Consider the following 144,179-nt stretch of genomic DNA (forward strand, 5'->3'; position numbering starts at 1 on the left):
AAAACTTCTTCTATTTCGTCTTTTTAAGTTTGGTATTTTCTAAAATATTTTCCAAGTACTTAGCTCTAGATGAAGAAATAATAATATACCTATTCTGCAATGGATTACTTTTTCAAACGTTTATAAATACACTAAAATATTGGTATTTAAGAAATCTAGATTTTGCTGTAAGTAAACATTAAATTAAACAGTATTGTTAGTGCTGACAAGATGACATTCTTCTGAAATATATTACCTAGTTTATACTTCTTTGTTATAAATTAGAAAGAGTGTGTTAATTAATGTAGAAGAACATACACTGATAAGCCTGGATAAATCAAAACAACACATTTTTGACTAATCTAAATAAGTTGTGAACTTAAAATCTACAATCCTTGTAGAACACAGATCTCTCAATTTGGCGAATCCACCAAAATTTCAAATTTTTTGTGCTGCTTGTCTCTCTCCATGTGAAGGAGAGCTCTTAGAAAAGTCATCTCTTGCAATTACTCTCTTACAGTACTTCTTTGCGTACAAGTTCCTCTATTCCATAATTCGTCTCACTTCTTCATTCCTTGAGCCTCAGTTAGATTGTGGTGACACAGTAAATATTGTTAGCTTGCTGCTTACATTGGTTGAAATCCTTTGTCAGATATACAGCTTCATATGTAAGGATCTTTTCACCAGAGGCTTTATTTGGTCTGTCCATTCTCTTGGAGATCTTACTCTTGATCTTCGGCCTTCTACTAGATACCTACCAATAGTTCCATAGTTCCCGTTTTTCTGGCTATACTTATGGCCAAAGTATATGCTCGGTTTACTTCTTTTAATAAGCTGTCTTTTATATCTTCTTCTCCGTCGCCATCTCTGCGACGGAGGTCGGCAATCATCATAGCTATTCGGACTTTGGAAACGGCTGCTCTGAAAAGTTCGTTTGATGTACATCCGTACCATTCTCTCAGGTTGCGCAGCCACGATATTCTGCGTCTCCCTATGCTTCTTTTTCCTTGAATCTTTCCCTGCATAATGAGTTGGAGCAAGTTGTATCTCTCTTCACGTGTAATATGTCAGAGATATTCCAATTTTCTGGTTTTAATTGTATTTAAGACTTCCATTTCTTTATTCATCTTTCTAAGTACCTCTTTGTTTGTGACGTGTTCTGTCCATGATATTTTTAGAATCTTTCTATTACCCACATCTCGAATGATTCCAGTTTTTTCATTGATGCCGCATTCAAGGTCCAAGCTTCCTTTCCGTAAAACAGAGTCGAGAAAACGTAGCACCTAGCCAACCTTACTCGAGTAAGGTTGGCTAGGTGCTAAGATCTTAGCTTTAACCTTAGATCTCTTGTGCAGAGCACTTTTCTCATTTTGTTAAAATTCGCTCTAACCTTTTTTATTCTAATTTTAATCTCCTGGAAGTAATATTTGTGGAGTTGATCACTGTTCCAAGATATGCATATTGGTCTACTCTTTCGACGTTGGTTCCGTTTATGAGGAGATTCTCGTTATTTCTTTGAGTTTTAGATATTCTCATAAATTTGTCTTCTTGATGTTCATTGTTAGACCGTATTCTTGGCTATATGTCGCTATTTTGTTAACTAGTCTCTGAAGATCTTCAATATTTTCGGCTAAGACGACAGTGTCATCCGCATATCTATTGTTAATGAGAACTACGTTCACCTTTATTCCGGCTGTTTCACCCTCAAGAGCTTGTTTTAGGATCTCTTCCGAGTAGGCATTAAAGAGAACTGGCGACAATACGCATCCCTGTCTCACCCCACGTCTAATTTCAATTTCCTCTGACAACTGTTCGTTAACACGTACTTTTGTTCGCTGCTTATAGTATAAATTAATTACCCTAAGGTCATTGTAGTCTATCTTCTTTAATTTCAGGACATTCATTAATTGTTCATGTCGTACTTTATCGAAAGCTTTATTATAGTCAATAAAACAGACATATATATAAAAAAATATCACAAGGAAAAAATTCCCAACCAATGTGGTTGATGTCATGTGATGCAAGGGGTTAATCTGGAAATATTTTTTACATCCTATCCATTTTAATCGGATAATATAATGTAACCCCAACTGTTTAAAATCAATTTTTATCCGGGTTTTTATCCGTACATTTTGGTGGCTTAAAGCATGTAAACCTGTGATAACACTGATGATGGAATATTGATTCCGAAAACGTTTTGTTGTGATACAGCCCTTTTTAGGGATTTTAAATATACCTTTTACAAGATAAGGTTTTTATTTTTTTAGACATCCTATCTTGATTGTCGTCTAGGCACCTTTGTATTAGGATATTAAGTGAGAAAAGAGCTTCACGCGTTCCTAGGCCTTTGCGAAACCCAAATTGTGTATCATTAATATCTTTGTCCAGTTTATGATATATTCGGTTATGGATGACTTTCAGCTTTTATATCCAAGCTCTTCCAAAATTGACCGGTTGGGTCTGTGTTTTGTCCAGAAATCGAGTAGAATTCTTGTGTATAACCACATTTTGGAAACTTCAATTTCACATCTATAGATTTTTTGAGTCCTCTTTCAGTCGCATATAATAGCAATGGGAAAATAAGGTCAATCCGAGCTTTTTCTTCTTCACGTGCCATATCAGAATTAAGTAACGTTAGCGATCACCACTGCGAAGGCTTCTCGATCTTCTGCAACATGGAATATTTTTCCTGAATTTGATATCCAGTTCATTCACGAATGTATTTTAACTAAGAAACTTGTTTTCTTCCTACACAGTTCTACGGCCCTCTATTTTGCCTGTAAGTATCAGTTGTAGGATTCTGTATTCTATATCGACTTCCCTTAGCTAAGTTAGACTAACCTGCGCTTAGACTTCTTTAATTCTGTTCGGTCTTTCCATATTTTAATTAATTTATGTGTTGGGGTTCGGGCTATTGCCATTGTTGGCTATCATAGAGTTATCCACCGCACTTATTGGCGTATGTATATTTGCCCTATTTACGATCATTATTTTGGGTTTTCGGGTGTGCTAATTTGAAGTTCGAATTCTTTGATTATCCGGTTTAACCGGTCATTGGCGGCAGTCATTTCGACTTCGTTTACTGTTAATATTAGTGTACCATATGCGTATCGCAAGTTACTTATTTTTCTACCGCTTGACTACATTAAGTAACTCAAAAACCTGATAAAAAAGTATAAAGTCTTGAATATTTTAAGATACTAAAAATCAATCTCCAATAGTAATCAATCAATATATTATGGTAATAACTGTTTCTTCTTTTTTTATATAAGTAATTTTGCTTGTTCATTTGGTGGGATGTCCTCTATGGAAGATTGTCACTCCATATCTTGCGCAGTCGGATATGGTAGTTGGGGTAGTTACCCCCGATTATGGGGTTAATTAAGTTGAACACTGTTTACCAGACACATATTTATTTGCCAACACTAAATATGCCAGTAACGAGTTGGTGGACAAAGTCTATATTCTAACTACATTGATGGTTAAATAATGAATGATGAATAATGAATGATCTCTAATTTACTTTCTCCGTATCTATAAATAAATAGTAATTGTTTTGTTATGCTTTCATACCAGAATGTGACCATGAAATACTAATAGTACATAATTGCTGACTCCGTTGTTTTTCAAAACGAGTGGTCTACATTGCAGAAGCAATGTCACCTAATTTACGAAATCAAAACAATGCATGTAAATAATATTTGTTTGAGACTTTAAAAAATTAAATCGATATGGATTACATACTCTTATTTTTGAATGTTAATATAAATCATTGAGATTTGTTCCTTATTATTTTAACAACTCTTGTGTCCGCCATTCTACTGATGTGCTTGTTTCATCCTTTCATTTCCTGCAGAAACAGGCAGGAAACATTATTTATTATTCTCATTAGAAAGAGCATTCTCATTTCTGCTATTTCTAGCTCTCTATGTTTGGCTGTGTCGGATCTGGTTTCTGATGCGTACCTACGGGTTAATGTATCCTGCTAATCTATTTGCTCACTGTACTTGGTCTCTTAGTTCTTCTTCAACGTCTCCATAGCTGGACAGGTGTAATCCATAGGTACTATTCCATTATTTCCATTACTTTTTCAATGTTAATAACGACTTCCAGTTTACATCTTATCGTTTCTTTACTGATTACTATTGTTCTAGTTTTCTGAGTTAGAGTCGTCATGTTAAATTCTTTTGCGCTTGTGTTAAATCTGCGAACTAGTCTTTGAAGGACTGTCTTCATTTTGGGCTATCAACATTACGTCGTCTGAGTAACAAAGAATTTTAATTCATTATCCCCATTTTATATCCTCTTCCTTTATTGACGCTCTTTATAACTTCATCCACGATTATATTGAACAGTTTACGGAACATCCATAAACTACGTCGTTGAAAAGGGAGAGGGGACTTTGCTTATTACGACGGTAAACGATAGGGGGAGGGGGCCATTAGTGCAAATCCGACGTCGTTTGATGTTCACCAATATAAAAAATATAGTAAAATAGTTAAAATAAAAAATATACCCTATTTTAGAATTAAAAAGAATTAGTATATTACTTTTATCGCATACTTTTTATTTCATTTTTATCACTCAAAGCCTTAATAATTATACTCATAGATTTATTTTATACTGTATGTTAGCATATATTTTTGAAGTTATACTTCTTTACCGGCGATAGAGGGTGATTTTTTTATATGTTAAAACCTATCAGCCCGGCGCATGCGCATTATAACTTTGTTCTGATTGGATGTTCAAATGACATGTCAAAAATTATCCGATATGGCAGCTGTGGTTTGGAGGTAAAGGTAAAGGTAAACAAATGTATAATATATTAGTTTTATTGTTGTGAGGACAGAAACAAAAAAGTTTATAATATTGTAGTGACTTTTAAATAGTTTTTAAAAGCAACAGGTACGTAATAATTGTTAATGTATCATGGGTATAAACCTACCTATTTGATCTGCCAAAATACATAGTATGTAATTGGCTGTGAGTTTCGACGGTAGCGCTATCTCGCGATTTGAAACTTATACTTTTCTGATAAAATTTATGTATGTGAAATATACAAAACGAGAAAAATAGATACTTATCTAGAAAGACACAAATTATGAACTGAAATATTATTGTAACCTGATTACTAAACGAATACACAGAATTAATAGTAAAATTAATTATGTTTTTTTATTTTATTCATTATAATTTTAATATTTAATATATAAGTTCGTGCGACTGGATGACTGCTTACGCAAGAGACCATTGAGAAAAAGAATAAGTTTATATGAATTATTTAACATTTTAAAAGTTACCTCTGTTTATTTTTGTGTGCTTACTGCTTTGCTTATTAAAATTTGTATGAATTGTAATTTGTTTGAATTCTATCAAAATGGATATTAAACAATATACTGGATTCAAGTATTATTTCCCATGATATCCAATTTCAATCAGCAACACCAAAAAAGGAAAGGATTTAGTTGATACAGGACATGTACGCAATGTTTCCGAATATAATAACTGCATTCAATATTTTTACATGAATGAATACAAGAGCTGCAATATCTTGTTTTCTTTTTTGAAAAATCCATATTACCCGCCATTTCAGTTTGTGAAGTTTATCAAATGCACAAAACAAAACTGCCACTAACACAGCGTTGCCACATTTTATTTAGAAAATCTACTGTAAAGGCTCTATGACACTATGCATTTTCTTGTATCATTTCTAATATCGTTTCTGATATGTCAAAAAAATGTATAGTGTCATACACAGATACAAGAAACGATATCAGAAACGATACAAGAATTTGTGTCAGGCACAGATTCTTGTACAATAACTGCGCCAATTTCTGCGCAAAGAGCAAAAACGTAAAACCTGCTGGTAAAACTTCTAAATGTCATAATGGCGGCTGAAAATGAGATCATATGATTTATGTCTTGATGAATTTATTTGTGTTTTGTAGGTATTATTTATAAATATTTTATTGATACTTAATATACCGTTTGGTATGGACTACTGTTCTACTAATAACCATATATTTAGAATAACTTTGGGTTTCATATTGCATAATTTTTTAATAGAGGAAAATACAATATGTAGTTCCAATTTGGATCAAACTGAAGATAATTATAATGCAAATATTTTAGCACAAATATCAAAACAAAATAAAAAACACAAATAATCAACAGTCAACGTAAAAATTCTAGTTATTATAACATTAAAATATTAGTTTTTAAAAGTTTATAAATTTTATAAAATCCTTAAAATCAGCTGTAGACGCAGTACTACCATACCAATGTAACGTGACAGGGTGACAAACAAAATTTCGACCAATCACGTGCCGAATTTCATACAGTTATCGATACAAGAACTTGCATAGTGTCATACAGGGCACAAATGTACGTACAAGAAATGATACAAGAAAATGTATACAAGAAACGATATCAGAAACGATATTAGAAATGATACAAGAATATGCATAGTGTCATACAGCCTTAAGTTTAGCTTACTAAAATAAAATCTACTTATCAAAAACTAAAATATATTATAAAACTTTATTAATATATTTGTATATAATTTAGGACTTTTTATAATAAAAATAACAGCTGACTAACTAGAAATTTTTTTTATTTAGCTAATGCCTCGACAACCTATGGGCATTGACATGGTGATGGTACAGTGGATTTTACCAATTAGGTAGCTAGTGTTATGTGTAGTGTGTGTGTTGAGTAAGTGTCTTGTTACTTTGCAAAGTCGATGTCATTGTCTTTGCAGAGACGCTAATTGTATCCGAACGTCTGCGGTCCCTCCGGTGGGTACCGATCACACAAGGATAGAAACTATTTTCATTTATTAATTTATAATAAACGAAAAATTCTCTACCCTGGTGAGATTCGAGTTCACGACCATTCGGATCTTTCGATCCAAAGGTAGGCGCTCTTACCACTAAGCCACAGAGGGAGTTTAACTAGAAATTAATACGACTGTTTGTAAACAAAAACCAAACTTTTTTATATTTTAACTGGGGAACAAAATGACCAACTATAATTAAGTTTTATCAGTTTCATATTTAATATTTGTATATAATATTTTGTCATCCACTGATTTTAACATCTGCATGTCTGGATCACATTCTTCAAACGATTATTTCGCATTTTACGTTAGAAACACGCAAACACAACATTTGTTGTTTTGCAAATATTTTAGTTTTCCATCGTTAGCTTCTAACAGGCTCACCGAATAGCAGAACTCTTCAATAACACCTGAAATAGGTACTGATTGCACTGCTACTTGAAATCTGCAAGTTTGTTACACCAGAATCCAGTTTCATTTCTGTTTAATATTCATCATCTACGTCCTGGGGCTAGATTCCGTGCACTGTAGATATCTACACTTCGCTTTCTATCGATGTCAATTGTGAAAATATTTCAATTTTTAGCTTTAATTGAATTATTTTCTAGTTTTGCTAGTTGATGCTGAAGTGACACCTATAGGGCTTTTCATCGATTGTCATTTGTTTCGAGCTTCTGTCATGTGTCACATAATATTAATATATCTACGTCATACGTCTTTGGTTTGTATCATTGTTATATACCAATAACGTACGACGTAGATATATTAATATTATGTGACACATGACAGAAGCTCGAAACAAATGACTGTGAATGAAAAGCCCTATGGCCGGTTGTTCGAACGCTAATCAACATTGATCACTATCAAATATTTAATTACTGTCACAACTGTCAATGTCAACTTTGGTTGGGTTGCTGAAAACATAGTTAATTATAATTATGAGATTAGTTAGTCAATTAACATAACAATTATTAACATAATTTATTAACTAATTTCCTAATGGTCATCAATAATTATGTTTTCGGCAACCCAACCAAAGTTGACATTGACAGTTGTGACAGTAATTAACTATTTGATAGTGATCAATGCTGATTAGCGTTCGAACAACCGGCCCTTAAGTAAAACAAGAAAATATTTGAATTAAAACTAAAAATTCAAATATATTGACATTGATAGAAAGCGGTCGGCGGTGTTAGCGATTGTACACAGAATCCCACCCCTGAATCTTATTTTCGGTAATGACATTGGGAAATTGTAACAAAATGTCTAAAAATTAATTTAGAAATGGGGTAAATACTATTAAAAAGCAAATTTTATTTTAGTCATAAGAAAATGTTGAAATATACCAAAAGTCTACTAAAAAATATTGCCTACTAGAATTTTTTAAAAATTATCAAAAATCTACCAAAAAGTAGTAATCTACTAAATGTGGCAACGCTGCACTACCAGCGCTGGTGAAAACCGTCAAATCCCCTCTCCTCTACCCATGGCGCGCCATTTAAATTTATCAGATAAATGCACAAAACTGCCACTAACAGCGCTGGCGAAAGCTGTCAAATCCCCTCTACCCATCGGCTCATGGCCAATACTTTTATTTATATAATTTGATTACCATCAAAATTTCTATCAATATTCACCTAATATATTGTTTATTTACTCTATGTTTTGTTGTATTTTTTCAATTCTAAATCATTTCAATTCAAAATTAAAATAATTTGATCAATTTTCAAAATATCAAAATATCACAAGTTTAATCCGTTTAGTTAGTCGATCTTCGTAAATAATGACACAACCGCTCTTATCAGCGGTGGTTCGAGTCCCAATAGAAACTTTCTTTTTTGATTTTTTTAATACATTTTATGATTGTAAGTATATTTATTATATAATTGTATTTTCAGAAAATACGTATTTAGTTAAAAAAATTTTCGACAATTAATGTTCAGACATCATTTGTGGCTTGTTTAATGTGTTTGTGTGTGTTTTATTCTTTTATTATTTTAATTTTTGGCACTGTTCTAATAAAAATGTTTGAGAAGTAGTAAGTATAAATTAGTTTAATATTTAAACAAAATATAAATAAAAAGTATATTAATTTCGTTTAAATCATATAATAGAAGTATAACTTCTTGCGTGCGTACAAAGTACACACACATTCTTTTTTTGTGTAATGGGGGTACCCGTATATAAATAAATAGATAGATAAATAAACAATACTGCTAGCAGTTTTGTACAGAATAACAAACAATAAAACATTGTTCTGTCTTTAAACAAACGCTTCTATACAGAACAACGTCTGGACGCAATAAATATTAAACTGTTCATTTATTTACTGAATAGGTACTCTGTGTTGCTCTGTGTGAAACAATTCTACAAGAATGAATAGAAATAAAATAGTTTATTCTATTTAGTTAGTACATTGTATTTATACTTAATCAAAGAAATGACATTGAAATCAAAACAAAATAAGTATCAAGATTTATATGATGCAGTTAAGAAAGCATAGGTAGGAACTCCGATAAAAGTGTCCCAATAAAGCTAATTAGTTGTACAGTGAATTGAGAGAAAAAAGTACGCGGATATTAATGAGCTACATAGTAATACTGATTTGGATACATTCGTAAATAAACTTTGAGAGCTAACTTTAAAAAAGCTAGAAATACCATGGAATTTAAAAAAAATCATTAAAAGGGGGGTCATGAGTTGCAATTGCGACGTCGGTATGAGGGGGGGGGTCAATGTAAACGACGCTTTACGACGGAAGTGGGGGAGGGTATTAAAAACTCCAAAAACTTTTACGACGTAGTTTATGGATGTTCCCTTAGGGCTTAGTGAATCCCCTTATTCCATTGCCCGAATCTATAGGTTCCGTAAGTTGTCCATATTATATTCTTATTTCCATCTTATTGTTTTCATAGAGGTTTTGTGTTAGTAACAATTATTTAGTGATCTTTTCTTTTTAATAAAAGATGTGCGAATTTTATTTTTTTTTATTATGACTAGACAATAATATCCATACATAAATATTATTTTATACTATTAAATCTATTATAAAACACTACAGTCAGTTTCAAAATAAAACACATAACACATAAATGCAATATAATTTATACAAAAATTTGAAAAAGAATATAAACATTCTGCACATGACTATTTAAATAAAAATAAAAGGACGCTTTGACAATCACGAATAAACCTTTAATTTTCTGTTATTCATTGATTGTAAATATACACTGGGATTAAACAATTTTCAATACACGTCATATTTCAGCATATACAGGATGGAGCCCCTTACCATATGGCTGAACGCATTAAAAGTTTTTTGATATGGCAAGAAATTACTCTATTACCATGGCCCGGTAATTCACAAGACATTAACCCCATCGAAAATATGTGGGAGTACGTAAAAAGGAAATTAGCCGAGAAAATAATAAACAAGGTTCCGTTGATAGAGAGAATCATTTTTCATTGAAACCTCAATAACCATTTAAAAGAAATAGCAGCAAGATATACGAGTAGATGGCATGCCTAGGACAGTAGCTGCACTTCTTAAAACAAAGGGTGTCAATAAAATATTAGTATTGTAGTAAAATTACAATATAAACTTTTTGTTCAGTAAATAGGTATAAAAAAGTTACTACTGTCATTTATATAATTCACCCCTTTGTCATTTATATAATTCACCCCTTAGAGTTGGGGGGGGGGGATGGTAACTTTGAAATCTTAAATGGAAACCACCAGGTTTTATTCCAGATTTAAATTCCTTACGTAAAAGTAAGTAACTTTTATTCCAGACATTTTTTTCAACTGCGGATAGATGGCGCTATAATCGGAAAAAACTATTTACCCTGATACCATAGGTAAATTATGGAGACGGTCTAATATCTCGAGAAATACACTTCCAAATGAAAAACCAAAGATAGGTCTTTATTATTTTTTAAAACCCTATCGAATTACACCAAACACAATCCCCCACTACACACGCTGGAGGTAGGGTGGGGATAACTCTAAAATCTTAAATAGCAACCCTCATTTTTTATTGCAGATTTGGATTCGTAATAAAATATTAAGCAACATTTATTCGAAACATTTTTTAGAATTGTTGATAGATGGCGCTAATAAATCGTCTTTATCCAATTATAACGCTATCTATCAACAAGTCTAAAAAATGTTTTGAATATATGTTGCTTTATTTTTTATGATGAATCCAAATCTGCAATAAAAAATGGATATTGCTATTTAAGATTTTAAAGTTACCTCCCACCCCACCTCTAAGGAGCGTGGTATAGGATTTGGTGTTATTCAATATGTTTTTGAAAAATATTAAAAACGTTTTTTTTTGTTTTTCATTTAAAAGTGTATTTCTCGAGATATACCGTTTCTATAATTTACCTGTGGCATCACGATAAAGATTATAGCGCCATCTATCCACAATTCGAAAAAATGTCTCGAATAAAAGTGGCTTACTTTAACATAGGGAATCCAAGTCTGCATTAAAAACTGGGGGTTTCTATTTAAGATTTTAAAGTTACCCCCACCTCACCTCTAGGGGGTTGAGTGGGGGATCGTGTTTGGTGTCATTCGATAGATTTTTAAAAATTATTAAAAACGTGTTGTTCAATTTTTCGATCCGATGTTTAGTTCGTGAAATATTCGACCGTTCCGCTACTTTTGGGACTCTCTGTATATAGCTAACATAGTTGTAATTATAATTGATTATGAAACAAAGAAAACTAAAATGTGCTGAGTCTAATAATATGAGTAGAGACTATGTATTTTTTATGGTTTTTGGCCCACTCCTCTATTATTTGAGCCGTCTAAACTGGAGAATTATTCTGTAATAAATATTAATTATAATAAACATAATGAGAACTTAAGAAACGAATATTTATTTCAAAAGGATGTTTATTCTCGGAATGTAAACATTTTTTAGAATGTACCTACTTCACAACTGGAAATAATATGTAGTTGTAGATGTGCCTTCCCGATATAAATACCATTCAAGTAACATTTCTATAATATGAATTATATACCATGCAAAATTAAAAACCAAAAAACAATTATGGTTTGGTTATGCTTCTTTTATATGTTTCCTTTAACATGTTCAAATTTTCTTCTAAAGATGCTACTTCTTCAAATCTCTGTGCTTCTCGTGCTTGCTTAATATAACTTCTAACGATATTCATTTGTTCTAAAATAGGATCAGCTTCTTCTGTTACTGTAGTATCGTTAGCAACATTAGCAGGTGACCAGCCCGTTGTAACTGTAACTTTCTTTATGCTTGTGCTGGCTATTGGAATATCTTCGTCTATGGGGTTTTTGGACCTAAAATTCAAGTATGTAAATAAATATAAAGGTACTTTACTCTTAAGTAAAATTCATATTTTTTAACATAACTGGTATAAGATTCATATTGTACAAAACAAATTAAGGTACTATGCTCTGTTTTTAAACCAGAAGGAGTAATTCAAATTTACCGCTCCGTAATGCTTGTTTGTAATTGGTCCAACCTCAGACAAGTTTACTCCACTGTTATGGAATTTTGACACTATTGGCATTTATGAAATGTTGACAACCATTTCATAGGTTAAGTAAGTTATATCAGCGATTTTTTGTGTTTTCACGCTATAAAAACATAGCGATATAAAAAAACAGTTGTTTTTAGAACTCTTTAGCGACGATCAGTATAATATAATCTTAATGGATTAACATCGGAGACCGACATGATCAACCAAAAAAGAAGATGTATTTTTTGATTTTTCTAGTGGCATTATTGGGTGTCTAGTGACATTTGGCGAGAAGAAACAATGCCACATGAATGGAAAGAAGGAGTTATTGTACCAATACACAAAAAAGGAAACAAAAAGCAATGTATTAACTACCGGGGAATAACACTCCTAAACACCACCTACAAAATCCTTGCAAACATCCTGCTAGAAAGAACCAAAACATACACAGAAGAAATCGTTGGAGATTATCAATGCGGATTTAGACCGGGCCGCTCTACTATTGACCAGATATTCACAATAAAGCAGATAATGGAAAAATGCTGGGAGTTTGATCGTGAGCTTCATCAGATGTTCATAGATTTTAAACAAGCATTTGATAGAGTATGCAGGGCTAGACTGTGGACAGCGATGCAGGAACTTGGCTTTCCAAAAAAACTAGTCAGGTTGATACGGATGTGTATGGAACAGTTGCGATGTAAGGTGAGAGTTGGACAACAATACTCCGAGACATTTGAAATAAACAATGGACTAAAACAGGGAGATGCACTTTCACCACAACTCTTCAATTTAGCTCTGGAACACATAATCAGAAGTGCAAGAATCGAAAAACCCAATACAGTATTTCATCGAGAAGGACCAAACTTACTACTGGCATTTGCAGACGATATCGATCTAATAGGTAACACACGATTAAGGATGAAGGAGACTTTCGTGAGGTTCGAGAAGGAAGCAGAGAAGATGGGGCTTCAAATCAACGAAAACAAGACGAAATATATGTATATGAGCAGTAATAACCAAAGCAGAGACATAATTGGTCAGAACATCACCATGGATGACTTTAACTTTAAGCGCGTTAGAGAATTCAAGTATCTTGAAACAACAATAACTGAAGACAATAACGGATCACAAGAAATAAACAACAGGATACAGGCCGGCAACAGATGTCTTTTTGCCCTCCAAAACCTTATAAAATCAAAACAACTAACAAGACGTACGAAGATACAAGTCTATAAAACAATAATACGACCCGTTGTGATGTATGGAAGCGAAACGTGGACGATAACAAAGGCAAACGAAGAGAGACTACTTGTTTGGGAAAGAAGAATCCTAAGGAAGATCTTTGGTTCTGTGCTGGATGAAGCATCAGGACAATATAGGATAAGAGCTCGAAGAACTTTACCCAGACGCCAACATCATAAAAGAAATAAAGTCCAGAAGACTCCAATGGGGACATCTCAGAAGACATTCTGACCAAAGAATAAATAATAAATATAAATAATATAAGAATAAAGAATATAAATATATAAGAATATATATTTAAATATATATAAGAATATAAATGTATAAGAATAAATAATAATAAATAATAAAGTAAGACTGGTGTGGGAGGAACCCAACTGGAAGGAGACATCGCCGACGCCATCGACTCCGGTGGCGAGATAATATAGCAGGAGACCTAAACACTATTTGCGTGGAGAATTGGATGGAGGTTGCTCAAGACAGAAAACAGTGGAGGCATGTAGTCGAGTCGGCTAAAACCCACGAAGGGTTGTAACGCCACGGAGTAAGTAAGTAAGTAAGTAAATTATTGGGCGTCAATCTGTCTTTTGAGTTTACTCCTTAAAAACAGGGTATAGTACACTTTAGAAGGCCAAAAATAAGCTTTTCTCAGCCCCTTTATCAAACACGAACATGACACTTTTTATATACTTATTAAGGTATAAGTCTTACAGAGTACAACTTTTTTTTTCATTTATACATTGTATATACTTTATATATATTGAAGAAGGCGCCAAAGTCAAGGTATGGAAAAAAGTTTTTCCAATTGTGGACAGTTAACTTTCAGGCGGGCGCGTCGCAGTAATTTGCTGCGCAAACTCAATTTTTCCAGGTAAAGTGTTAACGGGATGTGTTATGTACGTTGTAAAATTTCCTTATTGGTTAATCCTCAGTGGGTACTCATCACAGTGGCGGCTGGTGGGGTAAAATTTTGGGTAGGCCAAGCCAGCAAATTGCATATAAGTATGTGTAATACATAATATGCAAATATAAATTTATTTTTATGTAAAAAAATACTTAGAAGGCAACTTTAACAGATTTAGTAAAGCCTCAGAAAAACTCATTTTTATGTATCAATTATAAAACTATCGCACTATTCCAAGAAAAATTTTAGCAATAACAGTGAAAATCAAACAAATTTTTTTTCGAATTTTACGAATTTTTTTGAAGTCATTTGCGCAAACGTGCACTTGTTTACAATTGCGTTGTTTGTCTAAAAATATGTTACAATTATAGGTTATTTTACACATTTTTTTATCAAAATTTCAAAGAAAATTTATATTAGAATTCGATAATTATGTTTAAAGTGGCATACGAGGCTGGGCGAAGGCCAGTTCGATTCGGGCCTATACACCAAGCATAACACGACAAATATCATTGCCCGACAAGCTGCTTAACTTCAAACGCTTTTTGTACGGAGATCTTATGTGAGCTAGGTCGGCCTGGTGCGAGCGGGCCTATTAATGATATTTAAAATGCCTGAATACGATTCGATGCTTTCTGTGATAATATAGTAACAAAGTTGTCTTAACGGACGCTGATGTATTGAGTGATTTAGTACATTTAAAAGTTATTTACATGCTTTAACATAATTTTTCTAACCAGATTTTTCTAACATCTACCAGAACAACACAATAAAAGTAAAAGTGGAAGATGAACTAACTGACCCAATTGAAGCCGGCAATGGGATAAGACATGGGATTCCTTGAGTCCTTTATTGTTCAACCTGATCATGGACGAAATAATAAAAAAAATAAGAACTAAAAAAGGATACCAAATGGGAGAAAAACAACTTAAAATAATCTGCTCTGCGGACGATGCAATACTAATCTCTCAAAGTGAAGATGATTTACAACGTATGCTGCACCAATTCAACATAATCGCCAGAAAATTTAACATGTTAATTTCCTCAAAAAAGACAAAATGCATGGTTATAACAGCGGATCCAATAAGATGTAAATTAGAGCTGGAAGGTCAGATAATAGAACAAGTGATGGAGTTGTGGAAGATCAAGTGAATAGAGCAAACAGAGCCGTAGGTTGCCTGAATGACACAATATGGAGAAATAAAAATATCGGAAAAGAAATGAAAGGCAGAATTTACAAAACAGTCATCAGACCAATAATGACATACGCGGCAGAAACACGACCCGACACAGAGAGGACAAAAAGATTGCTCGAAACAGCGGAGATGAAAACCCTTCGAAAATCGATGGTAAGACTCGATGGGACAGAGCTAGAAGTACAGATATACGACGGAGATGCAAGGTGGATAACATTAATAACTGGGTAAGAAACAGAAGAATAGAATGGAATGACCACATAAGCCGAATGACAACAAATAGGGTAGTCAGGACAGCGAGAGACGGTTCCCCAATAGGAAGAAGATCAGTGGGAAGACCACGAAAACGATGGAACGACAACTTACTAGAGGCACATTGAAAAAAAACAGACAGAGTCATGTCTATACAAAAAGAAGAAGAAGAAGAAGAACATAATTTTTGTATCTTTTTCAATTTTAAAGCTCTTAAAATTATTGGGTAGGCCCGGCCTATCCTGCCTACCCCCAAAAGCCGCCACTGACTCATCATCGTCTCATGAAATTCAAGTACAATTAGTTAGTTATGGCACTTGTTGTGAATAGTGCATATTTCCAAGAGATATTAGTTCCAGTGCAGGATATTTCCGAAGCAACTAGTTCCTCACCAAGAAGACGAAAATCCTGCTAAACGTGGTAAATGCTGCAATTGTTACAGTGAACAAATTAACGACGTTCTACACCTTCGGCAAAGAATTAAGGATTTGCATGAAATTTTAGTATGTTATGGTTTACTTCAAAAAACTAAGACTTGATTTTTTAAAAATTGTTTTACCGTGCCGTTTAATTACTATTAAGGGTCAAAGTTAAGTTTTAACATGGGCTCTTATGGGAATTCTTAAAAAGTTAATAACTTTTGACCCAAATTTACGATTTTTAATTATTTGTGCTTAAATTAAAGGTTTTTTTGTAAGGAATAACATATAAAAAATGAGGATTGTTTACCGTACCATTTATTTTTAATTTATTTATTATAATTAATTCCGCAATTTATTCCGTAATTTCCGTAATTTATTATAATTTATTTTTATAAAGTATTCAATACCGAAACATATGATTTGAGTATTCTGCTATAAATGCATTGTTACCAACTTTCGCTTGCATATAAGTTTCCCCCCCTTTCCTCTGAGAGGCATACCCCGCAACGAAGGTGTAGAATGTCGTTAAGTCATATACGTCTATGAAATGTACCGGGTGTCCCAATAAGAATGGCTCTCGGCGATATCTCAGGAACCGTTTATAGTACAACTTTGAGAAAAAAATATTTATAACAAAAGTTGCCTCGGGAAAAGCCTGGAAATTATTTTCATAATTGTAGGTCCACCGCTAGAGGGCGTAATTGAATATCAAAAATTAAAAAATCTAAATTTTACAAAATTTACCTAATGAAAGGGCACTGGAAATTCAATCATCGTATTCTTCATAAAATTCTGCGCATATTTGATTTCACAAGTTTACGTCTACCTTGCAAATAAGAGGTGAGGGTGAGTGGGAACCTTCTTATGAAAAAATGGCTGTAAGTCCGGTTCTGCTATATCGAATTTTGCATACTTGGTCTTGTTGAAAACAGCTCTTTTTTTGTCAATGTAAAAGTCTTATTTTCGAAATAGCCTAATAAGTAATATGCAAGCTAGGAGGCGTTTTTTAATTATTTTCAGAAATCTAGTTTTCTTTGGAAAATATTAAATACAAGTATGCATTTTTAATCCTGTATTACAAAATTAGACCAAATTAGCAATATAATACCGAAAACCGCATGTCGATACCTGTTTTCTATCTCGAGATATAAAAAATGTGTAAATTTTAAACATAACTGTTACTGTCACCGGTAAACGAGGTTAAGGAAAAGCAGTGTGCTATGGAAAAAACAAAGAAACATTTTCCAGATGTAAACGTATATAAAACAACAATAAGACAAACAACACTATAAAATATAACAAAGAAATAAAAGCAACTACTTAATTAGTCTTAGTGACTGCCTAAATGTTCAAATTGTTGCCCATCATTTTCGATGCAAGCATTTACACTTTCAAGAGTAAATTGAACAGCAGTCTCAATTTCTGCTTTCGCAATGCTTTGAAAGGCGTTTCGTATTCTCTAGATTCAATCTACTCTTGAAAGAGTAAATACTTGCATCGAAAATGATGTGCAACAATTTGAACATTTAGGCAGTCACTTAGTAGTTGCTTTTATTTCTTTGTTATAATATTTTAGTGTTGTTTGTCTTATTGTTGTTTTCATTAACTATATACCTTTACATCTGAAAAATGTTTATTTAGTTTTTCCATAGCACACTACTTTTCCTTAACCTCGTTTACCGGTGACAGTAACAGTTATCATAGATATATAATACTCTAGATTGCGCCCTGCGATCTTAAAATGGGTGACGGTTGCGACAGAGATAAATGAGCCTATTTGGTCGGTAGTCTCTTTTTAATTTAAGGGGAATATCGACGACGTGAATATCCCACTTTATCGAGTAATATGTGTTGACAGTTGGAGCGGGTGGTGACGGGAAATGGTCTTTGGTCTTCGGACGTGGATAATCGTGGTTCGAACCCCATACCAACTTTACTTTTTTTATTTTTATTTAATCAATATTGCGTTTATTAGATATTTTTACATCTGAAAAATGGACCTAAGTAAATCTAGCAGATAATAAATGTATGTATAGTACGTTAATATTGGAATACATAATTTGTGAACTGCATAGTAAAATAAAAGTCATTCGTTATTAATATAAATTCGTCCTTATTCGAATGATGTGAATGTTTGTTTTGCTTCTACTTTTTTAAAAAATTGTAACAATAGTTTTATAAATAAAAATAATATCTAATTACTTATAATTGAATCGGTCATTTCAAAAACAGCAAAGTCCACAATTTTCAGAAACTAACTTTTTGAGAGGAATAGACTCCTTTAAGATAAACGTTGTGTGCAAAAACGACACCAGTCCAGTAAAAACATTAGGAACAAAACTACAATATAACTCTGAATTTTGATGTCATCCATTTCATCCATCTTTCGACTATATAGTTAGTTTTCTTTGCTCTTCTGTAAAATTAGGAATATGTGATCTCATGTTGTTTTTGAAATGACCGATTCAATTAATAAATCGATGGTACATTATGTTGATATTAATTATTGGTAATTTTTTACGAATATTTTTAACAATTACTTTATACTATTCTACAATTAACTTATTAAAAAAATAACATTGGCTTTTATATTTTTAAAAATCTATAGGTACCTACACAGTTTTTCTTATTTGTTATATATTTCTTTGCATAGATTTACTTTAGAGATGTAATAATATCTAATAAACGTAATATTGATTAAATAAAAAATAAAAAAAGTAAAGATTGGTATGGGATTCGAACCAGGATTATCCACGTCCGAAGACAAACGACCAGTTCTCGTCGCCATCCGCTCGAACTGTCAAACCATCTAAAATACTCGACGACAGAGTAGGATAGTGACGTCGTCGATACTCCCCTTGAATTAGAAAGAGACTACCGACCAAATAGGCTCATTTATCTCTGTCGCAACCGTCACCCATTTTAAGATCGTAAGGCGCAATCTAGAGTATTATATATCTAGGACAGTTATGTTTAAAATTTACACATTTCTTAAGATATCTCGAGATAGAAAAAAGGTATCGACATGCGGTTTTCGGTATTATATTGCTAATATGGTCTAATTTTGTAATACAGGATTAAAGATGCATACTTGTATTTAATATTTTCCAAAGAAAACTAGATTTCTGAAAATAATTAAATAACGCCTCCTAGCTTGCATATTACTTATTAGGCTATTTCGAAAATAAGACTCTTACATTGACGAAAAAGAGCTGTTTTCAACAAGACTAAGTATGCAAAAATTCGATTTAGCAGAACCGGACTTACAGCCATTTTTTCATAAGAAGGTTCCCACTCACCCCCACCTCTTATTTGCAAAGGTAGACTTAAACTTGTGAAATCAAATATGTGCTGCATTTTATGAAGAATACGATGATTGTATTTCCAGTGCCCTTTCATTAGGTAAATTTTGTAAAATTTTGATTTTTTAATTTTTGATATTTAATTACGCCCTCTAGCGGTGGACCTACAATTATGAAAATAATTTTCAGGCTTTTCCCGAGGTAACTTTTGTTATGAATATTTTTTTCTCAAAGCTGTACTATAAACTGTTCTTGAGATATGGCGAGAGCCATTCTTATTGGGCCACCCCGTACAAAATGTGCATTTTCACTTGTAAACGACATTCTAAACCTAGTATTGTATGTACAAATTGTAATGATCACATAAATTACCGTTTTTTGTACAATTTATTAAAATTAGTTAAATTAATAGCTTTTTTTATTATTTGACAAAATAAATAACGATACAGTTAATCAATAATAAAAAAAGTGTCGAAAATAATAAGGAACTACATGGCAGCAAGTTGCTGCGACGCGCTCGACCGTGTAATTTTCTAAGGCGCGCCCGGCCGAAGGTTTATCTCAGGATTGGGATCCTTGAAGCAAAAAAATCGTTCGGCAATTGAAAAAGCAAGGTTTCTCACGTGACAAATTGTAAGTCATTTTTAAGATTTAAAAGTGAATTGAAGAAATATATAAAATATTTGTGAAAATATAACTGCAAAATAGCTTTAGTATTGAAAATTTTAGAGTTGTCTTCTTTCAATGTATGTTTCTTTTTTATATGATGTACCTATTTGTTGGTTTTATGTTTTATATTTTTTTATTTTATTATATTACCTATGATTTTATGTCAGATAAACTTGAACATTATGATTACCTGTGACAAATAACTTTTTACAAATTCGCGAGCGCCAGTAGTGATAAGTCTGTAAACCTTTACCGGAAATTTGACATAAATGTCAAAGTGATTAATTTAAAATTAAAATTAAAAACATTAATTATAAAAAATATTAGTTGGTCAAAGCTGTGGTATATATTTTTACCTTAAATATACTAACGTTTTAAATAATGAATTTAAGTTTTTTTAATGTTCCGTAATATCGACACCTGATATGAAAAACATTGTAACTCACTTTTGCTTAGTTTACAGGAGAGCGATTTAAAGAAATTTCCAAAACATTTTATTTTTTTACTGGGTCAGCTTTTATATTTTTTGTAATATTCTTAATCCATATTTTATAACTTTTTCTCAGCTTTTCACTTTTACATATCACATTGTTGTCAACATTACTGGTCCTGATTTAGGTCGAGTTACAATAGCAAATTTTTTCAGAATTTTAGGTGAAAATCATTGTAAGTGGTGCATACAATGATATTTCAACACAGTATGTTTCTTTGGTTAGGTGCATATAAATTGTAACTAATCAGTAAATATCCAAATAAAGAGATTATTATTAATTTATTTTATTGGTTTTACTTGAAACGTGATTTTTTTCCTCAGACAAGTAGTATTTAAGAATTTACGTCATACATACTAACAAGAAGTAGGTAAATAAAATAATATCTTTTAGATTTATTTATTACAAAATGAACATTTACAAATTATTAAGCAGTTTATATTCTATTAAAAAATAAACAAAATTAACCCCTTGCAAACTTTTATTCAGAGTCATCATCCGAATATTCCGTTTGTTGAGAGTGGGGAAGATTTAAATAAAAACTGCAATATTGCTGTGGTACAGCTTTACCGGAGCACAAAGTAACAAGATCTTTATATTTTGAAGTGGTTATGGGAAGTAACCCATTATATGCTAACTAAAGGAATTTGTACTTCCCATAAATCGTGTATATTTTATTCCTGGATTTGGTAGCCCTTTTGTTCGATTTTGGTTTGCATTCTAAGTTTATAAACGATAATTTATCAGAAATAAGATCGTACTGAAAACTAATAATATGTGGTTGTTCTTTATATATTTTTACGTATTGTTTGTTCGACCACAAAACTTTCTTTAACATTGATTTAAAGTCCAAGATGTCATTTTGACTTAGTTCTTTCAAATCGTATGGTTTTCCTGTGACTTTAGCACACCTTATCAGTGTATACCACTGTTGTACATAAACAACGTGGTTCTTTTTTCTTCGCTCAATAAGGGCATGCATTGAATCACTCTCAGATTGAGAATGGCCCACCTCAAAAAAGTGTGTGTAATATTAATATTCATGATCTTAGCTGCATAAATATACATTAAAAATATTATTCGATTTCGATTTTGTCCTCCACAACAATCTGAATAAAATCTAAACTCTAATGCTCCACCAGCAACTTTTCTCTTAATAAAATCAAATAGCGCACTACTTATTTCATTAGGCCCCTTTTTACCTGTGGTTTCATCCCATGCATAACAATAACCTTCCGCAGATCCAAGATCAAAGATAGTAAAGTTATAAACTTTAAACTTCCTTTTATAATAAAACAACATATCTTTTTTCGGTGCAAAAAAACCGATATTAAACTCAGTATTGAATAAGTTTCTGTACTGACTTTTGGTGGCTGGTTTATCGCATGGGTGATTCTCTAACATCCATTCGTTATATAGTGAATACAATTTGGGAAAAGTTAAAGACTCATCAAAATACATCTTATTTGTTCTTTGCCTTAGGTAATGGGATTCTTTTGCTGGAACAGAGTTTATAATATGCGCACGAATCGAATTTTTAATACTTTCGTCTACAGCATTTGCCCTGTTCTTGTGGCGACCACGCATATCTCCAGGTATACGGCCTCCGCCTTCATGACTATCAATTTTTTTTTGAATATTGTCGTTAACCACATATCTGTTATGTTAAAAGTGTCCAAAAATGTTTTCTTACAAACTTAAAGTCGGTGTTCTGCCACTGCAAATTATATTCATACGTCCAGGGTCTTCTGGACTCTTTTAGCTTTGCAACTTTCCTCTCTTGCCTGAGAACATATCTACATAAATATTCGCTTTGTTGGTCATGATCAGCCATTGCCAAAAATTATTAAATAAATTGAGTCTATCATTTTCAGATAATTGCGATTTACATTTTCTGATAGATTTATCGTTACATCCAGGTCCCAGTTCTCTAATTTTCTTTAATTTTACAGTTTTGCCAGCATATTCTTGGCCAGAGTTCCTCAGTTTCTTCAAGACATTCATTTTCCAAACACACTAGGATCCCTTTGTCTCTTCCTTCCAAGATTCTTCTTCTTGGGGTATTGTTTTTTCTTAGCAGACGTATCTAATGGTGAACTTGTATCTTCGGTGCATGTAGAAGTTTCCACTGTCGATGTATATTGAGCGTGCAATCCACTGTGACCATTGATTATCTGAGTTTCATCAGTAGAAGTTAGTTCAGCAGTGAATGATATAGGTGTTATTATTTTTGTTTGAAATTCTTAACTAGCATTCTTACGTGAGTTTTTACGATTTGAGGCATGCTTACTATGCTCAGCAGTTAATAATATAGAATTTACCTCCTGATTATATTGACTTACAATGTTGTTCATCGTAATATTCCACCACCTTGCTTTCTTGAATCACAAATTACAATGCAGTTATAAAAACTTACTCAATAAATGTTTCGAGAAAAACATTGTATCCCATGTTACAATGTTTTAGTAAAAAATTTTCATCAATAATAAAAAATTTTAATATTGTAACATTGGTTACAACGTTTTTTCCACCCAGTGATCAAAAATTTGCACTTACAATGAGGTTATTTTGTTAAATAACTTTATAATTACATAAGATAGGATAAAAGTTCTTAGACCAAATTGAAGGTTATCGTTTATAGATGCTACTTAAGCCATAGTTGAAAAACATTGTAAGTGGAGATACAATGTTTTTCATATCAGGTGTCGATATGTCATTATAAATTAATATAATAATCTTAGCGGCATCTACGATAATTGTGAAAGTATCCGAAGTAAGAAATTCATATTTTATCAATAGAACGTCAAAATGATTAGCAAAATCCTAAAAAAATCGATGACAATCTAATTACTTTTTTGCGTTGTAAATACTAAGCGATAACAATTAAATAATAAATTTAAAAATTACCGGTGAAAGTTGAATTAGTAGCCGCTAGGAGCGACACCAGCGAAGCTCAGAGCGTATAGCAAGTTCATATTGTTATTTTTGTTTTAGTTTATGTATATTAGGTTTTGCTTATTTCAAATAATAAATCTATCTATTAAGTTATATCAGTGATTTTTTGCGTTTTCTGCGTTATTCCTTTAATTTTTAGATTGTAGGTCTGCTTTTATATAAAAAGCAGTTGTTTTTAGAACTCTTTAGCGACATATATTAGTATAATATAATATTTATGGATTACTGTCGAAGACCGATATGATTAACCAAAAAAGAAGATGTATTTGGTGATTTTTCTAGTGACATTATTGGGTGTGAAGTGTGAATTGGTCTTTTGAGTTTACTCCTCTTTGTTTAAAAACTAGGTATAGTACCTTAAAATAAGAAATCAAAACTAACCTCTCATATTTCAATTTCTCTATTTCTTGAGGAGTTGGAGGTGGAGGTAAAGTTACTAAATAATCCTTGATGTAGATGGATGTAGCTTTTCTAATGTTATTTTGCAAGAGAACTGCTTTCGGGGTGGATGTATCTACAGGAAGTGAAGCTATCTTCTTACTGATGGTATCAATCATTTGGGCTTTATCTGCAATTGTAGTTCTCAGAGACTGAAGATCTTGTAAAATATATGTGGTTTCTCCAGATATGATCGAGTTGTACATCTACAAAAGAGAAAAATTGTAATAATCTCCTTTCTAAAGATTAACTCATTGTTGAGATTTACTTATGTTTAAAAAAGTAATTACCTTTAAATACATTTCAACAGAAGTTTCAATTTGACTTTTCATCTTTTGTAAATGCGTGTATAACTGACAAATAATGGGTTGTAAAACTTGCTCTATTTGAAGACGCCTTCTGCTTTCTATCATGTCCAAACAATGGTAACATATCCTTAAGGTGTCAGATTCTTTATTGGAATTTTGTTCTTTACTATTTCCACTGTTCAGAGGTGTCACAATGGTCTCTAAAAATAATAGTTGATTAAACTCCTTAACAAACTCTTAACATAACCGTAAAGTTTACAAACTCCTTAACAAAATTAACATTGTACACGGATTTATCAGAAATTATATACGGATGGTTCAAAAATGGAAGGAAAAGTTGGATATGCTGTATATTACCCACAAAAAAGTATAAAAATAAACAACAGATTACCTGATAAAATGACAATTTTCACAGCTGAACTCATTGCAATCAAAGAAGCATACAAAATATGTATTAATCAAGAAGAACTCAATTATGTTATATTTACAGACTGCCAAAGCATTGTAAAGAAATTGAAATATAATGTACATAATTTTGCAGAAAATTATATCATCAGTGACATCATAGCAATGAACAGTGAAGCTTTGAAATCGGGCAAAAATATAATATTGTGCTGGATAAAAGCGCACATTGGTATAAAAAACAACGAAATAGTAGATGATCTGGCTAAAAAAGCAACAACGAAGGAATCCGCTCTGCAAAACTATCAACTTCCCATGGGAGACATAATCTCTATTATCAGATCTATCAAACGGGCAAAATGGCAGGAACAATACAATAATTCAGACAAAGGAAATTATTAAAAAAAAATCCAGCCTACACTTCCCATCAAGACATGGTTTAATCAAGTTTACAACAGAGGCTTTATCAAAACTATTTGTCGAATAAGAAGTAATCACTGTCTGACCCCAGTCTACAAAAGAGAAATAGGACTTGTAGATAATGATGAATGTTTATGTGGAGAGCTAGCTGATTTACAACATATGCTGTTAGAATGTCATTTACATTTTATTGAAATATCAAATTTCTATACCAATCTAATTCAAGTTAATGTACAATTTACTTTTAATCTTATATACCTTTTACAATCAAACAATCTAAATGTTTATAAAATTTTATACAACCATGTTAATTGTTTAAAATTAAAGCTCTGAAAAAAAAAGAATAAAAAAAAATATATAAAAAAATAATAATTAAAAAAAATAAAAAGTTACTAAGAAGATCTAAACTTCCGCGAGGTTGAATCGGGTTTAGGTCTTAGCGTAGTAAAAAAAATATACAAAAAAATACAAAAAAAAACAAAAGAAAAAAAAACTAAACAAAAAAAATAAAAAAAAAAACTAAAAAAAAACTAAAAAAAAATATAATAAAAAATATAATAAAAAAAATTGTTAAAAAATATAGTAAAAAAAATTAAAAAAAAAACAGAGTAAAAAAACTTAGTAGTAGTAATAGTTTTAAATTTAGATACTAAGCATATATTTTGTAAAAGAGAGAATTCAAAACACATTGACTGGCCAGTTGGTTGCTTAAACCAGTGCCAATGAAACATAAACACACACACACACACACACACACACACACAACATTGTACACCGTAAGTTGTACAAAGTAAAGGCATTCAGCTGTTTGGAGGATGTGCATGGATTCTTCTTTTGCTCTCCTTATTGCTGTGTTGATATCAGGTATCTACTTCTTCTGGTGCAGTCTATTACTGGAGATTTGCGATCACTATATGGCTATCGTTAGTTAATTATTAAGAACATTCTCTATAAAAATGGATTTTATCTGCCATAATCCATTAATTTAAGAAAATTTCATTAAACAAACTTCATTGCTACTACTTTTAGATTTGTTATTAAAATACACTCGCAATTCTCTGTTTGCCAGCCTGTTGTTGAGATGAAAAGCTGATACTTCAGTTTTTGTAGTACTTGGTTGCAATCTTCATTTCTTAAAGTATTTGCTGAGGACAGATAAGTCATTTGTGAGAGTGATTTCTGTAGTTTCTAAAGATTGGTGGCTTGTTGCAAGGGTCCAGTCGTCAGCATATCCAAACTTCCAAGATTCAGTTACAGGCATTTCAGCAATGTAGAGGCTGAAAAGTAAAAAAACAAGAACAGAACCCTGTGGAAGGTTCTGTTTGTTAGCATATTGTCAATGAGGTTAATTATCTTTCTGCAGGGGATAATATGGGCTAGTTTGTATATTAATCCCTGTCTCCAAATGCCTCCTATGAATGCTGTTGCTGTTTTTTGTTTCTTTTGAAAATTAGCTTCTATAAAAGTTGTTAATTTTTTTTTTATTTTTAATGTTTATTAGGCAATCTGTTATAACATATAACAATAGGCACATTTTATCTGAGAAATAATGACATGAAGAGATTGTGACCAGCGCCACACATCTCTATAGAGATAATATTAAATTACTGTATTACATATATTAACTTAGCTACTGTAACAATATTAATGTCTGTGCGGTAAATCTAATGGTGTCTGTCTCTTTAACCGTTTTGTTTCCTGACTGTTGTCTAACAAATTAATTGCAAGCACATCCGCGTGGCTTTCAAGACGTACGATGTATTTTGCACACTATCCACTATCACTTCACTGACGGTTTTGGTTTCCAGATCATTGTAAATATCCCAGTTAGTAACAAACCACGGAGCATCGATTATTGAACGTAACACCTTGGACTGGAATCTCTCAATTATGGATACATTCGACTTGGATGCTGTTCCCCAGAGCTGCAGACCATATGCCCAGACTGATTTGAATATTGTGTTGTAGACTAGCAGTTTATTTCTTGTCGTGAGCTTAGACTTACGCCCTAGAAGCCAATAATGCTTACTAAATTTTATGCCCAGTTGTTTCCGTTTGTTCCATATATAGGTTCTCCAGGTTAATCTCCTGTCCAAGTGCATGCCCAGATATTTTACAGAGGTAACTGAGGGAATTACCTTTTTATTTATTGTTACTGTAGGTGATTCACCGTGACATTTTGTAAAAACAATATGGCTTGATTTTTGTTCATTCAATTTAATTCTCCAATTTTGTGCCCATGTATTTATTTGATTTAATACTCTCTGGAGTTTTGCAGCAGCTTCGACGGGATTTTTGTGTACTGCTAGGATTGCAGTATCGTCTGCAAAGGTGGTGGTCGTTGTATCACGATTTGTGGGTAAGTTGACTGTGTAAATCAGATACAGTTGCGGTCCCAGAACACTTCCTTGCGGTACCCCTGATCTGATGGGAAATAATTTTGTATAGGCTGACTCAAACTTCATTCGAAAGTATCTTTCTGATAAATACGACTTAAGGAGTATATAGTTCCTCTGGTAAGTTCTTTTTCAGTTTATACAACAGTCCTTGATGCCAAACTTTATCAAAAGCCTGGCTAACATCGAGGAATGCTGCTGAACAGTAACTTTTTTCTTCAAATGTTTTATTTATAATGTTGACCACTCTGTGAACTTGTTCAACGGTGCCATGCTCTTTCCTAAAGCCAATTTGGTGGTCGGGTATCATATTTCTGTCGGTTAGTATTTATTTTTTCTCTGACATTTATTGGACAATTAATTTTTTGTTTTGCTTTTGTTGGTGGAGGTGTTGATTTCCATGCAGCTTCCTGAATCGTTGATGTGTAATTTTGGATTTCTTTTTCTAGTTCTTCTGGTGACTTTAGTGATACGTTTAGTTCAATATTTGCTTCAACCCTTTCTCTGAAAGCTTGCCAGTTGGTTTTGTAATTGTGCAACTTGGGCAGAGGCTCTTTTTCTTTAATTCCTGAATGTACAGTTGCTACTACAGGAGTATGATCAGACTATATCAAAATTTGATTCGATACTTAGATACCCCCATGAGAACCCTTTTGTAACAAAGAAATCTAGATAGAAAATAGATTTCTTTGAAAAGTTGTTAATGACAAGACTTGGTCCATACATCTTCGATGAGGTGAACTTTTTAACAAAAATAATATTTTAAGCATTATTTTAGTGAAAATTAGCCCTCTGTCATTAGGGTTGCCAGATCTGCTAACAATTCTCGAATTTTTGCATTAACATGAACCGAATAAACAGATAGCAATTACGTGGTAAGCTCAATATATTCAGAAAAACATGTGCTACAACTAGATAACTAGAGTTAGCTAGTTGTAGCATTCAGTGTATGTTGTAGTCACGATTATTTCGATTAAACAATAACTTGATAACTTATCTTGTCAAGTTTTAGCACTGAATATTAGGGGCATTTGAGTTTTATCAACTTTCGTCAATCATAAATAAATACTTAACCCGTTTGGAGAGAGTTATCAACTTTTTACACAATATGGAGGCAAATCAAATACATAGTGTGAGTTATCTCAAAAACGTAAATTTTGGAGTTATCAAGTTATAGTACTAAGGCGACGATATAAGAAACCTGAACATCTGTGATGTATTGTATAATTTATAAGTCTAAATTTAATTTAATTCAATTACCTAGTCTGATGTAAGCCATACACTAAATAAATAAATTAGATTTGTTTAACATCTTCGCTGTGTTTAGAGATATTTTTTTATAAACTGACGTTGAGTGTGTTACTAGTCATATGGACGGCGTTATGCATAACTCGACCAAGCGCCATTTCTTTAATATCGAGATAACAGCGGATTCTGGTGACACATAGCTAAAACTATCTTGGAAAAAATCCCTGTTATTGTCACGTTAACGGTTACTAAGAAAAACAAAATTAAATCAAGCGACATTAATCCACTTACCATTAAGCGACCATTAAGCAACCAAGAAACGAAAAACTTTGAAGCCGTTTATCTCAAAACTATGTTTTGGCGCTTGGTCGAGTTATGCATAACGCCGTCCATATATGTCTCGTAGTGAACCCTTTTACAACACAGTTGACGCAGCCAACTGTTAGTGTAATATGAGGTTTTCTGTCTAGTAACACAGCGAAAGTGTTAAACTGTTGAAAATTTACTTGGCAAAATCATTCTTGTAGTGTTTTTAGTTGCAAACCTATGCTAGTAATTAATAGTTAATTGGGAGTATTTCTTAGCTAATGATGATATTAACATTAGCATTGAAATTTTTTATCAGATTCTAAAAATAGCATTAGATTTGTTTGTACCTATTAGAAGATACAAACCATCTGTATATCCTCGTTGGTTCTCATCTGAACTTAAAAAGTTGATATCTTGTAAGAAGGCAGCTCATGCTAGGTTTAAAAATACTAACTCAGCTGGTGATTATTCAAACTTTTCTAATCTTCGAGCTCAGTGTAAAACTTTGACAAGAACATTTTATGATAATTATATTTCTAGTACTGATCTGAAGGTTAGTGAAAATACAAAATACTTCTGGAATCACATTAACTCATTGAAACAAGATCACGGTATCCCCAATAAAATGCATTATAATGGTACAATTGCTGAAAGTGGTACAGACATTAGTAATTTATTTGCTACTCATTTCTCCAGTGTTTATAAAAATGATAATATAGATGTGTCAAATATGCAATACGATATTTTCAGGCAGCCTGACATTCCATTTATACAATTTTCCCTAAGCGAAGTTTATGAAGGAATTAGCTCTTTAAAAGGTAAACTGGTTAGTGGTCCAGATGGTATCCCTGCGTATTTTTTGATAAATTGTAAATGTAGTCTTTCCAAACTACTAAATTATTTATTTAATTCTTCGTTAAAATTACAACAATTTCCTGTTAAATGGCGGGATAGTTTTATTACCCCTGTATTCAAAAATGGTCTGAAAAATGATATTGCTAATTATCGTCCCGTAGTATTACTTTCTGCAATACCTAAATTATTTGAACTGTTGTTATATAAACCCTTGTCATGGTATTTTAAAAATATTCTGATCAAACAACGGCAATGTTTTACGAGTGGTAAGTCTTCCAACACAAACTTACTGCTTTATCAACATTGTAACACTTCTGCCTTTGAACAGAGGTGCCAAGTTGATTCGATTTACACTGACTTTTCGAAGGCATTTGATACAGTGAACCACGATTTACTCTTACAAAAACTCGTTAAAATCGGATTTCCACACTATTTAGTGAATTGGTTGGAAAGTTACCTACAATGCAGGATTCAGTATGTGAAAATAAAAAATTTTACTTCGATTCCTATAAACGCAAGTTCTGGCGTCCCACAGGGATCACATTTGGGACCCTTACTATTTAATATTTTCATTAACGATGTAGCTTCATGTTTTAAATATTGTAAGTTTTTATTATTTGCCGATGACCTGAAATTATATATGGAAATTTCTGAATTATCTGACTGTTTCAAGTTACAAGATGATTTAAATTACTTTATTAATTGGGCTACCAATAATGCCATGTCTTTAAATCCACACAAATGTTTTACAATAACTTTCTCAAGATCAACAAATCCTGTAAATTTTGTTTATAATATTAATTCTGTTCCTTTAGAGAAAATTAGTGAAATCAAGGATCTAGGAGTAATTTTTGACAGCTCTTTGACATTTGTCTCACACTTAAGATCTATTACTAGTAGAGCTTTGAAAACTTTAAGATTTATAACTAGAAACTCTAGAGAATTTTCGGTTTCTACATTCAGGACTTTGTATTTATCTTTAGTACGCAGCATCCTATTGTATGTTTCACCAGTGTGGTCACCTCATTATCGATCATATATTTTATCTTTGGAAACAGTCCAGAATAGGTTTTTGAGAACTTGTCGGTGGAGATTACATATGCCTCAATTTTCTTCTTATCAGAGAATAAATAATCATTTAAAGTTGTTATCTATTGAAAAAACTTTAATAATTAATGATCTTTTATTTCTTCATAAAATCTTGGAGGGTAATATAACTTGCCCGGATTTGTTGGAGCTAATCAACTTTAAACACTATAAATATTAGAGATAAACCATTATTCTCAATTAGTTTTCATTATACCAACTACGGATATAATAGTCCTATACCTAGATTTCATAGACTGGGTAATGAAATTAATAAAACTACAGATCTGCTGGGAGTTAGTCAAACCAGGTTTAAGAACCAACTGAGGGAGTATTTAATGTAATATGTTATTGTGATATATTTATTTGTTAGGAACCAACTGAGGGAGTATTTATGTAATTTTTGTATTTTATATATTTTAAGTATTTTATGTAGGTAATATGTTATTGTGATATATTTACTTGTTAGTAGGTTAGTGTTAAAAATGTCTATATATCTTTATATTGTAAAAAGGAGATTTTCCGTTAAATAAATAAATAAATAAATAGTAGTAGTATAATACAAGAAAAACTTACGGGCTGTATCATATGGTAAAAAATATGAACAGGAATTACACATAATACTCCCACACAATCGACAATGGTGCTGCCTTCTTGTTATGTTAAAGGAAGATGCACAAGATGGACATCTAGAAACTGCTGAACCATCTAACCAAGCCACTAACTCTTGTTCATGTTGTTTCCTATCAGGTGCATATACTCTTAATAACCTATCTAATCTAATTATCAATTTATTAGTTTCTGCTGTCTTATGATCTAGTCTATCCCTTCTTATGGATTTAAAATAATCTGTATGGGATACTGTGGGTCCAGGATCTTGAGGTTCACTGTATTCTAGATAATATTTTTCTTGAAGGGATATTTCTTTTCTTAAATGTTCAAACTCTTGATCATCTACAGTGAGAATTTTCTTCTTAACTTTTCCATAAATACCTGAAAGAAGTACAAATTAGATCAGAAGTTACATTATATATTCATTAAATGATTAGCACATTATAGGAATAATGAATAATTAAAAAAAATGTATTTAACCTTTGATGGAACTAAGTAGGTCTTTCTCTTCAGAATGTAGATCTTGAAAATGGGATATTAAATTATTTGCAGATCGCAAATCCTTGTGACAAATGGGGCAAAGGAATCCCTCTTGAATTGTAGCTTCAGCCATTTTTAAATTAACTTAATTAAATTTAAATTGTTTATTTATTTGAGAAATATATAAATTTACGCCTACATTCTAACCTATGAAATTAAAATGTCAGTGTCACTACTGTCACTGTCATATAAAGGCGGCGCCAGACATGCGGTATTTGGCAAATACTGAACAAGTGCTTGCTAATAGGGCTTTTCATCGATTGTCATTTGTTTCGAGCTTCTGTCATGTGTCACATAATATTAATATATCTACGTCATACGTCTTCGGTTTGTATCATGGTGGATACCAATAACGTATGACGTAGATATATTAATTTTATGTGACACATGACAGAAGCTCGAAACAAATGGGTGCGTTCGGACGACCACAGCGGCTGGACAGCTGAGCCAGCAGTAGCTGTCAGACGTCACCGCTGGAAGCCAGCCGCTGAGAGATTTACTAAGCTTTCCCTATCACGGCTGGATGCAACCACTCAGCCGATTTCTGCTGGCAGCCAGCCGCTATGGTCGTCCGAACGCACCCAATGACTGTGAATGAAAAGCCCTATTATCAAATATTTGAGTGCTCATGAAAGTGTTCGTTAAACCGCTGTGTCTAGGTACACGCTAACGTGTACGCAAATAAAAAAGTTAGGTACACGCTTAAATGTCATCCAGAGTGCGTCCAAGACGCACACTGATGTCATCAAGTCAGTGACGTCATTATTTAGCGTGTACTATAACTGGGTTTTTTGGTACACGCTAATTGCTAATTTGAGCCGCGTGTATGCTGTGGTATTAAGTATCTGTACGGCCGGTTTCACAATCTGTGGTTAACCCTAGCGGTCAACTAACCTTTACCCACAGTCTAACTGACAGTTGCTGTTTCACAACCACATATTCAATCATGGTTAGTTGACCGTAAGTTTTGTTTTATTTTTCTTATGTTGGTAGGAAATTATGGACAATGATCACCAGAAATAACATTTTTATGGAAGAATTATCAAATCAGCTGATCAGTCAGATGAGTTTCCATTGATTTTTATTAGGATATATTCAATAAATTGTTATATTTTTTATGACTATTAATTTGTTGTATATATTTTTTAAGGATTTTATATTTAGTTGTGGAGTTTATTTTGCAGATTAAGGAAAAATAAATGTGTGTATATGTGTGGTATTCAGTCAGACTTGTGGTTGATTTGCATAATCATATATTTTAACATAGCTCCTATGGGATTAATAAAATTTGATACATGATGGTTGCATCTTAGATTTTGGACCATAAAAATTACTATGCAAAACTTTCTTGAAGTATCTTTTTTTCGTAAAATTAATATTAAAAATGCTTCCCATACGTAGCCAACTAAAGTACACATACTGTATATTACATGCACATTATACATTTTAAGTTTTGTTTAAGAATAATATTTGTTTTAAGGTCTTTCGCCAATATTGTTAAAATTAAATTGTTAATATAAAAACATGTACCTAGCAAGCAAGAGACTATAGTATGTACTTATTAATAATTACCCCAGGAAGCAAATCATTTAAAAATCGAACAATTATTGGCCGCTGAAATGCTAAACGCATTTAAGTACATCATATAAATTCATATCTGTAATTAATAATTTACGTGTATACACTCTGTCCTGTCAATAAAACGAAATTAGGTTAGGATAACCTCTGGTTAAAAGCTTAACCATCACTCCAAGCTCTGGTTAAAAATTCTGTCGGTTAACCACAACTTCGCCGTTGACCTGATATTGTGAAACACATATTTCGGGGTAACTTTTGGTTATCTCTTAACCACAAGTTAACTTCGACTTGTGAAACCGGCCGTTGTATCACGAGTGTCAGAGTGTGGTTAGAATTTGTCTAATCGCATTATGTTTACACTTTAATATTGATTTGTAAAGAGTTTCCTTATTTTTACTTGTTTAGTGTTTTTTTTAATTGACTATCGACTATGGACAATTATTTAGTTCTTTTAATGAGTTTAACAACATTCTGTTTTAAAACAGTATGAAAAAGAAATGAGACAAAAATTCGTGATTTAGGGTAGCAGAAGTAATAAGATAAAATATATGGGGCGATTGATTAGTGTGATAAAGCTCAGTAGCAATAAAAGTTAGTAACAAAAATTTTAACAAACTTTGAGCTTCATATTACAAAATTACTAAAATTAGTTAGAATGTTACAGGGCATTCGATAAAATAGTGGCAGACCAAACTTATGTTTTTTTAAATGGAACACCCTAGATTTTATTTTATGTTCGAAATCTTCTTAGCTTTTATATCACAAAAATATAAAAGTTTATTATGTTATACCGGGTATTTATCAAGTTATAACCAATTTTCTATGAAAATCGTAACAAGTTCAACTCCCTGTATAAATAAAAATAAACACCACAGCAAAAATAAACACCAATATAAACTGGTATAATTATTAACATGTATAAAAATTATTTTAGCAGTATTTTGTATATTTTTATATACAAGAAATGGACATGTTAACAGTATTTATTCAATTATATTTTATGACAGTGACAACATTATATAAGACCCGTTTGCCATTATACTAATTTCAGTACTGATTTCAGTACTAAAAATATTGGTTAGTTGCGCGAGTCGATTTAGTATGAAAAATGTCAGTTTGTGTTTGCAACTATCCGAATTATAATCAGCATGTAGGCATGCGCTCTACTAATTTTATATTGATAATATTGATGTTGAAGAAGTATTTTAAACCTTTCTAATCCTATTTTTGAGTAAACAAAATAAAGAGCTAAAGAGGCAAATAATGAATGCGAACAATAACAGGAAGCGAAAGCTGAAATTATGTGCAGCAGCTGTAATTACAATGATCCTAGCAATTAAGAAAAAAAAAACGATACACTTCTATTATGTATAAACAAAACCAAAGTAATATACAATATATCCTCACTTTTTAATATTGTGTCAATTTTAGTACAAGAAATTAGAACATGTTTTAATTTTTAGTACTAAATCGGCGCGCGCATCTAATTTGTAGATACAATATTTTTAGTACTAATTTCAGTACTAAATTTAGCATAGTGGCAAGCGGACCTTAATCTAGAAACATAAAAACATTAGTAACTAAGGTAGATATTAGTAGCCTTAGATCTTAACTACTAAATATATAACAGTCCTCCGCCCCAATTCCCAACTACAAGACTAGAGGTGCTGGCAGCAGCTGATCTAAGTGACGTTTCCAAAGTAGACCATCATCTGTTCGTATTTCATAATGTAAGTAACCTATGCGTCTGATTACCTTTCCAAATACCCATCGTTGATCACTGCAGTACTTTCTAGCCTGAACTCTGTCTCCCAAGGCAAATTCCCTACCAGGTGTAGGCCTGTCTGATGGAAAGGAAGTTGTGCGTTTGCAAGGTTTTCTTAACATTGCATGAAGATCCGTTCTAATTTCTCGTCCGAACATAAGCTCATACGGGGTGAAACCGTTAACACCTGGTGTACGACGTAAACGTGTTCGTACTTTAAGTAGTTTATCAGTTAAGCTATTGCTCTCCCCCGCTAAGCTGCGCAAGGTCCTTTTTATAGTTTGTACAAATCGTTCTGCTTGACCGTTCGTTGCTGGGTGATATGGAGCAATAGTTCTATGGGTGATACCGTAATTGGATAGAAATTTGTTAAATTCGGCTGAAACAAATTGTCGGCCGTTGTCAGATACCAGCACATATGGATTTCCGAACGTGGCAAATATTTGTCTTAGCGTTTGTATACACCACGAGCTAGTTGTTACCTTTGTAGATATAATTTCCACCCATTTTGTATATGCATCTACCACAATGAATAGTTGAGAACCAGAAATTGGTCCAGCGAAGTCAATATGGATTCTTTGCCAGGGACCTGTGGGCTCTTCCCAGTGATGTAAATGTGTCTTTGCTGGTTCATTTTGTTCTAAACGGCATGATCTACATGATTTCACTTTTTCTTCAATATCTTTATCAATATTTTTCCAGTAGACATGACTGCGTGCTAGTTGTTTCAACCCTTGTTCCTCTTAAAATACAGTCATCTTGTAAAGTAAATTCATTGTCGTTGTATCCATATTGTTTCAGAGATTGACCTGTTCTTAGTGCTTTAATTATTTTCTGTAATTCGATATCATTTTCTGTCTCCTTAGCGATTATATCTGGGCTAATTTCTAATATCTGAATTTGTTGTATTTGGTATAAGCCATGTTGATCTACTTCATATGTATTTGTGTTCTCAACAGGAAACCGCGACAAGAAGTCTGCGTTAGCATTTTTTGTGCTTGTTCTGTACTGTATATCATAATCAAATCCAGATAAAAAATGAGCATAATGAAAAAGTCTCATTGTACTCAGTTCTGGTAGATTATGGTGGGGATGAAAGATTGATGTTAACGGTTTGTGGTCAGTAATCAGAGTAAATTTTCGCCCATAGCAAAAATGAAAAAATTTATTTATACCCCAGTATATCGCAGTCGCTTCCTTATCAATCTGACTGTAATTCTTTTCGGCATTGGTTAAGGTTCTTGACGCAAAAGCTATCGGTCTTTCTGAGCCGTCTTCAACTATGTGTGAAAGGACTGCTCCAAGTCCTGTTGGTGAAGCATCCGTGGCTATGATTAGAGGTTTTCTCGGGTCGAAATGTGTTAATACGTTTTCACTTGCAATTTCCGTTTTAATTCTGTTAAAACTTTCTTCGCATTTCACAGTCCAGGTAAACTTGTTATCTTTCTTCAAGAGTTGATTTAGAGGATTTGATATAGACGCAAGATTAGCAATAAATTTGTTGTAGTAATTAGCCATACCCAGAAAAGTTCGCAATTCGTTTATATTAGAAGGCCGTTCCATACCTATTATAGCTTTAATTTTGTCTTTGTTCTTATGGAGCCCATCTTTATCAATTTTATGTCCTAAATAGTTTATGTTCTTTTTAAAAAATTGGCATTTTTCTTTATTCACCCGTAGGTTATTTTCTTTTAACTTGGTAAGTACCTCTCTTAATCTTAGTAATAGCTGGTCTTCTGTTGATCCTTGAATTATTATATCATCAAAAAAAACATTGTACGCCTTCTAAACCTTTAAGTAAATTATCCATGAATCTTTGCCATAAACTGGGAGCCACTTTTACACCAAACATCAGTCTGTTTACTTTGTATGTTCCCATATGAGTGCTTAAAGTTTGTATTAGGGCGCTGTCTTCGTCCATCTCCATATTAAGGTAAGCTTGTTATCTAATGTGCAAAATAATTTACCCCCATTCATTTTGGCAAAAATATCTTCTATGATAGGTATCGGGTATTTTTCGTCTTTAATAACTCTATTTAAAGTTATTTTGTAATCGGCACATAGTCTGATACTCCCATTAGGTTTAACAATAGGTACAATAGGTGTACCCCAATTACTATGGTCGATTTTTGTTATAATACCTTCAGAACTTAGCCGTTCTATTTCTGCTTCTACTTTCGATTTTAGAGCGTATGGAATTCTTCTAGACTTAATGAAAATTGGTTGTGTATTTTCCTGTAAGTTCAAACGAGCTTTAAAATTTGGTATTTTTCCTAGGTCTGATCTAAATACTGATGTTGCAAATTCTTCAAGAAGTTGGTCTAATTTGGGTATTTCAACAGTTTGTAGTCTTCGTACATCTGCCAATTCAATATTTATTTCTTTCATCCAGTTACGTCCGCATAAAGGATCAACGTCCTTATAGCTATAATGTATAATTTGCTGAAGAAGGTTTGGTTCTTGTAGTTACATTTAACATAAGCAACTCCAGTAGGTTTGATTACTTCTCCTTTGTAAGTTCTTAATATTAAGTCTGTTTTAAAAATTTTCTTTGGAATGTTCAGTTGTTTGTACAATTTTAGTGATATAAGAGATAGTGTAGCCCCTGTATCAAATTCCATAGTAACTGGCCTATTTTCAATACTGATTGTAATTGTATATTTTTCAGATCGTTCATCCTTAACAAGGTTTATTTCGCCGATAGATTCTTCACTTGTATTACTGGTACAATCATTAATCTGGAGTGCATTGTTTCTTTTTAAACAAACGTTTGCTAGGTGTCCCTCTATTTGACATTTGTGGCAAGTTCTTTTAATGGCCCAACATTCGTTGGACCTATGATCTGGTTGTCCACATCTGAAACATTTTCCCCTTAAGTCTTTTAATGTTATATTATCATGTTTTTTCTTGTAAGTACATGATCTTTGAGGGTTTTTTACAGATGTCGATAATTTGTTCACCTTTTCAATTTCATTACATATGTCTGCAGATATTTTAGGTTTGTTCCAACACGACCGAGAACCGTCACGAAACGGTAACGCTTCTGCGCAATAAACAAAATCCGTTCCAACAAAAATATGATCGTCATCGGATCGTCCTTCCCACTGTTCCAACAAGAATTGTGATCTTTCGGTGACGGTTTCGTGATGATCATTTCAGTAATCGGGCAAATGCATAATGTGCTGGTTGGACTGACTTGCGCACTAGGATTTAATTCTTTAAAGTTTTTGAGCCTTTGATCGACTAAAAGCACACAAGCTGGCACCAACAAAAATGACAAATATATGATTACCGTCATGGGACGATAACTGGGCGATACAATTACGAACATGCGCACAACAAACGGTACAAGTAGTTTCGTGACGGTTTCTGGACCGTCCAAAAGTTCATGTTGGAACAAACCTTTTATTGTTTTCTATTTTTCCCATTTCAATTGATGTAGCTATCTGAACTAATTTTGAGAATGTGTGTATTTCTCTGTCTTGCAGAATTTTTATTCGAATTTCGCTGTCATGCAATCCTCTGATAAACTGTAACGATAAAAATCCATCTATTGTGGACTTACAACAATTCTGGCATTTAAATTCACAGTTAGAAGCAAGTTTCTTGAGTTCTGCAGCGTATGTTGCCACAGTTTCATTTTGTCGTTGTAAATGTGTAACAAATTTATGTTGTTGAGCCCACAAACTAGGTTTAGGATCAATAAAGTCATCAAGTAGTTTAATTAATTCTTCAAAGCTTTTATTTAATGGATCCTCCGGAGAACAAAGATTATGTAAAGTATCATAAAGTTGTGGAGAGATCGTAGATAATAGAAAGTAAATTTTACTTTGCTCATCTGTGATGTTATTTAATAGGAAAAATACCGTCAATCTCCTTGTAAAGTTATTAATTGTTTCTGTTTCTTGTAATGGTTGAAAATTAACTTTTGGTAATTGTATCTTATGGTCTATGTTTTGAATTTTCGTAGTACATAAAACATCTTGGTCGTTTGATCCATTTTTCTTTCGCAAAATTAGGAGTTTGGTCTTTACCACTGTATATTTTTCTTCAAATTCAAATCTTTCTTGTGTTTCTTGTTCTATATCTGCGTCTTCAATTTCTTGTTCGATATCATATTGTATATTTTGAAATTTCTTTATGGTTTCGTCTAACGTATGTAATCTGGATTCAATTTCTTCGTTTGTGATTTCTCGTTCATGTAAACAGTTTTCAGTTTTTGTCAGAGTGCCTCGTAAACAGGCTCGTACTTTTTTTAGCTTTTTAATGTCCATTCTACTAATCTCGTCGCCAATTTTATATACAAGAAATGGACATGTTAACAGTATTTATTCAATTATATTTTATGACAGTGACAACATTATATTAATCTAGAAACATAAAAACATTAGTAACTAAGGTAGATATTAGTAGCCTTAGATCTTAACTACTAAATATATAACATATATATCATGTTAACTTATATTTATTTTGCCAACCTGAATATATACCTTTATATACATATTGTTTTATTACAATTAAATTTGAAACATCTGAATAGTTTTGCTTCCCTTCCCCTTCCCCTAATAAAAATATTTTCTATCAAACAAACAACAAACACAAACATATCAAAATAGCGTGTACCAAAATATAAAGTCACTGCGCACGCTAAATAATGACGTCACTGGCTTGATGAAGTTTAATTCGCGTGTACATAACTTTTTTATTTGCGTACACGTTAGCGTGTACCTAGACACAGCGTCGTTAAACGGCAAGCACCTTATTGCACCACATATTCGAGATTTTTTGTGTATCGAATCACTGTGGGAACAACAAATATATTCTAAACGGACAAAAAAGGTAGGTACATAACGGTTATAGTGATACAGAGCCTCTTATAAATTTAGCCGCTTTTGTCATGGTGGAATAAGTTTATTATTAAATAACAGAAAAAAGCCAAGAATTGAGAAGATGGTGGATGGTGTCACTTGATCAAACCATTTTTTAAGCTTTGTTTTGCTTCTTGCGAACGAGCTCTAAATGATGCCATTAATGATTCCTTTTTCTTTTTTAACTCGCTTATCGTGTATTTCTCACCGATCTTAACGTGTATTCGTTTTCATGCATCGTAAACATCATTTAGATTTTTATGATTTAAAATATTCGTATTCCATATTATAGGTTCATTTTCATATACAGTAGAGCGTCGATAATCCGAACCCTGGTAATCCGAACGTTCGCTAATCCGAACGCAAAAAAACTATAAAATTAAAAAATATGATCGCGGAGCGAATTTTTGGATTTGGTATGATAATGGGCAAAGTATGACCGCGCATTTTTGTTTTGTTTATGCAGAAATAAATACAATATATTTGTTTATTATGCAGGTGTTTTATTCCTTGTAACTAAAACGTATGTACATATGTACTATGTTTATGAGCTTGTATGTATTTTGAACATATATGTTCGATAATCCGAAGAATTTGATAATCCGAACTACCCCTATACCAATAATTAGTTCGGATTATCGACGCTCTACTGTACATCCAAAAATTGCAAAATACTTTCATTGGTCTACTCTCTATTTACTACTTTCAGTATTTTTTACATTATGTAGCAATAACTAAAGTACTTTAATAAACAATTAAATAAATTAAATTAAATATAAACTTCAAACCAACATTAAAACCTTGCTTATACTTGCACGAATATGTAAATGAGAACAAAAATATTCAAACGGCGAATATTTGTTTACTTTGAAGTGTTGAAAAGACCGACAACGTACGGGAACACGACAAATATTCGACAAGTACTAAAATTGGTCAATGCCAAATAGCAAGCAACTCCTCCACACTAATAGGCAAATAGCGAGCACTTGTTCAGTATTTGTCAAATACCCCATGTCTGGCGCCGCCTTAACACAAACACACAGTTAATATTATATTTGACAACTGGAATGACATATCGACTAAGATTTTGTGAATTTAAAGTTCTGTCGTTCTGTGTTCTATCTACCGAATGTCATCAACACTGTCAAACGCCAATTCTTTTCTTTGAAAACTTCAGTAGGAAGGTACGTGTTTTTCGGCATTTTATTTTTCTACAAACATCTAAATAAATCTTAGCCATCCAAAATATTAACGTTATTGAAATTATAAAATTCAGTAAAATGGATCTATTTTCATTTTTATTTTTTCCTTTTTCAGCCAAACAACCAAAATGTCTGATAACGAAGTGTGAGTATTAAACTAACCTTACTTTAAAAAACAACAAAAGTTTTCATTATGATGAATTTCGGCGGCTCCCTCTTCTGAGGTTACCCAAATATAAAAATTATGCTGATATCCGCCTTCTGATTAATCTAAAAAACAATGTTTACATGAATTTTAAATTAGTTAAAACTAAAAGCATGTTTTTTTCTGTTTCAGTGATGATGCACCCCCAGCCCCACAAGTACAATCTGGTGGGCCCATGGACGTAAATCAAGCACTCCAAGAGGTCTTGAAAACAGCCCTTATTCACGATGGAGTCGTTCATGGTTTGCATGAGGCTGCTAAAGCTTTGGATAAAAGACAAGCCGTACTTTGTGTGCTCGCTGAAAACTGTGACGAGCCTATGTATAAGAAACTAGTCTCAGCTTTATGCTCAGAACATCAAATTCCTCTTATTAAGGTAGACAATAACAAAAAATTAGGCGAGTGGTCAGGGTTATGCAAAATTGATAACACTGGTAAAGCACGAAAGGTCGTTGGCTGTTCCTGTGTAGTCATTAGGGTAAGTTTAGATCTTATTTATGTTGAAGCTTGTGATCCTTAATACTATTGTTATATTCATATTTCTTAATGATTAACCCTTAACAATTTTGGTATGTTTAGAGATATTTATAGACTTGTGTTTACTGCTTTAAAAGTCATAATATAGTCGGAAAAATGAAAGAATAGGGCTTTTCATTTAGTCATTTGTTTCAAGCATCTGTCGAATATCGTTAATCCCTGTATATTAATATTATACAGTGGTACCTCGACATACGAGGGTAATTCATTCCGTAACCTTGCTCGCATGTCAAAGCAATTTTCCCCATTCAAATTAACTGAAATATTATTAATCCATTCCAGTCCCAAAAAACCACCTTAGTTGTTTTTAAGTGTTTTTGGTAAATGTTTACATTAGTAAGGATCCCTAAAAATGCGTATTTTTTTTAGACTTAGCCTAAAAATTGAAAAAAAGGCAAAATTTTCGTTTTTTTTATTACGGAACATACAAAAAGTATAGAAAAGTTTAAAACCATTAAAAAATTTAGAAAATTGAAAATTAACCAGGTTAAAATGCTATCAAAGTACGAAATAGCTTTAGTTATTATAACATACCTAAACAAATTATAAATACCTACCATTCATGATTTTCGCATTAAATTATACAAAAATAAACAATATTGTAAAATGGCAAAAAATTAATTGTTTGGAAAAGAAGTCCAGCGCGCGTTTATGCACAATATACCATATTCTGATCATGTTCAATGTTGCCAAATATACATTTTTGTTTTTCAGTAAATATTAAACTCAATTTTAATCAAAGTTACCTATTATTATGTGTTGTTTTTTGGGATTACATAATTATTATGTTGAATTTAAATATTAACAGCATAGTCCTGTCGCCAGTAGGGGTACGACGGCCTCCTTAATTCAGATGGACTTACCCAAGTTTTCTTTATGTATTTTGACCCGTAGAACACGAATTTTTTGGGTAACAGTCGATCCGGATGTCGATAAGATTGTTATAAACAAAGAACTTGAGGAATCACATAACAGCGATTTTTCGCAAAACAAATCATTTTTTTGTATATTTTGAGTCATTCTAAGCAAAAAATGTTTTTACAAGTTTTTTCGTAGAATGCATAGTTTTCGACATAAACGAGGTTGAACTTTTAAAAAATCGAAAAATTGCAATTTTTGAACCCGAATAACTTTTGATTGAAAAATAAAATAGCAGTTCTGCTTACTGCATTTGAAAGTTCAAGTCAAATTCTATCGACTTTGATTATTTTCATTGCTAAAAAATAATTTTTTTATTGTTAAAGAAAGCTGTAAACACATAGTGATTGAATGGTGTTTTCAATGCATTTCTAATTTGAAATCGAACGAGTAGGCGTGCATGCAGAGTTTCTACGTATATTACGTACATTAAAACTCATGCATTTGGCTGGGGAAACACTATGTGTTTATAGCTTTGTTTGATAAATAAAAACTTAATTTTTAGCAATGCAAATAATCAAAACCGATGTAATTTGACTTGAACTTTCAAATGCAGTAAGCAGAATTGCTATTTTATTTTTTAATTAAAAGTTATTCCGGTTCAAAAATTGCACTTCTTTGATTTTTTGAAAGTTCAACCGCGTTTATCTCGAAAACTATGCATCCTACGAAAAAACTTGTAAGACCATTTTTTGCTGAGAAGCACCCAAAAAATACAAAAAAATGTTTTGTTTTGCGAAAAATCGCTGCTATGTAATTCCTCAAGTTCTTTGTTTATAACAATCTTATCGACGTCCGGATCAACTCTTACCCAAAAAATTCGTGTTCTACGGGTCAAAATACTATATATACGGGACACAGACCAACCTGAACAGTCCATTGAACTGGCAAGAACCACGATTTTTTATCGAGCAGGGAACCATGTTGCCCTTTGAGCACTCCTAACATATAAATTAATCCTCTAACATCGACTTGGAGTTGCTATAAATATTATAGATTAAAAATGTAAACCATATTTCTCGATGTCACCATTTTCATAAGGTTGCTAGTTACATGTACTAGGCAGAACGCACTGAAGATGATCTGATCTAGATCGAAAACGTTTTGCAGATCCTTTTGGATGACTTTTAATAGTTTTTAATAAACTTTTTATACCATTGTACAAATGAAGTTTTTTACTTCTGTATGATTTTATAATATAAGTATAAATATAAGTACAAAAATATATTTAAATAACCTGAGGGCTGATCTTTGTCTCATAGATAAAATAAAACTGAAAGTTGCTGTACTAAAAGGGAAACAAGCACATATTGGCAAAATATATGGTAACTGTTTACATTTGCGAAGATTACTATGAATCTGCATTATTTTTGACAAAAAGTTGTAAAAATTGGGAAACTACAAAGATAACAATTTTTAAACTAACTACAATTCATTCAACTTGGTAAAATGAATCCCAGTTGTTTGGTCACTAAACAAAATATTCTGCATGTGTACAATATTGCCACAATATGGGATTTAAAGGTGACAATAATAGAAAGAAAAATACCAACACTGTATCACAAAAAAAAACATGAGAAGCTGTAAGATCCTAAAATCAAAAAACTTCTTATGTTGGAACCAAAATTCTAGTGACAACCTGAATCCCAACCTTCCGACATGTGAGAATCTAAAATATGTATTCCACATCCTTTATTTTATCTAGGTAAAACTAGTCTGATAAAACTATCATGATGATTTTCTGGCGGCTCCCTCTTCTGAGGTTACCCAAATAAATATTGTGCTGATCATCGCCATCTGATATTTTTATTTTTTTATTATTCTATTACTGAACTCTTGAACTGTGTAATGGTGTTTTTTATTTTTGTTTTCAGGACTATGGAGAAGAATCCCCAGCCCTAGATGTTCTTAGGGATTATCTTAAGAATGCTAAGTAATGTTACACATTTTTTATTTAATAAAATTTAAAATTCACTGCTTTTGTTTTTATTCAACAGAAGTCCTAATCTTTTAAATTTAATACAGTCTTTTGTTAATTTGTCGTGTGAAGTCACTTTCTTCCATTTATGTTTATATTTTACAAAGATTTCTTATCAATTGCAACATGTATATCTTTCTCTCTTCTCTATGCAAGTTTTACAGCATATAGCTGACTTAAATTCTGATGAGTTGTACTCCTCTAAAATTATGTTGGGATATAATAAATATTAATTATTTATATGGGAAATAAGCCACAATTTTAATTGTGGCTTATTTCCCATATAAATAATTAATCATAAAAATGCCACAAGGAAATAGCTTCAGAACAACAATAATAAATATTGCTTACTTTATCTTACATTTTTGTGGCTCTTAGCAAAATAATTCACAAATTTTACTCGTATATAATATATATGTTACGTTAAAACCCGATTTCAGTTAAAACCCGAATTTACTAGGAAAAACTAGTTTTAACTATGCTCTTTAGACAATTCTAGTTTTAACTAGTCAAAACTAGATTTGACTCCTACATTCAGTTAAAACTAGAAATCCCTAGGATTTCATTTAGAGTAGTTTATATCAGTTCAAAGTAGCTTATTTGGAATTACTGGCAAATACCAGTTAAAATTGAGACAAGTATGTAGAGAGCAGAGATATAAGAACGTGAAAATAACATGTTTTGAAAATGATTTTACAAATGGAAGAGACAGAGAAGAAAGAAAGTCACTACAACGTTGTGACCAAAAGCATATAATAAATTAATGGTCGAAGTACAAGATGCGGAACTGTCTGCCAAGAAAACACCATTACAAAATCGAAGACTAAAATGATTTAGAATTGTTGAAGTTGGCGAAATAAAAAAGTTAGCTTCTGAAATTGATCCCATAAAATATTATGTACCTGTCGAAAATATTTTTGGCATAATTGAAGCAGCCCCTGTTTTTCATGGAAATCGGGATAGGTTGAAGACTGAAACCGCCAGGAAATAGGCAAATATAACTTTTTATTGATATGATCAATATTTTTATACCAATGTGTGAAACTTGCCAACGGAAGAAGAGTAAAAATATAAAAACGAAGAGAGGTCTTATGTCCAAACCTATATTGCATTCAGAAATGAATAGTCGCTGTCAGGTAGATTTGATCGATATGCAATCACAAGAGACTCGCATATAAACTACTCTAAATGAAATCTGTTCGCGATTTCTAGTTTTAACTGAATTTAGCAGTCAAATCTAGTTTTGACTAGTTAAAACTAGTTTTTCCTAGTAAATTCGGGTTTTAACGGTAACATATATATTTTTTATATATATTTTATTAATTTTGCAGTCCACCTCTTTGTTCATTCGTGGATTAGTGATGATGATGCCAAAACTGATAACAATTTCAGTAATAAATTTTTTTTACTTGTTTCTGAGAAAACATTAACGCATTCACTGCTGACCTCACCACTCTGGCATGCTCGGCTCTGTACACCCTGTGCCGACCACGCAAGAAGTCGGCATCCAAGCTTCTATTCAAATTTTACACCAGCAATGAACGGGTTAAAAACCTCTAATTTTGTTTAGTTTGTAGTTGTTCTGTGAAAAACATTTGAAGGGTCACTACCAAAAACGATCTTAGTATTTTTAATAGTTTCTGTAAAATCATGATTTGAAGGTTTAAAGTCCAATTGTTTGGGTAGATTTAAAAATATAACCAAATTATATTGCAGAAGTAATAGTTGTAAGGCATTGAAATTAAAGCAATAAGATGACATACAGACTTGGGTTGCTGGACTTTGATCATTTGTTACTGTGAGCGCTTGAAACTTGATCGTTATCCATTGATTAGGCAGTAGCATATATCCATTTCCCTTATTTTCTGACAAATCTTGCCGTTGCTATTTATAGTTCGAAACTGACAACCTCTACAACATGGCGCACATATCCTAAATTCGGCCAAAATTGACATTGATCGTTTTTTGTAGTGGCCCTTCATTTGATTATACAGTAGACTCGCGATTATCCGAGGTAACTGGGACCGTGACTACCTCGGATACGGAAAAACTCTGTTAACACTGAGAGTGGTTACATTGATAGAAAAACACATAAATAATCATAACTGTGGATATTTTAATGACAATTAATACAGTACTGTCTATAAAAGATAAAAACATTTACCTTATCAATATTACTATTTAAAAAAGTCTTTGATTTTGCGTAAACTTTATTCCTCTTTTTGATATTGAGGCGGCGATGTTGCGCCAAGGTTGAAAATTGTAACTCACCAGTTACTACTTTTGCCTCGGTTAACCGAGGGGCTCGGATGACCGAGTCTCGGATAATCGCGAGTCTAATGTATATATGAAAATGAATTATAGTCACAAAATTCTTCATATATTACAGACTAATAAACAAAGCAATATGAAAAATTAAATACGACAAAAACTAGTGGGAATACATTGTAGTTAACTAGTTGATTGACATCTTTCTTTATGGATATTCCAGTGCTCAACTTGACATTCTCTGCTGCAGTACCATACATTATGACATCGAGAACATCTTTTTGAAGCATTATTTTCGCACCTTGCACACTTTTCTTCACCCTGAGCTTCAAACATTTCCAGTAACTCTGTGTTGTAAGCATTGGATAACCTAAAATATAAATTCAAATTTAACTACATACATATTACATAAAATTAAATGTACAAAATAAAAAAAGACGACTTAAAATACAGAACTTATAGTATGTTTCAAGATATTTTAGAAACTATATCTTAATCCTATTACCAAGAATAGAGAATTTCATAACCTTTCAAGTGAGCTAGCACACAACCCATATTCTCATTTAAAAAACCATCGAATACGTAATCACGCCCAGATGGATGACGTCACTAGTATGATATATATGCCAAAAAAATCTTAATTTAAAAATAAAAATCAACCCGTTTCGGGATTTTTTCCGAAATCGCTCGACGAAATAATGAATTTATTATTTCATGATTCAATGCGCGGCTTTGAAGCACTGTATAATCAAAAATTATTATTTATATTTGAAATTTTTGTTATTATCTATTATTGATAGTTTTATTTATATAAAAATTAAACAATTTTTGCGCTATTCACTTTTTGTCTGGGGCCTGTTCTTCACTTCTTAGCGGGGCCCGCTCATCCTTCTCAGCGGCCCTGGATACGACAACTCTATTATAAAAGTTAAAATTAAATAAAATGTTTCATCTATACTAAATTTACAATCAAGATGCAGTAGAAATAAACAAACCAAGACACGTTAAATGCTACTAGGAGCACTCCCGAATCATAATTTACAATGTATAAACTTTGGAAATCATTATTTGGGATTTACAATGTATATACATTGTAAATTATGATTCGGGAGTGCTCCTAGTAGCATTTAACATGTCTTGGTTTGTTTATTTCTACTGCATCTTGATTGTAAATTTAGTATAGACTAAAGCATTTAGCACAAAATAAATCGTAAATACAGCACCTAGAGATTTGAAACTTTTTGCATTGTGTTCAGGATGATATCAGGAAAAAAGTCGTACTACAGAAGAATGGGTGGAAATGCATCGTTGCATTTTAAAGTGCATAAGATGCATCATGCATCCAAAAGGGCATACATATGTCAAAATAAGTGTGTTAAGGGCCAGATTTTGTTACTCGGGGGTTTTTGGGGTCGGTTACAGGGGCGTCATTTGATAGGGTCTGCCCCCCCTGACCCTGAAATTTACAAAAAATAGATTAATTTTGTATTATGTTTGCATATATAATGTATTGTATATATAATGTTTGCCCCCCCCCCCTAGCAAAATTTCAAATGACGCTCCTGGTCGGTTAAGATGAATACGCCATCAGAACCGATCACCGGAGCACCTGGTGTTCTGCTAAGGCACGTGATCTGGAGTTTCAAAGAGTTTCGGTACTAAATTGATGCAAACAGATTACTATAGTAGCGTTTTTGGGGTTGCTGAATCAGAATACGCCATCAGAACCGACCTTCGGTGCACATTATTTTTTGCGACTCGAGTCTATCATAAGCTCGAAACCATTACGTGTTTTAAACAGGTTAGTGTCCCATCAACGTCGTTGCTTCCTTTTCTTTTTGTACAAACTTGCCATTACCAAGAAAGCACCACTCGTCACAGAAATGGCGTAGGTTTTATCGCGCGACTGAGACATGACTAATGTTCGTAAGTTTCCTTTGGATTGCGGAAGGTTCGTCAAAATGAAAAATTTCAACGAGTATTGAACGCGCGGCACGGATATATATATATATATATATATATATATATATATATATATATATATATATATATATATATATATATATATATATATATATATATATATATATATATATACATGTAACGTCCCTGGTTTTATGGCCGTCAGCCGGGTGACTGTTGTTCGTCGCGGTAACAAATTCTTTCCGGGTAATTCGATATGTTTTTCGTCGGCGGCTGATAATGGAAATGTTCATGACACGCGATAGGAGCAGGTGCATTTTGGAGGATAGTAAAAGGGATTTATGGTTTTGTTTGTTGGGTGTTGAAACTTCTAAGAGACGAGAAAAAAACAGATTTGAGGATTTTTCGGTAGTGTTATTTTGTTCTTTGGGGAGTGCGCTGCGAAGAACGGTCAAAAGAAAAGACGATTGGAATGTTTTTTTTTTCGGCGTGTGTGTAAGCGAACGAAGGGTAATTTTTTTTTGTTACGGATTAATTCCTTGAGGAAAGGGGTGCGATCGGAACTACTAGTGATCTGCGAAAAAAAATACGAATTCGCGTAATACCGTACTAACTATGTCCGAAGTTGTCGTCTAGAGTGTAGACTTGGAACACTAAATGGCGGATTAGCTGGGACCCGGGAGCCGTAAGACAGTGGCGGATACTAGAGGTGGTGTCTCATCGCCATCGCAAAGGACGTCAACCAGTTCGTGTGTTTGCTGAGACTTCGGAAGTCGTAGATTTAAGGTAATTGACTTTTCTTATTTCTTAGTAGGACCTTAGAACATTATAGACGGTTCGATACAATGGTCGCAGCGGTGGGATAGATTAGTTATTAGTTGTCGTGGACATTGGGCTGTCTACTCGGGGTATAGGTGTGACGAGAACCAAGCGAAAGGCACGGTGCCGACGGGTGTAAGACTGGGGTTTTGTTTTGTCTCTAAAAACCATGGCGGAAGTTGGTGACGAGGTAGATAGGTTGAAACAAGAGTTAGAAAAGGCGAGAGAGGAAGTATGCAAGTTACAAGATGAGAGACAGAGGGTCACACAAAACGAACTGAACTATTTGAGGAAGGAAATGGAAGAACTGAGAATGGCCGGAAATAGGAGGGTGGAAATGATAGGTGCCAGAGAGGTGAAAGAATGGTGTGGTAGCGAAGGAGAGATGAGTGTAGAGGAGTTTGTTTTAGGAGTATATTTTAAAGTAATAGATGGCGAGATTCAGCGGGCACCAAAGGATCGGCGAATAAGAGCAATTTGCGGCGGAGTCTGTCAGAAAAATTGGGAGCCAGCTGAAGTGGTACTAAAAAGTAGGGCCCACCTGCCAGCCTGGAGCGAAACTATACTAAAAGCCAAAATTAGAGGACCGAACCAACCAGAGGAAATAATTGTCGAGCAGTTTGGACACCTACCATCAGGTGTTAGAGTGAACCGAGTGATGGCAACGCGAATGGGAGATAATGTATGGGTGAAGTTCATAAATTGTAACCAGGAATCCGTGGAGCTAAGTTCGGGAAGAGTCGTAGGAAAGACGGCAATAATCACTCGAGATAATACCAAGATGGTGAGACAGGTGAGAGTTGAATCTCAAGGGTCCGACTTCACAGAGGAAATTCACGAGAAGTTGGCCCACTTGTCAGTTGGGCAGGAAAAAAATATAGGGGAGATATTGCTTGAATACCGCGATGTGATGGATGCAGAGACGGAGGGGGAATTCTCATGTACTAATCAGGTGCAACATAAGATCATCACGGGGGATGCTGCCCCGATAGCTAAACCGGCTTATAGAGTGCCTTTCCGCTTGCAGGACGAGATGAGACGGCAAATACAGGATCTTCTGGACAAGGGTATAATTGCACCGTCGACTTCACCATGGGCAGCGCCAGTGGTGTTGGTAAAGAAAAAGGCTCTGGAGGGGGAGGAGGCAAAGTACAGGTTTTGTACTGATTTTAGGGGGTTGAACGCGGTGACAAGGGCGGACACCTATCCCCTTCCCAACATAAATGAAACATTGGATCGGTTGGGAAAATGCCAGTGGTACACGACCATTGATCTAGCCAGCGGGTACCATCAGATTGAGATCAGACCAGAGGACCGAGAGAAGACTGGGTTCAATACGATTGATGGACACTATGAATATAACCGGATGGCGTTTGGACTGTCAGGAGCACCAGCGACGTTCCAGAGATTCATTGACGCGGTACTAATGGGAATAAAGGGGACGGAGTGCTATGTTTACTTGGACGACGTAGTGATTTTTGCAGCGGATGAGACGGAACACAATAGGCGGTTGCGAAATGTTTTACAGCGGCTACGTGAAGTAGGTGTTAAAGCGAACCTTAAGAAATGTCAGTTCATGATGAGTGAACTGATATATTTGGGTCATTTAGTCACCAGCGCAGGTGTAAAACCTGACCCACAGAAGGTTGTAGCAATACGCACATATCCGCGGCCGAAGACTGTGCGAGAAGTACGCGCCTTTCTGGGGTTGACGGGATATTATCGGCGGTTCATAAAAGGGTATGCGGAAATAGCTAAGCCGCTAACGGAACTAATAAGAGTGGAAACTACGTTTGAGTGGACCCCAACTAGAGTGGAAGCGTTCGACCGACTAAGAGAGAGTTTGTCGAAACACCCCGTATTGCGCTATCCAGATTTTGAACTGCCATTCATCCTAGCGACTGATGCGTCGGGACTAGCTTTAGGTGCGGTTTTGTCACAGCGACTTGGAGGAGAAGAGCATCCGATAGCCTACGCTTCAAGGCAACTCAACACGGCGGAAAGAAACTACTCGGTAACGGAGAAGGAACTTTTAGCGATGGTTTGGGGAATCGGTCAGTTTAGGTGCTACTTATACGGGCGGAGGTTTAGCGTAATCACCGATCATGCGCCGTTACGTTTGACGTTGCAGGTGAAAGATCCGTCGTCTAGACTAGCGAGATGGCAAATGAAACTGGCCGAGTACGAGTATGAGGTAGTGTATAAGCCGGGAAAGAGACACGTAAACGCGGACGCTTTAAGTAGAGCCGTAGCAAATGTTAGGCGCGATGAAGATTACTCAATAGATCGGGAGTGGATCAAAAGAACTCAAGAGTCCGATAACGAGTGCCAGCGCTATGTCAACAGTGGTAGCGAGGAATATCGAAAGGATTTGGACGGCGTACTATACAAAGTGACGGGCGGTAGGTGGCGAGTCGTAGTACCCGTAAAAATGAGAAATCGGGTGTTGAAGCGGACACATGATGAACCGAGTGCGGGACATTGTGGGGTACAGCGGTCACTTCAGCGGGCGGAGTCGCAGTTTTACTGGGAAACCATGCAAAAGGACGTAAGAAAGCATGTTGAGGACTGTAGAGAATGTGGACGGACGAAAAGTGTAAATAGGGTGCCCATTTGTGAACCATACCATACGTCTAGACCTCTCGAAATGGTAGGAATGGATATAGTGGGTCCTTTGCCACAAACGCAGAGAGGTAATAAATATCTCTTGACGTACGTAGACCACTTTACGCGATATGCTGAGGCGATACCCATAAAAGACTTATCGGCCGAAACTGTGGCGCGTGTTTTTGTGAACGAGGTCGTCCTTCGGCATGGAGCGCCGGAGCGGTTACTGACGGATCAAGGGACAAATTTTGTTTCGGAGCTAATGAAAGAAGTTTGTAGACTATTGGGAATCAAGAAGATTCAAACCACGGCGTATCGGCCCCAAGTAAATGGACGGGTGGAGCGATTGCACCGAACACTTATTGGAATGGTGAAGCATTATGTGAACAGTAAGGCACGGGACTGGGACGAACATATAGGACTGGCGCTAATGGCTTACCGGAGTGCGAAACATAATGCTACGGGCTTCACCCCAAATTGGTTAACCTTTGGGAGGGAAGTACATATTCCTTTTGACTGTGACGTGGGACCGAGAATAGATGACCGAGGAGAGTTAAGCTACCCAGCGGAACTGCGAAGGCGACTGGACGAGGCTTATATATTAGCAGCAGAACAAGCGCGGAAACTAGAACAAACTAATGCCGAGAGAATGAATCGGGGAAGGCACGAGAGAAATTTAAAGGAGGGTGATTATGTATATATTCAAAATCCGATCGTGCCCAGCGGAGTCAGTAAGAAGTTTTTCAAACCATGGAGTGGGCCATACAAAATCATAGAAAAACGCGGGGCTGTGAACTACGTGGTAGATAAGGGCGACGGTAAGACCCAAACTTACCACATAGATCGGCTAAAATATTATAAAGCCTGGGAAGATCCAGACGTATCGGAAGAACAAATCGGCAACCAAGCAAAACCTACGTTATCCCTTCCGCGAATAATAGAAGATGGAGTAGAAGAGAGACCCAGAATGACCGACGACGAAGGAAGCGACGAGGAAGGAGAAATTGTATGGGGTTATGCACGAGAACCAGAAGTTAACGACGATGACTTAGGGGGTACGGCAGATATTGGAGACGTTCCGGACGAATCGAGAATGATAACCCCAAGAACGAGAAGGCCTCCACAGCGATACACTCCAACCTCCGATGGAGTTAACGAAAGTGAGTTCTGGACAGATGACTCCGGTCTCAGTGAAGAACTGCAGGACTTACAGCAGCTTACGGACACCAACAGTGAAGAAGAGCAGATGGTAGCGGCAGAAGTAGGGGAAAGTTCGGGTGACGAGGAAATCCTAGACGTAATTAACGAAGCAACCGTGGAGGAACCTGGGTTATCAAGAGGAGGCCGGCCTCAGCGAGAGAGGCGAAAACCCCTTAGATATCGTGTAGAGGATTGAAAAGGATTACCCTTGGGGCAATCTTTTTATGTGGAGGGGAGTGATGTAACGTCCCTGGTTTTATGGCCGTCAGCCGGGTGACTGTTGTTCGACTGTTGTTCGTCGCGGTAACAAATTCTTTCCGGGTAATTCGATATGTTTTTCGTCGGCGGCTGATAATGGAAATGTTCATGACACGCGATAGGAGCAGGTGCATTTTGGAGGATAGTAAAAGGGATTTATGGTTTTGTTTGTTGGGTGTTGAAACTTCTAAGAGACGAGAAAAAAACAGATTTGAGGATTTTTCGGTAGTGTTATTTTGTTCTTTGGGGAGTGCGCTGCGAAGAACGGTCAAAATAAAAGACGATTGGAATGTTTTTTTTTCGGCGTGTGTGTAAGCGAACGAAGGGTAATTTTTTTTTTGTTACGGATTAATTCCTTGAGGAAAGGGGTGCGATCGGAACTACTAGTGATCTGCGAAAAAAAATACGAATTCGCGTAATACCGTACTAACTATGTCCGAAGTTGTCGTCTAGAGTGTAGACTTGGAACACTAAATGGCGGATTAGCTGGGACCCGGGAGCCGTAAGACAGTGGCGGATACTAGAGGTGGTGTCTCATCGCCATCGCAAAGGACGTCAACCAGTTCGTGTGTTTGCTGAGACTTCGGAAGTCGTAGATTTAAGGTAATTGACTTTTCTTATTTCTTAGTAGGACCTTAGAACATTATAGACGGTTCGATACAATACATATCTTTAGATTATAGTTCACCGCGCGATAGCAATCGATCTCAAATTCAACAATTCGACATTTTTATCGGTATGAACGCGGCAGATGCGCGTGGGATACGAAACGGGACGAAAATATAGTGTAACGAATAAGGTAGTATGATAACGCCTGTCCTTCTTTTAATTTTATGAATGTTATTTAAGGGTTTTAACCCCCAAAACTCCCTCCCTGACTAAGACCGTGGTGTTGCATAGATTGCCCCACACTATTAAATCTCAGAAAACACAGTGCAAAAAATGGTTAATATAATAACTGATTACTTCTGCTTAGGAAGTTGACTACACTCGCTACAAAAAGTTTATTCCTACCTTCCTGCAATAGCTTGCAATGTTTCCTTATCGTTGGTAAAAATTTGGTGAACTTGTTTTTGGGCAATGCTTTTCCATTTCCTGCCAGTCTGATTTAATATGCTTTCTTTTATATCCAAGACTGTTTCTATAAGCAAAGGCTTAGGGTCTGAATGATTTTCTTCCATAAGATTGAATCTACTCAACCATTCCTGTAATTCGATTAGGGGAGACAGCTGGTCAAGAAGAGTAGGGATCATTCGAGGAAGAAGTTTGGAAAGCATGGTTCGATGCTTGTCCGTGAGCGCATAATATTTTGAACATTCTGGATCTAGGAGAAGTTGTCTAATAGTCAACCATGCCTAAAACAGAAATATGTGAACATCTTATTCGACCTTATATAACTCATATTTAAGTTAGCCAATGAAAAAGAAAGAACTGCTCAAGCGACCTGCTCGTATGAAATAAATATGGTCACGATCACTTGGAAACATGCCTACCAGTCGCAGTTTAAAAATCGAAGACAAAAACAGGATGAGGATCTTCAAGAACATGAGGTAGATATTAGGTTTAGTGCGATATGCTTATCCAACAGCTCCCAAAGACATGATGGAAAAGTTGGCTGTTGAAACAATAGTCTTTGTAATCGTGAAATGCAGAAAATATTGCGATTAGCTCATTAAGGCGTTTGTCGTAAAGGAGGAAGAAGATGAAAACAAATTTAAACATCTTATTAATCTAATGAAAGGCATTGTATCCAAGAAGACGGATACCAAAATGTGCTGGAATTGTGGTGGAATGAGACACCACAGGGTAATTAAAGTTGGCAACGAGAAGGTTTTTCTTTGTTGTGTCTGCTAGAAACAATGATAGTAGCGCGGCTAAAGGGAACCTGTGTACCAGTACCAGTGACGTCTATAATTCGTCAGACAGCAACATCCGATAATTTCAACGACAAATTCGACCAAATGATTGTAGTGTTGCTTGCCAGTCTCTAAACCAGGAGAAAAGAAAACTATAAGGGAATTATACACCTTCGGCGTGATATCGTCGTACCAAAAGGAAGAAAGACAGGAAGGGCTACCGTTGTCAGACGATACTGATTATGCCAATCCAATTCGTCAAACATCTCGACGATTACCATACGCGAAGAGAGAGAAAGCTGAAAGAATTGTTTGGTAAATGAAGAAGGGCGGGGTGGTAGAATCTTCAGAGTCCATGGGTTTCTCCTGATGGTCCTGATCAAGAAGAAAAAGGGAACTACGGGGTTTTGTGTAGACTACCGTTTGTTGAACGAAGTTACCAAGATAGATACTGTCGATGATACGTACAGACTAGTCCTCTAACATACCTATAGATCAGAGACATGGTCACTGTCAAAAAGCTACGATACAGAGATGTTTGAACTAAAAAAATTTAAGACATATATAGAGGGGAATTACACAGGGGCAGAGACGGGAAGAAAGATATACAACACAAAAAGAACGTATGCTGAAGTCGATACAACTTTGAATCATACAATGCACATAAAGAACCAGATATGACCACGTTTATAAAAACTGGAAGACTGTGCTCTATTACTCACGTAGAACAGATGCAAGACTATCTATAGTCACCAAGAAAATCATAAGGCAAGAAGACCAAATGGAAGACTCAGGCTTATAGATGTATCCCTAATAGCACAAGGACGTCCAATGGACGTCCATTGGACGTCCTTCACGGACTTTAGGGACGTCCTTTGGACGTCCGTTTTCGTCCGAGGAACGTCCTTTATACGTCCTATTTTGGTCCAAATGTCGCGCTACCGAACGTCCATTGGACGTCCATCTAAGGTCCGAGGGGACGTATATTGGAACTTAATCGGACGCAAATTGGACCTTAATCGGACGTCCTAGGGGACGTAAATTGGACCTTAATCGGACGTAAATTGGACCTTAATCGGACATAAATTGGACCTTATCGGACGTCCTAGGGGACGTAAATTGGACCTTAATCGGACGTAAATTGGACCTTAATCGGACGTAAATTGGACCTTAATCGGACATAAATTGGACCTTAATAGGACGTAAATTTGACCTTAATCGGACGTAAATTGGACCTTAATCGGACGTAAATTGGACCTTAATCGGACGTAAATTGGACCTTAATCGGACGTAAATTGGACTTTAATCGGACGTAAATGGGACCTTAAGCGGACGTAAATTGTACCTTAATCGGACGTAAATTGGACCTTAATCGGACGTCCTAGGGGACGTGAATTGGACCTTAATCGGACGTCCTAGGGGACGTGAATTGGACCTTAACAGGACGTCCAATTTTGGTCCAAAGGCCAAGTTGTTAAACGTCCAATGGAGGTCCACCTAACGTCGGAGGGGACGTTCGGTGGACGTCATTTGGGCATTCATAGGATGTCCCAGTTTGGTCCAATGTCTTGCTGCTGAACATCCATCTAACGTCCTGGAAGGTCATTCGGTGGACGTCTAGCGACGATATTTAGACCTGTGGAGAATGTATTGTGGGAAATAAAAAATATATTTTTTAAGGAACTTATATTTCATCTTATATCAAATTACAATTATTGGATATTACAGTATTTACATTAAATTACAATACACTTCTCCAAGAAATTAACGCACCACCTTAAATATGGGGTATATTTGATGTCTCGTATTTCCTAAACCTGTTGTCCCATCTAAGTGATGTTTTTATAATATTATAGCCTAGGCTATAGGTTACCTCCTTAAGCTTGTCATGCTGTAATATATGTATATTATATCATATCGCTCTCTATAGTAATGTGATATAATATATATTACAGTATAGCTCCCTGTGCATGACAAGCATAAGGAGGTAACATATTCTAGGGCCTAGGCTAGAATATTATAAAAAAAATCACTTAGATGCAACAACAGGTTTAGGAAATTCGAGACATCAAAAATGCCCAATTTTTAAGGTGGTGCGTAATGGGCTGTATATACAGGGTGTAACAAAAATACAGGTCATAAATTAAATCACATTATTCTGGGACCAAAAATAGTTCAAATGAACCTAACTTACCTTGTACAAATATGCACATAAAAAGTTACAGCCCTTTGAAATTACAAAATGAAAATGGATTTTTTCGATTATATCGAAAACTATTAGCGATTTTTTATTGAAAATGGACATGTGACATGTGGCATTATTATGACAGGAATATCTTAAAGAAAAATTATGGTGAAATTTGTGCACCCCATAAAAATTTTATGGGGGTTTTGATCCCTTAAATCCTCCCAAACTTTTGTGTATGTTCCAATTCAATTTTATTATTGTGGTACCATTAGTTAAATTCAATATTTTTGTTTCTTAGTATTTTTCAGATAAGGCAGTTTTTATCGAGTTGCGACTTCTTTTTTAATATGTCCACGTAAAAATTTTATGGGGGTTTTGTTCCTTTAAACCCCCCAAATGTTGTATGTTCCAATTAAACTATTACTGAGGTACCATTAGTTAAACAGAGTGTTTTCAAAACTTTTTTGCCTCTTTGTATTTTTTCGATAAGGCACGTTTTATCGAGTCTGGCTTCTTTTTTAATATGGTTCAAAATATACCTAAAAATGTAAAGCATAAATAAGTTTGCATATTATTACCAAGTCTCCATAATCGTACTTAACCATATACAAATATGTGGTGGATTTGACAAATATTCACAATATTTCGATAAAAATTGACTTTTCGAAAAAGCAATAAGAGGCAAAAAAGTTTTTAAAACGTTGTTTAAATGGTAGGTACTACAATAATAATTAAATTGAAACGTGCACAAAAGCACATTGTTTTCGATACATTGGAAAAAATCACTTTTCATTTTGTAACTTCAAATGAGTGATAAAGGCACAGAGACTTAGATCACGAGGTCACATTGAAAGGATGCCAAAAACGAGGACTCCGAAAAGGGTACTAAACTACACTATAGCTTCAAGAAAGAGAAGAGGAAGACCGGAAAATAGATGGAAACAAGAGGTCGAAAAAGATTTGGAAAGAATGGTGTTACAGGGTCAGAAAAGAAAAATGAATAAGAGGAAGGAATGGAGAAAAATCACATATCAAGCCAGAGAAGATCTCAGTACATAAAGAAACGTAAAAATGAAGAAAAAACAAACTTTTCAAGCCATGGGCCTCTAAGGCCCTTGGTGCTATTAATATATAACTTCAAAGGGCTGTAACTTTTCTTTTGTGCACATTTGTACTAAGGTAAGTTAGGTCCAATCAAACTATTTTTGGTCCCAGGATATGTGATTAAATTTATGACCTGTATTTTTGTTACACCCTGTATATATATATATATAAAGGTTATATTTGGTTCTTGGGACATCAAAGTATATTTTTTAGACATTCCCTGGATATAGTCACTGATGTGACATACCTCCGATTTGTTTTTTCATGAGTTTTGTAAGAGAGACTAAAAACTTTTTTATGGTTACCTCCTGTTTTCATATATTTTTTGACATGTTTTGTAGTAAATTCAACTATCTATTTACTACAAGACATGTCAAAATTTACATGTGAAAGCAGGAGATGATCCTAAAAATGGTTTTTCGTCTCCTACAAAATTCATGAAAAATCAGATAGGAGAATTTGTACATTACAATTCTCTGATGTTTGGGAAAAAGGGCTTAAGTCAGAAATGCACATCGATAATGTTTTGATGATTTCTGGACCAGAAAAATCGGCTCTTTTTATTGGTACATACAGTTTACGTCTACAACAGTTTTTTGCTGGTCCAGAAATCATCAAAACATTAGCAATGTGCAATTCTGACTTACGCCCTTTTTGCCAAACATAAAAAAAGCAATCTGGTCATAACTGACCAATGAGCAATTTTAATTTAACCTAAATTACTAATGTTTCTTAAAATGAAGAGCTTACCCGATAGCGTCTCTTATCTAATCTAACAAGATCGTGCACTATTCTAACATACACAGCCACATCACGCACTATGCTCTGCTTTTCACTATCACCTATCACTCAAACTAGTTCAAAAGGCTTTGTCCTCTTCAATCTTCTAGTTTGCCCAGTAGTATCGAGGAGGATTTCCTCAATATTCTTGTACTTATTTAAGTTGTTTGTCGGGATTCCTGCTATCTTCTTGATGATTATATCCAGGTTCCATTCCTAGGTATTAATATTTGTTTATAAAGTAATAACTTATTATGCATGGACAATGTTGTTTCTTCCAATTAGCCAATACACTTTTTATATCTTTATTTTGGTTATAGCTGGTTTTTTGTAGACCACTTTCAGCTGATTCTAAAAAAAATTAAAATGAACGGTAATTTTTCTACAATTAAAAATCAAAATATTTACAGGTAATACATGCATAAATGATTCGTTTCATAAAGAAAATTGAAAACGGATTTTATAATACTTACATAATTGTTTAAGAGATCCAGCCATAGCCAAAACTAGCATACTAAACAGTACAGTTGAGTACAGCAAAAAAAGCCACTAATTTCCATTTTTCACCCCCTTATCGATGCATTTTTTTCCAATCAAAATTTTTACTAAATTTTTAGGTTATCTTATGATGAAAATGAAATAATTGATGACTTGATGACCAATGACCACGCGACGCTACATAGATACTCGCGCGGCAAATTTGAAAATGAACGCAAATTGAATAGTAAATGGCCTCTCTTTAGAGTATGGAAAATTTTACCCCTCCAGGAGGACATTGTACTCTTTTCATAGAATATCTTGTGGTAACTTTCCAGCCATAATTTAATCAGATGTTCACGGAATAGAACTTTGATAGTAGAATTCCTGGAATGTTTTGTTGTTAGGGGAAACTTTTATTTTATTTATTCTTGAATATTTCCTGTTGTTAAACATTGTAACCAATAATTTACAAATAAGATTTTCATTACATTACATGAAATCAAAACATGTTTTGGATATTAAACTATATAGTTTTATAATTGTAATAATTTAATATACAATTTTGAATTAAGATTTAATCTTTCGATCTAATCGATTTAAACTACAGTAAAACTTGTGTTACCGGCCCCCTGCCAACACCGGCCACCTGTACTAACGGCCAGTTTAAAAATTCCCCACACTAATTACAGTAAAACCTGTCAGTAACGGCCGCTAAAAATGAAAAAGCTATTGGCCGATATAGAAAGGTGACCGGTATTGCCAGTTTTTGTAGTCTAGATATAATTGGTTTGGGGAATTTTTAAACTGGCCGTTAGTACAGGTGGCCAGTAACACAGGTTGTACTGTATATCTAGGCTACAAAAACTGGCAATAACGACCACTTTTCTATATCGGCCAATAGTTCTTTCATTTTAGTGGCCGTTAGTGACAGGTTTGACTGTATTTCATTAACGTAAAGTTAACGCAAGTTAATATTTTATTGAATTATTTTGCTATTTGATCTCGTAATTGGTATAATGTGTCCAATATAAGCGTTCATAAAACGTCCGTATTTCGTCCAGTATGGACGCCCAAAGTCGGACGTCCAAAGGACGTCCATATTTATTCCGTCCGAAGGACGTCCATATTTATTCCTTCCGAAGGACGTCCAACATGGGACGTCCGTTTATAGTCCATGGACGTTAGGACCAAAAATGGACCTATTTTGGACGTCCAAATGACGTCGTGTGCTATTAGGGAATTGTCCGTATTTCGTCCAGTATATATACGTCCATATTTGTTCCATCCGAAGGACGTCCAACGTCGGACGTCCATTTTTATTCCGTCCGAAGAATGTCCAACGTCGGACGTCCAAAGGACGTCCATATTTATTCCTTCCGAAGGACGTCCAACGTCGGACGTCCATATTTATTCCTTCCGAAGGACGTCCAACGTCGGACGTCCAAAGGACGTCCATTTTTATTCCGTCCGAAGGACGTCCAACGTCGGACGTCCAAAGGACGTCCATATTTATTCCTTCCGAAGGACGTCCAACGTCGGACGTCCAAAGGACGTCCATTTTTATTCCGTCCGAAGGACGTCCAACGTCGGACGTCCAAAGGACGTCCATATTTATTCCTTCCGAAGGACGTCCAACATGGGACGTCCAAAGGACGTCCATTTATAGTCCATGGACGTTAGGACCAAAAATGGACCTATTTTGGACGTCCATTGGACGTCGTGTGCTATTAGGGATGAAGCAGGTACAATACCTGAAAACATTAAAAATCGCCAACTGAAAGTGTAAAGCCTATAATAAATCAGAATGACGGAAGATATGATGGAAGTAAATGGAGTCCCGGTAGGGGCCAGATTTCATGGCTTAGAAACATCAGAGACTGGACCGGCCTTGATTCAACATCTTTGTTTAGAGCCGGATTGGACAGAGACAGATTTTCCAACGTAATCGCTAACCTCAACTAATGGAGACAGGACCACAAGAAGAACAAGACGGAAGCTATTAGACAGGCTAATACCAACAATAAATGGTTATAGTGCTACTGATGATGATGATTGCTAGGTGATTATGGAAATATACGCAAGGAAAGCTTAATTCTAGACAAAAATGCCAGAGAAATCCATCCTTCTTATAGGGTAGAACTCCTTTCTAAAGACAGTGAGGTCCTTACTCCTTCTACCCAGTAGAACAACAAAAATAACACTGGATTGACACTGCTAACTCCGTCACATGATCTAATCCCGTTCATTCAAATCTTTGTCCCAATTATTTTTATGAATCAGTCGGCAAAAGCTTCATTGTCGATCAAGTGAACCTATTTTTTAAATAGGTACCTGTTCTACAGTAGAAAGGAATAATGACATTTTTGTTTACCTGTCCTTCATATTGGGACAATTGTTCGTTATCCCACTTTTTCCATTTACCTCCCACGTACACTTTCCCATCTTTATACCATGGAGCCCTAATTATAATCTCTGTAAAAAGAACTGGAACATCATAATCTGCATACATTTTAGACTTAACTGAAACCGGTAGTGTATCTAGACTCTCGGATAAATATCTTATTATTGCAAGTGATCTTATTCCAATTTCAAACGACAGATCATGCTTTTGGCGAATTAGCTGCTTTGCTGTCGTTTCGCTTAAATCAGGCTCTGTTTGTGTTATAGTCAGTAATTGGGAGACATTGGCAGTTGAATATTCCAATAAATCTGCAGCTACGTCTCCCAAAGTTTCACAACAGTTGGGATGAAACAAAACTAGCTCCAAGAGAGCCACACATACTGCTTCATGATACAATACAGAATATGCAATGAATGTATTTTCTGGATACGGTTCTAGCTTTAATAGTTCAGGTAAAACTTTTTGCTTCCAGATACTGATTAGAATAGCTTCGTGGACTAACAAAGGTACCTAAAAAGAATACGAGACATAATAAATAAGTCTACAGTTAAGATCAGAGCAATAAGGCTTTACCTTTCCAAAACAAACTAAAGTTTCTTTAACATGTTCCTCTTTTATCTCTAATGCTTCTATTAAAGCTTCTTGATTCAGTTTTTGTAAGCGATGGTGCCATTCAATCCACCTATTAAAGTTAAAAATTATGTGAATCATAAAAAATTTAAAATAAACAAAGTGAACTTACTGATATGATCCCAAGTTCTCGATTTTTTGAATACACATTGTATCTACGTACAGTTCTATTTCATTTGGTAAAAGCAAGGAATCCATTTCGACTTTTTGAATAAGGATAAATATTTTATTGAACAAACTTCAAATGGTCGCTAAGGAACGTTCAGGAGTTATAGTATTAAAAATAATTGTTATAATTAGGCTATTAAAACATTAAGGATTATACTTAGTTTTTATATTTGTATTTTTTATAAGACAGTTTCTTTCTTTTTTAAATTCTATCTATTATTTACGTTTTATTACAAGATGGCTGTTACACTAAATGTTTAACATTTTATGTGAGTAGATAGAATAATCCGCTTCAGTCTTTTACCGAAGAAGAAGACACATGACACATAACATAACCAACAAACATGATTTGTATTTATCAGTAAACATTAATATGAAAATGATAAACGAAAAATATGACGACAATTTATTTACTAGGAATGTTAAGTGCCTTTTTATTTTTCTATGGATTTTTTCCAATATCCACCCGCACCAATGTTATTAACAATACACCCCCTAGTAAAATAAACAATGTTGCTTTAAAACAACATTACTTCTACAACCAATCCAACTTTAAAAAGACTGTACTGATAGTCATAGACGCGTTAAGATTAGATTTTGTAAATACAAAATACATGCCACTAACAACAAACTTATTCCAGGAAAATGGTTGTTCCAATGAAGTTAAAGTCGAAACACCAACAGTTACTCTCCCTCGCATTAAAGCTCTTACAGTAGGAAACATACCACAGTTTATTGATTTGGTTCTAAATCTAGCAAGTACAGAAAGTTTATCGGATAGCATAATTCATTCTGCTCATGAACATGGAAAAAACATTGTTTTTTACGGAGATGATACATGGTTAAAACTTTTTCCTAATAAATTTGCCAGGCATGAAGGTGTTAGTTCTTTCTTCGTTAGAGATTTTACAGAAGTAGATTTAAATGTCACAAGAAATGTTTATGCTGAACTTAAAAATGATGACTGGGATATTATGATATTACATTACTTAGGTAAATATCAATAATTAGAAAATAATTGTCGATGCCACTTTTATCAAGTGTCTAGAAAGTAGAGAATCTACAAAGATTTGGTAGATATTTATATATCATGCTAACAGGCTTTAGCTAATATTTGTTTTACATTGAATAACTGGTCAATAGTAGACCATGCTGATCTGAATCGGGTCTGGTATTCTGCTATGATTTTCTCGGTGAAGTTACTTGATCTCCCGTTTATGATCAAAGGCATAACACCTTATGGCTCATACAAAGTAAGGATAAGCCTCTATAGTTTTTGTAGCTGAGTTTGTCTCTGTTGTTGCAGATTGATGAAATCTATCTATCAGTGTGTGTCCTTCAATTTTGAGAATTTCAGCTAGTATGTTGTCAATACTTGAAAGCATTGAAATTTTATAACTGTATACCAATATCTATTAAAAGTCTTGATTTTAACCAATTTAAGAGACAAATTAAAAATTATCTTCTGATGGGTGCTTTCTACTCATTTGAGGAGTACTTCAGATCTAAATTTTGTTTTGTCCTGTAATTTAATTAGTGTTTAGTTTTTAAATTTTAGTAATAGGTTTTTTTTTTACTGAAGTACTGTCAACTTTTAATGTAATTTTAGACAATTTTAATTATTGCTGACCTGTAAAAGTACATTTGTACATTATTACCAATAAATACTCTACTCTAATACCTGGGGCTTTATTATTCTTCAGTGTTTTATTATTTCCTGTCTTGTGGGTTGGCATGTTAACTAATTTCTCTGGTTCTGATATTCTGTTATCTCAAAATCCGTTACTGCATGGGATGTGTTTGTATTTGCTGTATTAGCAGAACCTCGAAATAGATTTTCAGCCTGCTTTTATTGTCCTTCACTATTTCTAAAAATATTAGTGAATGGTTTATGTCCCTCTCTGAGTCGTTTCCGGAATTTATAGGCTCCTCTAGTGTCACCCTGATTGAAATCTTCCTCCATGTTTAGTATTTGTCATTTTCGTATCACCTCTTCTTTCTTCTGCATATTTTGTCTGCCTTTCTTCAAATTTTTTGGGTACCTTTCTTGTGTTCTTCTTTGAGTATACTGTTAGTTTGTTACTGTGTATACATATAGTTTGTCGTTTTGACTATTGCTTGTTTACCTTCTTCATGAATCCAAAGATCTTTTCTTTGATGTTTTTTAATTTCTATCATTCTTTCAGCTGTTTCCCATATAATCCTCTTATCGTATTCCATTCTGCTTGTATTGTTTCCTCCCACTATTCTAGAAGTTCTCTATTCAATTCTTCTCGCAATCACTTTTCTATTTCTGGATTTTTCAGGTTGTCCAGGTTTAATTTTTCGGTCTTTGTGTGTTTGTTCTTATGCTGTCTGTTTATATGGCATCTAAATTTTATTTTTAATAGAAAGTGATACGAGCGGCATACTGCTCTTCTCCTAGCTCTCGTATCTATTATATTTTTTGATGCTCGTTTTCTGTCTATTAACATATGACCTACCTGGTTGGTTGGCCATTCAGTGATAGCCATGTGGTCTTATGAATGTCTCGTTTAGGGATCCACTTATTCATTAAACGAATTATTGAATTCCACAGAGAACAGCAGTTCTCACCAGTGGCGCACAACACCCCTACAAGCGACACTATATATACACGAAATTTTCGATTTTCTAAACCTGACTGAATTAAAAATTGCGCCAAATCCCATCTTAAAGTATAGGAAAATACTCGTCCATCCATATGTTACATCTCCATTTTGGTCCAAGGGTGTGGATTTTACGGCCCTTCCCATTTAGAGTCTGTTTTTCGTTCTCGTCCCCAAAACTCACAAAAATTTTAAAAACTTAAGCCCAACCTTTACGGATTCTGATAGCACAGATCATTACCTTTCCAACGCATGTTTAATTTTGAAAATCAGTTATACCATTCAAAAGTTATCAAGCTCAGAAGTATGACTCAATTTTTATTTAAAAAAGGGAAAATGTTTGTATGTATGTATGTATGTGTGTGGAAAAGTTACACCGATCTGAATTTTTTTTTCTGTGTTTCAAGAGGGTGTGAGGGCCGATTCAGAACCGGTCTAATTTTTGACTTCTGGCTACCCGTAAGCCAGCTAGAGGACTAGGTAGATACAAAATAGCATATTTTTTGGGCGTATATATCTTAGGTTCAAGGAGAGACAGGAAAACCGCAAATACACCAAATCAATAGGTTTGAATTAAGCTTTCAAATGGTGCTTAAGCGATCAACCTGAGACATACACACTGCTCACCATAGCCGAAAAACTGAAAAATTAAACTTTGAAAATTTTGGTTTTTCCACAATTACTCAAAATTTCAACCTACGAATTGCGCCAATAACTGAGCGTTTGTAGGTGGACTCATGACGTGTCTAACAGTGTATATCTCATATCTGGGAAAATTCGAATTTCTTATGACAAAAACCGTTTTTCAAGCTCAATAATTCCTGTAATACGTTCAGTTATCATACTTGATCTTGGATGCATCAGATACTACTTGTCAATACGATTTAAACTTATGTTTAGTGATCAACATCGGTTAAGCCGTTTAGAAGTTATTAAGCTACAAAAGTATAATCCAATTAACGATTATTCCCGAAATGGTTTATGTAGTTGTAGTGGTTACGACGCTAAATTTGATCTGCAACGGGCAATCCGAGTTCATTTACCGGCCATCCCAATATTTTTATTCAATCTATTTCGACTAAAAAAAATCTAGTGTACATTCGATGGACACTAGATCATTTGGGAGATAATGCGACATAGGTGACCATTTATAAAGCTTAACGTGTAATTGAGAAAAATTGCATTCAACTTCATACATTTAATTTGTATATAACTTGAGAAACTCCTGATACAAGAATGAAAAACCGCTAGACGCCGTAAAAATGAGTGGAGCATACAATATTCCAGCTACAAAAGATCTGATATGAAAATTACGTGGCGCGAAAATGTATTTTCATTTTGATGCAAAACAAAATTCTAGTTTTATTTTAAAATATTTTTCCATAATATTTGCTAAATTTGAAGTAAACGCGCCACAGAAGAGTTTCAAAATTCAAACTGTATCAAACTTACTCTTTTGTGGCGTGTTTACTTCAAATTTAGCAAATATGATGGAAAAATCTTTTAAACTAAAACTAGAATTTTGTTTTGCATCAAAATGAAAATACATTTTCGCGCCACGTAATTTTCATATCAGATCTTTTGTAGCTGGAATATTGTATGCGCCACTCATTTTTACGGCGTTTAGCGGTTCTTTATTTTTGTTTAATTTACATAAATAATCTAGGTATAGATATGTATGAAATATTTGCATTTTCAGGTTTGGATCACATTGGACATGTCTATGGACCATTTTCTTCCCTGGTACCTACTAAACTTAATGAAATGGATAACATTATTCATACAGTTTTCGATAATCTATCTTCAAAAGGTGAAGAAGTACTTCTGATGGTTACCGGTGATCATGGCATGAAAGATAGTGGAGGTCATGGGGGCTCCACATATTCCGAAACGCATGTCCCTTTAGTAATCATTGGTCATCGCTGTGAGAACACATCCCTATCCCAAAGTGATATTCCTGCGAATTTGGCAGTATTAATGGGTGTAAAAATACCATCTTCATCAATTGGAAAAGTACATAGGAAACTACTTCAATCTAACGAAGACAAATATCTTTATAACCTACATTATAACAGTATTATTCTTCAACAAAAAGGTTCTTGTTGCCACGATCTATTTGAAGAGGCATCTAGTCATTATATTAAATATCTTAACAATAATACTGATTCTATTTCTACCTCAAAAGCTATAAAATTATATGAAAAGTTTTTAGAGAAAATAAATGATAATCTTGCAAATAGTTCTGTAAAACAGAAAGAAACATCACTATTTATTGCCCTTTGTGTAATAATAAACATTATAATAATGATTTATTCAGAGATACTTTCCAAACAAAACAAATATTACTTATTGTTTCAAAAAATTGTTGTGCTAGCTATTATTATTATCCAATTTAATATATCCGAGCATTTATTAGTATTCTCTGTCATGATTTCTATATTAATTATACTACTATTTAACAATATCTATTTTTTACTACCATTTAATTTTCATTTAACTTTCAGTTACTTAAATTTCTTTGTTTTCATAAGTATCCTGCACCCGTTAACCTTTATTTCTTCCAGCTATGTAGAGGAAGAACATCAATACTGGTACTTCTTCAACATATTATTTGTATTATTTAACTGTGTTACTGTTTCTAAAACAAAAAGCAAATATGACCTTTTAACTACAGTTGTATGCCTAGCAATGTTCAGATTTTTACGAACAATGAACTCCACTGGGGATAAGTGGGCAATGTATCCTGATCTGTCAGGATGGTTGCTAAAGGATGAGAACTACTTCTATTATCAATTACTGTTTTTAGTAGGATTGGGATCAGTTTTAGTTGCACAGTATGTTTTGCTGTTACCGAAAATACCATGGAATATTCACTTTATAAGCATCTTAACTCTGTGTTTAATATTTATATACAAACAGCAAGAAACAAGTGTAATTTTGGGCAGAATTGCATGGTTTCTTGTTTTGGTTCAGTTGATTATGACATATAAGTTGTCGAAAGTAATTCCATGGATCCTAATTGCCACATTACTTTTGAAACCATACAATGTAATACTAATACCTTATTGTGTATTATGCAGTTTATATTTTTCGAAGCATTTGAGTAGTACACAAGATACAGTATTATATCATACAGTACTTGCAAATATGTTGTATTTTGCCCAAGGCCACAGTAACAGCTTAGCTAGTGTTGATGTTTCAGTTGGATACACCGGTTTATCTGAGTATCAGCCAATTATTGTGATAGCTCAAGTCTTATGCCACATACAAGCTTTTCCAGTCCTCTGTCACTTATTAATCTTTAATAATAAACAGATTCAACAAAGAGAAGTCTGGAAAGTACTGTTTTGTAACAAGCTGTACGTTTATTTGGTGACTTGTATAGTTACTTTTCTTTTTAGACATCATTTATTTATTTGGTCCGTTTTTGCACCAAAACTTTTCATAGAATTTGTGCATCTCTTGTTTTTATGCATTGAATACCTATTAGTACAGGTATGTGTTTATATTAGACGGATTCATTTCTTAATACAAGTAACAAAAATTGTATTTTTTAAAAAATATATTGTTTATTAAAACTGTTAAAAAAAGTTTACTTGTATTTTGTCTAAAAGCTGCAATATGAATGGTTGAACACATTTTCTGTAGTAAGTTTCATGTTATTTCTTACCTGCATCAAGTTATAATTTCGTTATTAATTCATTATACATATTAGACTTATTCGCGGAACATGCCCTGAACGTATCCTGAACTTACCCAGACAGAGAATGCAGGCATGCCTATGCATTAGCTGTTCAGAGGGGGAAAACGCAAGCAAGTTTAGATGTTACATCAAATTAAATAAAAAGAAAAAAGGATGTGCTCCACGAATAGACCTATTATTAATGTTTTCTATCCTCTACAATTTTTGTGAGAGAGAAGTGAGGCAAGCAGGCACCATTTCTCCTAAACTATTCACCTTTTCGCTAGAAGACATTCTGAAGAAATTAGAATGGAACAACAAGGGTATAAACATTGACTGATCGTACTTAAACCATTTGAGATTTGTAGACATATAGCCCGATCAGGGAACGCAAAATTTTACGAAAACCTCCAAAAAAATAAAGAAAGGATGAAAATTTGGCAATATGTAGTTGAAATTATCTATTATTATATAAGAAAAAGTTTACAATTCTACATCCCCTCTATTTTACAAAAATTGGAAAATCTGGGGTGAAAAATTTTTTCTCCGGGGTGAAAATTTTTTTCTCGGGGGTGAAAAAACATACGTTCAAAATAAGTCCGGAATTGGATAAAATGACTAATTCTGTTGGTCTGCAGACCCAGTAGAAGCAGAGTTGCAGCTAATGAAATGTAGGTTCTTCTTCCTCAAATTCCAAATCGAATATTTCATTGTGAAATAACCAAAAAACGGAGCACTTCTCGGGGAAAATTCATTACAGCTTTTTTTAAAGTGTTTAAAAAAAGGTTTATTTTTGTTTTTAAAAAAAACTTCTAACATTAAAAGTAAGTGAGTTACACTCAAAATATTGTTGGTCCCTTTTAATTTTTGGTAAAAAAATGGCGAAAATTACCCCTTAATTAGCTTCTCAAATAAAATTAATCGTTACCCCCTTACAAACTTACTTTACTTATGTATTGTTTATATTTAAAAAAATTGGGTTTAAAATAAAACATTTTTTTTGTATTTTGAAAAAAATCGTAATTGTTTATGGAATTAACTTATGGAATTAAAAATCTCAAAGAGCAATAAAATGTACATTTTGCTTTTCTGAATATTTTTGATTTTTTGTTTTCTTGTTAGACAAAAATTGGTTATGCTATGGCTGTTCAAAATTTGCCCAAACTCGTGATTAGTTACTCGTTCAAGCCATTTTAACTACAGCTTTTTCAAAACGAAGCACTTTGAACCGATACCCATATAGCACACAACGTCCGATGTACGTCCATATAACGTACATTTAAAGTCCAAACGTCCATGGACCAAAACTGGACGTACTATGTACGTACATTACGGGACGTCCATTGGACGTTTGATTTCAACGTACATTGGACATCCATTTGTGGTCCATGGATATTTTACACAAAACGCGACTATTATATTAAGTCCCAATACAAACTAAATGAGAATCTTCTTGACAACGTTGTCGCTCTTCGCGCTATCGGTCGTGAAAGGTAGTATTATTAGGCAGGTACTTTTAGGGGATTATCGCTGTTAATTGTTGTGGAATACTGAAGGATGGTTTATTTATGATAATTCACAGAATGGCAAACGCGCTTGTAATATACAACAACGGTACTGACTCTAAAAATAGTTTGGAACAGAAACAGAACAGAGATTAAACCTCTTTTAATGTGCATGCTTCCTAGGGCGTCATTATCTGAATCTCGTCTTTATGAAAATACATCCTGTGATATATTTGTGTTTTCTGTTTATCGTGCAAGTACAGTCGTGCATTAATGAAGTTCCTAGTTCCTATAATAAAGTATATATTATAATGAAGTTATAGTAAAGAGAAATAAAAAGGTCTTTTGTGTAATATTTTTAAGTATAAGTTTAGTATTATAAGGAACTATTTCCTTAAAGGCTTTTTGTTATGTATTCACAAAATTATGGATACTAGATTTCTTTCTGAAAAGTGCCCTACAAATGTCCATAAGACGTACATTGAATGTACATAAGGTGTACACTGAAAGCTTCAATACAACGTACAATGTACGTTTGTAGCGGACGTTCTATGGACGTCCAATTTTGTGAACTCTGGACATTCGTTGGACGTCCATCGGATGTCCATTGTACCTTAGCGGGACGTCCATTGGACGTTCCAATGTACACAGATGTACGTCCATTGGATGTCCATAAAACGTACTTGTGCTATCTGGGAGGGGGTGATTTTCGCGATTTTTTTACCAAAAAATAAAAGGGACCAACAATATTTGGAGCGTAATTCACTTGCTTTTAATATTACAAGTTTTTTTAAAAACAAAAATAAACCTTTTTTTCATCATCATCATCATGGTGCTACAGCCCTTAGAGGGCCTCGACCTTCTCAAGCGTTCTACGCCATTCTGTTCTGTCCCTTGCCTGCACTTTCCAGTTGCTGACTCCGATCTTCTCGGCATCTTGTGTTACGATTAATTATTTATATGGGAAATAAGCCACAATTAATATTATAATTATTATAATTCATAAAAATGCCACAAGGAAATAGCTTCAGAACAACATCTTGTGTTACCCCGTCCATCCATCTCAACTTTGGTCTACCCCGTCTTCTCATTCCCACGGGTTGAGCTGTTAGAATCCTTTTTATCATGTTCGATTCAGGGGCTCGGGCTACATGTCCTGCCCACTGCAGGCGATTTCGCTTAATTATAGTGATAATATCTTTTCCACCAAACGTTTGCCTGTAGATATGCTGCAGTTCAAAGTTATATCTACCCCTCCATATTCCGTTCTCACAAACCGCTCCGAATATCTTGCGTAGTACCTTTCTTTCAAAAATTGATAGAGCGGATTCATCTGTTTTAGTTAGCGTCCATGCCTCTGAACCATATGTGAGAACGGGGACTATCAATGTTCTATACAGCCTTATACGAGTTTTTTGAGACAGACGTTTGTTAGATAAGTACTTTGATAGACCATGATAACACCTGTTTGCAATTATTATTCGCCTTTTTATTTCCTCAGATGTGTCATTATTGGGGTTAACCGATGCCCCTAGATATATGAACTCTTTGACCGCTTCGAAGTTTTGGTCATTGATGATTAGATCTGCATCAACATTTCCAGCTCTTGTGTTTGTGTTGGTCGCCATGAATTTTGTTTTATTTTGATTTATATGTAACCCCATTAGTTCTGCTGCTGCTACTAGATCGGTTACGATTTCCGCAGTTCTCGCCCTGGTTCTTGTTATAATGTCCACGTCATCTGCATATGCAAGAATTTGGACTGATCTATTAAATATTGTTCCTCTGTTATCTAAATTAGCGTCTCGTACAACTTTTTCTAAGGCTACATTAAAAAGCTGACACGCCAGCGCATCTCCCTGCCTTAACCCCTTATGTATTTCGAATGGGGTTGACGAGTAGTTTTGAATTTTTACTGCTGATAGCATCTTCGCCATTGTCACTTTTATCATAGATATGAGTTTTTTTTGGAATTCCCAACTCATTCATAGCATTGTAAAGACTTGGTCTTAAGACACTGTCATATGCCGCTTTAAAATCGACAAAAATATGGTACATATCTATGTTAAACTCTTGCGCTTTTTCGAGGATCTGTCGTAGTGTAAAGATCTGGTTAATGGTTGAACGTCCGCGCCTGAATCCTGCCTGATATTCTCCTAGAAACGTATCGGTATAGGGCTTCAATCTCTCGTGTAAAATGTTTGACAATATCTTGTATGCTGTATTTAGGAGAGTTATTCCGCGGTAATTATTGCATTCCAGTTGGTTTCCCTTTTTGTGTAACGGGCATATTAAGCCTAAACTCCATTCTTCAGGCATTTGCTCCTCAGACCAAATTTTACAAACAATTTCTCGCATCACCTTGGTGATCTGCTCTCCACCGTGCTTAAATAACTCTGCTGGGATGCCATCGCTGCCTGGAGATTTGTGGTTCCTTAGTTTTTCAATAGATATTTTCACTTCTTCTACCGTGGGGGGTTCCACGAGCTCCTCATTTCGGTATTCCAGCTCTATGTTGTTAGTAGGTTCCCCTTCCAGCAACTCTTGAAAGTGCCCTACCCATCGTAACAGGATATCATCTTTGTTGGTAAGTAAGTTACCTTCCTTATCATTGCAATAATTGATTCTCGGCCCCCGATAGGGGCTTCACGACCTTGACGTTGGTTCGGGGGCTTAAGCTGACTGTTCAGATAGGGCCGTAGTCTGGCGCAGGAAGTGGATCAAGTATGTGTGTACGAATGCATGGGATCTCCCTAATAAGGAGCTCTCCGATGAAAGAAGGCATCCCCTATAAACGGGCAAGGCCTAATGCATGGTAAGTATGAAAGGATGTGAAACAAACTCGCCAGACCGGTTCCTGTCACGACTTAGCTCTCTGGAGTATCTGGGAATCTTTCCTAGGTACTCGAGAGACTAGGAATGTATGAACTGCTTCAGCGACCAAAAAGTAGCCCGCCCTAAGTTAACCCACCCATGTCTGGTTGTACCACTCCCCTGGCGTAAATTTAAGTAGAAGACCCTCTGGTCTTCACTGCCACAACTCCATTCTACGGCACTGTTCACATCGCCAATATATAGTCAACCGACCCGATATTATCTACCAGCTGTATCTATCCTACACTCCGAGTACAACCAGAAAATGCTATCCCTCCTTCATCCTTTTTCCCACTAAACCTACACCCCCAACACACAAGATAAAGGTGTAATTGTACCGTGCCCATGCCTGCATGGCAGTTGTGTGTCTAAATTGAACTGTCTCAAACGGTCGACTGGGGGAACCAGGCCACACCCCCTTTCATTTAAGGCCTTGTACCGGCACAGGGAGCGCTGCTGGTATGGACAGTTTATTTCTCCCATACTCGTGGGATCAATATGGAACCATGCAAAAATTTAAAAGATTTAACCCTAGGGGTCTCGCAGGAGAACCCAACAAACAATCAAACTTCCACTGAGACTGTTCGGCAGAATCTGGAAGAAAATAATCCCATCACATCGGGTAATAAAAATACTGAGGACGCAATGCGGACTCATTTAAAAGATGCTGAGGATGAGGTTTCTCGGCCAAAAATATCTGGGGCACAGAGAAGAAAGCTTCGGAAAATGAGAGAACAGGGAATTGACACTTCTAAGGTCAAATTACCTCCTAGACCTCAAAATAAAACTCCTGGAAATGCCGAAATCACACAAGCTGTCAAGCGGACTGTGTCTGATAGAAGCACTCCTGAGGAGAAATTAATAAAAAAGAGCAGAACTGCTGCTGCCTCTTTCATAAAGCTCAGCAGCAACTACAAAGCAGCTCTTACGGGAATAAAGACGGCAATAATTCCCAAAGAATACCCAGACATATCTGTAACGGAAAAAGACGTTGGGGCAATAAAAGAGGCCCTAATTAAACTTATCGATGAGGTTCCTTGCGCACCTCGTTACGAAGGTAATCGGCTCATGGATGGATACTATGGGTTGATATGTGCTGACGAGGAGTCTTTTAAGATCACAAAGGATTTCTTGGAAGAAAATACGGAGTGGAAGGTCGTTAAGGCTGAGGAACTCCCAAAATCGAAGCGTGTACTGATGTACCTTCCAGAGACTAAAAATGAGGATCTGAAAGTGCCACTGGCACGAATTGAAAAACAAAATCCTGAACTAAGGACCAGTCGTTGGGCAATTCTGAGTTCCAAACCAGCAACTGACGGAGGACTGCATGTGAGTCTCCGAATTGATAAGGAGTCAGAGGCACAGCTCGAAAGGCTTCAATGGAAGCCTTATTACCTTCTACAGCGAGCAAGTATTATACCGTTGGAAGAGGGTAAAGCAAGACAGGCTGGGAACATTGGGGAACCAAAACCTGCAACGATTACTTCCGAACTGCAGGAGGCCGAAGGGGAATCTATGCAGGTGGAAGAAATTACAAGAGGGCCTGTTAGAGACCCCAAAAATGAATAAACTGCAACATTAAAGGCCCCGTCTCACCATCAAATAATTTGATCAAACTTGACAGTTAGTGACACAAAGTGACAGTTAGTGACGTCACATCCTGAGTGTTAATTGTGGATAATAATGAAAAATTTTAATTTTAAATAAAGTACAAACAAGTTAGACAACTCAATACAAAAAATTTGATCAAACTAGACTGATAGTGAGAGCACAGATTTTTAGAATTTCAAAAAAACTGCAATTGTGACGTCACTTTGACGTACTTCCGCAGTTTGCTCAAACTGTTTGATCAAATTATTTGATGGTGAGACGCGGCCTTTAGATCATACAGATCAATTTGCAGCACAAAAAAACAGCTTCAGCACTTTTGTGCCAGGAAGTAGCTGAGAAAAACATTGATATGGTGCTTATTCAAGAACCGTGGATAAATGAAGGTAAGATACGGGGATTAAATGTTAAGGGATGGGAACTAATTTTGGGAGTACCTGACAATAAAATCAGAACTTGTATATTTTGTAGATCTGACCTTAACCTGGTACCAGTTATGGAGCTCTGTACGGGAGACATGACAGCTGCCAGAATTAAACTGAATTGCAATGGGTTGGTTACAGAGTTGATTGTTGCGTCTCTTTACCTTCCTATTGACAGTAAAGAACAACTTCCAGGGACTAACATAGAGAACCTTCTAGAATACACCAATGATAAGCATACAGAACTTATCATTGGAGTCGACTCCAACGCCCACCACATCATTTGGGGAAGCAGATGAGATACAAACAATAGAGGTAAGTTACTTTTTGAGTACCTTTGCACTACTGAACTTGATCTTCTGAACAGGGGTAATAAGCCCACCTTCAGGACATCAAGAGCAGAATCACTAATCGACCTAAGCCTATGCTCTATGGGGATTGGGAACATAATATCTGACTGGCATGTGTCGGATGCGTTATCCTTATCGGATCATGCATACATATGCTTTGAGATAAACTCAGTCAAACCGGAACCAAGGTTCTATAGAGACCCTAAGGTGACCGATTGGGAATCCTTTAAGAGGGATCTTGGAACAAGGGTACGGAATTATCCTAAAAGGCCAAAAAACAATGTTGAGGTTGAGATGGCAGTAGACTGGTTGCAGCATGCAATAGTCGTCTCATATGAGGAAAACTGCCCGTTAAAAGAAAGTCGCCCTCCCAGGCAAGTAACTTGGTGGAATAAGGAGCTGTCTGATCTCAAAAGAGAAACAAGACGGCTCTTCAATAGGGCGAAGAAATCAGGTGATTGGGAAGCATATACGGCTAAACTGAAAACCTATAATAAGAAAATCCAATCCGCTAAGGAAAGATCCTGGAGAGAATTCTGTGAAAACATTGAAAGTGTACCTGAAAGCGCCAGGGTTAACAGAATCCTCAAAAGAGATAACATTAACAAACCCAAGTCAATGAAATTGCCCAATGGAAAGTATACGGACACAGAGAAGGAGGCTGTAGAGCATCTTTTAAGTGTTCACTTTCCAGGGTCGACGCAATTGACTGCTAATAACAATCATCAAGCAAACAATAGCCCAACCAAAAGGGACTGGCTGACCTCTGACGAGATCTTTGGTTCTCACAAGGTCAGATGGGCTATTGAAACTTTTGAACCTTATAAAACTGCGGGACCGGATGGTATATTTCCTAAGCTTCTCCAGGAAGGTCTGGAAATAATCATGGGTCCCCTGATCACAATATTTAGAGCTAGCCATGCTCTGGGATACATTCCCAAAGCTTGGAGAAGGGCAAGGGTGGCGTTTATTCCCAAACCAGGAAAAACAGATTACACCTTAGCAAAATCCTACAGGCCTATAAGTCTGACCTCATTCATGTTAAAAACCATGGAAAAAATCTTGAACGAACACATCAAGAAAAACAATTTAAATGAAAATCCACTGCACCAACGGCAATGGGCGTATCAGGCAGGGAAATCAGGTGAAGCCGCCCTGCACAATCTAGTGTCGGAACTCGAAAGGAGTCTGCATCAGAAAGAAGTCGCCCTTGCTGCATTTTTAGATATAGAAGGTGCATTTGATAATACCTCAATCGAGTCTATACAAAGCGCACTGGTGAGGAAGAAAATCAACAACACAACATGCAAGTGGATTATTCAGATGCTTCAGAGCAGAATAATATCCACAGATACGCATGAAGATACCATAAATCTGAGGGCAACTAAGGGATGCCCTCAAGGCGGTGTATTGTCACCGTCATTATGGAACATAGTTGTCGATGATCTGATTCATGGGCTAAGCGCCCAAGGAATCTGGGTCCAGGGTTTCGCAGATGATATCGTGATAGTAACTAGGGGAAAATTTCCCAGCACTGTTGCGTATCAGATGCGATATGCCCTTCACTACATAGAGAACTGGTGTCTGAAAGAGAACCTCTCCGTGAACCCTTCTAAAACTAAACTGGTAGCCTTTACAAATAAGAGGAAGCTTACTGGACTGAGTGAGCTGAAATTATTTGGAGAGGTACTGGAAAGAACCAATGAGGTTAAGTATCTAGGGGTAACCCTGGATTCGAAACTCAATTGGAATACTCATATTACCAATATAACCAATAGGGCTAAGCGACTCTTCTGGAACTGCAGACGAGTTGTAGGTAAAACCTGGGGATTGAAACCAAAGGTGATATGTTGGTTGTACACATCAGTGATACGACCGACAGTTACTTATGGGTCAGTACTCTGGTGAAGAAAGACGGCTTTGCAATCTTGTGTGACCACTCTCACCACCCTACAAAGACAAGCGCTTCTAAATATAACAGGAGCCTTGAATAGTACAGGAACGGCTTCATTAGAGGCTATCAAGGCCCCGTCTCACCATCAAATAATTGACAGTTATTTGATCAAACTTGACAGTCAAACTTGACTAGTGACACAAACTATACATACTAACTGTCACTTTGTGTCACTAACTGTCAAGTTTGATCAAATAACTGTCAATTATTTGATGGTGAGACGGGGCCTTCACAGGTCTCCCTCCGCTGGAATTGTATATTTCGGCGGTAGCCTTTATGACCATCCTGAGGCTCAAAGCAAACAATACTTGGAGGCCAAATTATGTATTGAATAGCCACACAAACATTACTGGGACTATACTTGAGGAATACATCTTTATGATGAACTTAGATATGATGACACCAGAACTAATCTTCACTGAGAAGATTAACACAATTATACCATCTAGAGAACAAAAAGTCCCAAACATTAATGGAGACTTAATATGGTTCACTGATGGATCTAAAACTGCCCATGGTACTGGATCAGGAGTCTTTGGGCAAACATGTAACTATAATGTTGTTCTGAAGCTATTTTCTTGTGGCATTTTTACAATTTTAACTATTTAGAATGGGAAATAAGCCACAATATTATTAAAAAATGATTTTTATTAACGTTTCGACGCCCAAATCGGGTGCCGTTGTCAAAATACAAAATACTATTAATATAAACAAAAATGTTGTTGCTTAGTAAAAAAATTCTTCTAATAATTTATTTAATTTGACTCATTTATATCGGCAATTCAGATACATATGATACATTTTAAAGTAGAAGACTTTAAAATGATATTGCCAATATTTATGAGTTGCGTTCCTGGGACGACTTTACTGAAAGATAGTTCATTCGATTACATGAAATCAACCCCAACTCAAGAATATCCGTCACAAAAAAATCATAGCATGTGATCTGTCTTTAAAAAGACAACCACATGCAACGGTGACATTAAAATTCTCGCGTTAGAGATCTCATAGTAAATCACGAGGGAAAACCAGGAAAAATATATGGATATGAGATATGAGATATATATATATATATATATATATATATATATATATATATATATATATATATATATATATATATATATATATATATATATATATAGATACTGGATATGAGACTCAAGTGTATAGAAAACCAACACATACCAACAGATATCTCAATTACAAATCAAATCACAACATCAACGTTAAAAAGGGAATCATAAAATCCTTATATGATAGAGCCAAAATTACTTGTTCTAACGAAAATTCCTTTTTAGAAGAAAAACAATTCTTAACATCTGTTTTATTAAAAAATGATTATCCTTTATCGTTTATAAATAAGGAATTGTCAAGATTGGATCGAATGGAACAGAACAACATAGAACGGGATCCTACAACATTCACAAGAAATAATACGAGGAAAATATCAATACCATACATAAAAGGACTATCCGAGAAACTTAAAATAATAGGAAATAAATTCAACATTTCAACAACATTCAAAACAACCAACACATTGAGATCTATTCTATCTAAAACTAAACCTAACAATGAACAAGAAAGGACAAAGAATTGTATTTATAAAATACCTTGTGAATGCGAACAGTTTTATATAGGTGAAACATCAAGACCATTAAACGTTAGAATAAGTGAACATCAATCTTATATTAAAAATAGAGAATTTGATAGATCTCAAATATGTCAACACGCATGGGATAATGTTTTGGAGAAGGAAGCTTGCCGAGTACTTATTAATTAGGTATATTTACTGGGAGACATAATTCATATGCAACGCTTCGTGACGACCATTTTATTAGACTACTTCAACTGTCAATATTGCCAACCTGATTTACATATACTTGGGGATCAGGATAGCTAACATTTCAATACCCCCTCTCAATTTATACAACATTTACATAAATAGTAAATTTGGATGAATTGTCGACTAAACAACAATCTTGACTCTAACCAAGTCTTGACAAAAATTGAACTAAATGAAATCATAAAAACATACTTATACATCCTACATTACTCAGGTTACAACTCATACCTATATAGAAAAATATTCAAAAAATAACTTTCATTAACTCAAAAAATATTAACATGAGAATATGATAAAAAATAAAAAAAAGCAAATAGATAATTCACATGAGTTGTGCCTAAAGTATAAAAGTACTAATCTATAAAAACTTTCAACATTCTTGAATTTTGATCAAAGTTCTGAGACGTGAGAATATTTCATTTGAAGGAGCTTTAGTGAAAATATCAGCACAGTTTGATTTTGTATTTATGTACTGTAAAGTAATTACATTGTTTTCAATTAAATTTCGAATGAAATGATATTTTGTGTCTATATGCTTAGACCTTTTACCTTTAAATGAATTTGTTGCAATACATATAGCTCCCTGGTTATCTATATATAATATACTACCAGTTATTTTCTCGTTCAATAATTCTTCTGCTAAGTTTTTTGTGAACAATAACTCACAACATGTAACAGTTGATGAAATATATTCGGCCTCAGTACTGCTCAATGAAACAGTGCTCTGTTTCCTTGAATACCATGAAACTGGATTGTCTAGAAAATATACTATACCTCCTGACATGCTTTTTCTATCATTTACATTTGCTGCCCAATCTGAGTCTGAATATGCAAATATTAAAGGTTTTCTTTTTATATTTTTACTGTATATAAGACAGAAATTAATTGTATTTTTTAAATATCTAATAATACGTTTAGCAGCTTTCCATAATATATCATCAGGACAATCGAGAAATTGACTCAAATAAGAGATTGAAAACATTATGTCAGGGCGACTACCCAATGCAATATACATTAAGCTTCCAATTAATTGCCTATAAGGCACATTGACAGAGATTTGATTATCAGCATTAGTTTTGTCAACCTGAAAACCTGTTTCCATTGGTGTTTTGCAAACATTGCAATTCGTCATATTAAATTTCTCAATTATCTTATTGATTAAGGGTTTTTGAGAAATATACATTTTTACATCATTTTTATTTACAGAATATTCAAAATCAATACCCAAAAAGTTGTTTACACAACCGAGATTTTTTGCATTAAACTCACTTTTTAAACTTTCAATAATTTTTTGAATCGAATCGCTATCTTCACCGCACAATAGGATATCATCGACCCATATACACATACACACATTTTTCTTTGTATAAACGCAACAGTCACTTTCCGCACTTTTAAAACCAATTTTGATTGCCCATTTGTTGAATCGTTGGTTCCAGCATTTGGGTGATTCTTTTAGTCCATATAAAGCCTTTTGTAGTTTGAGAACTTTGCTTTGTCGTTTATAACCCTTAGGACAATGAATATAAACATCATGTTGTAGCACTCCGTTGATGAACGCTGAAGGAATGTCTAATTGGTATACCTTCCAGTTGTTATTGAGAGCCAGTGATAATAAAATTCTTACACTTGCCATCTTAGCTACCGGTGAATATATATCTAAAAACACTTCTTCTTCATAACCCTTGGCGACTAAGCGAGCTTTTTTCGTGCCATCACTTTTTGTTTTAAATACCCATTTTGTATTTATGATTTGTTGATCATGAGGTATTTTTGTGGCTTCACTCCACGTGTTCATTTTTTCAAGACATTCTAGTTCTGTTTCTATTGCCTGCTTCCATTCATCCTCCTCTACTGCTTCTTCATAAGTTACTGGTGTTGATGTAACTAAGCAATATGCATAATAAAGTTCATAGTCTTTGAACTTCGAAGGTTGTTTTATTTCTCTATTGGAGGAAGTAATTTTGGTATTTTGTAAATTTACTGGTTCTTCATCTTGTGAATTAATTTCAGTAGTGTTTCTTAATGTTTGGACTGTACTTTCTTCATAATTTGTTTCAAATGTTTCCAATTCATTTTGGCTTGGTAAAATTTCCTCAACATTTTGATTATTCGATGATATTTCTGGAGAATATTTATACTGTGTTTCATCGAAAACAACATCTCTTGAAATTTTGATTTGCTTGGTCAGTGGATTCCAAATTCTATAACCAGCACCACTGTATCCAACCATTACACCTTTACTTGCTCTTGGTTCTAATTTACTTTGCTTTGGTAGGTTGTAGTACCATACTTTTGAACCAAAAATTCTAAGTTTAGACAAGTCAAGTCTGCCTAAGTATATTTCTGCTGGTACTTGTAATTCAATTGCTCGTGATGGAGTTCGATTAAGCTGATAAACAGCTGTTCTAACTGCTTCTCCCCACAAACTCTTTGGAAGATTTGTTTCTACAAACATTGCTCTTACTTTGTCTAAAATAGTACGATTAAGTCGTTCGGCTATACTATTCTGCTGAGGTGTGTACCCTGCAGTAAATTCTTGTACTATACCATGTTGTATACAATAGTTTTTAAAATATTTAGAAGACATCTCTCCACCTTTATCCATTCTTATTCTAGATACTCTCCTGCCTTCTGCAGCTAATTTTTCAATATGATTAATAAGATGTGATTCGCTTTCGCTTTTTCTTGTCATTAAATATACAACACTAAAATGTGAGAAATCATCAATAATTGATAAGTAATACTTTTCACCAGAAAATGTGGGATCTTTGGATGGTCCCCAAGTATCAACATGTAAAAGTTCCCCAACTCTAGAGGATTTTTTGTATATAACTTCTTTAAAAGGTTGCCTTGTGGCTTTTCCTTGTTGACACGAGTCACATAGTTTATCTGAATAGGGAAGTCCCAACAATTGTAGTCCCCTTCTATTTACGTGTCCTAAACGTAAATGCCATAAGTCTTTATCGCTATGCTTTGCTACTAAACTAGATTGAAAATTATTTAATTGAAAATTTGCAGCAAATAAGTTACTCTTATGTTTATAGCAAATAAGTTTAAAGTTCTTTTTTCTTATTTCAGCCTTATTTTCTTTAAATACTACTGTGAAACCTAAACTGTTTAGTTTACTGACTGATAATAAATTATATTCTAGTTCATTTAAAATGAGAACATCAATGTTAATAGGAGTTTCATTGTAATAAACTTTTAATTTACCTTTTGTACGAGCCGTCATCACTCTTCCATCTGCTATTTTAATGCCAACAGGCTCAATTTCAATAATATTACTTATAAATTGTTTATATTTATTGCTGCACATATTCTGTGATGCTCCAGAATCTATTATAAACGAAATTTGGCTGTCATCATTCTTGAGATTTTCAGCTGGTAGGGCTGTGATAAAACTTACTTCGTCTTCGGCTACATGGATATTCTGTTTACCTTGTGTATCATTATTGGCTCTTCTGCCACGGGAATAGTTATTTCCTCGAAAAAATCTCCCTCGATTATTGTTACCTCTATAATTATTATTGTTTTTTCTGAAACAATTGGACTCTAGATGGCCTTCAAGTCCACAAAATGAGCATCGGGGTTTTTTATTGTATTGCTTCGTATAAAAAGAGGATTCTTCAGTTACTTGTACATTATTTTTCAGCTTCAATTCTGCATCTAATAATTTTGCTTTAACGAAATCAACAGATAGTTTATCATTTGAAGTTTCTAGGACAGTAATAACAGTGTCAAACGTATCTGTCATTGTCAACAAAAGGTGACATACCTTGTCATCTTCTTTGATTGTAGTTCCAGTCGATTCAAGCTCTCGGATTAAAGAATCGAATTCAACGAAAAATTTTTGTAAATCGATACCTTGTTTATATTTCAACGTTAACAACTTTTTCCGCACATATAAACGAGAAAGAATACTTTTTCTTTCAAACATTTTTTCTAAACTTTTTATCATTTCGAATGCTGAGTCACAGTCACGAATATATTCTAAATGTTCATCTGTAATGCATGTGACAATGATCGATCTTGTTGTTGCATCATGCTTTTTATGTTGATTTTGCTCGTCTCTTGATAATTGTGTGAATTGCGTTGCAGTTACTTCAGTGGTAATAAAATCTTTAACACCTTTGGCATCTAGAAGATTGCCTAATCTAAATTTCCATGACGAAAAGTTCGTAGATGTTAATTGCGGATACAAACTCACGGTTGAATTCGCGCCATTTAAACCTTGGACTGCCATTTTTTTTTGCGGTCACTCACAACACTGCCGGTCGGTATAAACAGCAACACTAAAAAACTTTACTTCTTATTGAATGTACTCTTGGCATGTAAAACTGGGGTCCATAACCTTTTGGAGAAGGAAGCTTGCCGAGTACTTATTAATTAGGTATATTTACTGGGAGACATAATTCATATGCAACGCTTCGTGACGACCATTTTATTAGACTACTTCAACTGTCAATATTGCCAACCTGATTTACATATACTTGGGGATCAGGATAGCTAACATTTCAATATAATGAACATAGAGTTCAGTGGAGAGATTCAAGTATAGTCCTGAAAGAAACAGATAGTAAAAAGAGAAAAATCAAAGAAGCGGCTCTAATTATGCTAAACGAAACCAATTGTGTCGCAAATTCCTCGGTGGAATGCAGTAGGATGTGGATACCCATAACTGAAAGAGGAAGTCAATAGAAAGAAAATACCACAATTAGTAAGTCAATAGTCGAGTTAGTACATATTTTATATTTTAGTATTACTTATATACCCATGTATTATTGATATTATTTATAATTTAAACAAAATTATAGTAAAGTCAGAATTTGGTATTAATTTTGAGAGTAAATTAAATGTAAGACCAAATACTTACGATGTCCGGATAGTATCACGAGGTTTTTCCTGGTTTTCCCTCGTGATTTACTATGAGATCTCTAACGCGAGAATTTTAATGTCACCGTTGCATGTGGTTTCTTTTTAAAGACAGATCACATGCTATGATTTTTTTGTGACGGATATTCTTGAGTTGGGGTTGATTTCATGTAATCGAATGAACTATCTTTCAGTAAAGTCGTCCCAGGAACGCAACTCATAAATATTGGCAATATCATTTTAAAGTCTTCTACTTTAAAATGTATCATATGTATCTGAATTGCCGATATAAATGAGTCAAATTAAATAAATTATTAGAAGAATTTTTTTACTAAGCAACAACATTTTTGTTTATATTAATAGTATTTTGTATTTTGACAACGGCACCCGATTTGGGCGTCGAGACGTTAATAAAAATCATTTTTTAATAATATTGTGGCTTATTTCCCATTCTAAATAGTTAAAAATGTAACTATAATAAATCTTACAGCCTAGGTCAACATACAACGGTGTTCCAGGCTGAAGTTTTTGCTTTGGTGGCCTGCATTGATGAAATAATTGATGAGGACCCTAAAGCTAAGAGAATCAACATTTACACAGATAGCCAATCGGCTATTCTGGCTGTAAAGAACCCTCTCACCAAATCAAAACTGGTGAGAAACTGCAAAGCTCTCCTCAATAACCTGGCAAAAGACAACAAAGTGTCTTTAATATGGGTGCCGGGTCATGAAGGGGTGCATGGGAACGAACGAGCAGATATGTTAGCGAAACAAGGCTCGAGAAAAACTTTTGAAGGCCCAGAACCTTTCTGTGGCATCACTAAAGATGCTATGAAAAACGAGGTTCAGAAATGGCTGATAAAGAATCATCAAAATAAATGGAGAACCACTCAAGGGCAAATCCAGACTAAAAAAATAATCAAGAATATTGATAAAAAACTCTCGAACAGTTTGATGAACCTCAATAAACGAGAGATCAAAACGGTCACTGAAATGGTGACTGGACATTGTCGTTTAAGAAATCACCTATACAAACTAGGTAAGGTGAATGAACCATGGTGCAGAAAGTGCGAAATGGAAGAAGAAACTGCCATACACATACTATGCTATTGCAGTGTGCTAGATGATGTAAGGCAGAACTTCACTGGTCAAATGAGGTTTGAACCAGAAGAGATCTTAAAACTACCAATAAGAAAACTGTTGGCCTTCGTTGAGGCCACAGGACTTATTAAAGTTTAAGGAGAAGAACAGGGTTTGGTACAAAGGTCTTATGACCAAGTGCCAGAGACTAACGAGTCTCGCCTGAGTTAAGAAGAAGAAGAAGAAGAATTGATTCTCGGTTTGAATCCTTTTCTAATAGTATTTATTTGATGGTAGAACTTTCTTGTTTCTCCGTGACTCATATGGCTTTCAAGCCGTTCTAATATGTCATTTTCTGAGTCTCGTTTCTTCTTTCGGTGTATGCGTTTTTCCTCTCTTCTTAAGTTTTTGTATCTATCTATTGTCCTAGTTTTCCGTTGTTGCATGGTCCTAAATGCCTCGTTCTTCTCATCTATTATTTTTTTTTGCAGTCTTGGTCGAACCAGTCGTTTCTTTCTTGGGTTCGGGATATTCCCAAGGTGCTTTCGGCTGCTAACTTCAGAGCCTCCTTGCAGTTGTTCCACATTTCCGTGCTTGACTGGTCGACTGCCCAGGTGTGTTCTAGGATTTCTTTTATATTTGACTGGAACTGTTCCTCTATGTTTTCATTTTTTAGCATATGTAAATTATATTTTACTTGTCTAGTGCCCCTTTCTTTCTTGGCATTGGAAATTCTTTGTCGTAACTTGGCTTCTACCATAAAATGGTCTGAGTCAATATATTTGCGCCTCTGTAACTTCTCACGTCCATTAGGTTTGTAAAGTGCCTTCTGTCAATAATAACATGGTCAATTTGATTTGTGGTATTTCCATTTGGTGATATCCAAGTTGCTTTATGGATATTTTTATGATTAAAACATGTACTTCCCACAATTAAATCTTTGGAAGCTGCCATACTAATAAGTCTTAAACCATTGTCATTAGTAACGTCATGAAGGCTGTGTTTACCAATATAATCTTGGTAGCAAATCTCTTTTCCTATCTGGGCGTTCATGTCTCCAATGATTATTTTAATATCGTTTTTGGCACAGTTATCATATGCTCTTTCAAGGTTTTCGTAGAATTGATCTTTAATTTCTTCGTCTTTTTCCTCGGTTGGCGCGTGCACGTTGATCAGGCATATGTTGAAAAATTTTCCTTTTATTCGAAGGATACATAACCGATCATTTATGGCTTTAAAACCAATAATTAAATTTTTTATTTTTTTTTGATACTAGGAACGCGGTTCCGAACTCATGTCGGTTCGGGTTGCAGCTGTAATAGATATCATGTTCTTTTTTCTGCATAATGCCGGTTCCTGTCCATCTCATCTCTTGAATGGCTGCAATGACCTTTTTTTAAACACTTTAAAAAAGTTAAAATGAATTTTCCCCTAAAAGTGCTCCATTTTTGGGTTATTTCACATTGAAATATTTGATTTGGAATTTGACGAAAAAGAACCTACTTTTCATTAGCTGCAACTTCTACTGGGTCTACAAACCTCATGTATACACCATTTTTTTCAATTTTTCATGGGCTATATTTTTGCTAAGAATATTTTTTCGCTAAAATACTTACTTTTTGAGTTATCTCCGAAAAACCGTCCAAAAACATGTTTTATTTTGTTAAACATGAACATATTCACTCGCAAATAACTCGAAAAGTATCGACTTAGTGAAAAAACTCTATAGAAGAAAAGTTGTTTAGAATTAGTCATTTTATCCAATTTCGGTCTTATTTTGAATGTATTTTTTTCATCTTCGAGAGGGGGTATTCCCCTCCATTTTTTTAAAATGGAGGGGATGTAGAATTGTAAACTTTTTCTTATATAATAATACACAATTTCAACTACCTATTCCCAAATTTTCATCCTGCCTTTATTTTTTTGGGGGTCAGATTGTTCTTTGATCGGGCTAATAGTTTTAATAGCCGATATAATAATATCCAGGAATGAGATGAAATATTACAACAATTTAAATGAAGTTTCCGGAGCAGTAGGCTTAAAAATAAACTAAAATAAAACAAAAATAATGAGCCATGACCAGACAAACATAACAATACAAATCCATACCATAGAAAATGTTGAACATTATGTACATCTGGTCCATTCCATCAAATTGGGAAAACCAAATCAAGATGCTGAAATTAAAAGAACATAACTGACATGGGCTGCTTTAAGCAAATTAACATATTAAAAAACACCTCCATTCATATAAACTTTGAAAAAAAGATGTATAACATATTACTACCCGTTTGTACCTATAGCTTGGACACCATAACTTTTACCAGAGAATCTGTTAAAAACTAAAAAAACAAAAAGGCAATAGAACGAACCATGCGTGGAATATCACTGAGGGACAAGATTAGACCAGATTGGAAGTAATTAAAAACATAGCCAGACATTGTGCTGGGGCAGTCACTAGCCAGATGTGATCATAGAGGTCCCGTCATTTGGAAAGACACTAATTTGCATATTATTGCACTTGTGTAGAAGTCAAAATTTGAAGTTTTTCCTAAACCACACCTTAACATTAAAATTAAATAATTTCAATACTCAGTAGCAACATTCAATGTCAGCATCCAATCACCAACTTTTAAGACATTCTTAGACCATTTTTAGATGCGCCATAGTATGCAAATTAGTGTCTTCCCAAATGACGGTACATCTAAGGTGGACCCAAATAATCCTAGAACAGAGAATAAGGAGGACAAGAAGCATGGGAAGACCTCAAAAGAAATGAGTAAATGACATAAGAGCAGTGGCAGGCAAAGAGATGTACATTCAGGAGTGGATGTTGTTTATAGTTTTAAAATGGTTCTATCCTATCACATAAAGTGATATGGATGGTTCTATGGTAAAGAAGGTTCTATGGTAAATGGAAAAGAAGGTTCTATGGTAAAGATGGTAAAGAATGGTTCTATCCTATCTTCATATAATTATTTAATATACACTCTGGACCAAAATTAACCGGCCAGTTTAAAAATGGGTTATTTTTGATGTCTTTTATCTCCTAAACCTGTTGTCCGATTTAAGTGATTTTTTTAATATGTTATAGCCTTAATTCCTTGACTATCGTTATAATAATATTGTTATTTATTTATTATTTATTTAATTTTATTTATCAACGGGCAAGCTCAATTACAATAATGTTAAACTCTAAAATCCTAACACTGACTATTATCTACGGTTACAATACAAAAAGTTAATCTGTATTATTATACAAAGCAATAAAAGAAGTTATCTATATCGAATGCAATACAAAAAGTTATCTATACAAAAAGTTAATCTGTATTATTATACAATGCAATACAAAAAGTTATCTATACCTATCCATTACTCAAGTCAAGAGTACACAAAACCTGACGCAAGAATGAGCCAAAGGCTGCAAAGAAATCTATGTTATCATATTGATTGGCTAGTCTGGCAGTTCTTGAAATGAAGTTGTTAAATCCATAGTTAGTGCGATGTATAGGGTAATGGAAACTAGCTACAGATCTGGTAGGTCTAGATGGAACATGTATATTAATTTTATTGAGCAAAGAAGAAGCAGCAGCTCTACCATGCAGAATATTGTAAAAAGTAATAAGATCTCTCTTCTTATGACGCATAGAGATGGGTGGCATATTTAATGTAGCAAGTAAATCTGCCTCATTGTAGTTGTCCAAGATGTTTAATTTGAAAGCAATCTGTTTAAGGAATTTATGCTCAACACGACACAAGGTCTCAATATGCACACCATAAAAAGGTGACCATACACCGGGCGCATACTCAAGATGGGGACGGACAAGAGAGCAATAAAGCGTCTTTAAGGCAGTAATCCCAGTAAAATCCTGTGTGCTTCTTCTGATAAAGCCAAGCATCTGAAATGCCTTGTTAACTACATTATTTAAGTGATCAGAAAGTTGTAGAGTAGCATCCAAAGTAACACCAAGGTCCTTGATAAAAGGTACAGTATCCAGGCAATGCTGTCCAATCTTGTATTCAAAATGGATTGGGGATCTAGATCGAGAAAATGTAATGGCTTTGCATTTAGATGGATTCAGACTCATCCCATTTTCTTCAACTTCATCCTACACCAGTCCAACAAATTGATTAACTCATATTGAAGTTTATCACAGTCATTGGGAGATTTAATCAGACAGCTCAATTTTAAGTCATCGGCAAACAGCAAAAAAGGAGAAGAAGAAAAACATTCCTGAATATCGTTTATAAAAATGTTAAACAGAAGAGGCCCAAGATGTGATCCTTGAGGAACCCCTGAAGGAACAAGAATTGATTTGGAAAGAAAATTGCTAATTTTACTATCTGTCTACGATTAGACAAATAGATGCCAAACCAAGAAATCAATGGTTCATCAACACCAATCATTCTGAGCTTATGGAGCAACATACCATGAGACACCCTGTCGAACGCCTTGGAGAAATTGGTGTAAATTGTATCCACTTGATACCCCCTCTCAAGGGAGTCAAACAAAAAACTCTACATGTTAATAGGTTAAGCTCAGTAGATCTATGGGGTCTAAACCCAAATTATTGATCGATAAGTTTAGGCTCAAGTAAAGGAGTTAAAAAGTCACAAACCAGACTCTCAAACACTTTGGGTATCACACCAAGGACGCTAATAGGACGATAATTATTGACGAGAGATTTATCCCCGTCTTTAAATATAGGCTTAAGAAAACTTTCTTTCCAGTAATCTGGAAAAACACCAGTTTGAAGGGAACAATTAAATATGTAATACAATGGCCTGGAAAGGTTAAAAATGCATTCCTTTAAGAACAAAGGAGGTATATCGTCTGTGCCTGGGCTCTTATTGATATCAAGAGAAGAGAGTTTGGTGTATATTTCTGATATTAAAATTTTACGATTAGTGATATGAGTATTGGATGAAGATAGTTCATGATCGGGCATATTGAGATTACTCTGAGAATAAACTGTGGAAAAATAATCAGCAAACAAATTTGAATATCTTTGCCTGAGGTACAATATTTGTCGAGATATTTAAGTCCATTAGGAAAAGCACTATTTTTTCTTTTGTTATTAACAAAAGACCAGAATTTCTTGATATTAGAAGATATAGCTGTTTCAGTAGACTGAACATATTGTGAGTAGCATTCCTGAGTCAGATCCTTGCACAATTGTCTAACACTAGAAAACTCTCAATAGTCATTCAAAGAACCAGTTGACTTATATTTTTTGTGTAATTTTTTCTTTAAGATGATAAAATTTTTTAGATCCTGAGGGAACCATATTGGGAATTTTCTGGCTGAAAACTTCTTCAATGGTACAAATTTATCTATAGCTATAAAAACAATTTCATAAAATATATTTAACATAGACTCTAGATTCGCGTTAATAAACAAAATGTCCCAATTAAACTGGTCTAGGAATAACGAAATATTCTGATAGTTTGCAGACCTGAAATCTCTGTAGTAAGCATCAAACTCGAGTCCAGGTTCATCATAAGTCAGGTTACATTTAATGGTAATTGAGAGTGGTGGATGAACGACAGGAGGAACTAGAAAAAAGTCTGCTAGGTGGTCATTTGTAAAGAAAAGATCTAAGAGACTGTTGTTGCTAAAAACATAAATTTTCATTGTATACCGAGTGTATGAATCAAACTGTGTTTTTTTCTTAGTTTGCATCACCCTGTGGAATATTCTAGCATTTGTAGAATACTGAAATTAAAACCTAACTATAGCCTCATGCTTTCTCAACATTTTGTTGTTTGATTGATTCGCTTATGTTGGATAATAAAAAAGTTAGGTGCTTTAACAACTAGACATGTTGTTTATCAATACAAGGTGTTTTTAAAAAATTTTGGCAAAGTTTAAGGAGTAATTCTGCATGAAAAAATCATGACAGTTTGCTTTATAAACTTATGTCCGCAAATGCTTTGTTTCCGAGATAGGGGGTGTTGAAATTTTTCTGACAAACTGATGATTTATTTATTACTTTAAAACCGGTTTAGACATGCACATGAAATTTAGTGAGTTTTAATACGTAGTTATTGCACATTTTTTTGGCATACAATTAAGCATTTCATATTCCCCATTGCCGTGCATACGGGTAATATGATGGCTCATATTACCCGTATGTGCGCCAATGGTGAATATTAAATTCTTAATTGCATGTCAAAAAATATGCAATACCTATGTCATAAAACCCACCAAATTGCATTTGCATATCTTAACCAGTTTTAAAGCAATAAATAAATCGTCAGTTTGTCAGAAAAATTTCAACACCCCCTATTTTGGAAACTAAGCATTTGCGAACCTCAGTTTATAAAGCAGAAGATGTCATTATTTTTTCATGCAGAATTACCCCTTAAACTTTGCCAAAATTTTTTAAAAACACCCTGTATTGATAAACAACATGTCTAATTGTTAAAGCACCTAACTTATTTATTATCCAACATAAGCGAATCAGTCAAACAACAAAATGTTGAGAAAGCATGAGGCTATTCAGTATTCTACAAATGCTAGAATATTCCACAGGGTGATGCAAACTTTAAGAAAAAAAAGAATGTGTGTGTACTTTGTACGCACGTAAGAAGTTATTCTTCTATTATATAATTTCAACGAAGTAAATATACTTAACAGGTTATTTGTATTTTATTTAAATATTAAACTAACTTTCTTATGTACCACTTTAAAAAAATTTTTATTAAATCAACCAAAAATTCAAAAAAAATGAATCGTCCAGGATTGGAACCCGTGACCGGTGCGACCTTCCAATCACTGACCCAACGCTCTACCAACTATGCCACCAGAGCTTATTTAAATGACACGTAAGTTTCGGATATAATAACACAACACGGTGACAAATACACATATAAAAATGTTATACCTACATAATATTTTATTATCTTACTACAGAGAAAGACAAATCTAAAAATTATAATAAATAATACATTTACTAAAAACACTAATATATTCCTTTAATGACTTATTTGCGCTGATACAGATACATACATACCTATCTTGAAAGATTAGCAACGAACTATTACTGTCTATGTGCTCATGCCCGCAGATTTATGAAATTTTACTCTCAATTGCATCGCACCTAAAGAAGAATAACTTCAAAAAACACAGTTTGATTCATACACCCGGTACACAATGAAAATTTACCTATTTAGCAACAATATTATTATAACGATATTGTCAAGGAATAAGGCTATAACATATTAAAAAAATCACTTAAATCGGTTTAGGACGTAAACAGGTTTAGGAGATATAAGACATCAAAAATAATCCATTTTTAAGGTGGCTGGTTCATTTTGGTCCAGAGTGTATCTCCAATAAATTATCAATATTTCACTTTACACTACACCTATATTCTCTTTTAGAGTTAAATATTTCTTAACTCTCTTTTTAATCTGTTTTAGCTCTACCACTATTTTCCAGACTGGGTGTAATTTGTTCCAACATTCACTTTTTGTAGTTGTATGGTCCACAAATCGTCTTAAACTGTTTGTACCATTTTTTTATGCCCATGTTCATCATTTGTATTGTATTATCTGGTGATGGTAATTCGAAAACTGATCCTAGTATGCAGGTCAGCCCACCAAGTATACTTGTATTTTTCCGAGTAAATGATAATAAATATCCTAAAATGATAATCACAAAAGTGTTACTGGATGATCACAACTCTTGTTGGAACCCTCGAAAGGATGAACAATCATATTTTTGTGGAACATATTTTGTTTACCATGCAGGAGTGACGTTTTGTGTTCTTGTGTTGGAACAAAACTACAGTCTTCCTTATATCCCTAATACACATTCATTAAATTGCTTGGCATGTTTCAATTATTGTAATCTATCCTCCAGTTTATAAATTTAATGGACCATGAAACTGTAACACTTGAAATGTATAAGAAATGTAAGATAAGTGTACCAAAGTATTTAATTGTTAAAAGTTGAAAAATACAAATAAATGTAATTATAGTTTAATCCTCAGGTTTATCTGGGGGTGGTCCACAGGGTTGCAGCATCTTCTCCATTAAATTAAACTTAACACGAGCTTTCGCTTCATTTTCACAAACGGCAATGTAATTGATTAAATCTGGATGACCCAAATAGCTGGAAAAACTATCCCGGTGTTGATTTACCAACCATTCATATTTGGTGGTATCTGCATGACCAGTACCAATATATTTTGACTGCAGATGTTCTAATTGACTGTGGATATTATATCGATCTCCCATATTACGCGATTTATTGTCAAATAATTGTTCGGAGAGTCTTTACAATTAAATGTTTTTATTTTGATTCGCTTCCTTCCTTGTTTTCAGCTATTTTTTAAGCTGCTAACTGTAACTGTCAACGTCAAATTCATTCTTCAATCAAGAATCTTCATTCATTTCAGAAGTTTTCTGTCTGCCAAATGTTGGTCCTTGGTCCTTTAACTCTTAGACAAGGAAAAAAGAGAGGACGGGTAACACTCATTTAAAACACACGTTCCAAAAGTGAAGCCAGGGCCCGGATTACGTACACTCGATACGCATCGTATCCGCCATGTTTTACCGTAGCGCCTTATGGGAAAACATGGCGGATACGATTCGTATCGAGTGTTCATAATCCGGGCCCAGGTTTTTGGTTTGTTTGTCACCAGAAACATGGCGGTCACGTCAAAAATAACAATGGGTTGCCAGTGGTGGGTGTTCGTTGAAGGTTAAAATTTCATAAAAAATAAAGTAAATCATCATCTAAAATTCGTAATAAAAACATATGTATGTATTGAAACATATGTACGTAATATGAGCAACTTAATAAAATATTTACCGTACACAAATTCTTCATTTTAAATACATTTCATGTTTTTATTTTAAATACTCAATGCATAACAATACCCCAAAGATACGTCGATGATCAAAATCTCTGGTGTCAGTTTGGCTTCACTTTTGGTCATAGGATTACTCGTCCTCTCTCTTTCCTTGTCTAAGCTTTAACTCTTGATTATCCAATGGTGTGAAGTTTAAGTTTACTACTTATTACACAGAACAAGATTTTGTTCTTTGTTATTATGCATCAGATGTCCCAATGACAGTTCACAGTTTGGCGCCAGTCAAATAAAAAGGAGGCAAATAGACAAAACATTTTTCTTGGATCACGTTTATTTGATTCTTGTAACAATGTAATTTCTATTTAAATAACCAGCTGGGACAATATTAAAATATATTGCAACCATTCTAAAATCCGGTAAGCTATAAGCCGTGTTATTTTCTTTAACCTTTAACCCCATAAGATAGGAGCTTCAGAATTCAAACCCATAAGTGTTGTTTGAAAGATTAGCCAATATATAATTTTTATGTAATTTCCTTACTTATTTAGAGTCTGTAAACAGCCTAAAATTAGTAAATGTTTCAAGTTATAAGAAATGAAGAACTTGTTGAAGCTTGTTATTATCTTCAGTATCCCTAATCAAGATTAAACCTGAGCCTTTCACTAATTTATGTACCTGAAACCAGAATCCTTAATACCTAGGAATCAACATCAATTAGACTAGATATTGCCAAGATTATAACAAGAAGATTCATTTAATGCTAGTTTGTCATATTTGATGGTGTGGTTAGGCTTCGGGTTTAGTTAGAAAGTAATTTATTGTTAATCTGTTTTAACACATTCACAGTCACAACTGCATATGAAGTCACTTACTCCATAAGAAGACATGTATACATGTGAAGCGTGTCTGTGAATGTGTTAATTATTATACCTGCTGTTCAGTATATTTACCTCACGAAATTTAATGATACTGATCAAATACATATGACTTTGTAATAGGCTTAAGATACGATTTTCTCAAATATTTTGTTGGCAAGTATAAGCATTGTGTCTAGGTAATATAAACAGTCTATATCTAATGCAAAAGTGTAGATATACGCCAGGGAAATAATTAAAAAGACCCTGTTCGGGACTGTGACAAATTCAGATATCTAAAATGTGCTTTAGTTATTATAGGCCCAGTGGCGGCTCGTGGTAATTTAAGGAGGGTGTTCAATTAAAGAATGTAATTATACAAACGGTGAATAAGCGCCACAGACGAAAAATTTTTGGGGCCTCGCCAAAAGATGTTCTGTAAAATGAAACCTATCTTCGACCCGATTAGTCAGGATGTCACACACTTTTTTTGTTTTGTGCAGAATATGATACCTACTGAATGATGGCGCTTCTTCGGTGGTGAAAGTGGAGGCAGAAGTTATGAATAATGAAATGGCTTTGTCAAAACTGTTTAAAAATCCGTTTATTTTAACGGCATCCAAAGACCGAGATTGAAATTAATTCTTTGAAAATACTAAGCATGGAAAACAAAATAAAGAATGTAGTTTATCACACCCACATAATCAATCATAATCACCCACATAAGTTTTTCTATATTGTTCAACTTTAAAACAATGTTTAAACTTTTTGTTTCTTATTCCACATTCTTGTACCAAGTTTATCTCCGGCCAAGTTAGTCCATTCTTTTTATAAGAAGTCGATTTTCAAAACTATTTGCATTTTCTTTTATAAACTTCACTGAATAAGGCTCCACCATCCTAAAAAAACTACCTACCAATATTGTATTTAATAAAATCCCACAACAGAAAATGCCAAACTGTGAATCGAAACGCTTCGCCCCGGTCTCTGTATGCAGTGCACAAATCGTCAATGTTTTAAGATAGGAGAATCCCTGGTTCATGGATTTAAGAGCTCTCGTTCTTCTATTCTATAGGGTTACTCTATAGTGGCTGGGTTCAATTTGAATTCTGCACTTACCACATGCATCTAGCATAGCAGTGTTGTGCAAACAAATTATGTGATTAATAAATACAGTTATATTTTAATGATACTATGATATTTATGAGATTTAAAAAAATATTTTAATGATATTTATGAGATTTTTAAAAATATGTATTTTAATGAAATTTGATTGGGTGTTCACTGCACAAGTGAACCAATGGAGAAACTGCCCCTGTATAGGCCTGTATATAAAGAAAACCTATTTGTTTTATGCAGAGATTTAGGAGTCTTTGATTTTTTTTCTTACAGTAAAAAGCTCAATATTTGAGGTAAAATTGCAAAACTTTTCAAATCTTAAAACATAATAATTGAAAGCTTTAAAATAGATATTACTAAAGTTTTAATCACTGCCGTTTGATCCAGGTTATCGAAAATCCGGGTTAACTGGAGAATATGGTAAAAATTAATAAAATACGGTATACTTACAGATAAACTCCATTATCATTGCAAAAACATGAAATACATATTATGCACAGTACATCTAAATAACGTACAGTCCATCAAATACTGATGCAATATCGAATCACATACACATTACTACTCAAATATATTACATACGTTTTCATTGTTGAAATGTTTGTCTGATGAAGATCGATCCGGGATAGTCAGACTTCCGGGTTATCGGAGGCTGACTTATCGGGGTTCCACTGTACATTAATTCTATGCATACCAAATGAAAGTTTAAACTACAAATTGTTTTGCAAAATTAACAGTATTTTTAACATATTAAACAATTAGAATAACTTTTAACACTTTGACTGCCACAATAGGGAAAAAAGACGTTCCTTCCAGCATAGGCATAACCAAACCCCCCCCCCCCCCCATTTGGATTTACTTTAAACTTTATACGCGTAACACCATTACTATTTCATACCCCCCAGAGACCATGAAGTAGTTGTAACCCCCCCATAGGATCATACTGGTTACACCTCTGCCTTCCAGCTGCAAACATTTTTATCCTATATATTACACATACCAGCTACAATAAATTGAAGAGTACAGGGGAAAAACAAGGAATGCCACTTTTCCATGAATTTTGGTTTTTCACGCCATGTGGTAGCAAAAAGTGAGTACTATCGACTAGAATATCGATTTAGGACAATAACTAGAAAGATCAGTCTATATAAATTTTCTAAGAATTTGTACCCAGGAGAAGAACCAGGATTGTCCGTACGCCACTGAACAAAAATAAGGAATGTTAGCACTTTTTTGGTGCATTATTAAATTAATAAGTTAATATAGATTAAGATTATATTAAGATTATAGAATAATAATTGTTAGAATTCTGCTAAGAATCTCCTAAGTCATATTTAGATATCATAAGAATTAAACCTTTATTAGTGTTTATCTCAATATGTATAAAATGTGACATTTCTTGTTTTTCCCCTGTACTCTTCAATTGTTGATTCTCGTGACTATAGAATCAAATTGCCTGTGCATCATGGCAATCTTCTCATGACAGTCAAATTGTGAAGCTGTTATTTTTACACCTATTTAAAATAAAAATATATTTGTCTGTATTTAAAAAGGTGACAGTTTTAGGTACACTCATTTCAACTTAAAACAAAGTTGCATATTTTAGACTAGAACCACTAGGTAAAAAGTAGGGACAATATTATACTTAGACAGCATTGTCTTTGAGTGTTAAAAGTGAGGCTGAAATGAAGATTAGTTGGACCATGTTAAGAGCAAATAACGATCAACAGGTAGCAACAAACGCGTTCCAAGATTGCGGCTCTAATTTTGAATATTTTGTCGAGATATTTGGCACACATATTCGTAATATAATAAAGAATGGCGGTACAGAGCCCAATTTGAGAAATATGTTAGTATGTGGAAATTACTCTATAAATAAATAAAATATTGAAAAAAGGAGCCTGTACCGCCGTTAAGAAAGACAAAAACTTTCTTCAAGTAAACTTTTTTATCCTGTGCCTAGATTTTGTGTCAAATTGGAACTACTAAAAATCGATTTTTTTATAACAAGAAATCGAACGTCACTGACTTGGCAACATTTCGCGCCTATGTGTATAAAAATTATTGTTTTTGATGGTTTTTGATAGTATAAACGTCAATGTCAGTGTCGAATTACCGACGCACTGTTGCCTCACTTTTGAAAGTTCGCAGAACTTTCGCAATCTTGGACCGCGTTTGTTGCCACCTGTTGATCGCTACTGTGTGCTCCTGGTGGGTTCAAACATGTTAATGAACTTCGAAATATTTTAAGTTTCTTTATCTCCAGTTCTAGTTAATAGACTTTGAAATTTTTTCTAATTCTTATGTACCTACTTTTTGCGTACATTACAAATACGCAATATTTTAATACTATTATTAATAAATAAACAATGTAATTTGTTTAAACAATAAAAAATATATTTTTATTTAAAAACTCGAATTTTTTAGTCTATTCTAGTTATTAATCATCTATGTACTGTATAGTTTTAAGTCTTTATTTTTAAAATGAAACTAATTGCTTTTTAAAATTATTACAAACAAATTAGCAAAGATAATTTCTACTTTTTATCTAATTTTCCCAGACTATTTCTATTTCTTACAAATTTTTCTAAAATGTTATCAGCTTTTCAAACATGAAAAATATTTTATCTATGAGTAATACTTTAAAAGTTATTCCATTTGTTTATAAATCAAAAGAAACCACAGTTTTGCAGAAGAGTTTTGTGTTTTATTGATTCATATTCATAGTTTGACACTTAGACTTTCATTTGGATGAATAGAAGTACTGTATTTTCATGTTTTTCTCACTAATGTTATTACAAAAAAAAGGTGACGGGGCTAAAAAAATTTTACACTAATTAATGGACAAAAATCTGAAATTTTAAACATTTTTGCATTATTTTGCAGTTTTCGAAGCAACAGATTAACTTAAAAACGTTTTGCTATCGCTATTTAAAAAAGATAAAATTTTGTAAGTTTACCCCAAATATTTAGTTAAGAAAAATATCGAAAAATGGCATTTTTTTCTAAATTGTTAATCATTAAAAAATATACCAAGATCTCTACAGAAAATGTATAGGTTTTCTTTCTATAGACCAGGGGTCACCAATTAGCGTACTGCGGTCCGCATCCGGACCATAAGCTAGTTTTGTGCGGACCATCAATAAATTCAGAATATACCTAGTGTTTGGCAATTTTGAAAATGTTTGGCCATGAAATTGTGTACTATGTTTGGCTCAACTTCTGTGTGCGAAGCTGCTTTATCAATCGGTAGAGATCTCACTTAACAGATGAATATCTCAACTCCCTAATGAGACTCTTCTTCTTCTTAAGGTGCCTATCCGTTCCGGTGCTTAACTTTGCTTGCTGCTATTCTGAATAGTCCGGTTGTCTATATATTAAACCACTTTCTTAGGTTTTGAAGCCAAGATATTCTTCTCCCTGGTCCTCTCTTTGCAAATAACCTTGCCTTGAAGAATGAGTTGCAACAAGCCATATCTCTGTTCATTCCTCATAACATGGCCAAGATATTCTAGTTTGCGCTCTTTGATTGTGTAGAACCTCAACATTAGTCACACGATCCACCCACGAAATTCTCAAAATTCGCATGTAACACCACATCTCGAATGCCTCGAGTTTTCTCAAAGAAGCCTCGGAAAGTGTCCAGGCCTCTACTCCGTATAATAACGTAGAAAATACATAGCATCTGATGATAGAGATTTTGGTAGCAAGAGGTAAATCATGGCTTCTGAAAAGGACTTCATCATTATGAACGCTGATCTCGCTTTTCCTATGCATTGTTTTATTTCACTTGAGTGGTCCCACTGGCTGTTTATGTTGGTACCAAGGTATGTGTAGCTGTCGATCCTGTCAATTAGTTGTTGGTTAACCAAAAGCTGTGTATTTAATATTTCGCGCTTACTGACTACCATGTACTTTGTTTTTTTCGTATTGAGATCAAGTCCGTATTCTCTACTTATATCTGATATGCTCGACATTATTCTTTGCAAACCATCTAGACTGTCTGCAAAAGCTACAGCGTCGTCGGCATATCTAATGTTGTTCAGACGCACTCCGTTGACTAATACGCCTTCCTGTAGTTCTCCCAGCGCTTGCTCGAAGATACATTCAGAGTATATATTAAACAGCACCGGGGACAGGATGCATCCTTGCCTCACTCCTCTATCTATGGAAACTGCCTCTGTCAATTGGTCATCCACTTTAATATTGGCAGTTTGGTTGTAATACAAATTATATATGATTCTCAAGTCTCTATCATCTACTCCCGCTTCTTTCAAGATATTTATGAGTTTATCATGTTTTACTCTATCAAACGCCTTTTTATAGTCGATAAAACAAATATACACGTCGCAGTCAACATCCCTGCATCTTTGCATAAGCACTTGGACAGCGAATAGAGCCTCTCGGGTGCCTAAGGCATCGCGGAATCCAAACTGCGTCCATGATATCTGTTCTTCACATTTTTTATATATTCCGCCGTGTAATGAGACCCAGTTGCACTAAACTCACTCCAAACTTCAGACAGGTTGTACATAAAAAAATGTAATTTTTCTCTCTGATAATTTAATTTTGTAAAGAGTTTCCCCCCTTATTGTTATACTTACTAATAATTAATTTTGAAATTAAGTAAACTGTAGTATAAAATTGTCATGTGCATTTTTTTATATTCATTTGCTCTCTACTATATATGTTAAGCAGGAGTACTTTTCAGGTGTGCATATAATTAAAATAATTTTCAGATTTAATAAGTTTGCAACAAACACCTTGCATTGAAACTAATGTAGAAAAGATAACATGTTAATTAGCATTTTGTACTATGATTATTTATTTTAAATTCCTCAGTTTCCTTTCTACAAAATTGAAGATGTCTAAAAACTTCATTACCATTCAAAATATAAACTCCTAATTTTTAAAATATTCTCAGTAACAATTTAGAATACTGCTGTTTCCAAAATATACTGATAATAACATCAAAACAATACACAACGAATTTATATTTTATTTATTGTACCAGGAAAACTTGCAGAAAAGTATACAGTAACCAAAAAACAATCAGATATTAGTTTTACTTTCCACATTAGTCCATGTGTGAGGCCACTTTCGTATGAAAAATGTTTCTGACTCGATTTCTTTGCGGATTCCTGTTCAAAAATATCCCCTTTAAACAAATCAGAAGGGTGCCGGGTGAAACAATTTTTTAAGCAAATTCAAAATTATTTTTTGCCTCGAAAAATGTATTTTTAGATTTCTTGGGTAATTATAAACAATAAAGGTCTCTTACCATATTTCTGAACAGTTGATAGTTTTCGAGTTATAAGCGATTTATAATCTGAAAAATGAGAAAATATGCATTTGCGATGCTTGAAAACTCTTAAGTTTTAATAAAATGACAGATCTTTTTTTATTTAAGATGACCCAAAAATGGTAAAAACATATTTTCGCGGGCAAAAAAGGTGATGTATTGAATTTGTTAAAAAATATATTAAACAACTTCTGCCCAAAAATTTCGCCCGGCACCCTTCTGATTTGTTTATAGGGAATATTTTTTAACAAGAATCCACAAAGAAACCGAATCAGAACAGTCAGACACAGGCAGCATAAATCCGGACCCCGGAAGTATCATAGGTTATCGAAACGGACCCTCAGGGAAACTAATTGGTGACCCCTGCTATAGACCTATAATAACAAAAAAACTTTCAGATATCCGGATTTTTCACAGAAAAATCTTTTTTCGCTGTTTATAATACAATTATTTCCCTGTTAATACAATTGTTAATAAAGTTTATAATTTCTCACGTTACAGAACAAAATGAATGCTGCAGCAGTTTCAGAAGATTGTAAATCCTTGAAAGTTTTACATGTCAATAATAGCAGAAGATCCCTATTTCCTTCTGAACCTATAGAATGTGGGTCTGATTCTGACTTGGGACATATCAGCCCCCTCAATTTTGATTCAAGTTTTGAAAATGAAGAAAATATTTCAAAGCTTGATCAAAGTTCCTTAGATTCAGTAGCAGATATTGGGGACTATGATATAATAGGAATAGTAGATACTCAAGAAGTTATGATGTCGCCATTACATTTAAGTCCTTTTATTAAGCAATCTCTTATGTCTGAATCTCCATCTAAAATGTCTCCAACATACAAATTAAAAACCCCTCACGCTTCATTAGATACTAATTGTAAACTTCCAAAATTGTACCATAAATCTCTTTTAGATTCTTCTGAAGGATCTACCAAGCGCAAGTTATCACCTGATAATTCTCCCGAACAAAACAAATTTATCAAATTAGATCCAAAATCTTCTAGAGTCCGCACAACCCTTTTTCCTGAAGTAGATTTTGCCCTCTCAACCAAACTATTTTATTCAAATACCGAAAATATCATGGACAAAATTAAAGACAAAAGAGAATCCATTGTAAAACCGTCTACTCTCAATAAACGTAAACCTAAATCTAAAGGTAGGATTATTGGAAAGATCAATGCAGGAGTTAGTCATAAAATAAGAAAACCTAAGGCAAAAAATATACAACGAACAACTTTAGTAAATTCAAAATTAAGTGCAATTGGGAATAACGCAATAACCGACTATATAGTAGATCTAAAAAAATTACAGAGTTCCCAACAAGCTCCAAAGTTAATAATCAATAAAGAGAATACAGATCCAGTGTTACAACACCAAAATCAAATAGTCCCAACTAAACAATCTTTTTCTCAAACAAATCAAATCGTACCTGCCATAACTCCTGCAAAAGAAAATACAATCTTGGTAAAACACCCATCTTGTCCGGAACCACAACCAAATCCCAATAAAAAGTTCTTTAAGTTTGCAAAATCTAAAGCCGTAGTAAAAATGAACAAAACCATAGAATTGAATGTTGACAATGGGAGAATGTCATTGGTAGACCAAAATAAAAAATCCGGAAATACAGAACGTAACAGTTTTGATATGAGTGACTTCTATGCAGACGATCCTGAACTGCCAGTGACAAATATTGAAAACATTCTTTCTTGTTTAGAAGAGACATCTTTAGAAAGTAAAATAACTCTTCAAGCACATACCTCTATAGCTGCTTCTGAAAATTCAATTCTCTTACACCAACCCATGTGTACAGAGGACTTGATATTATCTCCTATTTCACAAATGTGTGATGTTACATCTGGATTGGCTCTAAATAGTCCTAAGAGAGGTAGAAATCTTACTCCAGTGTTAACCAAAATGTCAGATACTTCAAGGTCAGCAATGAATGGAAAGCTCTTTCCAGTTTTCTACCCAGGATCTACAAAGACCCCTGCAAAAATTGAAAAATCTATCCATTCTGACAAACAGTTCAAGAAATTATCGAATACGCAAATGCTCTTGGATGCCGGACAAAAGAAATTTGGTTTAACAGAATGCCATATCTGTGGGCTCGTGTATCATATGGGGGATCCCAGTGACGAAATAATGCACTTAAACTACCACAGTGCCCAGCATATACTAAGATTCCAGGTGAGTATATGAATATTCCAATAATTCAGGTATTCGTTATCATACAGACTGATTACGCTTCGATTAGATATGTCACTGAAGGAACCGCCAAAATCGGCAACATTGCTGTATACCATAATTGTATTTTAACAGCTTGGCTGCATTAAGGGGGGGGGGTATGGTTTGGAATATTTAATTTTTTTTTATTATTTCAAATAAAAGTGCATACTTTCAAGAATACACTCTGAAAATTTCAAAATAATCGGAGTAAAATTACCAGAGATACAGGGTGGCCTTCTCTTTTGTAGATTATTCATCGATTCAAAAAACATATTCCAATGTGCATCACTTTACGATTTGGCAGACAAATAAGAAGATGAAGATGCAGTTGTTAAAACTTTAAACGCATTTTCCTCAAAACTGCTTTTTCAAATGCGGTGGACATTGTAACTGAAAAACTACCAGGCCGATCTACCTGATATTTTGCACAGATTTTCTTTAGACATTTCATGAGGTAACAACGTCGAGATATTTTTATTTTTTTGCTTATTTTTTGTTCAACAATAATAAATCTGTTGACTTTCACAAAATTTTTACCAAAAATTTCATTTTTTTGAATTTTGACTGATACCAAAAATTCAAAAATCATTAAAAATAAAAAAACTCGACGTTGTGACCTCGTGAAACTCATAAGCTAATTAAATCTTTTTGAATTTGTTGTTTCGTATGATCGAGTGTCGAGTTCTGATGTCCACCGCAAAATGCATTTTTTTGTGAGCTGCCTGTCAAAATTTGTCACCAATGGCTTATTTTTCAATATTTTGGATTTAATTTTTTTCTAACATATTCTTTGAATTGTACTTAATATAATATGCTTATTTAATTTAAAAATAAAATAATTCTACCATAGCTTCGAAAAAAATTCACAAAAATGTGCTTGATATGTTGATTTCAAACCATACCCCCTCCTTAAGAGACAAATAGACCTCGTATTACAATAAAGGTTGGCTGCATCAACCAACCATAACGCACGGTGGCAAAAGTTCACTACGGGATATATATGAGTCTTGCTTCTCAGTTTATCCTCATAATATGAGTAAATAATTCACAATAATACTATCTTTTTAGGGCTGGAAAAATGAAAAGATCGTGGCAACTTACCACAATGGTAGAATCATACAAATTTTACCAGGAGATTCGAAAATATGGTGGAAAAAAGTCAGTGAGCTAATGCATGTTATCAATCAGGATATTGGCTGTTACGATGTAGACATATCTTTAGATAACTGTCAGGTACGTAATGTTTCCTTTGGATACTTCTAATTGTTTTATTCAACACTTTAATTCAATTAATATTCAACAAAATAATTTAATTTACAAGTTTAATGAGCTCACATTAGCGCGTCATCAATATTACTTCGGGAGATAGTAGTACACCCTTTTTCGAAAGTTCTGCGAAACTTTGGCAACAGTGCATCGGCAGTATTTGACACTGTCTAGATGAAAGCTCATTTTTGTGACAATATACTCATCGGCTCGCTAAATGGAAGTAATAGAAAACGGTTTTATTATAAGTAAATAAATATAATTTTTTTATTGTATATTATTATTTTAACATAAAATATACTTACCTACAAAACTCACAATTAATAATAATCTATTTTTTCAAATAGCCGACAACTTGGATCTATTACACAAAAATATAATAAATTAATTATAGACAAACACTACTTAATAGACATAAAAAATAATACACTACTGCAGTGAACAGATATTGATGTAGATCATTGGTTCCCAACCTTTTATATCTGGCGACCCACCTCCTGATGTTTTTCATATTCGCGACCATCCCTCACCCATGATGATACGCTATTCTGTACTCTACGTCACTCAGCTACTGTAAGAGCCACGCTACGAGTTACCTGAAATCTGCCCGTGACCCACTAGTGGGTCGAGACCCACCGGTTGGGAAACGCTGATGTAGATAACAGGTGCTATTACATTTAGAAAACCGACGCAAGTTTGTCAAAATGACCAGTGACTATTTCTGTATGTTGCCTAATCAGTTATTAGTTTAATATTTTCGATTTCTTGATATAATCAATTTTAGTAGTTCCAATGTGACACAAAATCTAGGCATGGGATAAAAAAGTTTTTTTGAAGAAAGTTCATGTATTTTTTTGTTCTTCCTAATGGCGGTACAGGTTTTTTTTGTAATATTTAATTTAATTATAGAGTAATTTCCACATACTAACATATTTCTCAAATTAGGCTCTGTAATACCGTCATTATTTACTATATTACGAATATGTGTGCCAAATATCTCAACAAAATATTCAAAATTAAAGATGCAATCTTGGAACGCGTTTTCTGTTTTGATGACGCGATCTTTAGTTTACTAAGATCCTGGAATACTCTTTGTTGTATTTCTTATTGCTCAGGTTTTTTCTCAGCCCATTATTAGCCCCCTTTCTTATTGGCACCTTAATTAGACTGAGGACGGCACATTTTTATGTGTACATAGCACATATTAAATATTGGTTTTATAACCATGTTATATATTATAAATCCAATCTAACATAACCGGTTTTAAACCCGTTTTTACCTTACTCAAAGTCCATTTTTTAATTACAGTTAGAGCCCGTTGCACTCTATCATTGACTGTGCCATTAAATTTGCTGTAAGATGACCAGTTCATAGCCAAGAATGTGATACTTGAGTCTAGCGCTGAGGCAACTAGCACACCCATGATCATATTCTATAAGAGTGGAGATAATTCTCCCATACCTACAGCTTCTGGTTAGCAGTGCTGACATTGTATCTTTCAGTAATATTGCGTATATAACACGGCTCCTCAGCATGCAACCTATTCATCTACAGTCTGTTTTGTCTATGAGTATGTGATACCTGAGTCTAGCGTTGAGGCAATTGGCTCACCCATGATCATATTCCATAAGAGTGGAGATAATTATTCTTACCTACATATAGCTGCTGGTTATCAGTGGTGACATTGTATCTTCCAGTAAGATTGCATATATACAGGGTGGGGCATTAGTGTGACAAAGTCCAATTACTCATTTGTCGTAAGAGATACGAAAAAAAGTTATTTAGGTAAAAGTTGGGGCACACATAGTACCATAATTTAAAAATATTTTTAAATATACAGGGTCGTCCGTATTGACAGGGTGACACAAACTTATGTTTTTTTTAATGGAACACCCTGTATATTTTTACATTTTTGGATTCTCCTCGATGTTTCCTTTCTTAAAATATATGGTTTTGTAATATTATACGAGGTAGTTTAAAAGTTAATTACGTTTTTTTGTTAATTTCTTAGCAAAATCTACACCCTGTAGAATTTTAGTGATTTGACATCAAATTGTTATTTTATGTTCAAACGATTTTTAATATAGTCTACTATTGTTAAACATTAACAGTATAGCGAAATGTTTAATTTTAGTATACAGGGTGGGTCGAAACTCGGAATGAGTATTTTCTGAGTTTTCTTAAATGGAACACCCTATATTTAAGTATTGTAATGAAATGATATTTTATGATACTTTTTTATTTCTTAAGCATTCCCTATACCTAAGTGCTTTAATTTGTAAGTTATTCGTGATTCTTTAGGCCAAACATTAATTGTAAGAAAAATTACGTGAAATTTTATTAGGTGGCTGTGAAAATATTTAATCAAAAATAATTTTTGGAAACGAAAATACATCATAATCTAGTCTGATCCTTAATTTAGTACTATTGGATGAAATATCCAAATAAATTTGTAGTTACGGTTGTTGGTGCGCAAAATATTAATAAAAACATACAATATTCTACCTAGTCGGCTATGACACTAAATTTCCTTAAAAATTTGACATTATACTATGTTTATAGATCCAGTTGCTTTGCTACCATTACTAATATGTATTTTTCTTATGAGAAACTGATTAATAAGATTTTGGTGCTAGTGGAATATAACAAAAATGTGCTACTAGCAATAAGAATTTTTCATCAGAAGTTCCCTGATAGACGACAACTAAGAAGAGAAACGTTTAAAAATATACTAGAACGGTTTCAACGGACTGATCATTTAGATTATGATAAATCTGCTCGAATAAAAACTATTGTAAGTGAAGAAAACAGCAATTAAATGTAATCCTTAGTGTCACTAAGGATCTGCATATTAGTACAATCGTTCTTACAATCTAAGTATCTAGTCTGTTGAAACCGTTTTAGTATACTTTCAAAAGTTTCTCTTTTTGATTGTCGTCTATCAGGGAATTGCTGATGATAAATTTTTATTGCAAGTAGCTAATTTTTGTTATACTCTCCTAGCACAAAGCCATTTTAATCCGTTCCTCATTAGAAAAATTAATATTAGTAATGGTATCAAACCAACTGGAACTATATAAATAGCATAATGTCAAATGTTTAAGCAAATTTTGTGTCATAGCCAACTAGGCAGAATTTTGTGTGTTTGATTCATATTTTAAGCACCAACAACCTTAACTACGAATCTATTTAGATATCTCATCCAATATTAATAAATTAAGGATCAGGCTAGATTATTATGTATTTTTTTTTCGAAAAATTACTTTTGATTGGATATTTTCACGGCTACCTAATGAAATTTTACGTAATTTTTGTTGCAATTAATGTTTGCTTAAAGAATGACGAATAACTTACAAATTAAAGCACTTAGGTATAGGGAATGCTTAAGAAATAAAAAAGTACCATAAAATGTAATTTCATTACAATACCAAAATACAGGGTGTTCCATTTAAGAAAACTCAGAAAATACTCATTCCGAGTTTCGACCCACCCTGTATACTAAAATTAAACATTTCGCTATACTATTAATGATTAACAGTAGTAGACTATACTAAAAATCGTTTGAATGTAAATAGAAAATTTGATGTCAAATCACTACAATTCTACAGGGTGTAGATTTTGCTACGAAATTAACAAAAAAACTTAATTAACTTTTAAACTACCTCGTATAATATTACAAAACCGTATATTTTAAGAAAGGAAACATCGAGGAGAATCCAAAAATGTAAAAATATACAGGGTGTTCCATTAAAAAAAACATAAGTTTGTGTCACCCTGTCAATACGGACGACCCTGTATATTTAAAAATATTTTTAAATTATGGTACTATGTGTGCCCCAACTTTTACCTAAATAACTTTTTTTCGTATCTCTTACGACAAACGAGTAATTGGACTTTGTAACACTAATGCCCCACCCTGTATAAGGTGTCTCCTCAGCATGAAATCTATTCATCTACAGTATGTTTTGTCTATTATTCCTGTTAGATGAATCATCCTTGTGAATGCCCAAGAGTTACCTCACAAAATGTCTGAAGAAAATCTATGCAAAATTTCAGGTGGATCGGTCAAGTAGTTTTTAAATTACAATGTCAACCGCCTTTGAAAAGAGCAGTTTTGAGAAAAAGGTGTTGAAAGTTTTGACCACCTTTTTAAACTGTTTTTGTGTATCAAGTCGTCAAGTGATGCACACCGGAGTATGTTTTTGAATCGAGGAGTGATTTACAAAAGAGAAGGGGTACAGCTGTTGTATGTTTCTCATTACACTCAAGCGTGCTGGCGTGAACTTGTGCAAAGCGAGTCGAGGGTAGGGTTATTCAACATGTATTACCGGTAATTTTTCTTCTATCAATCTGAAATTTTCAGAGAGTATTCTTGAATTTATGTACTTTTATTTAAACTAAAAAAAAAAATCGGAAATTTTGAAATTTTCAACCCATACCCTCCCCTTAACACGTTCTGTGCCCATCTTGAACAAACGCCACTTGCTGGTACCACGCACTTAAAATAATAGTCTCCCGTTTTATGCCGCTCACATGGCTTTGGGAGTATTCGCCGTGTGCAAGTACTTGGAGGGGATACGAGAAACGATCGTGCGTGAGTCGCGGAGAAACCTTGCAACTTTCTTAAATAAATCATATTGTCAATTGAAATTGTCAAATTGACGTATATTTCATACCTACTGTCATTGAAGAAGAAAAATTATATATTGCTCCACAATATTGATATTAGGTATATGCAATTTTTATATAAAAGTAAATTTAATTAATTGTATTTTGCTTGCAGTACTGCATTTTAATAATTAATTTTTACTACATACAACTTTTTACCTTTTAATAACATAACCTGAATATTACTTTTTCTTCTTATAATTTTTTTTGGGCTATGGCCTTGACAAGTATCCAGCAACCGGGACTAATATAATTGGTCAATATAATTAAAAGTGCGACAAATATTGCTGAGCTATGAAACCAGGTGTCGCTTTTCCGAACTTGCACGATTCCAATAGCAGGGTAGTCTGCTATATCTAGGGTCTACGGTATACAAGGAAGGTAACAGGGCTAGTGCTACGCACCTATTATTACCCCTGGTTTTACCCAAGATACTCATTTTATTCAGGCTAAGTCGACCTGTGGCCTATAGACATTAAAAATGTCTAGTTGTTCTTGCCGGCGGTGGGATTTGAACTCCGGCCTACCAGCACGCGGGCCAAGCATACTATCGCCTGAGCTACGCCGGCCCTACCACGTACTTAAATGATTTATTTAGTAACGCAGTACATACTACCACCTGATACTCGTGCGTCTTCGGCACCCTTTGATGAAACCCTCGTGATGACACACTCTGTCGTCGTGGGCACTGGACAAGTTAGGGGGGAGGGGGATTGGTTTGAAATTTTCGATTTTTTTATTATTTTTAATGAAAGTGCATAACTACAAGAATGCTCTCTGAAAATTTCAGATTGATCGGAGAAATAGTAGGAGAGATAGAAGCGGATTTTGCTCGTGATAAGTAATATGGAAAAACTATACGGGGATATGTTGAATTAGTTGTGTACATGACTGTCTCCAACGGGCGGAAACCAGAGTGGGGGACGAGAGTAGTTATAATTGGTCAAATTCGCGGTTTTTATTATTTTTTTTGTGACGCTCATGATCGAGATAGCGGGCCAAAATTTGGGAATAAGTAGGTCATGACGTAACTAAGTAAAATCTCCAGGGGCGGAAAGCTGCGTGGCCGTCAAAGGGGTGGGGGCAGGGGCGAATATAAAAATTATAAAATTATAAGGGGTTTTTTGTGACGTTCATGATCGAGATAGTGAACCAAAATTTGGGAGTAAATAGATCATGACGTAAGTCATGATCTACTTATTCCTTAATTTTGGTGCACATCTCGATTAAGAGCGCCACAAAAAAAATTATAAAATCCGCGACTTTGGCCTTTTATAACTACCCTCGTCCCCCACTCTGGTTTCCGTCTCTGGGGATTTTACTTAGTTATGTCATGGTCTACTTATTCCCAAATTTTGGTGCACTATCTCGATCAGGAACGTCACAAAAAACCTCTTATAATTTTTATATTCACACCTGCCCCCACCCCTTTGTCGGCCACGCAGCGTTCCGCCCCTGGGGATTTTACTTAGTTATGTCATGGTCTACTTATTCCCAAATTTTGGTGCACTATCTCGGATCACGTGCGCCACAAAAAAAATAATAAAAACCGCGACTTTGACCCCTTATAACTACCCTCGTCCCCCACTCTGGTTTCCGGCCGTTGGCAAAAGTCATGCACACAACTAATAATTAGTTATGTTGAGTTAATGTTGAATTATTCAACATATCCCCGTATAGTTTTTCCATATTACTTATCACGAGCAAAATCCGCTCCCAGCTCTTGGACTAAAAATTACCAGAGATACAGCCTGTTGAATATCCCTACCTTCGACTCGAAAACATATTACGGTGTGCATCACTTTACGATTTGACAGACAAAAGAAATTGAAAATAAAAGTTGTCAAAACTTTAAACGCATTTTTCTCAAAATTTTTCTTTCAAAGGCGGTACATTGCAACTCAAAAACTATTCGGCTGATCCACCTGAAATTTTGCATACATTTTCTTTCGACATTTCGTGAGATTTATTTGGTTTTATCTCGACGCTGTCGAGATATATTTGGTTTTATGCTTATTTTTTATTTAACAATAATAAATATATTGATGTTCACCCTTTTGTTACAAAAAATTTCGCTTTTTTGACTTCCGAGTGATACCAAGAATTCAAAAATCGTTAAAAATAGAAAAACTCAACAGTGTTACCTCGAAAAACTCAATAAGCTAATAAAATCTTTTTGAATTATTTATTTCACATCATCCACTGACTGAGTTTTGATGTCCACCGCAAAATCCATTTTTTTGAGGTGTCTGTAAAAATTGGTTACTGTTGGCTTATTTTTCAATATTTTTTCTTGAATTTTTTTTGAATATTCTTTGAATTGTACTTAATAATTATTATTTAATTTAAAAATAAAATAGTTGTACCATAGTTTAAAAAAAATAACAAAAATGTGCTTGAAATGTTGATTTCAAACCATACCCTCCCCTTAATGTATTAGTATTCTAGGTCTTTTATACATTTTTTTTATAATCATTGAATTTTCGCAGGCTTTCTTGTATATAAAGAAAAGGGAAATTGCTGGTTGCCTAATAGCTACCGCTAAATCAGATGGTTATAAATTACTTTCTCCAGTTGATAACGAAGTTGACATTTGTTCAGAGACCACGTATCCGATAAAATGTGGAATTCCAAGATTATGGGTGTCGGCAGCTAATAGAAAACAAGGAATTGCAACAGAAATGATGAATTCCTTAAAACGAAATTTCATTTTAGGTTATACATTAAAAAATTCTGATATTGCCTTTAGTTCCCCTACAGAACAAGGAAAGAGGTTTGCCCAGTGCTATTTTAAAACTAACAATTTCTTTATTTACTATGTTTAAGTTATAATAAGTTATTTTATCAGTGTCACAGAAGTCAAATCCTAGACTTGAGCCAAAGAAAAATGAAAAAAAAATGCATCTTATGCCAAAAGTTCTCTTTGGCATTTTTTTGAAAGTTTAGAATGTGGTATAAATTGCAGTGAAGGAATTCTATAACATATGTCCTAAAAGTTTTGGTACAAAATATATATCGGATTTGTTTAATGAAGAAATTTATTTAATTTTAATTTATTTAATTTATTTAACTAGTTATCATAAATTACAACTCAATACTTAACTAAACTATACTATCGAATTATGTAGAGTGGCCCACGTAGACGCAAGTTTCTTTGAATGTCTCTCACGAGGTCCTGGACAGAATTCAGATCAATTTAGTCGCTCTTTTAATAGTTCTTCATTTTGAGCTTCCCAGACTCTATGATAAACCTTCCTAGACAGTAAAGCCCAAAAATCCTCTATTGGACGAGTCTGCTGCAAGTTTGGTGGATTATCGTTTGTGGGAAAAGGGGTATGTGGTGTTGTTGATGCCAGTTTTCGATATCTCTTGAGTAATGGCATGCTGTTAGGTCTGGCCAAAATATAATATCGTCACTAGCTTGATGTTTGTGGACAAACTGAAGAAATTTGGAAAGGCAGTCATCAATATAGCTCTGACTATCCAAATCATCACCCCAGACTCTTCCCACAAAAGTTCGGGATGTACCCCTGTAAAAAATTGCGCACCAGTTGGTGCGCAATAAAATTGGGCAGAGAAGTGGGCAACGTGAATGTGTAAATAGCTCACTCGCGCTGCCGCTGCTAATGCTACTGCCATTGCACGGCGCTCCTTCAAAAGTCGGTTTTCGAGATGGAAGTCAAAGGACTGGCAGCGCGAGCGCGAGTAAGCATTCACATTAAACTACTCTCTCTCTCTCACTTGCCGCCGGCAAAGCGGCAAGTGAGTAAGGGAACAAGACGATGCTGTCGTCACATTCCATTCTTGAGAAATGAGCTGTGAGGACATTGGCGAGGAACTGATGTGAACACCTCACTCGCGTCGATATCGTATTTCGGGCAATGTTTCCGGCAACGGCAGCAGCGGCGGCAATGGCTGAGTATAAATCCGGCATAAGGTGTCTGTATAAAATCCACCGTTTCCCTTCATTATTTCAGAATTGAAATATTTTTCATCTAAAATAATGAAATTTTCATTGGCAGAGTGTACTCATCTTAGTTGACAACATCATCTTGGTATAAAAAGGAGTTGCGCTTGAGAGTATTTGGAACATTTACGCCTCTTTCAATATTTAATACTATTTTTCCTATATTCCAACAATATCGTACTCTTAGAAGATCTGTATTGACGAGCCAATCTTCTAGTTGACATTTCTGGGTTTTTATTCTTCTCATAAATCTGTGCTCTGTACGTAAAGAGAGTTTAGTCCTAAAACACCGTTTTGAGATAAACGCGTTTAAAGTTTGCAACATCCCGTGGCGCACTTAATAACTCATTAGTGTACAGTGTGTTAAGTCCCAAAATTGTGGGACTTAACACACTGAGTCTTCCTGTTTCTTAAATAATCATGCGTCTAAGTTCAGGACTTAACACGCTTTACACATATTGTTTTTCATTAATTTCTCAGTTTAAAAATGGAATTGGACTTGACAAATTATACACACATGTAGATATCAAATTCTACCATACAGATAGTGCATTTTCTAATTTCGACCATTTTTGGACTTAACTCGCTTTACTCACAGAGCACAGAAATTTTAAATTTTATTCTTCTTCTCTGACATGAGACGTGGTATTTCCTGCTCGCACTCCGCTACTGTTCTATAAATGGTTCTATACCCTATTTCACGAATATACGACTGTTTTGGATTATCTCGACAACGAATATTTTACTGTGTAAAATATGAAGAACGAAAGTAAATTGCAAATTACATTGTTACTTATTGAAATAACTATTAGACCAGGACTAATCTGTAAAAAAACGTCTATTTTTGGATGTGAGAGGTGGCATTCGGATTTTTGCAGATAAAGTTAGGTGACAACTTCAATAATTATAATTGACTTATGCTCCTTCTCAAATATGCCCGGAACATTAATAAAAAAATTAAAATAATTAAAAATTTCGAAAAACATCGATTTTTTTCTGCTTTCTTTGTTTATAACTTTAAAACGATTCGTTTTGGAACAAAGTCGCAGAGAAATAGAATAAAGATAATTGAATTTTGTATGATATACGACTGGTCAAAAATGTCTTAAGGTATTATCTTTTCTGCAATATAGCAGTAAATACAAAATAAGGGGGCAAAATACGTCTGTTGTTATTCAATGTTTCTTAACCCCTTTGGTGGCACTTAGAACCTTAGTAATTCGCTAAGAAAATTCTTATAACTTATTTAAACGGTCTACCAAATTTCATAATCGACCTAATAGATTATGCATAATAAATTTGCAATCTAAATGTTTTTAAAAAAGTTCAAATTTTAAAAAATCTTTCTGAACAAAAAGTAGACCATTTAGAAGTTGGCTAATTTTTTTACATATAAAGAGGTGTTTTACCTCTCTAATACACTTTACAGAATTAAAATCGGATTATTTAAGGGGCCTCAGCAATGTTTTAAAATTATAAACAATTTTTTTGCTTATAAACAAATAGCTTTATTTAATAATAAAAAAATTAATTTTTAGCAATGCAAATAATTAAAACCGGTATAATTTGACTTAAACTTTCAAATGCTGTCAGCAGAATTGCTAATTTATTTTTTAATCAAAAGTTATTCGCGCTCAAAAATTGCAATTTTTCGATTTTTTGAAAGTTTCACCGCGTTTATCTCAAAAACTATGCATCCTACAAAAAAACTGTTTTATTTTGCGAAAAATCGATGTTATGTAATTCCTCAAGTTCTTTCTAGATTATAGATTATAACCATTTACTTTTCTACTTCTTATGTTGCACACTAAAATACTCGTTGTCGCGATAATCCAAAACAGTCATATATTCGTGAAATGATCCATATGTGAAATATTTTCATTCTGGAATATTCGAAAGATTTCAGCTTTTTAACCCGCCAATTCAACTTGTAGATACTTTTTATTATTTCTAATTTATACAACATCTTAGTTAAAATTAAGCCAATGAATTTTGGACCAAAACTTTTAGGACATACGTTACTTCATGTCTTATTGTAATGCTCGGATTTCTTAAAATATTGTAGTTTGAGAGGAGATATATAGTCCAGGGCTCATCTGTTTTTAGATGGACGTTGAGAGGTGACTCAAATTTTTTTGCAGAAATTGCTTAAAAATAACTCAAATAATAATATTTGAGTTATCCTCCCACTCAAAATGGTCCGGAACATTGTTTAAATAATCAAAATTTCAAAATATGAAGGAAAAATTCGATTTTTTTATTGGTTTTTTAAATATAACTTTAAAACTGTTCATTTCTGAGAAAAGTTGTACTGACTTAAAAGTTGAGTAATTAAATTTACTATAATATAGAATTGGTTAAAAATTTAAAAAATAGTCACCCTTGTTGCAAAATAGCAATACTTGCGAAAAAAAACCATACAAAAACAAGTATTCGCATTTTACGTCTTTCAACCATTTATGCTAAACTTAGACCTTCATATTTTACCCAGAAAAACTTTATGATATAGTTAAACAACACTGTAAATTTCATTAAGATCGGTGTAATACATTTTGCAAAATAAATTTTGAAATCCAGCTTTCGCAAAAAAAATTCATTTTTTAAAAATGTTGCAGGACTGAAAATAAAGCAGATAGTAAGTTGATTTTTTTTTTGCTTATAGAAGTGTACTGTACCTTTCATTTGCAATTTACAAAATTAAAATCGAGTAATTACCACGGCGTCAGGAAATTTTTTAATAAAACATTAATTTTTGGTGCTGCGTGCAGGGCAGCGGTGTTCGATTCACACAAGTTGATTTCCATCAAAATTTGTTCTAATCTTTATTTAATATATTATTTTCTTACTCTATATTTTGTTGTATTTTAATATTTTAATTTCACAAAAATCAAACTAATTTTATTATTGTTTGTGAAATATTGTTTAAACAATTGCATATGTTTAAAAATAATAAACTTTTATTCTCTAAGTTAAAATATATGAACAAAGAAAGTTTTTGCTAAAAAAAGTGTTATTTCAAAAGAAAGAGTATGTGTTTTTATTTTGCAATAAACAAATTTATTTATTTATATCGAAATGTAATAAAAATTAAAATGTATCAATCATTATCAAAGGTCATTGAAATGCCCAATCAGAGCAAACTATCCGCTGTCCTGCGCGTAGCACCAATAATTAATGTTTATTTAAAAAAATTCCTGACGCCGTGGAAGTTAATCGATTTTAATTTTTTAAATTGCAAATAAAAGGTACTGTACACTTCTATACGCAAAAAAAATTTCAACTTGCTATCTGCTTTATTTTCAGTCCTGTAACAATTTTAAAAAACGAATTTTTTTTGCGAAAGCTTTATTGCAAAATTTATTTTGCAAAATCTATTGAACCGATCTTAATGAAATTTACAGTATTGTTTTACTGTATCATAAAGTTTTTCTGGGTGAAATATGAAGGTCCTAAGTGTAGCATAAATGGTTGAAAGACGTAAAATGCGAATACTTGTTTTTGTATGGTTTTTTTTCGCAAGTATTGCTATTTTGCAACAAGGGTGACTATTTTTAAAATTTTTAACCAATTCTATATTATAGTAAATTTAATTACTCAACTTTTAAGTCAGTACAACTTTTCTCAGAAATGAACAGTTTTAAAGTTATATTCAAAAAACCAATAAAAAAATCGAATTTTTCCTTCATATTTTGAAATTTTGATTATTTAAACAATGTTCCGGACCATTTTGAGTGGGAGGATAACTCAAATATTATTATTTGAGTTATTTTTAAGCAATTTCTGCAAAAAAATTTGAGTCACCTCTCAACGTCCAAATGTACTAATATTTTTACAGATCCGCCCTGGTCTAATATAGATGTAAAATCATTTTCTTAAAAATGTCGGCCTGGTTAGGGATTTCGATTAAACTATGCTCTCTTTTTAAACCAGGAGGAGTAATTCAAATTTATCGCGCCATAATGTTTGTTTGTAATTGGTCCAGCGTCAGGCAAGTTTACTCCCCTGTTTTGAAATTTTGACACTATTGACATTTATGAAATTTTGACACTATTGGCATTTCATAGGTTAATTAAGTTAAACCGGCGATTTTTTGTTTTTTTCTGCGTTATTCCTTTAATTTTTAGATTTTCAGTCTGCTTTTATATAAAAAAGCAGTTGTTTTTAGAATTAAAAAATGCGAGATCCTTTGTAAAATGTATATTTAAAATTCCCAAAATAAGGGTTACATTAAATCACAGAAGGTTTTCGGATTAACTACTCCATCATCAGTGTTATTAAATGCCCTAAAATATGTATAACCTAATTCGTGGCAGATCTAGACATTTGCCGTGGGAGGGGAAATTTTGCCTTAGGAGTGGAACTTTTATTGACACACTAACCAAAAAACATAAAGATAAATCCAAATTACATAAAAGACATAAATAGTAACTTAAGTTTCGTTAATTTTCCTAACTAGCGCTTTTATTGGGTTTGATTTGTCTGTGGTTTAAGTTTCAGCTAATATATTTTTATATTTCAACAACTTTTGTCTTTACTGTTGGACGTTGTTAGGGCCATTTTCCCTCCCCGTAGACCCACCACGGGTTAAGAAAAAGGTTTAAAAAAGTTGAAAAAAGTTGTATAAAAGGTTAAAAAATGCAAGAGATCATACTTACAAAAAGTAGCATGTCTGAGCCACCAAAATGTTTTGTATTCATTTGGCCATTAACTTCAATATATGTGAGGTTTTAATCCTCAAATTCCAACCACATGGGAAGAGTCCTGTGTTGCCCTGGGTAATATCCAGGTATATTTGCAACATCAATAAGTATTTTTATTAATATGTAGTATAACACAACAACTGTAGACATTTAAAGGGTTTTTACCCAAAACATTTTGATGGCTCAGGCATGCTCAGGCAATCTAATTTATAAATCTAGCCGATACACAGTTTTTCCCGTACCATACAATTTAGGCTTTTACTATTTCCCTCAATATCCTGCTGATGATGAGATTCTTCCTTCTTTTTGCGAGTTTATAAACTAAAAGTATATTTTATAAGTAGGAGTACCAAATTTTGTAAGTATTTTATATAAAACACTATTTTGGTTATTTTTGATAAAATCTGTATCGCTAAAATTGTTTCTACTTCATTGGCAATTGAATGCGATTTTTCTTTGGGCTGATATCTTTAGGATTTAACTTCATAGTCAGTATTACTTTTATATACGTTTACAAGAGTACAATGTCTTATCTTAAAATATGGTTACGTGTTTATATTGATAAATATAATATATTCTTTTAGATATATGTATATTTTTTAATAGAACTTATTTTTTACTTAAATTAAGGATGTTTATAGTTAAAAAATTAGCAATTATTCAGTTTTCTTAAAGTTTATTTAAAATTGTCACTATAGGCTATTCTATCGACTTACAAAAACTAGTTGATAACTAGATAAGAACTAGATAATGTCACAAGACTAGCGATGGAGTTCAAGAATTTTTGAATGCAGATTATAGATAACGGCTTAAAAGATCTTCATCATTATTAGTGATGCTACAATCCTAATTGAGCCTGACCTTCCCCAGTGTATTTCGCCAGTCGATTCTGTTGGTGTGATGAGTATTCTATATAATGTTTGTTTTTAGTTGCTTGCTTAGTACAAACTAACATTTGTTTGCAAGCAGTATCATTCATTTTACTTCTTCAGATGTGTCATTGTCGCTTGTTATGAGGGAACCCAAATAGATAAATTAAAATTTTAAAATTAAACTATAATTTTTAGTGCTTTATACTGAAGTTTTATTAGCTATTTCTTACTCTGTTTAGAATTTTGCGCTCAAAACGTTTAAGCAGTTCTTGGTCCCTCTGTGTAAGGGACTACGTTTATTTTTCATTTGTTAGCACTGGTCTACTAGTGTTTTATAAACGGTCAGTTTCATAATTTTTCTGGGTAGTTTTGAGGCCATCGGTCTTCTGAAGCCATAGTAACACTTATTGGCAAGCACTATTATTCTTTCAATTTTGTCATCAGCGATTTTAGCAAGGTTAAATAAAAAATACTTGATGTCTTAGTCCATTTTTGCAATGACAGGGCCTTGAAAGATCGTTCTGGATTCTGACCATACTCGCTACTCCTGTGAGTGTAAGTTCTGTTAGTTGGATAAGATGATGCGATATTTGGAATTCCACCTTAGCGACATTTGGAATCTGCCTCACTGTAAAGATTTGGTCAGTGGTTAATTTATTAGGTCGGAAGCCGCACTGATATCCTCCCACTATTCGTTCGGCGTAGGGGAGCAATATTTTGTACAATACGTTGGCACAGCATAATAAACGAAATCAGCAAGGACATACTACGATGCCGCCTTTGAAGTTAAAAAGTACGGAGCCGACATTGATCGAGTAGTACATCTCAGTGGTGATGTGATGTGTTCGTTCATCAGTGTTGCCGATGTCACTATATGAAATTATATTAAGCCACTGCTAAAATGAGCAGATTTTGCTAAAAATTATGTTAAAATTTTTGATCTTGGTAGTTTCTAAGGGTAATAAAAATACATTAAGAAAAAAGTTATTTTATTCAACTTAACTTGTTAATTCAAAAATACTTGTAACAAAGTTATATATAACATCATATATTGTACTATAATAAAACTATATCTGGAACGCTTTCAAATAAAATTTCCACATCCTCATCTTGTGAAAATGAAGACTATATTATGTGATTAAAAAAATTTAACATTTTTTGAATGTTTGAAAGGAGTAACATTCTTTTACTCCTTCACTTTTGCTAACACTAATTTAATATTTGCTCACAGATGGCATTTAAACGTCGACAGACAACGATATCTAAGAAAACGTGATTTTTTTTATTTCTGCATTGCTGCAGTATCAGTTATTGCACTAGCTTTATTATCCGTAAGAGATTCTTTTTGCAAAAGATCTTTTCTTTTTGAAAAGATTAACACTACAATCGCCATTCATCTTCAATATTTTGTGTTATGTCCCAATTATTGACATAATTCCCACAGGCATACGTATAAAATTATGTTAAAAAATGTCATAAAAGTTAAGTAAATCTGATAATTATGTACAAATCGGCAACACTGTCGATTTTCTACACTGTCTGGTACTACGCGAAAAATGGCCGACGATCTGCGCAGTAATATGGCAGTAATAGTGCTCGAACTTTTCCCGCCTTCTAGTGTGTCACTGCTGTTGCGTTTTCTATGCTGTCACGTTGGGCAGTAGTTCATATGCTATGTTGAGTACTGTGATGCCTCTATAATTATCACACACCATCATGTCTCCCTTTTTGTGAAGTGGATACAGTATGCCCAATTTCCAGTCTGTGGGTGTTTCTTACTGTTGCCAGATTTGTTTTATTTTATACTTATACAAAATATACTAGACAAAGCCAGATTTGTTGTTAATTGGTGCATATGTTTCAAAAGAAAAACCGCCGTTTTTAAAAACTTCAGCAGTGAGATTATCTGAACCAGGGGATTTGTTATGTTTGGAATGTATAGTTCGACCTTTTAAATAAACTTAAGAGAACAAGTGGAACAAATAAATCTCTGTAATTGAATCTGCCATACACAGTAACTTAATGATATTTTTGTAATTCGAATTTTTGTACAGTAAGTTTTTGTAAGTTTATATAATAAATTTTACATTTTGCAGCAAATGTTTTATTTAAATCAATCTTCTTCTTTGGGTGCCGTCTTCTTAGCGAAGGTTTGCGATGACTTCTGCAAAGTCTTCTCTATTTTGGTCTTTTCTTATTAGACTTTGAAAGTCTAATCCTGTCCATTCTTTGATGTTGCGCAGCCAGGTCATTTGTCGTCTACCCGGACCGCGTCTTCCTTCTATTTTCCCTTCCATAATAAGTTGAAGGAAGTTATTTATACCTGTCGTGTCTAAATATGTGTCCAAGATAAGATGTTTTACGTCTCTTGACAATTTCTGTGAGTTCATGTTCTCTACTCATACGCCTTAAAACTTCTTCATTTCTAACGCGGTCGGTCCATGGAATTTTCAGCATACGACGAAATACCCACATCTCAAAGCTCTATAAACGTCGTAACGAGCTGACTGTTAACGTCCAAGCTTCCACGCCGTGCAACAGTACACTATATACATAACACTTTATCATGCGGTATCGTAGGGACAGATCAAGATTGCGGGCAGTGAGTAACTGTCGCATCTTTAAGAAGGTGTTTCTTGCCTGTTCTATTCTACATTTAATCTCTTGTTCTTGGTCTAAGGTTTCATGTATCCAACATCCTAGGTACTTAAACTTTTTCACTTGTTCAACGAGATTGTTGTTGACTAGCAAGTTTATAACTGGTGTGTGCTTTTTTGAAATTACCATTGTTTTAGTTTTTTTTACATTCACCTTGAGACCATATAGTTCTCCTTCTCGCACTACTTTGGTTAACAGAATTTGTAGTTCTTCTTCACTGCCAGCAATCAGTACGGTATCATCGGCGTACCTGATGTTGTTCACAATTTTTCCATTGACTTTTATGCCTTCTTGTGCTTCATCTAGAGCTCGTGCAAAAATTTCCTCTGAGTACAAGTTGAATAATAATGGTGATAATATACAACCTTGTCTAACTCCTCTTTGGAAGCTTATGGTTTCAGTATCACCCATTTCGGTTCTAACAGGCGTTTTGATTCCAGTAGAGTTCACGTATTGTATTAATGTCGTTTGGATCCAGGTTCTTTTTTTGCAAGCAACCCATTAGCTGATCATGCTTGACTTTGTCAAAAGCCTTTTCATAGTCTATAAAGCACAAGTAGACATCTTTTTGTTGATCCCGACACTTTTTCATGAGAACAATGACACTGAACAAAGCCTCTCGAGTGCCCATACTGTTTCGAAAGCCAAATTGTTCCGGACCCATATCTTCTTCGCATTTTTTGTAAATTCTGTTACGGATAATTTTTACAAATAGTTTCAAAATATGGGGCATGAGACTTATTAATCGAAAGGCATAAGACATTTTTTTGCGTAGTTTGATTTAGGTATAGGTACAAACGTAGACGTTAACCATTCTTGTGGAATTGTACCAGTCTTGTATATACTATTGAAGAGTCTTTACAATAGTTCTAAATTGTCTTCTTCCAAAAGTTGTATAATTTCACTATGGACGTAGTCAGGTCCAGAGGCTTTTCCGGTTTTCATATTTTTTAAGGCGTATTTTATTTCTGATGTGAAGATGGGCAAGTCGTTATTTTCGATGTTTGTTTGTCTATCAAGATTTATTGTTTTATTGTCTGAGAATAGGTTTTGTATGTATGCTCGCCATTCAACGCTGCCGAGCGTTTCTGATCCCACACATTTCTTTAATTTTTTTATGGAGAAGTCTATCATCATGTTTATTCTACAGGTCTTCTATTTCTTCGCAAGTTTCTGCAAGCCACTTTTCTTTTGCTCCCACTATCATTTTTCTTATTAAACTTTGTATTTATTTATATTTATTCCAGTCTTTGTTCTTGTGTTGTCGTCTCATTTCTAATATTTCATTAGTTATCCATGGTTTCTTGCCTCTGATTTGTGGGTTTAAGGTGATCTTCAGCTTTTAGAAATACAGTCTTAAGTTCTCTCCATATTTGGTTTAAGTCGTCGGATTCTTCTGATAAATCAGTTTTCTTTTGTCTGTTTTTAAGTTCTCGACATTCGTGGTTAAGTTCTTGTGATATTTTCTGTTTTGTTTCTACGTTCTTGAGTAAGCTCATGTCTGATGTCTGTTCTCTCTTCTTTCTTTTGATGCTTTTTAATGCATTTTTAAATTTAGCGACAAGCAAGGTATGGTCGGAAGGGACATCTGCATCGGGATTGAAACAGCCTACCTTTTCCCACTTTCGCATTGAGGTCTCCCATTATTATAGTTATTTCGTTCTTTTTTGTAAGCTGCATCAATCCTTGTAGGTCTCCGTAGAACTCTTCTATTTCAGTGTCGGGTTTATCAGTTGTTCAGGGAGCATATACCTGTATGATATTGATGTCGATTGGACTTCCATGTAATTGTAGAAGTAGCATACGATCCGAGTGGTAGATCACATTTTTAATGCATTTTTCTATACCTTTGTTTACTATGATACCAACGCCATTCCAGTGCGGTCTTTGATTGTTACCTGAGTAGTATATTGTCTTGTTGTCAATTTTCATTGTTCCTGAGTTAGGCCACCTCATCTCACTGATGCCAAGAATACTAATGTCAACTCTATTCATTTCTTGGATGGTGTTGTGTATTTTGCCGGCTTCAAACATACTGTTGACATTCCAGGTTCCAATTTGTATTGTTAGTCTATTTTTAACTCTTTCCACTTTCGGGTGGGTCCTAGCTTTCTTCGCGGGGATTCTTTAAATCAATCACTGAAAAAAATTGAAAACATATTATTTCAACTCAGACAAAAGAACCGACCAGATGTAAAATAGAAATTGACGGAAATAGCAGTGGAAATCGAATATTTAGGGATCACACTCTCTAGTCACGGTGATGTAGAAGATGTAAAAACAAATACAGGAAGCCAATAGAGCAGCAGTAGAGTCAACAATACAATATGAAGGAACAAACACATTAGGATGAAAACTAGACAAGAATTTACATAGCGGATATAAGACCATTAATAACATACACGGTAGAAACAAGATCTGATACATGCAAAACACAAAGGATGTTGAGGACAACAGAAATGCATATTTTAAGAATCACTGGAAACACTGAATGGATTGAAAATGAAGTGACGAAATCAGAACAGAGAAGAAAACACTACTGTTCTGAAAGAAAAAAAAAATCGGTTTCTGTTGCTGAGTTGTCATCAAAAAGCTTGCTTGCGATGTGCGAAACATGGTGGAAACATCAACATGAAGCAGTTATAAGATTCAAGGAGTTTTATTCAGTGATTGTGCATGCTCTCGAAGAACTCCAATCTAGCCAGAATAAACAAATATCGCAACAAACCGTCCAAATGTTTACCACACTTCGATCTTGTTTGTTGGGTGCCTAGTGATTCTTCAAAAAGTCCTGAGCTATACATTGTCGCTATCAAAGGAACTGCAGGCAATTAACATAGATGTCATAAGACCATTCAACCACGTGGATGATGTTGTTAATGCTTTGCAACTTTAAAGATATAAAATTGACGAAGTGTACCTCTATCTCTATAAAGTAGCAAAGGTGTTACCTACTAGAAGAAAATGGTGGTATACTGCTTATGTCTTATATCGTTGGAAGGCAGATGAATCGTTCTAATATTCCTGCGGCTGATATAACCAAATATTTCAAAATAAATTTATTGATCTCATTTCTCGATCATACAGTTCAACAGTTCAATAACTGATTGAATGGTTTGCAAAAAAGGGTAGAGTACTGCCCTAAAAAAAACACATCGTGTGGAAAACGCTATGACTCTTACCTTCCCCACCCCAAAATCAGCGTTGGAAAGCTTAGATATGTTCGACCAAAAAATATATATGTATCCGAATATTTACACATTGTTGCAAATATTGTAGTCTGGGAGGCAGTGTGAAATTTTGGACAGCTTGGATATTAGTGGACCCTATGTAACCCACAGCTGAATCTTATGTTTGTGCGTCACGGTGTTGCCATACTGTTTTCTTTATTATTTCTTTCATAATTTCAATCAATGTTAAATGTACCTACTAGAATAATAGAATAATTTTATAAGAACGTTGACTTCTCCGTCATTATACCAGGTAGAATGACAAATGAGGTGTCAAATGAACGCTTATAATTCAAGGATGGTACTAAAGGTGAGAAATTAGACCTAGATTGTCTGTCCGTTTGACCGCGAATATAACTCCTCCGTCGCTATACCAGGTAGAATGACAAAAATGAGTTGTCAAATGAAAGCTTATAATCTAAGACATAGTAATAAAGGTAAGAAGTTTGACCTAGGCTGTCTGTCTGTCTGTCCGTCCAACTGCGAATATAACTCCTTTGTCATTTATACCAGGCAGAAAGACAAATGAGGTGTTAAATGAAAGCTTATAATCCAAGGATGGTACTGTAGGTGATAAATTTGACCTAGGCTGTCTGTCCATCCGACCGTGAATATAACTCCTCCGTCATTATACCAGGTAGAATGACAAATGAGGTGTCAGATGAAAGTTTATAATCCAGGGATGGTAATAAATGTGAGAAATTTGACCTAGGACTTCCGGTTTTAGAAATGCGACCAGAAGTACCTGTTTTAAAGTCACTGGAATAGTACAATACTGGAATATATTATTCGACGCGCCTTCACAAGACGAGAATAAATATATACTTTCGGTTTCATGACTGTCTGTCCGTTTGTCTGTCCGTCCGCGAATGATATATCGCTTATACTATTTCGGTGACTTTAAAACAGTACTTACGGTTGCAAATCTAAAACCGGAAGTCCGATGTCAAATTTCTCATCTTTTGTCATTCTACCTGGTATAGTGACGGAGGAGTTATATTCGCGGTCGGACGGACAGACAGCCTAGATAAAATTTCTCACCTTTAGTACCAACCTTGGTTTATAAGCTTTTATTTGACACCTCATTTGTTATTCGACCTGGTATATTGACGAAGGAATTATATTCGCGGTCAGACGGACAGCCTAGGTCAAATTTCTCACCTTTAGTACCAACCTTGGAGTATAAGCTTTCATTGGACACCTCATTTGTCATTCTACCTGGTATAATGACGGAGGAGTTGAGTTTACAAACAGACAGACAAGACGGACGGACAGACAGACGGACGTGGATAATTCAACGTTTTCACATTTTTTCAAAATTGGTGAAAACAACAACATAATAAACTTTACTTAATTGGTGTTTCAAAACTACTTATTTTTTACACATTACACAATATTATAAGGTTTCTAGCAAGTTAAACTTCACAATGTTTTAAAATAATCAAGTAAAAACCTATCTATACATAACATATTACAACATACCTAAAATACACAAATGATACATTTCATACAAATATATCACAAAAAATTGTAATGTGATAGTATGAAAAAATAGAGGATACGGCAACGGTGTTAGATGTCATGCTCGGATCCAATTATGCCAAAATCTACACAGACATTTAGGGTGAACTAATATCCAAGCTGTCCCAAATTTTTACGGTGATTTTGGCACGGATTCTATGAATTTATTTTAGTGGTTATAGTCGGTTCGCTAAACTCAGACGCAACTGGCTAGGTATTTTAGTCGATATTTTTTTTGTTTTTTGCCAATTTTGCAAAAATTGGCAAAATTACTAAATATAAATATTTAGTGATTATTAACTATTTAAAAATTATTTTTTGCCAATTTTGCTAAAATTGGCAAAATTACCGACTAAAATATCTAGAAAGTTGCGTCTGAGTTTAGCGAACAGAGTATAGTACTTGTTTGATAACGAAAATGTCAGCTGGCGCGACTCCTGACTTTTAGGCAAAAAAATAATTATGTAGATGTAATAATAAAAAAGTAGATGATAAAAACCCTAAAACTTATATGTCAAATATTTATCTTCATTCTTCACATCTCTATGGTCTTTTAGAAGCTAGGATATCTGGCTTTTACCCAGGAGATTCCCGGCATCGGAAATATTTTTTAAAATTGACATTTTGATTTAAAAAATAATTGTTTTTATAATACTTTTTTATTATTTAAAACCAAAAACAGAAAATGTATTCTGTAATGCGTACCTATACGGTAGAACTCACTTGTGGAATACAATTATTTCTGTTCTTGTTGTGAAGAATTATAAAAAAAAACGCTGAGACCCGTCGATTTTTATATATAAATCTGCGCTTTTTAAACATTCAAGTTTAAATGTATGAAAGCCTAGTATATAGCCCATATTGTTCATAAGCTTTATTTTTAATGGAACACACTGTATATATTTTTACATTTTTAAAAGCTCCTTAAGGTAGGTATCCATACAACGATTATCCGCGCTCGGTGTAGCTGCTTAAATGGATACGGCATGCGCTCCCCTAGGTACATATAAACTGCAAACCGGTTGAATCGAAGAGGGTGAGCGCCGAGTGGCGATCACCAACGTATCCACTATGTGGAGCTTCTACACCGAGCGCGGATCACCCTTGTATGGATACGTACCTTAACAACCTGATCTCAACGAACTATAATATCATGTAGGGTCTATTATGAATATTACAGAGTGAAATTTCAAAATAATACAGTGTGAAAACCACTTATGGAATATTATTGTTTGAGCTCTTATTTGAGAAAATTATAAAAAATGCTGGTACACGTCAACTTTCAAATTTAAATCTGCGCTTTTTAAAAATAATTTTAAATGTACAGGGTGATTCAATCTGAATATTTTTCTGTTCTTAAAAGCGCATTAATAACTTGATCTTAATAAACTAGATAAATCATGTAGGGTCTATTATAAATTAAAGTCCGGATTATAAGCATGACAGAAAGATCAAAATAAGCACTTATATAAGCAAAAAATAAGCAAAGTTTTTATGAAATAAGCAAGGTTCAAGAAAAAAAAAACGTGTAAGTAAACATTGGATATAATGATATAAATATGAATAAAGGACATTAACATTAAATTACATTTATTTTTGATTATCGTATTATTAACAATAAATAAAAAATTAAGAAAATGTTAAGCTACATATTATATATTATATATATATATAATAAATAGTGGTTAAACCAATAACTTCTCATCTTTTGTTTTAAATATATATATATATATATATATATATATATATATATATATATATATATATATATATATATATATATATATATATATATATATATATATATATATATATCGAAAAATAATTAGCATTAATATATTTTTAATTCACGGCCATTAGCTAAAAAACAATTAACAATACCATGTTTTTCAAATTTTTCTTGTAAAAAGCTATGTCTTCTATCTGTATACATATATTTATACGTAGAAAAAGTACTTTCAACATCTGCAGATGTGATTGGTGCCTAATTATATTTAGACAAATGTACCGGTACTATTTTACAACAATATAATAAATTTGGGCTGTCTGCAGACAAATATTAGTTTATTACATGACAGGTATAACGATGGATTTTCCTGTTTATCTCTTAAGCCTAAGGGATTAAAATTCTTATGGTTTATTGAATTATTAAAGTTTTATAGCTCTGTATAAGTACTTCATAGAATTTTGCTTAAGACAGGAAGTAACACGAAATTTCACTATAGTTTATCATAAGAAGTACAATAAACAAAGATAAGCAACATATCTTTAAAATTAGCATTTTTACTAAAAAGGCTAATTATAAGCAAAAAAAGCAAAAAAATGCAAAATGCTTATAATCCGGACTTTAAATGAATAATGCAACTTGCAATTTAGACAGTGAAACATACGTAGTGTTACTGTATAAAGAACTTCCGTGATTAGAGAGGACTCAATTCACACTCACGCCTGATAACAACAAAAAACTTTCACTGATGAAGACAGTATACTTCCGCTCGATTTCATAATAAAGTTAAAGTGGACTTTAAATTTTAAGTTGGTACCTTTATCAACGGAATTGTAATACACATTAATGTGAACTTTAGTTAATGTTCATTTTAAGTTGATTATGAAACCGGACCTTTCGGTGCTGATGGTGTCGAAAGACGTCATCCGCATCTGACTTAAAAAGCGAATGACGTCTTTCGACATCATCCGCAGCGAAAGGGTTAAAGAAGAATCGCCAACTATAACTGAAATCTCAAAATTTTGAAGTGAATACTTCATCGTTTGGTATGGAATTTTGGCGGGTATAAAGTCGTATTGGGCGTCATTCAAAATCGTGACGCGAGAGCGTCATTTAAATAAATAGTTTAAATTATTTAAGGGTGAAAACAAAGAATATTTCTTGAACCATACCAAAATAATTAACAGCTTCTAAGCAAAATTTGCTTGCAAAATTGATTACCAAATTGGGAGAATAATTAGAACATGGAATATAAAATGCCAAATGCCGTTGGAGATAAATAACTGCTTAATTTTGGCTTGAAGTCGGTTATATTTTCCTGACATATTTGATAGAGGACAAAACAAAAAACTGAATTTGATTGAAAATCATAAATTAACCATTCTGTTTTTTCTTTGTCACCGTTAGCCCTATTTGATTTATTTAACATTTTACATTTTTTTTAATTACTCCTTAAATAATTCAATATTAATTAATGCATTTGAGCGGGACGCGGGCCCCATCAAGTGTGCGGGCCCTAAGCGGCCGCCTAGTCCGCCTAATGGTTAATCCGGCACTGCCTCCCTTCCACTTCCCCACCTCTTATTTTTAAATAGGGAATAGGGGTCGTGTGCTAGCTCTTTTAAAAGGTTATTCAATTCTCTATTCAGTAATATAAACATTAACATAATTGTTTATACAGAGTGCTTCAAGAAAAACTATTTTAATTAAATTAATTGACACAAAAAGAAGAATGTATGTAATTTATTTAAAACAAAATACATTCTACTGCTGTCACAAAACAGAAAAAAATGCTTTTTGATAAATAAACATTGCTTTTCGCTTAATTTCAATGTTCAAGCTACCACCCATCTGCCCCTTGGTAGGTTGAATATTGAATTTAAGCGAAAAACAATATTTATTTGTGAAATAAATATTTTTCCCTGTTTTCTGTCAGTAGTAAAATGTATTTTGAGTTAAATAGTTGCATACATTCTTCTTTTTGTGTCAAATAATCTAATTCAAAATATTTTTTCTTGGACACCCTGTATAAATAATTATGTCAATGTTAATAATATATACCTGAATAGAGAATTGAATAACCTTTCAAATGAGTTAGCACACGATCCCTATTCCCTATTTAAAAATAAGGGGTGGGGAAAATGGAAGGGAGAGGGTTGACAAATGACAGATGTACGTACCGTAAAAATGTGTCCCCCTTAGATCAAAAATCGACCTGTTTCTTCATTTTCTTAAAATATAATAAATACTGCCAAATATCGAGGCGGACTCTTTTCTTTGGCCCACTCTGAATAACAAATTTTGTTATATTCAAATAATAATAATAAATTATAATGTTTGTATGTATCAAAAAAGCATATTACGTTGTTTATGTTTGAGTTTGATAGATACGTCAGAGGCAAACTAAATTTTAAATTATTAAATATTATTTTTGATAGTCAAATTAATTATTATAAAAAAATAAATAAGATGATAAAAAATACAATTTGAGTTTGAGTATAGTTTGAAAGGAATTTATTAATTTTATTTATGAATTTAGTTTTATGATTTTTATGAATATTAATATTATTTCTGAATTTAGATAGGTACTTCGTAATTTCAAAATTAATGTTTTTTACTTGTGTTTCAGTTTTAAATTATTTATAACTCGAAAACGATCAACTTTACAGAAAAATTACCACAGACCTTTTTTGTTCTCACTGATCCAAAGAACCTAAAATAGTATCTGCCCGGGCCGAAAAAAATTATTTTTATAATTTGTTTTATATTTTTTCATAAATAAATGTAGTAATAACTCCGAAATTACGGCATTTAGGATAATCAGTATTTCTTATGGACTTCAAAACGCAAAAATATATAGGGTGTTCCATTTGACATAAGAAAGTTCATTAGGTTTCAAGAAAAACGGAAGATCTGACAACAATGTAAATACCACTGTAATATCGGCTGCATCAGAAGACCCTTACCCACCACAATAAAAAAAATCGTGCAAGCCGTTTTCGAGATATTGGTTCCATACATAAAACTAACTCTGTTCTTTGTATACATATATAATATTATATAAGTACTAAATAAAATAAAATAAATCGAATCGGATCGAATCGAATGGAATCGAATTTAAGCGAATCGAATATAATAGAATATATAAGAAGTATTCACTTCAGTCGACACTCCGCAATTGCCACGCTCTCTTTTCTATATACCTAATTTGTGGTATTATTCCTATAATCTCTAATACATAATACTGTTTATTATGTCAGTTTAATTTTTATTTGTTCATTTACGAATTCCATCGTTTTTGTTTTAACATACAACATATTTTTTAGTTAATCCATACCAAAATATAATTAGACAGTTCATTAAACATAAACAAAAAAATATAGACAATACGTTATTTCAATGAAATATAATTTAAACTAAAATATTTACAACACATAGATACATTAATTTAATTAATGTTAATGACGTATTTGATTTTCAATTAATTGTATTTATTATAAGAAAAATAGAAAGCCGAAAATAATTTTGACCAATAAAATGTTGTAAGCCCTAAAATAACTAAAATAAAATAAAACCATCAGTTTTCACCGCATGAATATGTTCTATAAAAAACATGATCTATATCTATAGTATGTACAGGGTTATTCACTATATTTTGACCCCCCTGTAAACTCCTTTATTTACAGAATTAGAAAAAATGTAAAGTACAAAAGTTATTCGATTTTAAAAATATGATTTTTTGACATATACACACACCGGCAAAATTAGCCGAACACCTTAAAAATGGGACATGTTTGATGTCTCGAATTTCCTAAACCAGTGGTTCGATTTGAGTGATTCTTTTAGTGTGTTATAGCCTTATTATTTAAGAATATCGGTGTAATAATATTGTTGCTAGACAGGTAAGTACCATTTTATACCGGGTGTAACAATCATACTGTGTTTTTTTCTTAAAGTTTGGAACACCCTGTGGAATATTCTAACATATGTAAAATATTAACATTAAAACCCGATGGTAGAGTTAGGCGTCCTTAACATTTTCCTTTTCGGTTCATTTAATTATGAGGGATAATAAAAAAGTTATGTGCGTTAACATCTATCCACGTTTTTCATCAATAAATCCTCATAATAGGGGAGGAAAGTATGCGAAATTTGCAGTCACGCGAGCGTTATGGGGACCTATTGGATTGTAAAGAGTACGTGCTAAAACCGGAAAAAGGTTAAGTTAAGTTTTCCATATAGTGGGGGATTTTTTCCATTTTTTAATTTAATTTTCCATTTGAAATAATCGTTTTTTTCTGATTATAGCGCAATCTATCCATAATTCGAAAAAATGTGTCGAATAAAATTTGCTTATTTTTCGTAAAGAATCCAAATCTGCAATAAGAATTGGGGGCTCCTATTTAAGATTTTAAATTAAATCCCCACCCCCACCTCCGTGGGGGCTCATGTTTGGTGCTATTCGATAGATTTTTCAAAAATATTGAATACGTGTATTTTGCAGTTTTTCGATCTGATGTTCATTTTTCGTCGACGTTGTATGTAAAATTTGTAAAAAAACATGCAAAAATAAATACTGAATATTACAATGCATATGCGCTTAGTGTTTGACATTAAACCCCCCTCGAAACTAGTTCAGTTGAAATCCACGGGAGGTCGTCATTGTGACATCGCTTACATCGCTTATTAATCTATTTATTTAATACATCTATTGAATTATTTTAGGCTTGTTTATTAAACTAAGCAGATAATGATCGCGTTAGATTATGACATGGGGAGAAACCTTGTACCCTGTAAATGTACCTATACCATATACAGAGAGAGTCTGTAATTTGGAATAAATTCAATATCTCAAATACTGATTGTTTTTTTGAAAAATGCTCAGACCCGTCGATTAGTATTTCAAATTGTCCTTTTTGACATACAATAAGAATGTATACAGGGTGTCCAAATTTCGAGATATGACGTCATCGTTGATTTTCTTAAATGGCAACACTGTCATTTTGATAGCTATTTTGATAGGGTGTATATAGTTATACACAACTGCAGAATATCAAATTTTTATTGTCTACCATTTACAAGATAATAGAAAATAACAAAATTATATCTTTAATTTGGAATAAATTCAATAATTAAAATACTAATTGTTTTTTTGAAAAATGCTCAGACCCGTCGATTAGTATTTCAAATTGTCATTTTTGGTATACAATAAAAATTTATACAGGGTGTTCCAATTTAGAGATATGACGTCATCTTTGATTTTCTTAAATGGCAACACTGTCATTTTGACAGCTATTTTGATAGGGTGTGTAAAGTTATACACAACTGCAAAATTTCAAATTTTTATTCCCTACCATTTACAAGATAATAAAAAATAACAAAGTTATGAAAAACATAGTCAAACAACTCATACAGTTGCCCATTGACAATTTGACAATAATTGAGGGCAACATTATGAGTATTTGCTTAATTGAAATAATTAAATTCAATTATTATTTGATTACTTGTTTTTCATAACTTTGTTATTTTTTATTATATTGTAAATGGTAGGGAATAAAAATTTGAAATTTTGCAGTTGTGTATAACTTTATACACCCTATCAAAATAGCTATCAAAATGATAGTGTTGCCATTTAAGAAAATCAATGATGACGTCATATCTTTAAAATGGGACACCCTGTATACAGTATTATTGTATGTCAAAAATGACAATTTGAAATACTAATCAACGGGTCAAAGCATTTTTCAAAAAAACAATTAGTATTTTAATTATTGAATTATACCAAATTACAGACATAACTTTGATATTTTCTATTATCTTGTAAATGGTAGAGAATAAAAATGTGATATTTTGCAGTTGTGTATAACTATTATATACACCCTATCAAAATAGCTATCAAAATGACAAAGTTTCACAAAAAAGCGAATATATCGCGAAATAAACGTCAGATCGAAAAACTAAAAAATACGTTTCAATATTTTTCAAAAATCTATCGAATAATACTAAACACGTCACCCCACGGAAAGGGGTGGGGGGTAAATTAAAAATTTTAAATACGATGTTTCGCGAAATGAACATCAGATCATAAAGCTGCAAAATACACGTATTCAATATTTTTGATTATTTCATTCATAGGAGATTCTGACCAATAGAAAGCTACAGAAATCTGAATTAAATCGATAATTTTTGATAATCTCCCGTCGTTAAGTATATTACGTCAGATGCCCTTCGTTGCTACGAAAAAATACATTCAGTGACATTAATGACAATTAATGTTTTAAAAATTATAAAAACTGATGACTTTCAATCGTCAAATATTTATAAAAACTGTGTGTTTAATGGTACTTACATAAATAAATTACAATAACATTTTGGTTTTGAACAGTTTTATTCATCAAATAATCGCAACAAATTGTACTCGACCTCTGAAATTAATATAGAATTTTTGCTCTCGTGACACTTTGACATAATTTCACTCGCCTTCGGCTCGTGAAATTAAAACTGTCAAAGTATCACTCGGGAAAAATTCAATAATTTCAGAGCTCTTGTGCAATTACTACTGAAAATCTATCGAATGGCACCAAACACGAGCCCCCACGGAGGTGGGGGTGGGGGATTTAATTTAAAATCTTAAATATAAGCCCCCAATTTTTATTACAGATTTGGATTCTTTACGAAAAATAAGCAACTTTTTTTTGACACATTTTTTCGAATTATGAAAACTTAACTTAACCTTTTTCTGGTTTTAGTACCCACTCTTCACAATCCAATAGGTCCCCATAACGCTCGAGTAACTGCAAATTTAGCATACTTTCCTCCCCTACTATGAGGATTTATTGATGAAAAACATGGCTAGGTGTTAAAGCCCATAACTTTTTTATTTTCTAACATAAGGAAATGATTTAAAAAGAAAGTATTAATAAAGCCTAAAGCTATAATTGAGTTTTAATTTCAATATTTTATACAGTAGACTCGCGATTATCCGAGGCTCGGTCATCCGAGCCCCTCGGTTAACCGAGGCAAAAGTCATAACTGGTGAGTTAAAATTTTCAACCTTGGCGCAATATCGCCGCCTCAATATCAAAAAAGGAATAAAGCTTATGCAAAATCAAAGACTTTTTTAAACAGTAATATTGATAAGGTAAATGTTTTTATCTTTTATAGACAGTACTGTATTAATTTTGTCATTAAAATATCCACAGTTATGATTATTTACGTGTTTTTCTATCAATATAACCAATCTTAGTGTTAACCGAGTTTTTCCGTATCCGAGGTAGTCACGGTCCCAGTTACCTCGGATAATCGCGAGTCTACTGTATATGCTAGAATATTCCACAGGGTGTTCCAAACTTTAAGAAAAAACACAGTATGATTGTTACACCCGGTATAAAATGATATTTACCTGTCTAGCAACAATATTATTACACCGATATTCTTAAATAACAAGGCTATGACAAACTAAAAGAATCACTCAAATCGGACAACAGGTTTAGGAAATTCGAGACATCAAACTTGTCCCATTTTTAAGGTGTTCGGCTAATTTTGCCGGTGTGTGTATAACATGCTTGTGACGTCATCTATCTGGGAGTGATGACGTAATCGACTATTTCTTTTAAATGAGAATATTGGTCGTGTGCTAGCTCATTTGAAAGGTAATTCAATTCCCTATTCAGTAATATAAACATTAATATAATTATTTATACAGGGTGTCCAAAAATGTTTTTTTGAATTAAATTAATTGACACAAAAAGAAGAATGTATGTAATTTATTTAATTTAAAATACATTTTACTGCTGTTAGAAAACAGAAATAAAAGTTTATTGCACAAATAAACATTGATTTTTGCTTAAATTCAATGTTCAAACTGCCAAGAGGCAGATGGGTGGCAGATTGAACATTGAATTTAAGTGAAAAGTAATGTTTATTTGTTCAATAAACATTTATTTCTGTTTTCTGACAGCAGTAGAATGTATTTTGAATTAATTAAATTACATACATTCTTCTTGTTGTGTCAATTAATTTAATTAAAAAAAGATTTTTTGGACACCCTGTATAATTAATCATATTAATATTTATATTATTGAATAGGGAATTAAATCACCTTTCAAATGAGCTATCACTCGACCCCTATTCCCATTTAAAAAAATAGTCGATTACGTCATCACCCCCAAATGGACGACGTCACTAGTATGATATATATGTCAAAAAATCATAATTTAAAAATCGAATAACTTTTGTATTTTACATTTTTTTCTAATTCTGTAAATAAAGCAGTTTACAGGGGGGTCAAAATATAGTGAATAACAATGTAGGTACATTATGTACCTATAGTTTCCAAATTATAGACACAAAATTCCAAGAAATAGTGATGACCAATAGTGAGTTTTTCTGGATCTTCCAGTAGCGTACAAAAATTTTTGTATGTAAGAGTGGGAGTTAGCGTTACTTGTATTGAACAAATTTTACAAATTGAATGTACTAGTATTTTCTCCATAGAGTTAGAAATTTCTAAACAAATATGTGGGATTGGCCATGATCTGCCAACTGAATAATTTAGACATCGGATTATATGGAGGATGAGGGAGCGGTACAGCAAGGGATCAGGGCTTGCGGCTCAGTGCCAATAGATTTAAAATGTTAGACATTTTCAGATATTAAAATCTTTATCATTTGTTGTGGGTCATGACCTTTTGGTTAATTAACTTTGAAAATCGACTACCTTTTTCTCTACTGTCAATGTCACTTCAAACAGTTCCTTACACACTTTTGGCACTTTATAGTCAAAGTTGGCCTAAGATGGTTGATTGAGGTTTTGGTAGGGTTTCACCATGTTCCTATAGGCTATATCCTTTAACATCGTCGTTTAGCCTGTTTAATATTATTTTTAAATAATGTAAAGTGAATTTTAAATTCAACCATTGTTTGGTTCTGGGGCTATTTAGCAAGTATGCACGTAAGTAATCTAACCACACTTTTTTAGCTTTTAAAAATTTCAACCATCTTTCAATTCTAATAGTGGGATTACTTATTTTATTGTAGATTCACTGATGATGGACCGATAGGTCTGAAAACGTTCTGAATTGGACATATTTTATTCAATCCATTGGGATTTTTTAAGTTTTAATAAATATACCAATTTACATAGAAGTGGTTTTACTTCTTGTTAGAGTTTTTTAAATAAATTTTAATTTCACTCAAATAAATAATCGATTGCTGCCATTGACCACTTATATTCAATCTCGGTTAATTTGATTAATAATCACGGCAGGTAAAGTAACATTCTTCTTTCAATACAACAAAGTGTTACTTTACTGCCGAAAATGAGGGCAAATGAGTACAATAATGGATGATTTTAGTGACGTTTGGCGATAAACAATGATTTTAAACAAATTTAATAACTCGGTTAAAGATAATTATTGTGAAAGTCGAGCGAGCGGCCGTGGAGTAACGGCATAATTGCTGGCCTCATACGCCAGTGTACGTGGGTTCGAGCCCTGCCAAAGACAAACCATTTTTATTTCCAATAATGACACGAGCCGTCTCACCGTGCCTCGGAGAGCACGTTAAGCCGTCGGTCCCCCTGGGCTAGTGTACATCGACAATCGACACTAGTTACTTGAAACAGGGTTAAAGATGTAATTGGCGCCGGAACTGTCCGAAAGGCAAACATGCCATACGATATTATATATTATGAAAGTCAGAAACTAAAAAAATCAAAGATTAAACCCACCTCTATAAGATCCTGAAGAAATTTTTGTCATTATTTCATTAATGAGATATTATTTTTAATTATCACCAATGAGCGCTAAGCGTGTATTGAGGCGGCCGTCAATGTGAGTGCGAGTGAGATTGACCATTGGACGGCCGGAATGGTGCATCTCTTTAGCACTCACCATTGACATGACGGCCGCCTAATACGCACTTAGCGCTCATTGTTAATAATTAAAGATAAAGCTTAGTAATAAAATAGTGACAAAAATTTCTGCTGGATCTTGTAGAGGGGGCTATAAACTTTGGTTTGGTCACTTTCTGACTTTCATAATAATGGATTTTAACCGAGTTATTAAGCCTTGAAAATGACTATTTTCGCATTTTTCAAATTTTAAATCGCGTATAACTCGACAACAATCAATTTTAGAGAAAAATCACAAAATACTTTTTTTTGCTCAGAATAACCCAAATGATCTAAAAAAATATTGTTCGAAGGGAAAAATTAGTTTTGTGAATTTGTCAAAAAAAATTGTTTAAACAATTTATTGATCAAGGTAGTGCCTGGCACCCAGTAGATTTGTTATAAGGACCTCTTTTTGAGTAAGTTCATGTAATAGCATCAAGCCCAGCGCAAGTACATGTAATAATAATTATTACATATACTTGCGCTTGCCAATTTTTTGTGTGACACGGTGACAGGAAAATACAGCGTGTTTTATATGTTTGTTCGTGGGTATTATTTCATTTTTCCGACTGTACTAACTTTTTATTTAAATATGCTTTAGCTGAATAACTCTATTAGCGTTAAGTATTAACAAAACGCTTCTCCGCAAAATATTTGTCAAGGTTTATTCTTATTACATAACGAGATAAAATGTTTTGTAACCAAATTGCAGTATTACTCCCAAAATCCCGAGTGAAAATCTTCAATGCCATTTAAAGGGATAGGCGCAAATTTTCGGCTCCAATGCTATTTAAATGGGATTCATTTTTTTCAAATTCTGAGAAAACTTCTAATATTCCAGAAAGCCACTGCGCATCCGCTAGGAAAAATATTCCGATTCGGATTTTTTGCACAATCTTACTCAAAAAGGACCCCTTTTAACAAATTTGCATGTTGCCAGGTCCAAAAGTCGGTAAAAATTTTTTTAAACGTTTTTTTTTTGTTTTTTTCCTAAAATTATTTTTTTTGCATCGAACAAAGTTTTTTTTAGGTTTTTTGGATCATTTCAAACAGAAAAGGTCTTTAGTAATTTTTGTCTAAAGTTGATAGTTTTTGACATATAAGCGATTAAAAATTTAAAAATTGCGAAATCTTAACCCTCAGAAACTATGTAAAAAACTAAAAATTTCGATGTTGCCAAGACAAGAAGATATTCTTTGAACATTTATTGATGAAATCCCGAAGAGTTTTTTGCAATACAATATCGAAAACCCCTTTGTTTTTTATTTGCCAACAAAGCGGGCGCTTAATTGGCAACCGTTGCATGTATATGTAACATACGTAAATATATGTGCGGAAAAATATTTCGATTCAATGTTTTTTTTACCATCTTGCTTGAAAATATCCCCTCTTAACAAATTTGTATGTTGCCAGGATAAAAATTTTAAACGTAGGTATGTTTTTTGTTTTTTCCTAAAACTAATTGTTTTGCATCGGACAATTTTTTTTAGGTTTTTGGATCATTCCAAATAGAAAAGACCTTAAGTGACTTTTCTGTAAATGTGATAGTTTTCGAGATATAAGCGATTGAAATTTTAAAAATTGCAAAATCGGCCATTTTTAACCCTCAAAAACTATGTGAAACACCAAAAATTTCAATGATACCAAAGTACGTGGATGTTCTAAGAATATCGATTGATGAAATCCCGAAGAGATGTTTAAAATACAATATCGAAAACCCCTTTGTTTTTTAATGCTAATCAAGCGGGAGCGACACTATTTTCAACCGTTGCAAGTGTAATATGTAATCGGAAAACATTTTAAGTTTAAAAAAAGTGTTTAAAATTTTTTTGACACATTTTTGACCCTGGCAACATGAACATTTGTTAATAGGGAACCTTTTTAAGCAAGATGGCAAAAAGAAATATTAATTCAGAATATTTTTCCGCACATATATTTACGCATATTAGGTATATACAATGTTGTATACATGCAACAGTTAAAAATAGTGTATGTAGCGACCGCTTGAATAGCAATTAAAAAACAAAGGGGTTTTCGATATTGTATTGCAAAAAGCTCTTCGGGACTTCATCAATCGATATTCTTAGAATATCTACGTACCTTGGTATCATTGAAATTTTTGGTGTTTTACATAGTTTTTGAGGGTTAAAAATGGCCGATTTTGCAATTTTTTAATTTTCAATCGCTTATATCTCGAAAACTATCACATTTACAGAAAAGTCACTTAAGTTATTTTCTATTTGGAATGATCCAAAAAACATAAAAAACCCGTTGTCCGACGCAAAAAATTAGTTTTAGGAAAAAACAAAAAACCAACGTTTAAAAATTTTTTGACTTTTTGATCCTGGCAACATACAAATTTGTTAAGAGGGGATATTTTCAAGAAATATGGTGAAAAAAAATTGAATCGAAATATTTTTCCGCACATATATTTACGCATGTTACATATACATGCAACGGTTGCCAATCAAGCGCCCGCTTGATTGGCAAATAAAAAACAAAGGGGTTTTCGATATTGTATTGCAAAAAACTCTTCGGGATTTCATCAATCGATGTTCAAAGAATATTTTCTTACCTTGGCAACATCGAAATTTTTAGTTTTTCACATAGTTTCTGAGGGTTAAAAATGGCCGATTTCGCAATTTTTAAAAATTTTTAATCGCTTATATGTCAAAAACTATCAACTTTAGAGAAAAGTCACTAAAGACCTTTTCTGTTTGAAATGATCCAAAAACCCTAAAAAAACTTTGTTAGATGCAAAAAAATAATATTAGGAAAAAAAAACAAAAAAAAATGTTTAAAAAAATTTTGACCCACTTTTGGACCTGGCAACATGCAAATTTGTTAAAAGGGGTCCTTTTTGAGGAAGATTGTGTAAAAAATCCGAATCGGAATATTTTTCCTAGCGTATGCGCAGTGGCTTTCTGGACTATACGTATTTTTGAAAAATTTAAACGCACAATGAAAGATTACATTATTACCGGAAGCCGAAAGTCCCAAAAAACTTCTATAATGTTTATTTGAATAAGTTACAGGGGTGAAAAACTAAGAGAAAATTTAATGTGATTTTTAATTTCAAATATCTCATTCAAAAGAAACTTTTTATTTATTCTTAGGGACTTTATAGGCCCTCGGTAATAATGTAATAACAGTTGTAATGTAACAACAAATGTAATAACAAATAACAGTTATCCAAGAACATTCAAAAGTCATCTCTAAGTTAATGGTAACAATGTCATTGTCAACTAATGTTTATGTACATATCCATACCAGTGAGAATTTTACTACACGTAATTTGCCGTGTAAAGAAAGAAAAACTAGGGATAGCCGTAAAATATTTGCGCCTGCGCTCTTAATAAATCAATGATTTGATCAATACATTTAAACATAAAACAAGATACAGTGATGAGCGCGCCAATAACCGGCTAAATAACGCAAAAGATGAAAAAAGATAATACATTGCGGCATAAAAAGAGATGAAACTAGTGGAGGTGGAAATTATCGTTATAAACGTATAAATCAACATTACATTACATAGTTTCCCACCTTTAGACGTATCAGAGGAGTATGACAACTGTCACTGTGACAGTAAAATTTAAAAAATACTCCTGTCACAGACGTCTAAAGGTGGGATAATATGTAATGTAATGTTAATTATTTATGCGTTTATAACGATAATTTCCACCTCCACTAGTTTCATTTCTTTTTGTTTCGCAATGTATTATGTTTTCCATCTTTTGCGTTATTTTGCCGGTTATTAGCGCGCTCATCACTGTATGTATGCTTTAGTTTGTTCTTAAAAACAATTTCACTTTTCGAAGTGAATAGGTACTTCTTATCGCTCAGTGTGGTGTTTTTGACGGGCCTAAAATCCTACTTGGAGTTATTAGAAAAATCGAGACGCGTTTAGTAACCTTGCGGTATACCGCAATATGCATATCTATACACTTATTTTAACTTTCTTAGTAAACTAAATAGGTACATATCTAGAAATTTCTATTTAACTGGTTTTAGGGTGAATTCAAGTATAGATTCCGAATTTTTTTATGATTGGGTTTGGCATGATTTCAACACTTTGGAGTTGATTTGTTCAGTTTTTCCATAAAATAGAGTGCGAAACATGCTTTTATACGAAAACTACATAGATCTAAATTGACATCCTGATGGACCGACGGATCGCCGTACCGACTGACCGACGTACTGACATAATATTACAGTAGAATCCCGCAAATCCGCACCCAATCCGTACGTTCGGTAAATCCAAACCAACGGAAAGTGAAAAAAATTTAAAAACTCAAGGCAAAAGATTAAAAACATGTTTATTATACACAGTAAAACGAGCAAATTGAACAATATAGTACTAATAGGACTTTGACATTTAAAATTTCTTAAAAATACTTACGTACTTTAATAATATGTAGTGCTTA

General features: G+C 33.7%; 6 protein-coding genes across 6 annotated transcripts; 3 read left to right on the top strand and 3 right to left on the bottom strand.

The window, feature by feature from the left end:
• Positions 1-9,906: 9,906 nt before the first annotated feature.
• On the bottom strand, positions 9,907-32,530 carry LOC114326398 (rabenosyn-5). Its single transcript, XM_028274760.2, has 5 exons — positions 32,309-32,530; positions 31,793-32,209; positions 24,483-24,700; positions 24,136-24,398; positions 9,907-12,139 (listed from the first exon to the last, which is right to left on the bottom strand). The coding sequence occupies exons 1-5, from the start codon at positions 32,439-32,441 to the stop codon at positions 11,875-11,877; spliced, it is 1,296 nt and encodes a 431-aa protein (XP_028130561.1). The 5' UTR covers positions 32,442-32,530; the 3' UTR covers positions 9,907-11,874.
• Positions 32,531-41,649: 9,119 nt separating this feature from the next.
• LOC114326399 (40S ribosomal protein S12) lies at positions 41,650-45,415 on the top strand. The gene is made up of 4 exons (XM_028274761.2): positions 41,650-41,763; positions 41,897-41,926; positions 42,119-42,464; positions 45,316-45,415. Exons 2-4 carry the CDS (start codon positions 41,910-41,912, stop codon positions 45,376-45,378), a joined length of 426 nt encoding a protein of 141 aa, XP_028130562.1. The 5' UTR covers positions 41,650-41,763; positions 41,897-41,909; the 3' UTR covers positions 45,379-45,415.
• A 2,362-nt stretch (positions 45,416-47,777) lies between these two features.
• Positions 47,778-64,216, bottom strand: LOC114326401 (zinc finger MYND domain-containing protein 10). The gene is made up of 5 exons (XM_028274763.2): positions 64,046-64,216; positions 63,877-63,985; positions 63,274-63,813; positions 55,509-55,849; positions 47,778-48,057 (listed from the first exon to the last, which is right to left on the bottom strand). Exons 1-5 carry the CDS (start codon positions 64,129-64,131, stop codon positions 47,871-47,873), a joined length of 1,263 nt encoding a protein of 420 aa, XP_028130564.1. The 5' UTR covers positions 64,132-64,216; the 3' UTR covers positions 47,778-47,870.
• Positions 64,217-64,404: 188 nt separating this feature from the next.
• On the top strand, positions 64,405-70,332 carry LOC114326400 (GPI ethanolamine phosphate transferase 2). The gene is made up of 2 exons (XM_028274762.2): positions 64,405-65,094; positions 68,428-70,332. The coding sequence occupies exons 1-2, from the start codon at positions 64,497-64,499 to the stop codon at positions 70,302-70,304; spliced, it is 2,475 nt and encodes an 824-aa protein (XP_028130563.1). The 5' UTR covers positions 64,405-64,496; the 3' UTR covers positions 70,305-70,332.
• Positions 70,333-94,848: 24,516 nt separating this feature from the next.
• On the bottom strand, positions 94,849-95,502 carry LOC114326402 (splicing factor 3B subunit 5). The gene has a single exon (XM_028274764.2). It carries the CDS (start codon positions 95,165-95,167, stop codon positions 94,910-94,912), a length of 258 nt encoding a protein of 85 aa, XP_028130565.1. The 5' UTR covers positions 95,168-95,502; the 3' UTR covers positions 94,849-94,909.
• Positions 95,503-95,803: 301 nt separating this feature from the next.
• LOC114326403 (N-acetyltransferase ESCO1) lies at positions 95,804-122,822 on the top strand. Its single transcript, XM_028274765.2, has 4 exons — positions 95,804-96,161; positions 103,522-105,210; positions 106,318-106,482; positions 113,673-122,822. Exons 2-4 carry the CDS (start codon positions 103,528-103,530, stop codon positions 114,006-114,008), a joined length of 2,184 nt encoding a protein of 727 aa, XP_028130566.1. The 5' UTR covers positions 95,804-96,161; positions 103,522-103,527; the 3' UTR covers positions 114,009-122,822.
• The last annotated feature ends 21,357 nt before the right edge of the window (positions 122,823-144,179 follow it).

The sequence above is a fragment of the Diabrotica virgifera genome, chromosome 4 (genome assembly GCF_917563875.1).
Source record: "Diabrotica virgifera virgifera chromosome 4, PGI_DIABVI_V3a".
NCBI classification, from domain to species: Eukaryota; Metazoa; Arthropoda; class Insecta; order Coleoptera; family Chrysomelidae; genus Diabrotica; species Diabrotica virgifera.

Excerpts from the sequence above, each read along its gene's own strand:
- LOC114326398 (XM_028274760.2), bottom strand. The coding sequence starts at position 32,441 with ATGGCTGAAGCTACAATTCAAGAGGGATTCCTTTGCCCCATTTGTCAC. Across the intron at positions 32,210-32,308 it reads CCTACTTAGTTCCATCAAAG|GTATTTATGGAAAAGTTAAG; the intron begins GTTAAATACATT and ends TACTTCTTTCAG. Across the intron at positions 12,140-24,135 it reads GAGAAATTGAAATATGAGAG|GTCCAAAAACCCCATAGACG; the intron begins GTTAGTTTTGAT and ends CTTGAATTTTAG.
- LOC114326399 (XM_028274761.2), top strand. Across the intron at positions 42,465-45,315 it reads GTTCCTGTGTAGTCATTAGG|GACTATGGAGAAGAATCCCC; the intron begins GTAAGTTTAGAT and ends TTTTGTTTTCAG.
- LOC114326401 (XM_028274763.2), bottom strand. The coding sequence starts at position 64,131 with ATGGATTCCTTGCTTTTACCAAATGAAATAGAACTGTACGTAGATACA. Across the intron at positions 55,850-63,273 it reads TGTCCCAATATGAAGGACAG|GCATGGTTGACTATTAGACA; the intron begins GTAAACAAAAAT and ends TTTCTGTTTTAG. Across the intron at positions 48,058-55,508 it reads TTGCAAGCTATTGCAGGAAG|GTTATCCAATGCTTACAACA; the intron begins GTAGGAATAAAC and ends TTTATATTTTAG.
- LOC114326400 (XM_028274762.2), top strand. The coding sequence starts at position 64,497 with ATGACGACAATTTATTTACTAGGAATGTTAAGTGCCTTTTTATTTTTC. Across the intron at positions 65,095-68,427 it reads TATGATATTACATTACTTAG|GTTTGGATCACATTGGACAT; the intron begins GTAAATATCAAT and ends TTGCATTTTCAG.
- LOC114326402 (XM_028274764.2), bottom strand. The coding sequence starts at position 95,167 with ATGGGAGATCGATATAATATCCACAGTCAATTAGAACATCTGCAGTCA.
- LOC114326403 (XM_028274765.2), top strand. The coding sequence starts at position 103,528 with ATGAATGCTGCAGCAGTTTCAGAAGATTGTAAATCCTTGAAAGTTTTA. Across the intron at positions 105,211-106,317 it reads AGCATATACTAAGATTCCAG|GGCTGGAAAAATGAAAAGAT; the intron begins GTGAGTATATGA and ends CTATCTTTTTAG. Across the intron at positions 106,483-113,672 it reads TATCTTTAGATAACTGTCAG|GCTTTCTTGTATATAAAGAA; the intron begins GTACGTAATGTT and ends GAATTTTCGCAG.